Below are 144,179 nucleotides of genomic sequence, written 5' to 3'. Positions count from 1 at the left end.
ATAAGTATAGTTTGATAATGTAAACTCAAAACCATAATGTAAGTAGTATAGTTTGATAATGTAAACTCAAAACCATAATGTAAGTTACATTGAACTATGTATGACCATTGGGTCTCCTTAGGAATGCAATACTAGGATTCTTGCACAATTTTATTACTACTTCTTTGGACAACTTCTTCAGAGATCAAAAGCGTTTGCTGGTAGATATGCTCATTATTTTTATTGTTATGTTGGCTTAATGGAGATGTATGTTTCAAAATTCATCAGATCTTGTAGCTTGTGCACAGTTTAATGTATGCCAATCAAACTTCAATAATCCCTTGTGAAAAATAATTCCTAGTGGATTGCCAGGTGCCGGTGGCTCACACCTATAATCCAAGCTACTCAGGAGGCTGAAATCTGAGGATTGTGATTCAAAATGAGCCCTGTCAGGAAAGTCCAAGAGACTCCTATCTCCAATTAACCACCAGAAAACCGAAAATGGCACTGTGGCTCAAGTGTTAGAGCGCTAGCCTTTAGCTGAAGAGCTCAGGGACAAAGTCCAGGCCCAGAGTTCAAGCCCCACGACAGGCAAAAAAGAAAAAAAAATTTGCAGTGGATAATAGAAAAAAAAATAAAAGCCAAAAAGAGAAAAATTTAATAATAGAAGAAAAATACCTTGATGATATTAAGGTAAATAAATGTTTCTTATAGAGTGAAGCACAAACATTTAAAAAATTCATAACAGCAAAATAAGGTTTGATTATCCAAAAGAATCATTAAGAAACACACACACACACTCACATATCCAAACAAACATAAATTAAAGTAATTCATTTTGAAATAATCCTGTGACTCAAGAAATAGAGAGTATGAGCCTTGAGCAAAAGAAGCTCAGGGACAGCACCAGACCCTGAGTTCAAGCCCTGGGACTGGCACAAAAAAAAAAAAGAATTGAACTCAAATTGGTATTTAAGACTTTAATATTTTACATTAAACCATCAAGCATAATCAAATGGGCAATGATTTGATAGACAATTTCCCAAAGAAATACTTTTTAAAATATTTTAAAAGTGTTCCATATTTTTAATCATCATGGAACTATAAATAACAAGCTAAGACATTATTTTACTAAAATGGCAAAAGTTAAAAAGAGTAGTAATAGGGTTGGTAAATATGTAGAGATACTGAAAAAGAAACTAGTACTATCACTTGAAAAATTGTTATTTTGCTATAATTAAAATATACTTAGGGCTGGGAAGGTGGCTCAGTGGTAGAGTGCTTGTCTTGCATGCATAAGGCCCTGGGTTCGATTCCTCAGCACCACATAAAAAGAAAAAAGCCAGAAGTGGTGCTGTAGCTCAAGTGGTAGAGCGCGAGCCTTGAGCTGAAGGGCTAAGGGACAGCATCCAGGCCCAGAGTTCAGGCCCCACGACCAGACCAAAAAATAAAAAAATAACATAAAATAAAATAAAATATACTTCATGATGAATCAGATTCATTCCTAAGTAATTTCACTGATCCCCCCTAAAAGTTACATTTGCAAGAACAGCAAGTTATTGTTACACAAATGCTCTTGGCTTTGGTTTTCTAGTTTTTATTGTTGTTGTTGTTGTTTGTTTTTGTTCCAGTCCTGGGGCTTGAACAGGGTGTGAGTTATGACCCTAAGCTTTTATGCTCAAGGCTAGCATTCTACCACTGGAGGAACAGCTCTACTTCCATATTCTTGGTTTTTATGGTGACCAGATAGGAGCACAAATGTGTCAAAACACTGGATTGAATAATTAATATACTTATATTCTCTACTCTGCAATGATTAGGTTTTTTTTTGTTTTTTTATGGTGGGGGGGTCCGGTCGTGAAGCCTGAACTCTGGGCCTGGGGGCTGTCCCTCAGCTCTTCAGCTCAAGGATAGCACTCTACCACTTGAGCCACAGCGCCACTTTCGGCTTTTTTTGTTTTTGCTTATGTGGTGCTGGGGAATCGAACCCAGGGCCTCAGCTCTACCACTGAGCCACCTTCCCAGCCCCTGCAATGATTAGTTTTATGTGCCTATATGGAGTCGATTTTATTTGAGATAAATATTGAAAATGGTAAACATTGAGTAATTTATATTGTCTTCTGGAAATGGGGCCTGGGCAGTCTTAGCATAATTATTTTAGAGTCTGAATATAACAAAAGAGTCAGGCAACCCATTACACAAGAATTTCTACTAAAAACAACAACAACAACAAATCTGTGGTCCTGAGCTCAAGGCCTCATGTTTGTTGGACCAGCAAGTGAACACAGATCCACACTATCAGGCTTGTTTGCCTCTGGGTATTTGTACAATGATGTCTTGATTGCTGCCCAGCCACACAACTGAGTACCTTGGAACTCCTTTTATTGCTGAGATGGACTTTCCTGCCCAAGCTGTTGTAACATGTAATCTTCTCAATCTCAGTCTCCCAGGTAAATTTTGAGGAAGCTCTGGGTTTAGAAGGGATCTCAAGAACTTTTATGCCCAGGCTGCATCAAACCATGACACTCTTGCACTGTTTCCCAAATATCTGATATTATGGGCCTGAGATACTGGCATCCAGCTTACAAGAAAATCCTCTAGTGACTGTGAAAGGATTCATCACATCCACCCCACGGGGCCACACAGAGGCAGGCAGGCACAGGAGAAAGATTATTACAAGGTTTATCAGATGAGCCATATTTACCCCGGAGAGAGAGCACATTGTGGCCTCCACTATCTAGGTAGCAGCAGGGTCTGGGGGAGGGAGGGTAGGAAGTGAGGTAGATGGGAGTTCAGGTGGCCTTGGGCAGAGAGAGGGAGGGCCAGCTGTATGGAGGGAACTTCATACAGGGAGAAGCTCAGGTTTGGGTGGAGCTGAGGACCAAAGGTGGGCATAATGCTTACATTCCTTGCTCTGAGTTTAATAAAAAAAAAATAGGGGTACCAGGTTGGAGCTATGGGTGGAGATCGTTTCCTCTGGAGCTACTAACTTCTGTAAAGGTGCAAAGTAGTCAGGGGTTCCTGTTTCATTGCTCAGCCAGGTACCGTTCAAGAAGCATCTGTTTGACAATGGTTGGTAAAGGTTCTCCTTTTTGTATGAAAATAGTTATCTAAAATGTAAGACACAATTAATAAAGGGAAACATTGCTGTTAAGACAAAAATTGTTGTTAGTAGACCAAGAGAGGAATATGCCATGGGAGGATTGATTCCCAGAAGAGGCTATCAAAAACCTGAAATTACCTTTTTTGTCTTGGATTGGAGACATAGCATGGTACCTGACTCCCAGCATCTTGGAGGAGGGGGAGTAAGACTTTTCCTGCTTTAGGATCACTTACCTGAGGAGGAAGTAGCAGAGATACTAAAGCCAACTGTTGTCATAGGCTCTTTTGACTACTTCCTTCTGTCCTGGGGGCATCAAGGAAGACTGGAGCTGGGGGTCTTTAGGGTCTGGGTCTGCTCTGGGCAAGGCAGGGCAGTGTCTGTGATATCTCCAGTTGCTTGTAGAAACAGGATGGTCTTGACTTGTTCCCAGGTGGTATTCTGGGTGGGGGATGTTATCTTGTTGAAAGAGACTTTGGAAAGATCAGCTGACAAGGTGACAAGGTCAGTTAACATGAATGGCATAGGAGAACACACATTGGCCATAGGCTAGAAATATTTCATTTGGAGTATAAGCCTAATTGCAGCCCATTACAGGGAAGGAGGAATAATTGGACTTTGGGCAAGGAAGGCAGGAAGAGGTGTCTAGGGTCTTTTGGGCATCTGGGTAGGGAAAAGCATAATTGACTGGTTGGGAGTACCAGTCAGATAAATACAAATAGCAGGTGACAAAGGTACTCTCTGCTCTCTCTCTCTCTCTCTCTCTCTCTCTCTCTTCCTTCCTGCTTTTCTTTTTTCTTTCTTTCTTTCTTTATCTTTCTTTCTTCTTTCTTTCTTCTTCCTTCCTTCCTTCCTTTCTTTCTTTCTTGCTTTCTTTCTTGCTTTCTCTCTTTCTTTCTTTCTACCATTATCTATATATTTAGAAACAGGCAAAGACACAAATTGAGGAAGATAAAGAAAATAATGCATACATCTTTTTTATTCTGTCTCTCTAGAATAGCCTGACTAATGTGGGATTCCAATGTATTAAAGGGTGTGGAGCAAATTTTACAGAATGAGCTTTATTAGTACTTTCAGAAACTCAATCGAGCTAATAAGGATGTGAATATAATGTGAATATAATACATACATACATACATACATACAAGATTGCCAAAAATATTGTTGATTTTTTTTTATGAACTTTAAATATTCTCACTCCTAGAAAAATCAAGCTTGGGGCCTTATGGAGCTAATCTCATCAATTAGTCCTTTCCTCAGCATCCTTCCATAGATGTCTACGTGTCTAAATAGCCAATTCATTTTGTCTTTACTCCGACACTATCATTTTTTAAAATAAGTTTTTTATTGTGAAAATACTGTACAGAGGGGTTACAATTACATGAACAAGGTGATGAGTACATTTCTTATCAAGCATTGTTGCCTCCTCCTTTTTCTCTTAACATCCCTTCCCTCCCATCTCCACAACTATTCTCTCCCAACTCCCACCTAAATTGTAAAGTTCATTTTTCAACAAAGCGTCTTGTACATCTCATTGTTGCAATAGGTCAACCTGTATCTCTATTTAAACAATTTGTTTTTTTCCCTTACCCCCCAAATTATATCAACATCAAATACAGTGAAAACAGATGTTATACTGTGGGGGAGGGACAAAGCAACAAAAAATCATGTGGTACCTTATAAATACATTAGAAACAATAGCAAGAAAGAAAAAAAAACACTTGTGCCCTTATCTTGGGGTTGATTTTGCTTAACATCATCTTGTCTGACGTTTTCTGCTTGTCTCAGACATATACTAGTTATTGCAAATAAGGGAACTCATGGGACCTATGTTTCTTTGGATCTGGCTTACTTCACTTAATATAATTTTTTCCATCTTTCCATTTCCTAACAAATGAGGCATCATTCTTTCTGATGGAGGTATAGAATTCCATTTCTTGATCCATTCATCTTCTGAGGGGCATCTGGGTTGGTCCCATATCTTAGCTATGGTAAATTATACTCTATCATTTTTATGGCTGCACTCTTACCATAGAACCTTACTGTTTTACCAGAAAATTTGGGGGCCCACAGCTAGAATCTCTGTGTTGTTTTTGTTTTCATTTAGTTTTCTTAATGAGGTCCTATCCTTTTGGAAGCATCACAGGCCAACCTGCTCAGCCTGGTTCTCTGAAATACTCCAACAGTTTATCTTATCACTACTGTTTCTGCTGGGTTTCATGACTTCAAAGGCCTAGCTTAAAGATCAGCCAAGTGGAACACCAGCCAGTAAAGTCAATAAAGCACTGGATTTCAGAATCAGCCAACTATTGAGAGAAATTTGCAGAGTTTAGTACTCATGTTTCTTCAGTAACTTATTTTCAGGACTTTTTTCTCCTCAAAATCCTTTCATTGTGTCAGTATAAAACTCACAACTGTTATGTTTTCTGCTTTCTGCTTATTCTCTATTCCTAGAAACTAAAAATTGGAAAATGAATTTATTCAGAGGTAACAATTAAAATATCTGAGTAGTCCCATTTGGGCTTTATTTATCCTATAGAAAGGGACCGGAGATTCTATCACTTTCTGATGCTCCCTAATTTATCATTTTGAGGGAGTTGCAGATATTGAAGCATTGCTTTCCGGAGCAAAAGTTATGGGGAAGCAAAGCAATCCTTAAAAAGATGTTGTGCTGGATGCCAGTGTCTCACCCCTGTAATCATAGCTACTTTGGAGGCTGAGATCTGAGGATCACCGTTCAAAGGCAGCCTGGAAAACGAAGTGGAGCTGTGATTCAAAGTGATATAGCATTAGCCTTGAGCAAAAGAGCTTAGGGACAACAACTGAGTTCTAGCCCCACGACTGACTAAAACAAACAAACAAAAATGTAGCATCATCATTCCTATCTTCAAGCCACTTTAACAGCTTCTAATTACACCTGCTAGCCTTTGCCTAAAAGGCTTTTGTAATCTCATCCTACCCTGTGTCACCTTAGTTTTCCTACAACTGGGATCTCATGATTTCATTGTAGTCGATCTCTTCCCTCTTATTGTGTTTGCAAACATAAGCAAAGATGTCTGCAAATCTCTCTCTCCTCTTACTGTTCTTTACATTATTGTTTCAATATTACTTCCAGTGATTTATTTAAATGCATGTATCTCAATGTGATGTGCACTCTTCTTATTCAACACTTGTGCACAGTTTTGCTTCCAATATATATCCTGATATATAAATAATAAGCTGAATCATAGGTAAAGACTTAGAACAAGACAAAAATTAGTAAGGTTTAGCTATATATGCAGGAAAGGAGAGAAGACAATTATAATATCTACAAAGTTAATGAACATTCAGAAAGCAGTGAGCATATTAAAGCACAATGGAGAAGGACGAGAAAGCTAATAGAAAGAATTGATGGGTGCTACATTTGATAGTGTTCTTATTAACTGGAGAGTTTTAGATCTTGCTAATTACTTTATCATGTAGATGTGCATAGATCAGGATATACGGCAATTCCCCATAAAATTTTGCTTTGAGACTTAATAAGGTATTTTAACTTAGTGTCTAAACCAATAATATTCATCATATTGATGAATACCTTATTGATGTCATATTGAATACCTTACATGTGTGCTCCCAAGTGGCAGATCACCTTAGAGTATTTCTCCAATTTTACTATAACAAAAATATTCTTGATTAGCTGAAAGTTATTTTGTGCCTTTATTATAGTTATTCAGAAAGTAGATTAGCAGATATTGAAATATAGGATTTAAAGAAGGAGATAAACATGGTGGCACAGACATGCAATCCCAGCACTCAAGTAGCAGAGTCATGAAAGTCAACATTCCAAGTCAGTCTTACTTAGTAAGTCCTGGACCAAAAAAGAAAAAGAAAAGGAAAGAAGGGCAGTGCCAGGCAGGGCAGAAAGAAAGAAAAGAATAAAAAGAGAGAGAAAAGGAAAATACAGAAAGAAGATAGAGAAGATATTAACAATTGTAAGGTTTAGTATTCTACTTATTATCAAAATGTTCAAAGCTTGACCACTGAACATTCTACTTTCTTAGTAACAAATATCATACAGCAGCTCCAGCTTCTGATCAATTTTCCTTCAACATATGATATCTTTGTTTTTCAGCAATAATTTTCAATTTGATGAAAATGACACTTTATTTGATTATAAGAGAAATTAAAAGTATTTCCTTACATTTATTAAATACATTTCAACACAGGAATTATTTGTGTAACTTGACCACTTTTCTATCTATATTCATTTGTTTTTATACTATCCATACATTTATTTGATTTTCATTTGATTTAATTGATAGTATTAAGTATTTTAATGATAGCATCAAAATTTAAGAAAATGATATGATTGCAATTTTATTAATATTTAGACCAAATTTGTTTTCTTTAAATAATCTCCTTTTATAGACATGAACAATATTAAAAGGTCATATGTTTCTTTGTTCTTAGTGCTTTTGTACAATCAATAGAGTCATCTGATTTCAAATATAAACTCTCTGCAAAGTACTTTGCATTCACATTGCAGCACATGTACAGAATTTAAAACAGATTTTTAATATGAGGTTTAACTATGTAGCCTAGGTTGATCTGGGGCTTGCAAAGATCAGATAGCTTTCAGACTCAGAATCCTCCTGCTTACCTTTCAAATGATAGGATTACAGTTGTGTGCTTCCTCAACTGGGTTATTCATCTTCCTTACATTTGTTGTACAATCTTGAAAGACTTTTGCTTTAAATTTCATGGCTTTCACAATTGTAAAAATGTTGCTTTTGTCTATTTTTCTAGGTAGTTCTTCATGCAATGTGTATTTATAAAGGACTCTTCCCACCATAAGAGAAACAGAAATACACACATACACACACAAACACACACACACACACACACACACACACCAACGCACCTGGATCTGATGCTAGGCACTTTTCCCTATTCCTTTGCCATCTCCTTGACTTTAATAATAGTACTCCTTAATAGTCATTTTTTAAATAATTAAAATTAAATTACTTGTGTCCAAGTGCCATGGCATGTACCTGTAGTTCCTGCTACTCTGGAAATTATGGAAGGATTTTGACAACATAACAATGTACACATTATGCTAATCATTACATTTATTTAATGTTATTTTTAACTGGTAAATATTTAGGATGGTATATAATATCACAAATTTGTGTGTATATACATACATGTATATATGTGCATACATACATATGGATATATATATATATATACATGTATATATAAACATATCTGGAGTCAAACCAACAATTTTCTTTCAAAATAATTGTTTACCTTTTTATTCCTAAAAATGACAGAATATTATATGAATATCTCAAATTATGTTAGATCTAAAATCATAATGATAAAAATCATAATCATCAAGAGACTGAACTGAACTAAGTAGAGGGAAAGAAATATCTTATATAGCTAAGATAAAAGCAGATTTTGAAGATTTGTTCAACCCTCATTCTATGCTGTACTGGGAACATAGGAACATTTTAGTAAATATTGATTGATTGATTCACTGATTGCAAAACAAATTTGAGGGCATTTAAAATGTGAGTGATTTGCCTGAGCTGTACAAATAATATTACACAGAACTATTTCCTCATAATTTTTATGGCACACAAGTGTTCAATATGTTTGACTTGCCAATCAATAGATATTTATTGCTTACTAGTAGAAATCTCAATGATTTTGTAATCAAATAAAAGAAATGTACAATAGACATTAAACTATTAAAAAATAAGAATTCAAAAAAAGGTGTTTGCGAATGACACCTGTCTGGTGAATCATTCCTATATAAATGAGAAGACTTCTCTGATCTGATATCAATAGTTTTAGGTGGCATTCTTTAATACATTCAACTAAAATAGTTAAAATATGATATTTTAAATTAAAAAACTACCTAGTTTTCAAGTCTGAGGTTTTAGCTCAGTTGCAAAGTGATTTTTCCAGTGTGCATGAGGCCCTAGGTTCTATCCCCATCACTGAGAGAGAAAAAATTTCTATTTTGAAGCAAGAAGCTTGTTTGTTGCCAGTAGTATAAACATAAGTGTTTTTAAAGTGCTAGAACAAGATAAAAAGCTTGACATCTCAATTTCATTGTTACATTTCCTATTTTATTCTGGATGTCTATGAATTCTTTGTTCCACTAAATCTCATTCCAATAACCTTAAGGAGAAAATCCAATTCAGTATCTAGTGATTAATATTCATATCTCTCTGTAATAATGCTTTTATCATGTATTTATTATGAAGGGGTTAAACTAGTTCCCCATATGCAGAAAATAAATACATATTTCCCCTGATAAAATACCAAGAAAATGAAAACAAATAGGTGGATTTATGGATATGTACCTAAAAATCACTAAAGGATAGATGATTTTGTTTACAAAGCTGCCTTAATAACCAGAAGAGATCCCTGCCAAATTCTTTTGATCATATCCCTTGATGTCAGTAATAAAGAGAGTCACAATTCTTCATTCAACTCTGCTCAATCCTGGCTCAGTTGTTTAGCCAGTCATGATTTTAAACATTAACCCCTCTCACTCTCTATACATTTTTCTCTCTCCCCCCATTCTATAAATATTGTATAAGAAATAAATTACACAGACTACTCTTAATACTGGATGTTTCCAAATAAAAGTAAAATAGGTTCTTTCTCCCTCCCTTTCTTCCTTCCTTCCTTCCTTCCTTTTCTTCCTTTTCTCTCTCTCTCTTTCTTTCTTTCTCTCTCTTTCTCTTTTTTCTCTCTTTTTCTTTCTCTCTCTTTCTCTCTTTTTCTTTTTTCTTTCTTTCTCGTAATATCATGCCTGACACTCAATATCCTCCAAATTTTGCCTTCTTAGGGCTTGAATTAGATATAAGATCCCCCATGCCCAGTTTCGCATATCATTGATACTATTTCTTCACCAATTTTTCTGAGTTAAGTGAGTTGATACATTAATAGCAGGAAAACAGAGTAAGCATTTGATAAACATTAGCAGCTTGTGCCTTTACTTTCGTTTAGCTATTGTCTTAATATGCATGACTGTCACACCCTCCATTTCCCCAACCTTCTCCTCATCCTTTGGAGCATTTTATTTGTGAACATGAAGGCAGACTGGAGTAAGTAACAAGGCTCAGCCCTGCCCCAGTTCGGAAAGTAATGATTGGATAAGAATATTCAAAGTGTGACATTGACCAAGACTCTTTTTTTTTTTTTTTTGATGGTCCTGAGGCTTGAATTTGGAGTTTGAACTCAGGACCTTGGTGCTATCCCTGAGCTTCTTTTACTTGAGGCTAGTGCTCTACACTTGGTCACAGCTCTACTTCTGGCTTTGATTTGTTGGTAGTTATCGGAGATGAGTCTCATGGACTTTCTTACCTGGGCTGGCTTCAAACTACAATCCTCAGATCTCAGTCTTCTCAGTAGTTAAGATTACAAGTATGAGCCACTGGCACCCAAAAGCTAAGATTCATTTTATCAAGATGCATTGTATGCACAAACTGGTTTGTTAAATGGCAATAAAATCATAATAATAATGCATATCTTACAAAAGAAAGAAAAGTGAAGGAAGGGGTAGATTGGGAGGATTGGGTAAGAAATGGGATGCATTGATCAAGAAATACTGAATTTGTAAAATGTTTTGTTGAATGTTAACTGCAATGTAAAACTACTTAATGATAAATAAATAAATAAATAAAACAATGGGCAGTCAGGAGCTGGTGCCTCACACTTGTAATCCTAGCTACTTAGGAGGCTGAGATCTGAGAATGGAGATTTGAAGCCAGCCTGGGCAGAAAAGTTGCCATGGTTGTCTCCAATTAACCACTCAAAAAGTGATGCTGTGGCTCAAAGTGGTAGCGCACTTGTGTTGAGCAAAAGAGCTCAAGGACAATGCCCAGGGCCTGAGTTCAAGCCTTAAAACCAACAAAAGAAGACAATAATTTATATAAGTATAGATTTTTTTAATATGCTGAGAAAATTTCCAGCAAATAAATTCAATTCAGCATCTTTTATGTCTCGTTTATATGTCTGAAGAAGACAATATTTCATATTTCTGACTTCAGTGAAACACGTGGAAGCCTTGTATAAACAACATTTTCTCAGAATTGTGCAATTATTTTTCCAGAAGGTTTTGGCAAAAGAGAGCTGTGGGTTTGAGACCAGCCTGGGAAACATAATAAAGTGCTGGGTCATAGGGGAGTTCTATGTGGAGTCTTTTGAGGAACCTCCATACTGCTTTCCAAAGTGGTTGAACAAGTTTACACTCCCACCAACAATGCAGTAGAGTTCCCTTCTGTCCACATCCCCTCCAGCATCTGTTGTTATTAGAGTTCTTGATTACAGCCATTCTAACTGGGGTGAGGTGGTATCTCAGATTTGCAACAATGAGATGTACACGACCTTATGTCGAAAAACGAACTTTACAACTTTGGCGGGGGGGAGTGCAGTCCTGGAGATGGGAGGGCAAGGATGGTAGGGGAAAAACAAAGGAGGAGGCACAATGCTTGATAAGAAATGTACTCATTACCTTGCTCATGTAATTGTAACCCCTCTGTACAGTATTTCCACAATAAAAAAAAACTTATTTTTTTTTTTAAAGAGTAAAGTCCTGTCTGAAATGAAACTGTCACCAGGGTTTTCGACCTTGTTGCCCTTAGGCGACAAGGACTGCAGTGGGGAGGAGGGGAGGGCTGTCGAAAGTGCTGACCCAGACCACACCTCTGTTGATTGAAACTTTACCCCCAGAGAACTACATGCCTGGCACTGCCAGCCTCCTGAAGGACATAGACAAAAAGCTCCTGGTCCTGCTGAGCAATGGAAGGACCCTTAGAGGATTCTTAAGATGCATTGATCAGTTCGCTAACTTAGTGCTGCATCAGACTGTGGAACTTAATTACATGGGAAAAAAAAATCGGTGACGTTTCTCAAGGGATTTTTGTGGTCAAAATGTGATCCTACTAGGAGAAAACAATTCGGAAAAGGAGCGTGGCACGCCTCTGCATCAACTTGTCAGTTGAAGAGATCTTAGAACACAGGGTAGAGAGGCAAACCAAGTTGCAGACCTAGAAGTTGAAAGTTCAGGCCCTTAAAGATCCGGGTCCCTCCATTTCTGGAGCACGCACTCTTGATCATATTACGTTCCTTGGTCAGAAGCTCTAACTCTGGGTGATCAGGAGCTATGTCATTGACAGAAAGTGACATCCTGGTCACCTCATACACTGAACTGTAATTTTGAAATCATTTTTATTGCTAATTCTTTCACATATATAATATGAATAGATCAAGATGTTTTATTTAACTTTATTTAAATAAGAAAAAAAAACATTGCTTAAGGAAACAGTGGAATGAACTCCTTTCACCGTATGTGTCTGCTGTGCTGGCAGCTACATCTTGGTATCGCTTTTCTTCTCCCAAAGTACAGTTTGTGGGAGACATTGTGTATTTCTTTGTAATTTGTAATTAAAATATGAATCTCATACCCTGCTCTCCACAAAACAAAACAAAATAAAACAAATGAACAAAACTAAACAAAAAAGGTCTTCAAAGAATGCTAAATCTAATGAAGATATAAGATAGGGGAACAAATGGGTTATTACTGTTAGTCAAAGCATTCAGTTGCTAAGCAACTGACCCAGAATAATGAAATCACACGTGCTCAGAAAGGATTTATGGACAGGAGTATCCCAGGCAAACTGATGAGTGAATACAATACAAAACATTGAAAGTGGGCAAAATGAACAAGAAAGAGGAACAGAGTGGTGGCCAGTATGTCTGAAGATGACTACGAAAAGAGTAATAGGATTCGAGCTGCAATCAGCCCAGTAATCTAGACCATGAAGGACTTCTCTGATCTCTTCAAGACAGAGGGTAATCTTCCTTTCCTCTACAGGAGGGGGCATATCCTGTTGGAAGTGACACAATCTGATTGATTCCTTTTATAAAAATTTCAACCACCTATAGGAAGAAGCCTGGATTCATGGTGAATAATACCTACATCATGTGCACTTTTCTCTTTCTTGCTAAGTTTTTCAGCAAGACAGGGTATAGAGGAAGTCTTGGTTTACTATTACAATCTGTGTAGCCTTCAATGCTTTGAAAGTCTCTTTTTGTAATTATAAATATTTTGAGTATATCATTTATTTTACCTTCAGAAATATTTTAAGGTGTTCATTTCTTTAGAACTAACCTTAATCCTTCTGGAAATGGGGGGAAATAAATGATCTTCATTCCAGTCCAGGAGTATTACTTTTTATAGATGTAGCTCCAAATTTTTGTTGACTTTAGTCCTAAGTGAAATTGCACATTAAACCTGGCTGATTCAAATGGGTAAAATCATCAATATTTCACTTCTTACTTCTTCTAAAAAAATAAAAAAGGAAGCAAAAGAAAAAAAACCCAAAGCCTGATGTGCTAAAATAAGTTTAAAATCTAAACCACAATGTTATCTTAAATTTAATTTTGGCAGGAAGTAGATACATTTTATCCTGAAACAACAGATGTGACTAAAAGAATTGATCTTGTTGAGATTGTTACTGTTGTATGGATAGAAATCAATATTAACAATAGCATTCTCCATTGCACATTCTGGCAGGGAAATTTTTACCATTCATGAAGACAAGTGGAGCTTACCCTTCATTGTAGTGTCACAGCCCACTTCTGATGGAAAACATTTTTATCTGGAATTCACTAAGTCATTTATCATAGTAAGACATCACAGGTAATGAGACAGCATCAGATAGCTATAGGGAAACTGTCTTCATTAATTATGTTGAGGAGTGGAATTGGGGTCTGTGAACTTCCAGTGGCAGAATAACAAATAAGGTAATGCAATTTGCCATTCAAATACATTTAAGTGCAATATATTGTTAATGTTTTTTAATTTATTTCTTCAAATGAAGGCTCAACTCTTAAGTCTACATGCTAACGAATAACATGCAGCTAATTACTTGACTGTGTAAGTTGAACTTACTAATAACATTGCATTTAAGTTCTTTGAGAAATCTTCTAGCAGTTAGCAGCATACTATGGATAAATGTAACCAGTATAACAAATGTTGTAGAATAAAGCAATTTTTAAGCCAGCCTTTCCACCACATTTTTGTCTGGATGATTAAAATTTCAAGAGCAATTTGCAAAGACAACCAGGTTTCATGTCCATTATCCAAAAACATTCAGGTAATATTCATTTGTAATAGAATGATCAACCAATATCCCCATAATGACAATTAGAACATAGCTTCAAAATAATTTTGATTGAATCAATAAAGGTATATGAAAAACTTATCCTACCTTAGTTACTTGTATATGGCATAAAAATTTAGCTGAGTAATGGTCAATAGTCAATAATAGTAATTAGTTATACTGGCCAATTAACAATGATTAGCCATTAATAGTAATAATTAGTAATAACTATCATTAGTTATAATTTTCTATAATTAACATTAATTTGATTTTATATACAGTAGCTATCACCTTGATATTTTCTGTTGAGAAATTTATAGAATTTTACATTAATTTTCTAATTAATATTTTCCATATGTCTCAAACTAACTCCCGATTGTTTCACTGGGAGAGCTGTAGAACTTCTGCCATACTATTATTTATCTCTACATTCACTCATACATTTAATATTTACAATGTGTTTGGGATTGAACTTAATGTTTGCATGTGATTATATTTTTTCTTTAAAACTACACTAGTTTTTCCACTTAAGTTTATCAGAGCTTTTATATTTTGGCTTACCCATTTTTAGCTTTCTGAATTTTGTAAGTAAGAGTACTGTGTAGTAAAATTTTTTCACTCTTTCATGCAAAGACCTGAGACTAAGTAAATCATTGATAAAATATCCATATGCCTATCACAAATTATTTTTCTCACAGAATCAATCTCAAAATATTTTGCAATAATATATTACATTTGGGTAGATCTCAATGGATTAATTTTTTAATCTGATTAATAATCAGATATTTAAGTTCATTAAATACATGTCACATGATGAATTGATGAATGCATCTGCATGGATATGTTTTTTAAGTGTTCAGTGGATCTAGGAGAATTTGTTGGTGTGGTATGAGCACATAAAAATTACAATTCACAAAATTCAGGTTAATGATACTCATTTTTTTTCCCACTACCTAAAAATATAGCATGATCTCAGCACTGCTACCTTTTTCATTCAACTTAGCAAAGTTGTTTATTCTTACTTTTTCCTATATAGTGGAGGTATTGTTTACAACTTATTTCTTTTGACTGTGAGTATGATTTAAATTAATGAAAATAGAAAGTGATTATCTAATATAAAATGGTCAAATGAATTAGACAGTTATATTATAAATAGTACAATGGCTAATAGATACATGAAGAAATGTTAAATATCCTTAGACAGAAAGAGAATATAAATCAAAGCAATACTGGAATTCCATTTTATCAATATCAAAGTTGCAATCCTCAAGAAAAAAAAACACTTTTGGGCATCCATCCAAAGGAACATAAATCAATATGCAAGAGAAATAATGGCTTAGATGCATTTATTAAAACCCTATTGATAATACCCAACCTCTGGAAACAGTCTAGGTGCCACAAAAAATGATGAATGAAAAAAGAAAATATGTATGTGTGTAAGCACTGGAATATGATTTAACCATAAAAAGAATACAGCTATGTCATTTTTAGGAAAATAAAGGGAAATGGAAATTATCATGTTTAGATAAACCAATCTCCAAAAGCCAAACATTACACAATTTCACTAATATGTACACAATCAAGTATAAAATGATGATGATGATAACAATATGAAATGAATGTAAAAAAGAGATTGGGAGATCAATGTAACAAGAAATGGAAAAAAAAGATACTGTAAATAAGACTGATGTATTCTATGAATATATTTACACACATACACACATATGTGTATATATATGTATATATTTATATTATATACTAAATATGCATATATTTATTATATATTTTATATTTATGTATAAATTTGTATGTATTTATATGTATACAAATATATAATTATATAGTTATATAATTCATAGTATATGTTATATCATATATAGCAATATATATTATATAACAATATATATATTATATAACAATATAATATATTATATAACAATATAACATTTTATATATGTATATATTTAAATTTTTCCTCTAATTTCCTTAGAACTGGTTATAAAAGAGTGAAGGTCTTCCCTTCTGCCCTTGCACCAAAATCAGGAACCAAAATTCCTGTGACACAAAATTCACCTACAGGTGAGATTATATAAACCTTTCTGAAAATTACCATTATCTTCCATTTCTACTTACTTCACTATTTGTCCTACCATGAGGTATTTATTTTTCCTCATATCCCAAATCCCTTTCCCTTCCTTTGTTACAATATCTTAGTATATAAGATCCTGAGTCTAACAGGGCAGGGAGTATAGTTCAATGGTAGATTATTTGCTTATCGTATACAAGACCCTAGGTCGTATCTCCAGCACTACAAAAAAAAGATGATCTCAAATCCAACCATTTCTCTGTTTTCTCACTTCTTTTCTATGACTGTCTCTGATATAAAGTATTAATTAAATTGTGATTGCTTTTCTTCTATTACCTTTGCTAAGTTAATTCAGGTATTCTAGTTACTTCCCAGAAGATTAAAGGAAAAGTCTTCCTATCAAAACTCTAATAGATACAAATTATTTTTTTTCAAATTTAAAACTCTTCAAAGTCTGGGTATATTCTCCAGAGCTGTTGATTTTGATAGTTTCAAATTTGCCCAATCCTAATGTAGTATCTCACACTAGGCATTGCTTTTTCATATTAAAATACGGATATATATTTTAAACAAGTGATGCTTGGAAATTTAAATATCACCTGTTTAAATTACTTCTGTAAGTGAAAGGCAAGTGGCGTGTGAAACTAGGTGCGTTGATGAATACGCAGAAGAGAAGGAAGGAAGATACTCACAAACATTTCCTGTTCAAGATTTGCCCTCTATTTGGTCTTTTCCAGAAATCAGTTGTATAGGTTAGAAGCGTAAGTAGCATCATACATATCTTAAAGTGATGCATGATGACAGGTTTTGAAGGAAAATGTGGCATATTTAAGCTCCTTCTTTGACATTTCAGGTCAGCATCCAGTACAACGATGTCTCTCCATACCAATCTCTGGTGCCCTACTAAGTGACAGGATTCTGATAGGGGCAGTGCCCAACTGACTCATTATTGCAGAGCTCATGCTTCTGACTCATATGCATGGTCTCTGCTTTTATGAGGCCATCTGTAGAGAAATAAATTATCATAAAACTGACTGAGTGTGTCCTATGTGCATCTGCTTGACTGTGTTTGATATAATTGACTGACAATAATAAAGAGGATTAGGGAAAAAGAGTTCTCAGGATTGTCAAGTGAGTGTCATCTGACTGGTGACTTCTAAAGGTTGGTCAGGATACAGATGGGCTTGGAGGAGAATGAAGCCATCCAAGGAGAATGGGACAGACAGGACATAAGGAGCATAGTAGCATGGCATCTGTATTTGCATTGGTAGGGGATTGGTGGGGGGGGCGGTCAGGGAGGGAAAAAAAAGAAGTATTATGTACAATTACATTATTCGCATTAATACAGAAAATTTATGTTGTCAAATACTAGGAGATAATTTTGAAACAAAGGTTTGATGAAAGTACTAAATACCATCCTATAGTTTTGCTTTTAGGTCACTTCCTTTAGGACACTTCATTTTAGGACACCACATTCCAATAAGACATGTGCACAGCCACCTACAGCTTATGTCTAAGCTCACACGGTGTGGAGGGTGTGGTTTTTATGCTCTATGTTCCTCAACATGCAAGAATATGAACTTGTGAAAGGCAGCTTACAACCAGACCAGACACATTGGTATTAATGGAAAAATCTTGAGGCCATTTTTGAAAGGATTGTATAGAATAAAATGAAGAATATATAAAAACTAGCTGAGCCATGTCTATAATGTCCATATAAAATGAACTACAATATATTTGAAGTATTATGTTGTAATCTTACTAACCCCCATTCATTGGATAACTAATAGAAACCACTGGCAGAGCAGAGCACCAGTGGATGACACCTACCATCCTTACTATTCAGGAGGCTAAGATTTGAGGAACCAGGTTCAAAGGCAGCCCTGGCAGTAGAGCCAGTGAGATTCTTATCTGCAATTAATGATCAAAAAGCCTGAAAGGGAGCTATGGCAGAAGTGGTAGAGCTCCACCCTTACCCTTAAGCAAAAAAAAAAAAAAATGCTCAAGGACAGTGAACAGACTCTGAATTCAAGCCCCAGGATTGAGGGGTGGGGGCAGGGGAAGACTAAATTTGGCAGAAATTTCCTATGATCTGATTCAGTTAGTTGCCTGTACCTTTCCCTGTTGCTTCATTATCCCTATTGATCATCTGATATTTCTCAATATTTTCTTCTTAATTCCTCCAATACATGTCTGGATGATACCAGGTCATCATTTTGTCATCATTATTTTCTGAGCAAAAGTGTAATCTAACAATCAGATTGGAACTTTTCCTTTCCATTCTGGTCACGGTTTCAATTCAGAGATTTTTTTTCCTTCTTGGCAAAGCTGTGTATTTAACTCCAGACCATGTACTTGTTAGGCATGAGCTCCTCTACTTGAACCTCTATTTTCTGTTTCAGATAAGGTCTCAATCTTGAGCAATCTTGGACCATGATCCTATTACTTTCTCCCCACCAGTAACTGGGTTTATGCATATGCACCACCACATAGAACTTTGATTTTTGGAAATTTGGCAATATAAAACACACAAACAAACATGTTGGTAGGTAGAAAAGGGAATAGGTTGAAGAAGAGAGAATGATGAAAGGAGTGATTCCAATCAAGATGTACTTTACATGTGAAAGGACACACTGAATTTTAACCCCCGTGTATAACTACTTGAAAATAAACAATAAAGATAAAAAAAGAATGACCAATTCCTATCAGTCTTAGTATTCAAATAATAAGTTTAACAACTTGAAATTATAGTGAGGTTATTTGCACACGAGTGTGAATTGCATATGGTCCTGTTTTTGAGCAACAGTTTCTGAAATAACAAAGTATTAATTCTTCTTTAACAGAATTTGTACAGGGCAGAGGTATGGCTCAAGCAGGAGAGCACCACCCATGAGGAAGCGAGCAAAGCAAGCAAGAGCCTGAGGTTCTAACACTAGAACCAACACCAAGAAAAAATAATAAAAATAAATAAATACAAAGTCAGTCAAAAAGAAAAGGACTAATACTCCTTTTCCACATGATTTTTTTACATTTGCATAATCCAGGTCTTTGGAATTTGCGTCAGTACTTTGTTCCTTAAATAAATGTTCAGGGTGTAATGATTAACCCTGCAGTTCCAAATTCCACAGATAATCATGCCGGGCGCTGGTGGCTCACGCCTGTAATCCTAGCTATTCAGGAGGCTGAGATCTGAGGATCGCGGTTCAAAGTCAGCCCGGGCAAGAGAGACCGTGAGACTCCTATCTCCAATAAACCACCAGAAAGTCGGAAGTGGTGCTGTAGCTCAAGTGGTAGAGCGCTCGCCTTGAGCTGAAGAGCTGAGGGACAGCGCCCAGGCCCAGAGTTCAAGCCCCACGACCAACCAAAAAAAAAAAAAATGTTGAGCAAATCATGTGAACACCAAACTCCCAGCATGGTGTCACTATAGAGACAGTAGCAATATACTTAGAGACAGTCTGTGCAGGGAGTCAAATGGATGAAAGATAGTGGGACAAGTAGGACAGGCAATCAATTAATCAATATATTAATATATCCATATTCATATATGGTCTTCTGCTAGATCCATTCCAGACATCATAAATGAAACTAATGAAACCTTGTCTCAGGTCTCATTTGGAAATCTCATTTTTATTCAAACATTGCTATTATTTTCAAATATTTATTACAATATTCCAAAATGGCAATCTTTATTAATTCATATTTAAAGAGAATAGAGTGACCTTAATGAGTTAAATATCAGAATGAAGTTCTTGGGGAAAGATTTTTCTGTATCTATCTCTCTCTTTCTCTCTCTTAAGACTTTCATAGCAAGATTGAGGATGAGGAGTTTCAGAAACAAAGGTAGAACTTATTAAGAAGTGAGAACTAATGTAGCAAGAAAGATTAAGAAACATTTCCTGTAGCATATTTTGAAACAGTGACATTTTGCTGAAGAGAAGATTTCCTCAAGAGACATAACTTGAAGTCAAAGAAGATGATGTGCTCTGCAGTAGGAAAGGACCCAGCAGGGGTAAGGGGCCTGTGTCCAGGGGAAAAAGAACAAATTGTAAAAGTTAAAACAGCCTTAAAATTATGTTACTTACTGATTGCCTACTCACATTTTGCATGTGGAAAGCATCTAAGTGATGCTTCAAAGTCAAATAGAGACTTTTCTTCTTTCCCCTAAATATGTTTTGAGTTTAGAGATTGAGAATGATCAATTCCTATCAGAGGTGCAGTGCTTTACTCAGAATACTGAGTTTATGATCTATCATTTGTTGAGCTATATTATAATAGCTTAACTCTGAAGATAATGTTGCCAAAGTAGTCCCCAAGCAGGATCTAGATAATAGATTTTAATACAGATTAGAATAAATTGCAATATGTTTCTTCAGGGCAGGAAGCTGGTGTAGTTACATCTCTGCATGTGCAGCCAATGTTTATGTATTTAAATGTAAATTGTTTTCTTTAAAAGAAAATATTATATTGAATATTGATGCAAAATAACTACATGTTTGTGTTTCATTTCCCTCTGTGGTAAAACTCATTTTATGTAAACTATTTGTATCAAATCTGTCTTTTAAGGAAGCAGAGTTATAGAAAAATATGGATTTTTCTATATCCATATGCAGTTTCATTCTTAGTATAATTTTATGCAGGCTTATTAAGATTTTATCTATAAATGTATTCAAGTAGGCCTTGAATAGTAAAATGAAAATTTGTAATAAAAAAAACTTCAAGTAAGTTAGGAAAGCAAAAAGTTCTTAAATATTGAATTTTAGATAGAGGATAAAATATTCCCTCTAAAGCTTCAGTATATAAAGCCTGAATAATTTTTAGGGTGCAAACTAGAAATCAAAATATTCTAAATATCTGTAATTGTTATTGATCAGTAAGTCATGGATGTAATACTTATAAAATATTGAAGAGATCTCTTTGAAATAAATTTGGTCAAAATTAAGCATAACTCAGAAGAATTCATGTGAGTGGTTTTATGAGCAACTTTGTAAAGACACTGAGCCGATACTGGTATTTCATACCTTTAATTTTAGCTACTCAGAAGGCCAAGATCTGAGGATCTCAGTACAAAGCCAGCCCAGGTAGTAAAGTCCATGAGAAGCTTATCTCCAATTAACCTCCAATAAGCCCAGAGTGAATCAGTGTCTCAATTGAAAAAGCAAAAGCCTTGAATGAAACAGTGCGTAGGCCATGAGTTCAACCCCAATACCAGCTCACATACACAAACATACACACACACCTATACACACACACACACACACACACACACACACACACACACACACACACATAAAGAATATACTAGTGACAAGTTAATTTCAGTTTAATTGTAAGGCTAAAAGTATAAATTATATCTGCAATAATCATTGTTACAGAATTTTACTATAAAAGGATGAACTTATTTTGGAGCTATTTCTGAGAAAGGTAAATGAGATTTTTTTAGTGGTATTTTTGTTGACTATATCTTTAGCAGCTCTTTTGTAATGAACAGTGTGTGATTTATTCATAAGTTTTGACATCATTTATATCTTAAGTTTTCATCCAGAGGCCCTTGTGTTAAGATTTGGTTCCCAACATATGTTGTTATTTGAGAGGTATTAGAACACTTAAAAGGTGGGGTCTGATAGGGAGGTTTTAAGTCATTGGGGGTCTTTCCTTAAAGGAAATTGTGGATGTCATTTTTTTCTTTGTCCTTTTCTTTAATTTGCTGGTCATCATGAGGTTAGCAATTTGTTCGTCTTTGTGCTCTGTCTGTGATGTACTGTCTTATTGTAAGAACCAACATAATGGCACCATAGGCTAAAACCTCCAGACTTATTAATCAAAATAAGCCTTCCATCTTTATAAATGCCTTTATCTCGTTCTTTATTACACAAATAAAAAGCTTATAATCCTTTAAATCAAATGAAGACTATAAGTTGAAGTCTCTTAATAAGGGCTTATTACACAAGGTGTACATCTACACAATTTTAGGTCTTGAAATAATAATCAGGAGAAAAGGACCACAAAAAAATCTATAATGCAACAAATTCATTTTCTAGGGGAAAGAAAGATGTCTGATTCTATATACACAAATAGTTTAAACTCTATTATTTTACACCATTCAAAGGAAATATTCAAGAATATAGTTAAGATCATAGCTATTTCAACTTTTGAGTATAATCATCCAGCCAAAAAAAGCAAATTTTCTCATCCCCAGCCAGTAAGAAGATTTTTTACAAGGATTCAAGAGGTCAAAATTTGGAATGTAATTTATATATTATTTGATCACTTAATAGCCCTTACTGAGAACACCCAAGGTTCTTCTCTATACAAATTCTTTTCTTTACTCTGTGTATAACTCAAGTTATTTTGTATAGGAATTTTTCTATTTCTTATTCAGGGCTCTGAAATTTATATTCATGTCATACATATATCAGTATTCCTGTTTCATGATTTCTTAAATGATCTAAAATATATCAATTCTGATTATCCTAATTTTATGTGGAGTGAGACTATTACTAGAGTGTTTAATCATTGTGTATGTATCTCTTAGCATTACATTACTAAATATAATTTGGAAGTGCCCTTTCTAAATATAACTTGAGAAATAATTTCATATGATTGTTACTCAGCACTTTCTTTAGCAGTCGTCATGTTACAGTTCTAATAGATAGACTTGAAGAAAAATTTCATTTTCCTACAGGAGTGAAGTGATAGCATTTCTTGTTCACCCAGTTCTAGAGTCACTGGCTCAATTACTTGAGTTTACTCACTTTTTTGCTGCCTTTTATTTCTTATAGTAGAAATTCTTTTTCCTTCACTCCTTCCTTCCTACTTCCTTGTCTGCACTCTCCTCTCTCCACTTTCTCTTCTCTATCTCCACATTATTTTATTTCATTTGACTCTTCACTAGTTAAAATATCCTCTAACTGTACCAGTTCAATGGATGCCTGTGGTGTATGACTGTGAATAATCCTAGCTACTCAGGAGGCTCAGATCTGAGGATTGTGGCTCAAAGCCAGCCTGAGCTTGAAAGTCTGTGAGACTCTTATCCCCCATAAAAAGGACTCAGAAAAAGCTGAGAGTAGGTCTGTGGTTCAAATATAGAGTACTAGCCTTGAGCACAACAATGCTTAGGGACCAAGCCTAGGCCCTGAGTTCAAGAACCAAGACCCCCACTCCATACCCCAAAAAAGTACCAGGTACTTTGTTCATGATGTGCCAAACTATTATACTTGACTTTGTATATATCAATGTCAATTTGTTTTCTAATTATGTTTACTAATTTTGTTTCTGTGTGTTTTATACCCTTCAATTGTGTTCTATAATTACATTTGTAATACAATATCATGACTTCTGGCTTTCATTGATCATTTCACTTTTAATATCTATAATATTCATTTTTTAAATTATACTATTAAAACAATATGTCATATAAGCAAATTTTTGTGTTTGCCAAATTTCTGAATCCTTGTGTCAAAAAGTATGTGAAGATGAACTCAGCCACCTTTTTCTTTGTAACTCTGGACATGTTTTTGCATGATATGTTTTACTGGTAGAGAGGAAGAGCTCTACTTCTTTTCTCTGAGATTGCCTAGAAAGTCTACATTTTCACTCTTGATCAGCATTTATTTATATGCTGATCAATGCATTATATTAGAATTTATTCCATTCAAAACTCTGCTGGGCACATGAAATTTGTTTATTACTGGTGGTAATTGGATAAGCCTAACTACTCAAATAGGCAGGGAGAGTTTTGCAGCATATGTGTGTGTATGTGGGGTGTGGGGTGTGTGTGGGGTGTGTGTGTGTGTGTGTGTGTATGTGTGTGTGTGTGTGTGTGATTCTCCCAAGGACAATACTCCTGCTGTAGGCCTTTGTAATTGGAGTCAGATTCTCAGCCCAGAGGTAGTATACAAATACAAGACCCATGAGAAACTCCCACTGGAGATGGCCCTTGGATCTCTGATGTTTGCCTGCTTTTCCAAATAAAATTCTCAAGTGAACAAGCACTGTGGAGCTCAGTGATTTTGTTTGAATATCTGAACAAAAACCATAGGTCTTAAATTATGCTTCTTGTTGATTTTAAGAAGCTGCCAAAGGTGTCCTCAATGTCTATCCTATGGAGAGTAACTTTCCACATTCTTTGTTTTTATATTTGTTTGTTTTTGACAGTATTGGAAATTGAATTCAAGTTCTTGTGTTCAAAAGATAGTCACACTTGAGCTTATATCTCCCAACTTGTTGCCATGGTTGCTTTCAAGGTACAGTTATCACATTGTGCCCTTAAACTCCAATAGTGCTTCCCTATGTCTTTGTGCATAACAGGCAAGAATAACATAGCAAGAATAACAGGTATCAACTACCGTAGTAGGCCTTTGAGTGAGATAGAAACTCATGACTTTTTCTGCCTGGACTGGCCTAGAACTGCAGTCTCCTTATCTGCATCCAAATAACTGGTAATACAGACTTTAACAACAAACACCAACACCTCTTTTCCACATTGTTTAAAGCTCTGAAGTTTATGTGAATGTTTAATTATTATCAACACAATTGACCCCTTGGAGTTTCTCAGGATACTTTTTTTTTTTAAATCAGTCATGGGGCCTGAACTCTGGGCTTGGGCGCTGTCCCTCAGCTCTTCAGCTCAAGGGTAGCACTCTACCATTGAGCCACGGCACCATTTCCAGCTTTTTTTGCTTATGTGGTGCTGAGGAATCGAACACAGGGCCTCATGCATGCGAGACAAGCATTCTACCACTAAGCCACCTTCCCAGCCTCTCTCAGGATATTTTTGATGTAAACTGCTCTAGTTACAAAAGCATTTTAAAAAAACTGTCTTGAATATTCAGCTTTCCTTTTATAAATTGCTTATTTTAATCTGTTGACTATTTTTCTCTTGTCTTTTCTGCAGTTTTCCCTGAACAATTCTTTAATTGTTTAAAATGTATTGCTATAAACCTGTCATTCTCCTGTTAACTGATCCTGTTTTATCTCTATTCAGTTTCACCTTTGTGAAAGAGAAATAGTAACAATACTAGACATTGTATGAAGTAAGATGTAGGGGCAAAACACTGAAACAACATCTACATATAGAAAGTGCTTTATTCATACTAATAATTTATTAAACCAACTTCAAATTGAATTAATATTTGTGTTGTACCTAGATACATGGGTAAATTTATAGAAATTTAATTTTAATCTAGATATAGACAATGATATATGCAGGAATATCCTTTTTTAGTCATGTGTCAGTCTCAGACTAGATACCCAAACTTCAGAAGATAAACTATTATGATAGATGTAGAATGATGTAGCTGGAATATCAGTAGCTATTATAATGCTCCTGAACTTCCATTAGCCCAACAGTTCAGCCATGTGGACTGCAGACCCTTCCCATGAAGCTCACTTGCTTTCTTGCACCATACACTGACATTCTGGTGATGGGGAACTATAAAATGAAAATGACTGAATCCCAATATTTGTATTGCCAAGACATCAGTGCTTTCATCACTATTATTCTTGAATCTACACAATGGTGTATCACCAAGTATATAAAATAGTTTGGAAAAGACATCATGAAGCATGATTATAAGTTGTATCTACTTTCTTTAAAAAGAAAAACAAACCTAGAAGCAAAAGAAATGTGCACTGCTAATGTCATAAGCAAAAATAGCATCATTCATAAATTCATGAGGCAAGACTAGTTTTCTGAGGTTTTCAATATAGATATTGGTAGAGAGAGACATGAAAAAATAGGGTGTTCAAATGTTCTTAATGGAATTTTCTTTTCATAGAAAGTTTCCTCTTACTTGCTAAATCAATTCTGTAAATATTGAGAATATTTCAGAAGTTCTCAAAACATAATCATTAAAGTAGATTGCTGGTGTCTGGTAAATTCCCACTTCAGTGTCTGTTCTGCACACTGTCAGATCGATATCCTTTACTGCAAGTCTTTAGTAGCAAGTAGTGGAGGGGAGTTCTTTTATGTTCACTTATCTAAATCAGATTACTCTAAGATGCATACTGTCCCAGGACTATGTATACTTAGCATAAGTTGGTAAAATGTTTTATTTCTTAAAATTTGTGTCTGGAGTACTGTGCCAAGAGGATACATAGCCGCATCTTGGTTCAGAGCAAAACAGCAATTTGTGAGCAGCAATAGCAGTGACTGCCATAGGCAAGTAGCATAATGTGTGTACCATTGTCTCTGGAACATTCTCTCACTCCCTCAAGCAGAACAGCCTTACTTGGAAATTCTTGAGAATGTACTTTCAGAATACTCAGAATAACTCAGTTTTCATCACATCCCCGTAGTAGATCAAATAGCATTACAAGATAACGGCCTTTCTTACAAGTTTTCAAATTAGTCTAAATATTTATCAACAAATGGTCAATATAACAATTCATAAATCAAGGAGATTACCAGGTATATTTATTTAAAGCTTTCCAAACTAAACTCTTTTATGTAATCCAAGTGGTATTATGCATGTGTTTATTTGGTGTTAAGATTACTGAGAAAGTTACATCAGGTAGCACACTGTTTTGTAAGCCATATGTCAACAGGCTCAAGTCTCATAAACATAATGAAAAGTGTTTCTTTTATTGCTTTGTACTGTAATTGGACTATAATCAAGTTATAGAGCACACAGAGGCCACAGAAATAAATACACTAGACATGTCTCATAAATCATGATGGGGATTTATTTAATAAGCAAAGACTTTGGTCAAGTGTTAGGTTAAGCAGTATAGTGGCAAAGAATATGTTTCATAAAGTCTCTAGCTGAAAATGCAAGCACATTCGCTTTTTGTGGGCATGTAGTAGAAATGATTAATTCTAATTCTAGGAGGGTATAAGTGTCTACTTTTATAGCCATCCTCATGTTTACTCATAATAGTAACAACTTCAGTTTTGAAGAAATAGACTGTGGGGTGTGATAATGTATGGGGAAAAAACTCTTGTAAAGCATATTTCTCTTTATAGTATTTTTACAGGTTGAGTGTAATAATTGGTAAGCATTTTTATTAACATGATGGCTTCTCAGAGAATGTGATTTCTTGGTGAATTTTTTTTCTTTATTTTAATTAAAATGGAGTCTGTGCCATGTTTTATTTGAAAGCAATAATGTGATAGTGAAAATGTACATTATAATAAACTTTTTGGACCTTTGCTTGCAATAAAAAATACTATTTGAGAATGAATGTAAATCTGAACATTAGAAGACCTTAAAACTGACTGTACTTCAATTTAACTTAATTTTGCTTATTTTTTGATAAAAGTTATTGGTATGTAGCCCAGGATTACCTTAAACTCTGATTCCTCTTGCCATGCTACTACATCTCAAGGGCTGGGATTATAACATGTGACCCTATACTCATATTTTTATATTAAATAATTTATAATATTTTGTTAAATAACTGAAATGTGCTCACTACCTTACTTAGGTAATTGTAACCTCTCTGTACATCACCTTGAAAATAAAAAAATTAATGAAATAAATAAAATAATATTTAGTGAAATGAAAAAATAAAAGATATTTTTGCATTGAACAACATTCTCCTCTGTCTACTACATGTGTGCCTATTTACCTTGGAGCCCTTACATTCATTTCTGAACCGCTAAGTGTAGACAATGAGAAGATACCCCAAAATCATAATACAAAATTGATTTGTTTTTATTCCTTTGGTTTTGCTTTTGCTTTTGCTTTTTGGCAAGAAGGAAATGGTAAGGACAAGTTGTTAAGTTATTGTCCAGAATGACTATGAATGCCTAGCTTCAAGCAATTCTCCTGTCTTGGTTTAATGTCTAGCTTAATTTCCTATTTCATTTCTTTTTTAATTTTTAATTTTTTATTATCTTTAAGTAGTTGTACAAAGAAGTTCCCATTCTACAAAACAGTATATGAATACAAATTGTCTCATATCATTGTCACTCATCGCTCCTAACCCACCCCTTCTCTCACTTTTCTTTTTCTTTTTCTTTTTAATTGAGCTTAGGTGATTACATAAATTTCACATATTTCACAGTATTGTGGAATAGTGATACTTAGTGAAAGTCACAAACACATTTTAACCTTCACAAGGCAAATTGTCATTACCATGGTCTATAAAGTTTGTGAATTCTATGAGCTTTGACAATACAATTATTTCTTCTCTATCAGGTGATATTTACATTTCTTTCCTTTTGCTAAGTAGTATAGCTCAAGGCTATACTCCTGCCTTCCCATTGCTGTCTTTGGGTTGCTTAGTTCATTTTCATCTATGTCAAGTGCAGCTGATGATCCCCTCTGTTGTATGTTTTCCTCTTTCCTACTGATTCTGTCTTCCTCCTTGCTTCCCTCCATTGTGTGCATATATATACCATATATCTGGTCAAGAAAATGGATTTTCTATTCCTTTTCTTTTATCTTTGCTGTTAATTTTAGTGAAATTATAATGTACTTAATTAATCAGTATAATGGATTAATAATAAGTTTTTATGAATTAGGATATTGTAAGTGTAATCTATGTAATTAATTAAAAAACTTAATAACCTGAATTCAGAAAATATTTGATTACTTTCTATGTAAAGGATAGTAAAAGAAGATAAGACCTTGTGTGTAAGTAATATATACTCCAGGAAGGAATATCCAAGTCAAATCAGGTGCCTGTGATAGTGCATGACTTGCAAGAAATACAAGTTTATTTCCACAGTGCTTCCATCTAGGAAGTCCAAGATGTAGACTCTGGCAGATACACTGGCAAATTTTGCTTCCAAGACGATGTCTGTTTGCTCTTTTCTGGGGAGAAAGGAGCAAATGCCATGTCCTCCATGGCAGGGTTGGAAGGGAAAAGACTCAAAGCTGGTGATAGGTTAATGTCTTCAGATGAGAGAAGAGATGGAAAAGGGAAACAACTCTCTGGGCCTCTTTTATAAGGGCATTGATCCATGACATCATGATCATCTCATAAACATCCCAACCCCTAGCACCATCACCATCAAGGTGATTTTTTTTCGATCGTGGGGCTTGAACTCTGGACCTGGGCCCTGTCCCTTAGCTCTATAGCTCAAGGCAAGCGCTCTACTCCTTGAGCCATAGCACCACTTCCAGTTTTCTGGTGGTTTATTGGAGATAAGAGTCTTAGGGACTTTCCTACCCAGCCTGGCTTTGAACCATGATTCTCAGATCTCAGCCTCTTGAGTAGCTAAGATTACAGGTGTAAGCCACTGGGCCCCGGCTCAAGATAAATTTTTGAGAAACAAATATTTAGTCCATAAGATTGTACCTCTAATGCCACAAAGGTCATTCTTTGTGCATAAAAAAATCATTTATTCTATCCCTATTTTCCCAAAAGTCTTAACTCATTCACCATGATTCATGGTGAACGAGTTCATTCATCATTCACCATGAATCATGAACCATGAACATGTGACTATGTTCACAATTTCACATCTGAATCACATGTGTAGATTCCAGGTATCAATTAACTTAAAGCATACTCCCTTGTAGCTATGAGCCTGTGAAATTAAAACAAAACAAAACATATACTTTCTAGATAAAATCTTAGTACAGTCATAGAATAGGCATTCAGGGTCCAAAAGGGAACAATTAACATAGAGCAAAGGATAATTGTTACCAAATAAGGCCTGACCCTTGGTCTTTGGGAGACATTTAACAAGGCACACAATTAGACAAGGGAGCTGGCACAGGTCAATGTTTGAAAGAACATTATCTTTGTCCTGTCATGGTGCCCATAAGTGTAGCTACTTGGGATGTGAATATAGGAAGAACATTGTTCAAAACCACAAGAGGTGATAATTTATTAAAACCCTATCATAAAAAACACTTCTGTTCTTTGAGTGATTAATTAAAGATCAGAGTCTCACAAGGACTGTCCTGGCTAGGCTGGCTTCAAACCATGATCCTCAGATCTCAGCCTCCTGAGCAGCTAGAATTATAGGTGTGAGTCATGGGCACCTGTCTTTGATTGGCTTTTGATGACTTCTTCAGATGAAAGTCATAGGAATGATTTATTAAAAGAAATCTATTTAAAGAATACAAAGGATAAAGGGATTATAAAGACAAACTCGGACATCTTTCCCTTTTACTTGTAAATCAATGCCTCTTGCCAGTAAGAAATAACCAGAGTCTGACTGTCAAAAGGCTGGAATTTTAGGTCTGCTGGAAAGAACAGCCTCCTCCTACCAGAAATCACCTGTAACTGTCAATCACCTGTCGATCACCTTACTGTGAATCAGCAAAAGGACCCCAGGCTCTGGTTCACTTCCTCATCCTCTGAAGTTATTTCCTCTTACTGAGGTCTTTCCTCATCCACAGCAGCCATACCTCCTCCCCACCTTTCTTTATATAATCTCTCTTATATAATCTGCTAGTCCCCTCCCTGCACACCTACATCTGCCTACATCTGGTGCAGGCTGGTGGTTTGGTCCTCCCAATAAACTTTCTTCTCCATGAACCAAGAGTCAGTCTTCTTGCAGCAACCCTTACATCTGGTGCTGCACAGATGTAAGGGTTGCTGAAAAGTGATCACTATGTGGTTCAGGCAGCAAGGGGTTTCTTTGGGAGAGCCAAACTCCTGGGCCATGCTGGAGTAGGGTTTAGCATGTGCACCCCCACTGATGGTGAAGAGATTATATACCAGAGGGCAAGAAGGAGGTGTGGACATTGTATATAAGGAAGTGACCTCAGAGCTTAGGGGACCTCCCACTGTCCAAAGTGGTGTGACTGGAGCAGATGGCAAAGTGACCTCAGAGCATGAGGAAGTGAACTCAGAGCCTGAGGGACCTCTTACCAGTTACCTGGGTTATAGTTGCTAGGCAGGGACTTCTAGGGAGTCCCCCAGTGCAGTTGTGCAGGGAGAGAGAACAAAGGCCAAAGAGGTCTAAAAATGTGGTTTTTGCATGGAGAGAAAACAAAGGGACCATCTTCCCCAGGCAGACCTAACACTAAGAAGCCTTTTTATTTTCCCCAACATAAATATCTTCTAGATTCAATATCATCATTATTATTAATCTAGGATTTATATTCTCTCTAGAACTAGGCACTTTGTGCCTGGTTTAAGGAAAATACTTCCTACATATTTTAAGTAAATGAAAGTCACAAATTAATGAGATCAATTTACAAAGCATAAGAAACAGAAGTACAACTTTAAAGTACTTTAAAGGAGACCATATCAAATAATAGATTTTAAGATAATACTTTAAGAAAATGCTTTTTAACTGTATTACTAAAAGAGAAAATAGAAAAACAGTGAATGCAAGACTTTCCCACACTGGTCAACATTTCTATATATGCTTTTAGTCTCCTAAGGAACATGATTCTCTTAAGCAAAATGACATGAACATTCCTGAAGTACACTTATCATATATTAGAACAGATCACCATAAGTTTTAATGATACCAATAGCCCAACCAACATAGGAAAAGAGAAAAGAAAGACATGGTTTTGAAACTCTGTCTGGATTCAAATATTTTTTTAATTCCCTGTTAATTAAACAAGAATACTCTAGTTATTTTACAGGTTAACTGCCAGAATAGATTAGATAAAATACATTTTGTTTTCATTGGTCAGTAACTCATTTTAAATGAATTTGTGTGTTTTTTAGTTCTCTCTTGGAGATTAGAAAGCAGTAACTTTTGTATAGTTAAATTGAAAAAACAGTGTGCTACATCAATTTATGGATCATGGGTACAGAAATTTTTTGTATTGTCTGTTTTACTAACACAGTAACTATGTAAAGCATAGTTTATATACAAGAGATAGGAGTTTGATCCTCAGTAACATTTAACTGCATTGCTTAGAACTGTATAGCTACAGAAAGCACATGACAGAGATGATAAATTAAAATAATTGTACCTACTATATTTTGGATACTCAAACAAGTAGGTATTAATAAGTGATTTAGTTATTCAAATGCAGGCTCAACTTTCAATGCTAATACTGAAAATTTTTGTTCTTATTTTTTATGCCTAAACAGAACTTTGTCAGAAAGATCCAGGAATAAGCCTTCATAGGCAATATAGAGCAATAAAAAGCATAGATTTAAAAGAATAATTTTCAAAATTATGACATTTCTCGGGTTAATTTTGCTTGGATTTTTAAACTCTAACTTTTCCTTCTGTGATTGTCACATTAACTGTAGAGATTTTTAGCTAAGGGCTTTTTAAATCCTATATATTAAGCAATGAAACATATTCTGGTGTTCATACTATCTCATGCTATTTCATTTTGTTTATCTGAGACAGGGGCTAGCTATTCAGCTCTGGGTATGTACTGGTTAAAAGCCATAAACTCTGTCCTGAAAAGACATGATTATAGAATTTTGCATCAAAACCAAAAGGAAGAGTCTCCTGAGAAGAGAACTTTCCTTCAGTCTTCAGAGAATTCCATATCTAGCAGCAAAGACTAAGCATGAAATTTTCAATCTGAGTCCAACTAAACTCATAAGCTAGAACACCACAATTCTAAATAGAAAACAGGAAAGTTTACAAGAGTCTAAAAGGTCAGAACAAAGCTTGCAAAAGAAAATGCCCTCAGCAGGGTCACTTATTAGTGCTTGTAACCATGAGGAACAATGTTTGGTTTAGTGATTCACAGTCAAATTTAGTTGAGTGGGAGGAACTAAAATTATCTTGCAAAATCCCCACAGGGTGGAGTTTGAGCAGTTAGTTGAATTTCTCACTTTAAGGCCTGGTCTATAAAGTTACAAGAAATTGTTGAATGGCTCACTGAGAAATTCTGGAATCTGAGGACCACATTGGAATCCAAGTAAGTAAGCACTAAAGCTGTGATGTTTACTCAGTACACAAATTAATCATTGTATTTTCTGAATGGAAATGTTATGTGATATAATACAATGTCATATTGTTTTGGATATTGCTTGTTCTTCTTTTCTGATTTTAATTAACCTTATAAAGAAAAATAGAATGGTTGTTCTAAAAGGTGTTTCAATCCTTAAACACGGGTTAATGAAGAGATCACTAGTCAGAGAGTGAACAGAAAAGGTTAATTTCAATAGCACACTACAAGTCATCTGTGAAATTTTGTGACATTTGACAAATGAAGGTTAGTTTTACAGTTACTTGACTTTAAATGGTAATATTAGATCAAAATCCAGAAGAGGGAACTGTACCTGCAAATTAAACTTTAAGTTTTCTGTTTTCTGGTAACTCATTGACTTATTAGTCATATAGTTTAGAGAAGTGAAAATTCTACCCTGGAGCACATTTTCTTCCTCTCTTGTAAAGTACTTGCTTAAGAATGGAAAGTTGGTACATTTTTCTCTGTTTTGCAAACAGTTTTATTTTCTTTTTTAAAGGAATAATTAATGTTTTACTAGTTTTAAATAGTTGGAAAAGGAGTTGCCATTTAGCAAGTTAGTTTGAGAATACAATATATCTTAATCAATGTCATCCCTTTCAACATGCTCAGCTAAACTTCCCTTTCCTACTCCTTTCCTCATTCTTCTTAATGCTTCTTAATGTAGACTATACATTGGATTCTTTTTTTGTTTGTTTTGTTTTTTGTCGATTGTGGGGCCTGAATTCTGGGCCTGAGCACTGTCCCTCAGCTCTTCAGCTCAAGGCTAGTGCTCTATGACTTGAACCACAGCACCACCTCTGGCTTTTTCTGCTTATGGGTACTGAGGAATTGAACCCAGGGCCTCATGTATGCAAGACAAGAACTCTAACGCTGAGCCACCTTCCTAGCCCTATATTGAATTCTTGACTGCATTCTTCCCCCTTCTCTTCTTTATTTATCCAACCCTTTCCCTTTGCTCCAACCTCACCCCTTTCAACTACCCACTTCCTGGTGTTATATTGCTGAATTTTAACTTTGTGTTTCTAAGAAATTACACTATTTGAATTATCCCTCAAGTCTACTGTATTTTAGTTAATGCATGTATATACACTTGCATACACTCTATTTACTTACACATTTATAAGCTAAATCTAGCTTCTATATATAAGGGAAAACATGTACCCTTCGTCTCTCTGAGCCTGACTGACTTCATTTCACCTTTATTCTTTTGTTTTCATTTTGAGGAAGGAGACATAGCATTGCAGCAGATGTGCTGTTCTTTGTAGTGTGGAGTAGATGTGAATAAAGTCACTCTATTCTCAATGATTCATTAAAAAAAATTGCTCTGAGTACTTATATCAAAGAAGATTTACTTTCCTTCTGAGAGAAATGTCAGGCTCTAAACTTTGAACTCAGTACAATTTGCTCACTTGCAGGAATAAATGAAACCTTCCTTTGTAAAGATTAACCACTGAGTTCTCATGGTTACTTAAATGCTTAACCTTAAACCAAAGAGTTAGGTGAGACTAAATATTATGATTCCATGCAGAGAAGCAGCTGTAAAGCAGACTAAATGGTTTAGCCATGTAAATAAAATCGTGGAAGAAACATTTACAAGATTTCAAAAGCTAAACATGAAGGGCAAAATGGTATTGATTTTGAGAGAATTATGAAAGTATCTTTTGCTTTTTTATAAAAGATTCAGTCAGGCTCCAGAGGCACAAGTCTATAAATCTGAGTCTGAGATCTGAGGATAGTGGTTCAAAGTTAGCCAGTGCAGGAAAGTCCTTGATACCCTTATCTCCAATTAAACATCAAAAGGCAGGGCAGGAAGTAGAGCATTGGGTGAAGTGGTAATGTGCTAGCTATGATCAAAAAAGCAAAGGATAGTACCCATACCCTGAGTTGAGGTGCCAGGACCAGCACCAAAACAACAACAAAAAAAATGCACAATGTAAATGGACCTTAAGCATTATCTCCTGAAGAAAGTACAATTTGACTTTATATTATACAACAATGGCAATGCTTCTTCCTATACACCACATGGTGTGCTTGTCCAACTTGTTAACACTAACTATGTGACATGCAAAATTTGATAGTTTTTACAAATTTATATAAACCTATCAACTAATTGGTAAAAAGATTCGAGGCACAAATTATGGCTTATAAAACATTGTTTTGTTGATGTGGTGAATATAGAATTGAGCACAAGTTAGTATGAGTTAATAAATTCTAGTGAAGTAACTGTGTTATTTTGAGAACTGAAGATCATACTGAAATCTGTTGGAAGTTGAGCATAGTTAGGGTTGGGGAATGGTGTTCTATCTTTGAGAAAGGCTGCTAATTTCAATGATCACATCATACCCCAAGTGTGACAATCCTACAAATGGAGCCAGCCATTTTAAATTTGCCTGGCTGAGACTGTATTGCAAAGAGTTTTTTCAAAAGAGCAAATGAAGCTAAGCACAATGGTATACAACTTTAATCTCAACACTCAGGAATTAGAAGCAGGAGGGAAAATCTCATAGCTCAAGATTTAGGACAACTTGAGCTATCTCGTGAGATGTTGTGCCAAGTAAAAAATTAAAAAAAAGAAAACTGATTGGAGTGTGTGTGTGTGTGTGTGTGTGTGTGTGCAGAGAGAGAGAGAGAGAACAGAAAGAGAGAAACAGAAAGAATAAGTATAAATTCAAAGGTAGTCTGTGATACTGAGTAGACTGAAAGACTAACCAAAATATACAAAGAGAATTAATTGCAGAAATATCAATTTAAAAATCAGAAAAATATACAAAGAGATAATATGAGGCTCAAGTCTTCGTTGTCTCAAGATTCTGCCCTGTACCAGTTCCCACTTTTTGTTTGTGATTCAGCTGTGCCTGAATCTACTCTACTATCACCATAACCTACTTTATTTTGTTTATTTATATTCTGTACATGCCAGGGCTGCAGCTTCAGAGGAGATTACAACATTTTTACTCTTCTGGATTATTTATATATAGTTGTTTAAGAAAGGAAGTAGCTAACTTTTTTTTTTGCAAGGGGGAGGTGTTGACAAGTAGGTTGATACATGCCTGTAATCTTGGAACTGGGAGGGCTAAGACAGAAGGATCTAGAGTTCCAGGCCAGCCTTGGCTACACAGAAAGTACCAGTTTTATGAAAGATCATAATTTTAATGAGAAAGTTTGCTTTTACTCAGAATAAGTGTTATGGTAATAAACTGTTGTGAATATTCATGAAGCACCACCTAGGATTTAACATCAAATCTATGGAGTCTCAAAGTGCTAATTCACCAAAAATGTTCCTAAGTATGAAACAATCTCTTATTTCTGAGTTCAGTGGAAATATTTCTTTAATAATAAGGAATATCTCCTGTGAATAGGTTATTGGTCATGCCAAAAAATTCACCAAGCTATTTTGTTTATTGCCTTATTCAGCTGTTATTTTTGGGTGACCCTATCTAAAAAACTTCTCAGCAATAGAGTGGCCATAAAGATGTACTAAACATGGCAGAGCTTCAAGTAGAAAGCAGTTCATTGGAGAAGATCAGCATCTTAGTCAAGCTACTATAAAAATAAAAATAAAAAGCAGGCATACAGTAAGGATATTCCTATACAAATCTCCACGTGGATCTTTGCACAAAACTGCATAAAAAGATCTGGTGTCTGTCCACAGCTATTTGTCGATAGCCTGGTAGCTCTGTGATTCTTCTTTGCTTCTGGAATAATGCCCTACAGTTCATGCTTTAACCATCAATGCTTCCCTTATACTCTGAAAAATGAATCTCTCTTGATAACATTCCTCCTCCACCGTTGCTTCTTGCTCTGATTCTTTTAAAATTGCAATCCTGTTTCTAACTGAATGAGTAAATGTATCTCATAGCACAAATTCCTGAAAGAATTTGATTATATGCTCAACTAAACACTATCACCACTGTTTGCTTAGTAGTTTCACAGCAAGTCATTCACAGACCATGATCAGAGCAGTGGGCTGTCTTTAGGTGTCAAGTATCCAGCAAATCTTAATCAGCTATGACCTGACAGCACATCATGTCAAGTGAGAGAGATAGTTTAGTCAATATTTTTTTCATTGGAAAGCTAAAAGTAGGTACCCATTTAGAATGAAGTATGGCAAACATGTTCATCTTTCTCATTCATGCATACACTTGAATAAATACAGTATTTGGCAGAATATATTCTTTATTATAAAATCTTTGCACATACATATTGTTGATATTTATAAGTTAAAACACTAAATTGAGAAAATACATAATGTAGATTTTATGAAAAATGTGGTGTTCAAGCTAGGATTTTGAATGGTGTCTAGCATAGGATGGTGTCTAGCATAAGAATATGTAGAAGGGAAAGAATATGGCATTAGAGAATTCACAGATTTAGAATATTACAAGAAAACTGCAAACAATTTAGTATGATCAGATATTGAAAGACAATCGGCAATGTTAGAATCACTGACTTTGTTATAAAATAATAAATTAAGCCACTCAACTGGTATCAAAACTAAAAGACATTCACAAGTGAAGTTTAGTATCTTTATGGGAAAATATTAAAAAAAAAAAAGATCAACGGATCAGCATTAGTGACTGAGAAAGGAAATAGCAATCTAGGTAGAAAGTACAAATTACATTAGAGAAAAATATTTATGATAGTAATTGTTTATGGTGGAAAAGCAGAAAAGTAATAGAAAAAATGTGACTACATTCAAATTCTAAAGCTCTTTCATTCTGGGTGAGTGTTTGACCTAGTTTTTGATTCTAGACTTTAAAAATTGTATGAATTGAAAAATGTCAAACACATTTTGTGATGCAGTTTTACCATAAGTTTCAGACTCAAGTTTCCAATGACTCCCTTGACTTTGCTACTTAGAGATTCAATAGCTATCTGAAATTCAATATGACCCCTAGAGTTCTGTGATTTCCCTCATCAGTTTTTCTTCCCCCAATATTTATTATTTTATCACACTTCACATATATTTTAGACCTGAAAACTAGAAAAAAAACCCTTACCTGTTCTCACCAGAGACAATTTGTTACAGTTCTACCTGGTTTTCTATAAAGTAGGTCACAAATCCACATTCCTATCTATGTGTTCTCTCAGTCAAATTCAATCTATCAGCTCTTTCTCCTCTGAATGAATGTAATAGCCTTACTATGATCATCTTTCTCAATTGTTATAAAGCATACAGATGCAAAGTCATTTTTGATTAATGCAAAATTATACAATATCATTCTCCTACTCAAACTCTACAGTGTTGTGTGGAAAAACAAATCAGTGATGGAGATTTACCTGGGAAGTCAGGGCATTCATTTTCATCATGAGAACTGCATATTCACATAAAAATCACCATTGCTTTCTCATTCAACTTAGGAATGCATGCAGAAGTACTTCATAATGAATTTATGCCTCCCTATCACACTCTATCATCATTCTGCCCACCCCCTTTTTATTAGTGTATTAGTTGAACTGGCCAATATCTCCTGCTTCTCAGAACATTTGCAGTTGCCGTCACTTTTCCTAAGGTAGGGTTGTCATATGGTTGACTTTATAACATGATTTAAAGATGCCTTTTCTTCCTAATCCATTCTTCTCAAAATGTATACAGAGTGAGATTTGCACTTAAATATTATTTTATTCTCAGCGTTTGTATAGCTTTCCAGATAGAACTACAAGATATATTTTAAATGAGATGCATACAGACAAAAAACAAAGAACTGTCATAGGTAAAATCAAGTTAGCATTGATGCTCAACTTAAAATTAGTGGGAAATATAGATGAATAAAAATTTGAGTAAAATGTTAGAACATATGCTGATGTATTTATTTCCATTTATCGCCTCTAGAAACAGTATACCTTCCATAATACTGGGTCGTACAGAATGAATGCTAAACCCAGGAGAATGTCACTTCAGAATAACAGAGTCCTATCTGTTCTAAGATGGTCTGTGTGACTATGACAATGAAGAAATTGCTTACAGTTACCAGCAACAGAATCTTCTTTGGTATTCATATGGAAAAAGTACCAACCTTTAATGTGAAGTTACCTTCAAGATCATTCACAAGTAAGGCAGGGGAAAAGAATATAGGTTGCATGGTTTCCCTCATTTTTGGTAGCTAGAATGTGCCTATAACACTACAAGTAAACACATTGAATAATTAATATATATTAATTTACTGTATATCTGTATGTATATATATATAGCTATATATATATATATTCTGGAACATGATAAACTGTATAGGACTCTAGGCCACACACTAAGGCCAAGAAATGGATGAGAAAAGCTCAATGGTTATGTGCATATGATCATATAAAATAATATTTTATTAAATGAACTCCAGTGAAAGGAAACAAGAGATTTCTTTAGTTGTTATTGCTGTTTTCTTTTCATTTTGTCTTATTAGTTTATATTTGGGAGGCAAGGGGGTTACAAAAAAGGTGGAACAAAGGGTCAGCAAATACAACAATGATAATCATTGGAAGTTATGTGGAAAATGATCTGTCCAGCTTGTAGGAGTGACTGGAAGAGGGGAAGAGAAGGGGAGACATGGTTCAAAAAGACTTGTACTCATTACTGATTCATGGAACTATAACTGCTCTGTATATCACTTCTATATTAACAATAAAAATAGAATAAAATAAAAGAAAGGAAAAAAGTGCATAATTTGAACTTTGATACAGTAACCATTTAGGCAGAAGAAGCAGATAGAAAATGATGTTTTCTTTCTATTTTCCAAAAAAGTATGTTTTACTGTTACCATCAAATAGAGCATCAAGAGGAAAAAGGATGTCTCAAATGTACTTTTTTCCATTTCCCCAGGTAATAAGAATAGAAAGAACTAATATTTCCTGAGAACCTCCTGTAGTCTCAGCAATGTTATCGTACTTAATCCTTTTAATGTCCGTTAAGATATGGCTTTTTATTTTTTATGAAAAAAAAAACTCAGCTGCAGGCTTTAATGCTAGTTGGCTAATTATTTCTAAGGCTGGGAATTGACAATTTATCGTTGTTTTCTTGTTGTTTTGTTTGGTGGTAGTCCTGAGGCTTGAACTCAGAGCATGTACATTGTACCTAAGATTTTATGCTCAAGTTACTTTGAGTCACAGCTCTATTTACAACTTTCTGCTGGTTTAGTGAAGATAGAATCTCATGACTACCAGTGCTGGCTTTGAACACTGACACTCAGTTCTCAGCCTCCTAAGTAGCTAGGATTACAGGTGGTAAGCCACTAGTGCCCGGCAGGAATCTAAGATTTATTTTTAGAAGGTACATCAGTCAAAGGACAAGTTTCCTCCAGGAAAGTGATCAAAATGAGATTGTTTTATTATTTTCTTTCTCTTTTAAAGAACGATTTATGATGGAGTCTGTACCTCCTGAGCTGCCAGCAGACACCGTGCGGCGCATTGCGGCTGAACTAAACTGTCACCCAACAGACCAGAGGGTGGCTCTCCACCTAGATGAGGAAGATAAGCTGAGACATTTCAGGGACTATTTCTATATACCCAAGATGCAAGATCTGCCTCCAAGTAAGAATATGGGGGAAGGCTTTTAAAAATCAATTAATTAATTTACTTTTGCTATACTACATGTTTATCATAAATCTCTGAGAAATCATTGTTCCATTGTATAATAAAGCCATTACAATTGTGTCTGAAAAATAGCAGGTCCCTGGTGCTATTAAATCAACCTGTCCGCCTACCTTAGCCTCATATTCTTTATGTTTCTTATCCTCCTTGGAATAAAACACTTACAGAGTGTTTATGCTGTCCTCTACATTCTCTGAACAATACAGTGACTGACTGATAATTATAGGCAGAGGTATTCATGTGTGCTCTCAGCACTTAGAGCTCGAAACAATGCTTTTCAATGTGGTATTAGAGTATCTCTTATTTTTTGTGGCACCTAGTTGATAGTAGTAAGATGTTTGTCTGAACTGGAATATGTTCTGTAACTTGGATAGATAAGGAGTGATGTTATATGAATAGCCATCATTGTTTGCTTGCTATAAGCAAACACTGAGATGGTAAGAGTTACCTAAAAAATACATTTACATTTCTGAGCAGACTACAGTAAACTAACTATTTCTGCTCTGGAGGAGATTGTATTAAAAATAAACTTTATGAAAAATGTGAAGAATGTCATATTTAACTTTTTTTTCCATTTTACATCAATGAAAAATACTACAGAGTGAGTGGAATTAATCCAGTAAAGTTACTTCACATACCTTAGAAGAGTCTGCCTACATGCTAAGGTTTATGTGTTTAGCAACTAATGTTCGTTTTGGTCTACTTGACATACTTTCCTAAGTAATTTTGTCACATCTATGAGTTTATATTTAGAGTAAGGAGACAACTAACAAATTTAAAGAACTTAATCATGCCCACTAGGAAGTATTTCTCTTAGTGTTGGTGTTAGCATTGTGAGCTACATTTTCCCCAAGGTAGTGTGAGATGGAAGTGTTGATAAAGTGAGACCTAAGTAGAGATAAGATTGTGGTGAGAAAGTGTGCCCAGCAGACTCAGTGTGAAGCACAGCCAGGTGCTTGCTGAAGTTTGTTCTATACAAATGCAATGGTATCATCCTTGCGAGTAAATAACCCTAGTGTGTCTTTTGTATAGGTATGTATATGTGCATGTACATGTGCATATGCGTGTCTGTGTATGTGTTTGTATTTGCAAGGTAGAAAAGCTTCAAATTAATCCGCATTTCCTGTCCTATGAAAATCTTCCAAAAGCATGTAGTAGTTACATAGAATCTCAACTAATTTTAATATGCTAACACAATACCTAAATGAAATACTCCAGTGTAATCTTGAACTATATGAAATAGAACCTAATAAGTTTTGGGGAAATGAGAGCAATAAGACATGGAGCCTTAGATTTAATTTTTAAATATTCTTTAAGAATTATTGCAAGCATTCCCACCTATGATTTTTCTGATATCTTGCCATTAAATATACATTTTCCATACTTTTGATAGAATTCACTTAATAAATTTTCATCTGTTGTTAGGTTCTTACAAGTTTTATTTTGGAAGGGCCTAAAATATTTTTATCTACTAACTACTCAAGAGACTGAAGTCTGAGGTGGTCCACAGTTTAAAGTTATTGAAGGCAAGAAAGTCCATGAGACTCTTCTTCCAATTGATGAGAAAAAAGCCAGAAGTGACTCACATAGTAGAGCACTAGCATCACACACACACATACACACACACACAAATATATTTCTTTACTAAAATTCATGAAGTACTTAATGTTCATCATTTTTCTAAAGATCATAGCCACAGTCAAAAAATAAGAGAGAAAGAAAGAAGGGAGAGAAGGAAGAAGGAGGAAATGAAGGAGGGAGGGAGGAAGAGAACAAAGGTGGAGTGAAGGAAGAAAATAGACCAGAAGCAGGAAAAAGATGGAAGAAGAAAGAGAGAAGGTACAAATGGTAAAGTATGTAACACAATAAACAGTAAACAAATGCCTATGTAAAACCTGGCATTAAGGTTGAAGAAGTAAATAGTAAATGTAAGCGAAGTGAGAAAACAAAGGATTCAATACAATTTTTAATTTTCTCAGGAGGGTTGCACCACTTCCTCTCATTAATAAAAAAAGAAATTCAATTTCCCATTAAATAATTCTGGTTTAATATCAGGAGAAACAGCATGAGCCAAGATTTTGGCTCATCTGAATAGTGGTGTTATCTTGACATTATTATATTGTTTGGAGTAACTCTTCATCTAATAGAGAACTTAGGAAGCTAGATGTGTTGATGCATGTTAACAGCCTAGCATTCAAGAAGCTGAGACTCTCTAGTGAGACATTCTTTGAAACATTTAAAATGAATAAAAAGTTTTAAAAGTAAAATAAAAACAACATTTTCTTTCTATCTTTTATTGTTTTGGAATCTGTGTCCTTTGGTTCAGAATCCAAAGAGTCAGCGGTGTTTTAAGCTATAGGAAAATAAAGATCCAAAAAGGAAAGACAAATATTGTCTGTATGTCATTCTGTGTGGAAGGTTTCAGATCTTGCCCTCAGACATGTCCCTTACATGGACAGAGTTTGAACTTGGTCCTTCCAACTTGTAAAATAGACTGAAAACAAGTTATCACTTAACTCTTGTAACCAAATGAAAACCTGACAAGTCTGTTGTGACAAAGGAAAGACAGAATGGACCTTAGGACACAGAAAGTAGTTGCATTTACTTTGCAGATATAAATATAAAGTCTTCAGCATTTAGGCAACAGCTGAAAATACAGATACGAACACCATCCAAGAATTATAGCCTATAATGAAAGAGTTAGTGAAAATAAACTTTTCATCACTGGCAAGAAAGATAAATTATACTAAGAGGATACAAAGAAGAAAGTGAACATAGTGTTTTTAAAAAAATTTTTAATTTTATTTCATTGTAAAGATGGCCAATAGACACATGAAGAAATACTTGCGTTCTCTAGCTATAAAAGAAATGCAAATCAAAACAACACTGAGATTCTACCTCATCCCAGTTAGAATGACTATAATCAAAAAATCTAATAACAACAGATGCTGGAGGGGGTGTGACCAAAAAGGAACTCTACTGTATTATTGGTGGGAGTATAAACTTGGAAAGCAGTATGTAGGTTCCTCAAAAGACTACACATAGAGCTCTCCTATGACCCAGCACTCCCACTTCTGGACATTTACCCCAATGACCACAAACAAGGATGCACTAAAGCTACCAGCACAACTATATTTATTGCAGCATTATTCACCATAGGTAGATATAGAACCTATCCAGATGCCCCTCAGTAGATGAATGGATCAAGAAAATGTCATATATATACATATATATATATATACACATATGAATTCTATGCCTCCATCAGAAAGAATGGCACTGCCTTATTTATTAGAAAATGGAAAGACTTAGAAAAGAATTGTATTAAGTGAAGTAAGCCAGAACCAAAGAAATATAGGACCTATGGTTTCCTTTATTTGCAATAATTAGTATACGTCTAAGCTAATCTGATCAGATGACCAGAAAAGCTCAAAAGCTGTGTACATATGACCATATAAGATGATGCTAAGCAAAATGAACCTCAAGATAAGGACACAGAGGTTTTTCTTTGTTGTTGTTGTTTTAATGTTCTATGTGATTTTTTTGTTTCTTTAGTATGTTCTTCCCACTATGGTATAACCTCTGTTCTCACTGTATTTGATTTTTAGTACCCTGTGTCTTGTGTATACATTTATCTAATTTGTGGAGGGGAAGGGGAATAATGAAATGCTTAAAGAAGGACACAGGGCGACCCATTACAACAATGAGACTCACAAGACACTATGTGGATAATGTACTTTAAAACTTCAGTGTGGGGGGAGGAGTGGGAAAGGTGGAGGAAGAAAGGGGTAGCAGGAAAAAAATAAAGGAGGGGTAGCAATGCTCACCAAAAATATACTCATTACCTTACTCATGTAACTGTAACTCCTCTGTACAGCAACGTAGTGTTTTAAAACCAAAATGTAGACAGGCATTCAGTTATTGCAGACCTTGTAAGTTATTCAATAGTCTTAACTTTAATTACTTAACTAGAATTATGGGGACTGGGGAATTTCTAATTTTTCTAGGAATATTTTGGAAAGAGTGAAAAATAGGGAGTGAAATATTAGGAACTGAAATTAGTTTGCCAATATCCATTTCTACATGAAAGAAAGAAAATAAGGACAAAGGATGTTTATGGATGTCGATAAATATTGCAGCAAGGAGTGAGGAGAAAGGGAGAGATGGAAACAGAGAGAGAGAATAAGAGAGAGAGAGAGAGAGGAACAGAGGGAAAGAGGGAAAGAGGGAGGGAGAAATTAGACAGAGACAAACAGAAACAAAGATAGAATGATGATTTTCAACCAAAACATCTATACTGGTTTTGTTATCTGCCTTGGTATTTTTCATTTCAGCCCCCAAAATCTAAAATCCTAAAATGACATGTAAATTGTTGAAGATAGTTTTGGCTAATCTCAATGCTTCAAAAGTTGTACTGACTTCAATAGCGAAAATCAATATAATTCAGATTGACAGTTCTAAACAAACAAACAAACAAAACAATGGCGCCAACTCCCTTGCAGTCTTTCCATCCTTCTGGCAATATGTTATCATGTCTACCTTAGCCATGTGTAAAGACCTAGAAAGATAAATATTGTCACTTTCCCCTTGTGCAAAATCTGTCTTACACAAGGTTGTGAATTTTCCTAAGAATATGTTATTTTAAAAAAGATGGTGTGTCCACCCCTGAAGATTTACCTAAAAGATAACAAACCGGGATACAGTAAAGCCACTAGCACAACCATATTACAGCTCTATTCACCAAAGCCAAGGTATGGAATCCGCCCAGATGCTCCTCAATGGACAAATGATATATACATATGCAATGAAATTTTACTCATCCATGAAAAAAAATAATATTGTACCATTTGCAAAGGACTAGAAATTCTGTAAAAAGAAAAGAAAAATAATATACTAAGTGAATTAAGTGAAATCAGGGCCAGAGAGATAAGGAATCCATGTTTTTTGCTTTATTTTCTTACATGTGGAAGCTAGATTTAGTTACAAACACATAAATACATTGGGTGGTATACAATGAATGAAAATGTATTAACTGAACTATGGCAGATTTGTGGGAGATCTCAAATAGTTCAATTCCAAAAATAAATAAATTTAGCAAAGTAAAAAACCAGGAAGCAGGTACTTGAAAAGAGTGAGGTGGGGGAATGGGGGAATAAATAAAGGAATGAAGAGGAGAAGAGAGGTAGAACACAGTCATATTCTACACATATTCCACACAATTAAGATGAGTGAGGGAACTGGGCACCGGTGGCTCACACCTATAATCCTAGCTACTCAGGAGGCTAAGATCTGAGGGTTGAGGTTCAAAATCAGGCTGGACAGGAAAGTCCTTGAGACTCTTCAATAAACCACCAGAAAACTGGAAGTATTGCTGTGGCTCAAGTGGTAGAGCACTAGCCTTGAGCTGAAGAGCTCAGGGACAGAGCCCAGGCCCAGAGTTCAAGCCCCACAACCAACCTCCCCCCCCAAAGAAAAAGATGAGTGAGGGAAGGGGTTGGTGGGGAAAGATGGGGTGAGAATGTGGAAAAGGGCAACACTGATCAAGAAACAGTTTATTCACAATCTGTATTGTCAATTGGCAACTTCTTTATAAACATAGTTAAAAATATTTTTAGTTGGAGAAAAAACAAATCAAAGAAAGGTGGGACAAATGGGATTGCATGAAACTGCAGAGCTTCTGCATGGCAAAGGACATAGCTAGCAAGATCAATAGAAAGCCCAGAGATTGAGAAAAGATCTTCTCTAGTCATACAACAGAAAAGGGCCTCATATCTAAAATATACATAGAACTCAAAAAAATAAATAAATTCCCCAACAACAAATCCTCAAAGAATCAACCGCCCAATTAATAAGCAGGCTAAAGACTTAAAGAGAAACTTCTCTGAAGAGGAAATAAGAATGGCCAATAGACACATGAAGAAATGCTCAATTTCTCTCGCCATAAAAGAAATGCAAATCAAAGCAATGTTGAGATTCCACCTCAACCCAGTTAGAATGGCTATAATCAAGAACTCTGATAACAACAGATGCTAGAGGGGATATGGCCAGAAGGGAACCCTATTGCATTGTTGGTGGGAGTGTAAACTTGTTCAACCACTTTGGAAATCAGTATAGAAGTTCCTCAAAAGACTCCACATAGAGCTCCCCTATGACCCAGCAATCCCACTTTTGGGCATTTACCCAAATGATCACAAACAAGATCATACTAAAGCTACCAGCACAACTATGTTTATTGCAGTATTATTTACCATTGCTAAGATATGGAACCAACCCAGATATATTATATATATATATATACATATACATATATATATATATATATAGAGAGAGAGAGAGAGAGAGAGAGGGAGGAATTCTATGCCTCCATCAGAAAGAATGATACCACCCTGTTTGTTAGGAAATGGAAGGACTTGGAAAAAATCATGTTAAGTGAAGTAAGCCCGACCTAAAGAAACATAGGTCCCATGGTTTCCCTTACTTGTAATAACTAATATATGTCTAGGATAAGCTTACCACACAAGCAGAAAAGGTCAAAAGCTATGTACATATGACCATACAAGATGATACTAAATGAAATGAACACCAAGGTAGGAACACAAGAAGTTTTTTCCTGTCTCTTTTGTTTTTAATGTACTATGTGATTTTTTATTTCTTTTGTATGTTCTTCCCCATGGTAATCTCTGTTTTCACTGTATTTGATTCTGGTGCCTTGCATCTTGTATATACATGTTTCTACTCTGGAAAGGGGAAGGAAAATAACAAAATGCTGAAACAAGGATACAGGTTGACTCATTGTAACAATGAGACCTGCAAGACATTTAGTTGAAAACCCGAATTTTACAACTTCAGGAGGTGGGAGGGAGGAGTTAGGGAGGTGTGGAGGGAAGGGATAGTAGGGGAAAAACAAAGGAGGGAGTAAAAATACTCAAAAGGAAATGTACTCATTACCTTACTCCTGTAACTGTAACCCCTCTGTACAGTGTCTTTACAATTAAAAAGATTGGGAAAAAAAGGTGGTGAATACATGGGCTGAAAAGTTAGCTCAATAGTTAAACTTGCCTAGAGCTCAAGGATCTGTGTTCATATATTAGTACTACATAACATACAAATCATAAATCCTAAGGATGACTCATTTTAGCAAATGCTTTTCCATTATCATGCCAGATCACAGAAAACCCTAATGAGCTCAGAATTAGGCATGACTATATAGAGAACACATGAAATGTATTACACAAGTAATGTTTTTTTCCCTTCAATATTTTTCTGGAAGTATATTCAGAGACCAATGAGATTTTTCAAAGCATCCTCTTGCATCCTGTGTAAATAAGAATAGAAGCATTCCCTCAGAACAATACTAGGAAATTAATATTATTCAGCTGTAGTTTTAATAAAACAATATTGCTGGGTGTACAATTATTAAGGCATTCAAAAATATAAGAAGCTTTTGCTGACTACATTCAAATGATAATAAAAATATGCATGTCTTATTTAGTAAAATCTATAGAAAATAGAATTCTGTGTATTTTACAATCAGTGAATCTGTCCAACAAGATCTTAGATCAAGAAATGAAACATTGCCATCACCTGGGAAAATGGACTTCTAATTGTTTTCGGTTTCCCAAGACCACAGTGCCATTTGAATCTACCTTCTGTATGTAACAATCAGTCCTCAATTTAGACATAAGTTCTGTTCTCAAAGTTTCTTTTGGACATTCTGTTTAGGGTCAGGTGCTTTTGTGCACAGTGTGGGCATACTTAGTAGCTCATGTGCGGAGCCATCTGATCATTTTCTCGAGACTATTCTTTTCTGTGATAATTATGACAGTGTCCTACACCCAGGATCACCTCTTCATTTTCTCTTAGCTGGAAAACAGACTTTCATTTGGAGAAAGAGAACAAAAATTACCAAAGCTATTAGGTAGTCTTCTCCTCCCCAGACATTTGGTACTAGTGCCAACGGATTGCACTAATGAACAGCCTGAAAGAGGATAAGAAAACAGAATTAGAAATAAACCTCGCACAATTTCTTCCATTCTTTCCTTGTGAGCTTTAGGAACTTAAAAAAAATTAGAAATAGGGGAAGTAAAATCATCTCAGAGATTCTACAATCCATACAAGACTCATGGTTTAGGGTTTATACCTGTATTTGAATTAAGGCTTCCTTCAAATCCCTCCGAAATGGAAAGAAATCCTGAAAAATCACTGCCAGTTTGACTATATTTCCAGTTCTATTTTCTTTCTCACAGATGCTCCTTGATTTGATGAGGTGGTTTTATCCCAGTAAACTAATTATAAGTTGAAAATATCATAAGTAGAATGTACATGTGTTACACCTGGCCTAATGAATACCAATACAGTAAGCAATAGCAGTACAGTAGGCAGTAGAATATTAGTTAATTACCTTATAGGTTTTGTGGCTTGCTGTTCCTGGATTTTCTACCACCCTCGAAAAGCTCAAATTTCAAAACCAAAAGTTTTATCTCCAATGATTCAATTATGGTAAATAAAGCTTTGCCCACTTAAAATCCAAAACCTATGAGTGAAGTTGCAAAAACAAAACTGTGTAAACTTGAAAAATGTTGTTAATCCCCCATCAAGTGAAGGATTGTTTGTATTTGTTTCCACTTACAGTAGAATCCTTGGATACCCATTAAGTACATTTTAGTTACATTCTATGGGTCTGACTGAAGTGTGTTTCACCATGTCAAGTTGTATCTGACTTCAACTGAAGAAGAATGAAAAGCTTTCCATAGTCTAAGAAAAAAGTTTTAACTATACTACAAAGAAATAAGTTTTGTTTAAAAATATTTTAATGTAGAATATGTTAGCAAACTATTCTCTCCTTCTGTTAATCAGAAATAGAACTATTATCAAGGAACTTTGATATGTAATGCTATATATGTTATGAAATTAAATTTAAGAACTCCTTTCACCATTGGGTTGCTTCTGAGGGTTATTTTCCTACAGATAATAATTTGACCTAATCTCAGATACCAATATAGTCTGTAATTTAAGGACATAAGACTAAATCCCAGTTTATCACTATTTGAAACTGCTGAAATGCAATTCAATATTGCCAACATTACTAGAAACAAGCCAATCCAAACCAGTACCACAATGGTTAAAATTGGAGCAATTTTACAATTAGTACTTCTTACCCTACAAATTCATATTTTTGGTCTAATAATACCAGGGCTCCAAATAATCAAATTATAATATGATGAACACAGCTGGGACCTATGTGTTCTATTACTAACTATAATATACTCAGTAACAATTTCATGAACCTGCATAAACATGATGTATCATTCGAAAACATCTTTTACCTTTCACTTTTCCTCTCCCTTTCCTTTCCCTCTGCATGCTATTTAAGAAAGAAGTTGCTGATTTAAGAAAAACAAAAATATAAAAGCAAAACATTTTCTTAAATGAACAATCAGTAATAGCAGAGCTAAAGCAAAGGTTCTGGCTCGAGAGACTCCCCATTGATTAGAGTCAGCCTCCCATCCTAGAAAGCCAGTTGAAGGGATGAGCAGTGGTGATAGCAGAAAGGAACATTACTAACAGCCTGAGGACAACTGAAAGGACAGAAGTATAATGACCTAAAGCCTATCTTCCAATAAAGGGAAGGACTGTACAGTTCCATGGGCTTAAGTCCAAGTCATTTGTAGATAACCACGGCAAAGCAGATCATTATCTTATTCAATTAACTCATCATTGGATGCACAGAGCTTTGTTAGTATCCATAAGGTCTCTGATGCTGAGGGAATATTTTTTTCTTTCATTTTAAGATGTTCGTTAGCCAAATCTCTTTTCCCAGTCAAGACTCAGGAGAACTCAATAGGATGAAAAAGAAACAAGATAGAGTGAGAAAGAAAATGGAATTACTAGTCAAATGACTGGCCCACTGTGCATCTCCACTGTCAATCATCATTCCCTTTTGCTGGGAGGTGGTAACCAAGGTAGTTCCCCCATTACACTTATGTACTGACATTTTTAACTTATCATTTCTAAACATGACAGCATTGTAATAGCACTAATATATGTAATTACTGTGGGGACATTCAGGGAATCAATCTTGTCATACACATGTGGACAGAAAGATGTTAAATATGAATATTTTTCTAAACAAAGCAGCAATTTATTTCTAAACTTTTCTGCAGAGACAGTCTCTTTGTGTTCCATTTTTCCAATAATATCTCTAGGTAGAAACACATGAAAAATCCTAGCAGCCACAACAACTTTTATCAGAACTTTGGTCTCCCAAGAGGTTTTGGAACCATGAAAAAGTACTTTTAAATTATGAATGATAGCCGGGCTGGTGGCTCATGCCTGTAATCCTAGTTACTCAGGAGGCTGAGATCTGAGGATCATGGTTCAAAGCCAGCCTGGGCCGGAAACTCCATGAGACTCTTATCTCCAATAAACCACTAGAAAACCGAAAGTAGCATTGTGGCTCAAGCGGTAGAGTGCTCGCCTTGAGCTGAAGAGCTGAGGAACAGCGCCCAAGCCCAGAGTTCAAGCCCCACAACTGACCCAAAAAAAAATTATGAATGATATTAATTCAATTTTGCTTCTTGGTATCATTTTGTGATACAAAGAAAGAAAGTACTATTCCCAAACCATGGGCAAAGATATCAAAACTAACTTGTACTTTAAAAAAAAGAACATTATTTCTAAAGAATTTCAAAGGAGTATTGATTAGACTTTGATTGCAAAAAAACTTGAATAATATTCTGTATTTATTAAATGCTGAAAACAAGCGAGGGTAACAGTCACATTGAAAGGTTTTTTTGATGTAATTCAAAAATCTCTACAGCATATATATCTTCTGGTTCACATGAGCAGACAATAAATAATCATCAATGAAAATTCATACTCAAAATTTAAGTTTAGAGAAAATCCTTTACATAGAAATAAAAGATAAAAAGCACTTTAAAAAGTCTAACTTATCTTTTCTGGAAAATCAAATAGTTATTTCTAAATCTATTCTTTAATTTGCAAGAAGTTAAAAAATAAAGAGCTACTTTCTATTTCTTCTATAAACTTAATTTGATTTTTCAATATGAATTCATGAAATGGATATGTGTGTGCATGTGTACATGGGCTTCTGTTTCAGAGTTAGATATGTACAGAGATTTGTATTATTTTAGTTCATGAGGCAACAAACTGGGTTGGATATTTCACCTCTATCCTAAAATAGTTTGTTTGGTTTATTATAATATGCTGAACAATATAATTTTAGGTGTTTCATCATGTGAATGGAGTTGACAAACTTAGCTTAAAAATAATTTCACATGTGTTTGTTACTGACTTTTAAAATAATTAAAATAGACTTAATTAAATCTTAAATTATTATAGCTAGAAGCTTTATTAATGTAAAGGTAAATTACTCTGTGTGACCTTGCATACTTTCATTAAACAGTAATTGTCACTTGTTTTGTACTGTGGTTTTAAATGAGGGTTTTACGTGTAAGACCCCCTAAAATCATTTGCAAATTATGAAGTGACTTTAAAATGTTTATTCTCAATCTTCATACCAGACCAATTAAATTAGAACCTTTGAATCTAATTTTGTTAGACTTATCCCAAGCTTCCAATTGGATAGTATTTTAAAATAAATTGCACTTTCTCTCTTTTAAACATAAAATCCCTAGTACTGGTACATTTTTCCATTAAAGAACATGTTTAATCAAATTTAATGATACTAATAAAATGTTTTCTAATCATATATAAAGGTCTGAAACAATTTTATTAGTATGTCAAAGTTCTCAAGTGAACCCAAAGAAAAGTAGCAGAATTTAAGTCACTCAGAAGCACCACACCAAGCTACACTCTAAGAATATGGGCTAACTTCACCAGAAAGTCTGGAAATGCACTGCAAAAATGGCAAGTGGTGGTCTCAGTTGGTACCATGGGATGTCAGATGGATTCTGGAGTAATTTCTTCAGGGAACTCAAGATCTCTTGTTTCTAAAGAAGAAACAAACAAACAACAACAACAACAACAAAAAGCCAATCTTACTTTCAGAGGAAAGAAGCTATTTAAAAAGCAAAAACATAAACATAAAAACATTCCAAAGCCAGATTAATAATTCTTTGTCTTTTCCCACTTCACTAAAGAAATTACAACCAATCAGTACAAAGACCAAAGCAAATTGCAATACACACAAATCTGCTCTGACTTCAGCATTTTTTACCATGTTATTTCTTTTTTTTTGTGGGCGTCACATTTGATCAAGCCCAAACTGAAGTTGAAATGATGTCTTTTAAATTTATATTACTAGTAGTAGTAGTAGTAGTAATAGTAGTAGTAGTAGCAGTAATAGTATGCTTAATTGTAAATGCACCAGTGGCTCATGCCTGAAATCCTAGCTACTCAGAAGGCTGAAATCTAAGGACAATGGCTAGATGCCCGCCTGGGGAATAAAAGTCTATGAGACTCTTATTTCCAATTGATTAACAAAAGAGCGAGAAGTTGAGCTGTGGCTCAAAAATACAAAATAGATTAAAGTGAATGATAAGTTTTTCTTTGTGCAGTAGGATTTCAGTATATATACATTCCTTATACCTATGTCTGTTTCTTTAATAATCAGCTTCATTCCAAAACCCTTCCCTTTATACTTTTCAGCCTCTCATTATTACTATGATACACAAATTAATTTTTTAAATAGTTCTACATATGAAAGATAATATATAGTATTTGCCTTTCTCTGTAGTATTTTGAAGAGGTTCTCTGGTTAAACTTGAGATTTTAAAATAAAAATTATAGGAAGTTATTGCTTTGGACAAGTGCCATCTTGAGTTCCATCAGATCAGACTATGACTCTAGATATACCTTCTAGGTATCCCTTCTAATGTTTGTTGTCACCAAGCTAAAAGCAAACAGTTTATATGAAATTACAAGTAAACAGGAGAAAGGAGAGATAACAGTTGAATTTCCCAAACAAGGCAATTTTTTTTTTTTTTTTTTTTAAATTTTATTTTATTTTATTTGTGAACATACTGTACAGAGGGGTTACAATTGCATGGGCAGGATAATGCATACATTTCTTACCAAGCATTGCAGCCTCCTCCTTTGTTTACCCTTCCCATCCCTTCCCAGCCTCCCCCCTCCCCCCATCCCAATCCTTCTCCTTCCCCCCTCCCTCCCACCCCCTACCCCCCCAACCCCCCTCCCCCGCACCGACGTTGTAAAGATCGTTTTGGACATAACAACTTGTACTTCTCATTGTTGCATCAGATCCACCTGTATCCTTAAACAACTGGTTTTTCCCCATCTCCTCCACAAGTTATACTGACATCAAATATAGTGAAAGCAGGGGTTATACTGTGGGGGAGGGACATACAAAGCAACAAAGAGATAATCTTATAAATGCGTTAGAAACACATGTATGAAAGAAAAAACATTGAAATACATATCTAAGGGTTCATTTTCCTGACATCACATTATCTGACCTTTTCCGCTTGACTCGTACATATACTAGATATTGCAAATAAGGGAAACCATGGGACCTATGTTTCTTTGGGCCTGGCTTACTTCACTTAATATAATTTTTTCCAAGTTTTTCCATTTCCTAACAAATGGGGCAATGTCATTCTTTCTGATGGAGGCATAGAATTCCATTGTGTATATATACCACATTTTCTTGATCCATTCATCTACTGAGGGGCATCTGGGTTGGTTCCATATCTTAGCTATGGTAAATAATGCTGCAATAAACATAGTTGTGGTGGTAGCTTTAGTGTGGTCTTGTTTGTAAGCATTTGGGTAAATGCCCAAAAGTGGGATTGCTGGGTCCTAGGGGAGTTCTATGTGAAGTCTTTTGAGGAACCTCCATACTGCTTTCCAAAGTGGTTGGACAAGTTTACATTCCCACCAACAATGAAGTAAGGTTCCTTTCTGTCCACATCCCCTCCAGCATCTGTTGTTATTAGAGTTCTTGATTTTTGCCGTTCTATCTGGGGTGAGGTGATATCTCAATGTTGTTTTGATTTGCATTTCTTTTATGGCTAGGGATGTTGAACATTTCTTCATGTGTCTATTAGCCATCCTTCTTTCTTCTTCAGAGAAGCTTCTCTTTAAGTCTTTCGCCCACTTATTTATTGGGCAGTTGTTTCTTTGGGGATTTGTTGTTGGGGGGTTTAATTTTTTGAGTTCCAAGTATATTTTAGATATGAGACCCTTGTCCGTTGTATGGCTAGTAAAGATCTTCTCCCAATCTGTGGGCTTTCTATTGATCTTGCTAGCTATGTCATTTGCCCTGCAGAAGCTCTGCAACTTTATGCAATCCCATTTGTCCAACCTTTCTTTGATTTCAAACAAGGCAATTTCAATCAACCTATAATGATGAGACATCTGCCTTTAATCTTAGACCTCTTAACACTTTAATCCTTAGGAAACAAATATAACCTGAAGCAATCTATTGCTAACCAATCAATTGTTTTCCATTTTATTTTATTCCTACTTTAGAAAGAAAGTTATTTTGAAATTACCTATAACCTTCTTGTTCTATTTCTGTCTTCAGTTTTTCTGTACCTACAAAAACCAGTATATTTTTTGTTTTCTTTTATTATATTTAGTTTCCTTTTCTTTGCTTGAAGGACTTCTCACTATAGTGAACGGCCCAGACTGGCTTCAACTCACAATTCTCCTACCCAAAGCCAATTTCTTGCCTCAGTCCATTCCACCCGTCCTATGTTTATGAAATGAAATGTTGTTTTACTCTAAAATAAAGAAATAAAGCCAAATAATACCTTTAAACTAAGTTCCTGTAGTTTTGTTAACCAAGAGATCATAAAACTGAAGGAGTAGGTCAGTAAATAATTAAGGTCCAGTTTGATAGACATTTTTATTAGAATATTATTCAGAAGAAATCAAATGAGTTTCCAAAACCATAAACTCGAAATCAATCATATCATAGCCTTTGCCAAGAAAGGAAACTTCCAAAATAACTCCAAAGCTATTTGTTTAAAGCATAGTTTGGTGAAATCTGTTTAAAGAAACTTGAAGTTCTTGAGCTTAAACACGATCAAAGTTCAGTGAACCTTTGTAGAGTATTAGGGGATGAATCAAGTCCCTAAACTTTCCTATGAACAAGTCTTAAACTTTCCTCCCTTAAAATGTGACCTTATTTGAATAAAGTCTTAACAATAACTGAGTTAAAATGAGATTAGTATAATCCAATAAGACATAGTATTCTTATAAAAAGAGGACAATTGGAGATAGACAAAAAAAAAGGGAAGGTCATATGTAGAGATAGACCTATAAATCAATGATAGAAATTGCCCTCTCATCCTTTTGAGAGAATAAAGTCTTCAAGAGCAAAATCAAGAGCAAAATCAAAACCTAGCAGGGCAAACATTCAATCCTGTAGCTCCATGTTTCTCATTCAAATAATATGGTGCAGCTTATGATGTCCTAAGCTTTTGGGAAACCTTACTCTCAATGATTTTTCTAACTGTAATCCACCTGGGCCTGCCTTAAGCCCATTCTTCCTCACTGTGTAGAGTTTTGCTTGGCGTATTTTTTATGTGCCTGTCACTTCATACACTTGAGTTCTCCACTGCATCTCACAGCCTCAACATCACCATCTCAGGGTTCTCTCCCGGGTTCTTCCCGCCCAGCCCCCCAACCCCTCCTCTCCACCCAGCAGGGACTCTGACACATTGCTTGGCCTCTCAGGCTTTCCCCTGAAAGCTGGGGGGAAATGTCCCCTGATTTTGCAACTGTTGCATTTTGCAAGCCTACGTGTAAGACCACATTCAGCTGAATAATGTTAAGTCTTAGTCCCCTTGTATGATGGTTTCAGAGATCTCTGTGAGTGAAGCTGAATCCTGGGAAATACTTGTCCAGGGGGCCAAGTCCGGTGACATTTTCTCATCACAGGAAAGCCTTTCAAAGGATTTTAAGTAATTCATTTTTATGCCTTCACCATGTGAGAGTGGCATCTGGCTGATTCTTGAGATATCTGAAAGTCATCTTTACTATCGTCCCAGTTCTTGACTTTTCCATAATGGTGATAATCTCTTTAGCAGCAACATTTTCATTGGCTTCAAGTTTACACAAGCTTCCTTTAAATAAACCTCTCGAAAATCTCAACTAAGAAAAACTATTGCATAAGTTACTGGTCAAAATGTAATATTTATGGATTTTAGTCCAATATCCAATAGTATGCTCATGCCAGTCAGAAACTTCATGGGCAAGTATTGGCATTCTCTTGTGTTCTAACATTGATCAAGATGCATTGAATTCATAAACTGATTTGTTGAATGATAACTCCCTTATATAACTACTTAAAGATGATAAAATTAATTAATTTTTAAAAGGCTTCCAAAGATTTGTTTTCCTTTTTTGTTTATTTGTTTGCTTGCTTGCTTTTTTTATTCTCCTTGAAACAAATTGTTGTTATATAATCCAGTCTAGTCTTCAACTTGCTATGTAGGCTCAGCATGGCCACAAATTCACAGTCCTTCTGTCTCTGCCTCTGTAGTGCTGGAATTACAGTCATATTCCACTATGGTGGGTTTTGTTTTATTTAATTTCTCTAAATTTTTCCAACTACCTTCCCAAACCAGTTTCAGTTTAAATGTGTCAATAGTGGTAAACATTCTTTAACTGAGTCATGTTTAAACAATGAAAAAGAGGTACAGTAAATGTAAATTCTGGTAACTTAATACAGTCAGGCGGCTCTTATTTCCTCAAAAAACATTTTAACTCCTCATTGCCTTTGTCTATTTACATTACTGCAAATTTATGTTCTCTTGTATAGCACAGTAAATATGAGCAATCTCTGTAATTATCTTTATAGGTATGCTATGTTTTCTTATACAAATGCAAGAGGTTAATTATTTTTCAGAATATCTGTTGCTTTCTATGGGAGTAATTATAAGTTATTATCCTATTTAGAGTTAATTATATTAATTGTTTGTACTGGATTAACAATGCCAAGTGCGTGAGTGTTGATTAATATAATAAGCCTCTTTTATGTTTTCTTGTTTTAGTTGACTTATCTTTAGTGAATAAGGATGAAAATGCCATCTATTTTGTGGGAAATTCTCTTGGCCTTCAACCAAAACTGGTTAAGACATATGTGGAAGAGGAACTTGATAAATGGGCCAAAATGTAAGTATGAGCTTTGGGCCATAATGAAAGTGTGAGCTGTAAAGGTACTATTTGATATCTCATATGAAAAAATTTAAAATTTCAATAGGTTTTCTGGTATTTAGAAATGTATATTATTTGTTATTTCTTGTATTTGGAAATGCATATTATTATACTTATTATTTATAATTATTATTTATATTATTTCATTAGTGTAAAATGGTTAATATATAGGATGTTTAATTTTTCAATGAGTAGCCCTTAGCTAAACTGCTATTATTTTTTATAAAGAAAGAAACCAAATTATCAAGGAAACTATAGGTTGGTTGACATGAGTGACACAAATATTACTTAGCTCTCTCAGATGAAAAAGATGGTCCATGTGACCTTAAATCAAGGCAGGCTTGATTTAACCATGAGGGATCCTTGTCTCAGAACTATTTCCCTTCCATCTTTTCTGTGCTACTATTTTGACTGTGAAATTCTTCCTACTATCTTACTTCTTGAACACTGTAAATCTGATATTCTTAGTTGCATTGATTATCTCCTCTAGATGTCTCTACTTAGTAAACAGTTTTATCTTCTCAAATAATTAAAGTTTTATGAACACAATACTGTACAAATTTATGTGATATAGCATCATGCCTGCATATATATGTGTATATAATATATGTAAACTGCTTATCAGTCATTGTTATTTTGTTTTTGAAGACATTGTAGTTCTTTTCTTATAGTTACCTATAAAATGTATAAGAGCTTATTTTGAACTATTAGCTCTTCAATTTTATGGAACACTAGACCTCTGTTTGGGTACTTTTTGTTTGACCTCATACAATCTCTTCTAAGGGCTTGAACAAAGCCTATCTCCAAAGTTGAAGATACCTATTTTTTTAAGTTAATTTTATATTCTTAGCTATATTATAGGACCCTAAAGGAAAGTAACCTTGTTTCATGTATTTTATCTTTTCCCAATAACTACTGATAAAGTTAAAAACAGAAATACTTGTTAAATATTTGATTTTTAAATTTTATTTCTAAACTGTAAGTACTTAAATATGTTTAGATATTTTAAATGCTTAGAAAGATTTTGAGACTTGAACCCAGCACCTGGATGTTGTCCCTGAACCTCTTTGTACTTAAGGATGGCACTCAACTACTTCAGCCACAGCACCACTTTCTGTTTTTGAGTCTCATGGGCAGTTTTCTTCCCTGGGCTGGCTTCTGACCATGAACCTTGAGTAGCTAGGATTACAAGCATGTGCCATCGATTCCTGAATAGAAAAATTTTTAATAATTCCTATTTGATTAAAAAGTCAGTGCAGAAGTGAACTACACCTTAAGGTCAAGAAACAAACTTCAGGAAGATAAACCCAAACTAGTTATGTTTTAGAGGTAAGATAATTCACTGTTTCAGAAATTCAGTATTTTCTTATGTTTTCTTCATTCTTTATGCTACTGGTCTTTCATAATTGAAACAGAGCCTTTCCTTCAAAATTTAGTTTACGCCAATTTTAAGTACTATAGAACTCACTGTCATGACTTAAATAATACTGCAAAGTTCTTAATTTTTGTGGTTAAGGCAGCAATTAATAAACAAATGACCAAAGTTTATATAATTTAGTAAGCCTGATCTGACACTGCCTACATAACTTTTATGCATGATTGGAAAAATATATACTCCTACATTTGGAAGAATTAAGTGCAAGCTGCTTTAGTATTTAATAAATGAAGACAATAGTTAATAAAAACAGTTGATACTCATTTTGGGCCTTAATGTAAGAGACAGCAAAGAATTAGATAGAATGCAGTTGAACTTTAGAGATTGTCCTTCCCTCTTACGTTCAGCAAGGCTGTGCATTTTTGGACTCTAGACATTTTAAAAAGTTGCTGTTCTGCTATTCTATTCATATCATTATCATTATGCTGTGTTATTGAGGAGAGCATTAGTTATTTTCATGACATTAGAATTGTATTTCATGAAAAACACTCTCTGGTATAATATCTTCTATTGTTGCTTGTTGCTGTCTTGCTTTCTAGTAAAGATAGACTATTCCTTAGTTTTGGTTAAATCTTCTTAGTTTACATTAGACAAATGATTTCAAATGGAGTTGCATTTCAATGCTGCAGCTAGCATAAGTTGAATTAAAGACTTCTTCCAAGCAGAAGCCATCCACCCCATACTGGCTTGGCTTATTTCACTTTAATTTCTAGCTTTAAGATATCAAGACCCAGTCAACATCATGGCCCTTTGTGTCCTGAATCTCAGGGATGGCTAAGATATCTAATTATATTTTGGTTTTCTCCTATCTCATCCCAAAATTTGATCTAGAAAATACTTTTTTTAAATCGGTTATAAGGCTTGAACTCTGAGCTTGGGCGCTGTCCCTGCACTCTTCAGCTCAAGGTGAGCGCTCTACCACTTGAGCCACAGCACCCCTTCCTGTTTTCTAGTGGTTTATTGGAGATAAGAGTCTCATGGACTTTCCTGCCCGGGATGGCTTTGAACCAAGATCCTCAGCTCTCAGCCTCCTGAGTAGCTAGGATTACAGGCGTGAGCCACTGGCACCCGGCAAGAACATACTTCTATTATTAATTTTTTCCCCAAAATTTTAATTTTAAACTTCTACTTCTGTCTTTTTCCAGCTTAGGATATTGTGAGAAGAAAACTTTCCCCTCTCAACAACAAAAAAAATGAGAAGGACTGCAGTTTGATTAACAACAGAGAGATTTATGGGAGAAAAATGATTTCATAAGCAGATAGAAGCACTCAAAAAGCACTAACTCCTAAAATAGTCAGAGATAAGAGTTTAGGTGCCAGTTTAACTAAAAACACAGTTGTAGGTCTTAAATGGATGCAGCACAGAAGGCTTATTGGGTTTTCTCATACTAGTTTTGACATTAATATGCAATACTTTGCTAGCTAGGAGGTTCCCCAGGAAGATTAGGTCAGCTATATTTGTCCCTCAGTATGCAAAAGTTCATCTTCCCTCTGATGTTGGAACCATAGTATTTCTATTATTACGAAGCCTTGGTTCAAGTTTAGCTACTCTTCCTGTCCAGATATTTTCAGTTTAGAATTATCTTCATAGCCCTTTGATGGGCAATCTGTCCCCTCTATTGCTTTGATTTTTGTTCAAAAATCTACCCTGTATATGTTCAAATTTCCTCTAGAACCAGGACTCTCATGATTGTAGCATGTTTTAACTGATCACATATTCTTCATTTCCAACTGTCCTATTCTTGAGTTGAAATTTAGGACAGGTCATTTCCTTTCCTTCTTGACCAATGGAATATCATGAGCCCAAGAAGTCTAGGTATTTATTGCATAGTCTAATGTACATTAAACATAGTTGCCTAATTAGAAAAGATACTTTTAAAACTTATCATCTTAACATTAAAAAAGCTACTATACCTTTACAAAGCAAGAAGCCACTCAAGGATGTAAATATCAAGATTGTTCATTCAAGGTGCTTTATGTGTGTCAAATGACACAAATTTTCTTGAATCTTCTATTATTTGAGGAAAAATTGTAGAAGTAGTTTTGGGCCCACATAATATATTTGTTGCGGTTATTTTAATATATTTATTATTATTTTTCATAGTTGGTTTCTCATTGGGGAAATAACAGTTCACTTTAACCAAGATATTTGCTTTTGTGAAAAGTTTTAAGTCATATGCATTGTTAAATTTTCTATATAAATATTTTTTTCTTTTTCTTAAGAGCAATGCCTATTACAGTTATGATTTTCTAGAGATTATTTCAAGGAGAATGACAGAGCCAGGCATTGTGTCTCAAGCCCATAGTCATAGCAATTAGGGAGCCAAGGATTGAGGAATTAAAATTTGAGGTTCACAAAGGACAAAACATTTGCAAGACATCATCTCCAGCAATGGACGTGGATAGGTGCCTTGGGCCTGTCATTCTATGATGGGGGAAGAATACAACAATTAGAGTCTATACAGACCTCAGCATGAAGACTGTTCTCAAATAATGAGAAGGTCTGTAATCTGACTGGCAATAGAGAACATAATGAGATTCTTTCTCAAAAAACAAACAAACAAACAAAAACCAACTCAGAAATGGGGGACATAAAAGCTCAAGTGGTAGAATTTCTGCCTAGGAAATATGAGGCCAGGAATTGTTTAAAACACCAGTATGGCCAAAGTAAAAGAAGAGTGATAAATTGATAAGGTTATTTCAAGAGAAAAGTGGCCCACTGAATTATGTGTCAAGGGTAAATCAGCTGGTTGGTAGACGATGACTTACTTTTTATGATAATGTATGTGCAATAGCAATGATGAAGTATGCCAGAAATTTCTGCTGAACACTCTTGTATAGTCTCATTTAGTTAAGTCCATGATTAAAAAAACACAGAGCAAAGGGTGCAAGAAAGATTAGTGAACATCTTTGTTAGCTAGTCATCAATTGAGTGGTGGGAAAAAATGCAATATCATTAGGGACAAATGTGAAAGTTTATGTATTTACTTATGAAGGAAGCTTCCTAAAACTAGAGCTGTTTTTCATTTTTGTAGGATGGTTAAAACATGGCCTATTTTAAAGAGGATACAAGTTTCTATTAACTTCCTCATTAGATTTTTATATTCTGCAATCTAACTTCATGAGCAAATATTGCTCAGAGACATCTCAGAAAATACCCTACTCATACCAAGGATTGATGCTGTGCTAATGAGCTCTCATGCTCTCTTTTCCTTTCCAACATTTGTAGCTATTTCAGCAGTTTTGAATGAAAACAATAAAATATTTTTCCTAACTCTAATACATATGTTTAAACATGCACTTACTCTACATCTACTTTCTCTAATGATAGGCCACTTTACTTTGGGTTTATTTGGATAACACTTTCTAAATACATTTCACTACTCCAGGCTAGTAGGCTGACAGAATGAGGAAGCCGACTTGGTGTGTGATATTTTAAAGGGAAGGAAATGCCAAACACATTACAAGAAGAAACGAATCCTTAAAGATTATTACTATGGTGTCTGCCAGAGTGAGAAGTAGGTGGCATAATATTCTGAGTTATAAATTCTCTGAGGCAGAACATAGAATTTTACTACCTCAGTGTAATAAGATGTATTGTGCTATCAGCAAAGGCCATGGAGTTCTATGTGATTAAATAAAAAAGGATCCAAGTATCTGCCTTTAACTACCATTTAATGATAATGATTTTTGTCTTTAGCATTTATATTGGAAGTCAAGAAAGAGGCAAGCTGCAAGCTATTCTAATAATAGTATGAATAATAATAACAACTAGCAATTGCCTCGTTATCCCTTCTTTAGCTCTTAGTCTGTTTATTCTCAAAGAAAGTCCTCTTTCTTCGTCTTTATTTATGTAGTAATGGAAATGTTAGTTTAAAAATCACGTTATATTCCACATGCTGAAGGACAAGAATTTAACATGAGATTTACATTTGCAAAGTTCACTCAGCATAGGTACTATGCAACTCTTTTTTAAGTGACCTCATTTCTTTTTCATGGCAACCTTTTAAGCTACATATTGTTCTGAATCTACTTATACTAATATAGAAGACTAGGTCCTATAAAATCTTCTAATAAATGTCTCACATTAATAAAGATCTGGAGTTGACTTATAGTAGATTATGAAAGACAATTGTTACATACTAAGAATTTTGTTCATAGAAGAGATTCTGCTGTGATAGATGTTTGCAAATCATGAAGTCAGCAAAGGCTAAAAATTATTAAGGCTTTGAACAATTGAACCACTCTTTTGAGATTAGGGATCCAGAATCACCAAGGCTAGCTTATTGACTTTTTTTTAATAAGGTTTTTTAATTGTGAAAATACTGTACAGAGGGGTTACAATTACATGAGCAAGGTAATGAATACATTTCTTATCAGGCATTGTTTCCTCCTCCTTTGTTTCCCCTTACCATCCCTGTCCTCCTTTTCCCTCCTGGCCCCCCCAGCTTATTGACTTATTACCTGTGGATTCAAACCCAGATTTGAATTACACAACAGGCACATGCTCACTCCTTTCTTTGCAAGTCTACAAAATCTAATGTATAGATTTTTTTTTGGGGGGGGGTCCGGTCGTGGGGCCTGAACTCTGGGCCTGGGCGCTGTCCCTCAGATCTTCAGCTCAAGGCTAGTGCTCTACCACTTGAGCCACAGTGCCACTTCTGGCTTTTTTTTTCTTTTTGCTTATGTGATGCTGAGGAATCGAACCCAGGGTGTCAGGCATGCAAGCTAAGCGCTCTACCACTGAGCCACCTTCCCAGCCCCCAATGTATATATATATATATTTTTTTAAAGGCATAAGTACATAATATTATTCCAGGTACTTCCTGTTATTCTGTTATTTTTTTATAGTTTTAAGTGCATTTGTTTCCCTCATAACACAGAAATTTCTTGAGACTGAGATTCTCTTGTGTATGTGGGGTTTTATTAGATGTACTGGGATATTTGCTAGAATAGTAAAAATCAAGTTGGAATATGACAGATGAATTGCTAGAAAATGAAGTCAAAGTGTAGTATTGGTTTTGATTGTTGTGTTAAATCTAGGGGCTTTGTCTAATTACACCAGAGCGTTGATCAGGCATACTGCTAAGATAGGTCAGATTTTCTGGATACTATAGTTCTATACTTTTCTAGAAAACAAGAGACAGGTATTACTAACTTAAGTAAACTACATATTTTGGGACCCTGCACAAAATGTAAATTAGATATAAATGTATTAATTCATGCCTGTTTGTTGGATTTACCCTGTTTTATGGTTAATCTAAATATTATCACAAATATAGCTACATTTTGTACATGTCCATTTAATTTGCAGGTCGTAACTATATTTTATTTTTCAAGTGGTGCTCACTGTGGTTTCTAGCTAAATTAGAAAATATACTCTATATATCAATATACATAATACTATATGCTAGAAGTATTTAAATATTCAAATAACACAGTAAATATCAAAATAAAGGGAAAAATCTGAGGCTCCAAAAATAAGACAACCTAATCAAATAGCATACATATAACACCCCTTCCTCAACAAAATGAAACCCAAATTAATTTTAAAAAGATAAGCTGAAAAATAAAGCTCCCAAATATATCCTTATTATTTTTAATACGTATTGCATAATTATTTAAATATTATAATTCCTATACAAATGTCTACTTAATAAAGAAAGAGGGTGTTGGGAAAAATCACGTGTAAATATACACACATACAGTTAACTAAAAATTTTTATGTCCCGTTTTAATTTCAGAGGTGCCTATGGTCATGATACAGGCAAACGACCGTGGATTACAGGGGATGAATGTATTGTGGGCCTTATGAAGGACATTGTAGGTAAGTATGAGATGAATTATTTTCCCAAAGAATTGTCCATTAAAGACAAAATCTTACTGAGTAATATCTTTTTGAATAGTATCCAAATCTTCTATTTTAACCCATGACAGTAAAGGGTTAAATATACCTTTCTCTTACATTTAGTTATTGTGGTAGTACTGCCAATGCAACTGAGTCCCTAGTTCATTCTTGACAAATGCTCTATCATTGACTTGCACCCCAGCCTCTCCTGTGAAAAAGAATTGTTTTGATATATTACCTTTGACTCCAGAGAGCTGTGATCACAAACATGTGCCATCATGAAAGTAGGAGGCTGCAATGCTTGATAAGAAATGTACACATTATCCTGCCCATGTAATTGTAACCCCTCTGTACAGTATGTTCACAAAAAATAAAAATAAAAAAAACGTGTGCCATCATAGAGAGCATTTTGTGTTCTTTTAAACTAATGTATACTCACTAATTTAAACTATATTTAAGTTTATGTTAATGGATACTGTAAATTTTATACTATATTTTGTCGACCTAAAGAATACAAATTGACTGTGTCTCCAAACATATTTTAAGCTGTAATTTAGAAGTTTGATTTTAAAATTTTAAATAAATATCTCATTTTTTTATTTCTAAAATTGTATTGGCTACAAAGATGGTTTAAGTTCAATTCTTTTAATAAAACTTAACCACTTAATCTAATAAGAAAATTAGCAAGTAGGTTATTTGCATAGTTTGCCTGTTTGCTCATCTTCAGACAGGGTTTTACCAAGTAGTCCAGGCTGCCCTTATATTAGCCTCCAGATTTCTGGTATTAGAAGCTTGATGTTCTTTTAAACATATCTAGGACAGATTTATTTTGAAGATGTGTGTGTGTGTGTCTGTGTGTGTGTGTGTGTGTGTGTGTGTCTGTGTGTGTCTGTGTGTCTGTGTACATGCACATGCATCTATATATCTACAAAATCACAACAAATAAGATCTTGAGTTTACTTTTTTTGTTGTTGTTGTTGTCCATAGGTCTTGAATTCTGGGTCTGGGCACTGTCCCTGAGCTCTTCAGCTCAAGTCTAGCACTCTACCATTTGAGCCACAGCACCACTTCCAGTTTTCTGGTGGTTAAATGGAGATAAGAGTCTCAGGGACTTTCCTGCCCCAGCTGGCTTGAATCTCTATCCTCAGATCTCGGCCTCCTGAGTAGCTAGGATTAGTGGCTTGAGCCACAGGTGGTACCTGGCTAGTTTATTTTTTAATCTTTAATCTTACATTTTACTCTTAAACTTGTTTTTTGAATAAACACTTGGGCTATACTTTAAAATGAGTTAAACTGAAGACTGGGTTTCTAAGGGAAAAATCAGCTGAAGTAATCAGAAGCAGAAAAAGGAAATGGGTTGTTAATTTCAAAATTATTTTCCTCTGCAGTCTAGACAAGAAGTTGACTGGCCAGCATCCTCTTATGACAGATAACCTCTTTTGTGAGAGGATTTAAGGCATTAGGAACTTCTGACAACTTCATGACAATTGGAAGCGGCCTGATTTTTCTGGTGGTCTGATAAGCAGTTTGGTTTTAGCTTGGTGGAACATTAGTATAAGTGGCTCTGTTTTGATTATTGGTCTGTTTTATGGGGGATGGGGAAAGGACTTATATAAGGAACTTCCTCTGAGACAATGCTTCCTGTAATGTTGATTTAATCTTCTGTTGGTTTTATCTGTTACTAATACCATGTTTGGTTTCCTTTGAACCTTGCTCATTAGGAAGGGACCTAAAAGTCAAATTTAAACTATCAGAACAATTCAATACCTTCTAATTAGTGTCTCATCTTCACACATTTTACTCTTCTGCTGTGTGTGTGTGTGTGTGTGTGTGTGTGTGTGTGTGTGTGTGCGCATAGGTGTTTGTTTGTGTATGTGTGTGTGGTATGATGGTTGGCATACCCAGTCTCAGGCATAGTAGGCAAGTGCTCTACTACTAAGCTACATCCTTAGGCCCACTGCTATATTTTATGATGGCTCTCCATAGTATAATATATGAAAGTTTAAACATTTTGGTAGTCGATTAATAAAACTGTTTAAAGTGTTCTGCTAAATATTTTTTCCAAAGTGTAGCAAATTGCAAATTTCTTCCCCTTTGCTGATGATTCTAAATATGTGCTAAGCAAACAGACATGTTGATATGGTGTGTGATTTGGATCATGAATGACTCTCCCAGTATCTTAAATAAACAGCCTTTGTTTTAACATAAAATTCTTCAAAAAGAGTAGCGAATAGATGATAAAATTATTATGTGTTCAAATTGATATAATTGTGGAGAAGAGAGATGATAAATAAACACATGTATTCATAGATGCAGAAAGGAGTTTCAATTTTAGAAGTGAAGAAAAACTATTAAGAATACATTTTATATAGAGCCAAAAGTTCCACAAAACATGGAATAATTTTCCCTTGTAATTAATGTCATTTTATCAAGATGCTAGAAATAGAGTTGCTCAAGAATATTATTAGTAATTATATTAAGCTACTTCTCCCTGGGTGCATAAAACTCACAAATGGCTGGATGCATGCTTGTGAGCTTATAAAAATATTGCCATGTGAATATAAATTTACTTTATGAAACTTATAACTGACTCTCAGAGAAACAATAATCCTTGGAAGCTCTGCTCCAATAGTTACAGACCCTCTACCCTCCACCAGCCATTTCTAAAGACTATAGATTTCAAATTAGAGGGGGACAATTCTTGGACTTCACCTGATTGTAAAACTGACAGGTAAGCCCACAATAACATTGTGTCTGATTCATAAATATGAAGAATGTGATAAAGCAATAAGGAGACCCAAAATGAACCCTTTTGTCAAATGGTAAGTAGTTTGGGACCTTGTCATGCTTCCTTTGCAAAGGTGTAAATAACATTAAGGCTAAGGAGACATAGAAGTTAGTTATGACCTTCTATCTCCTATATTTGACTTACAGGGAGTGAAGAAATGTCTTGTAACAAATGCTTCTGAATGTTTTTCTGGACAAAGATTTTTTTCTTTCCTAAGAGACTGTAAGTTACTTCAGTACCCATTGATTAAAAAATAATAATAATAAAGGCCTCATCAAGTTGTTGTGAAGATTGGGTGAGAAAATATAACTTTTAGATTTGGAGGTGTTAGGCTATCACAATGGTGGCAAAAATGCCAGCTTGCCAAATTTCAAGACAAGGCAGTATTTGCATTTAATTAGACTTCATTTTCTTAGAAAGCAAAAGTGACAGTCCATAGACAAATAAGTAATAAACTAATAAACAATAAACACAAAATCCTCTGTGAGTGAGTGCACTGGCTCATGCACATCTCAGATGAAGTGATTCAAATCTTGATATTTGTGGTAGTGAATTGTAGATGATCTTCTAAAATAATAATCTTTTCCAATTCTGCTTTGGAGAAGCTTTTCAAAAAGTTGTGCCCCTAAGTACTTGTAGTTCTTGATGTTTCTTCATTAATTCAAAGTAGGCTCTTAGGAAAAAGAAAAGGAACAAAGATAAGCAACTTGAAAGAATTGCAGTGTATACTGAAAACAGATTTGCTTTTATAGAATACTGTTGTTATTTAAATATCTTAGAAGAACAATGCTGTTTTCAGAAGTACAACTTGAACCCAAAAAATAGGTCAATTAGGTAAATTTTCTTTTAAAAATAAACTAAAAATCAGTTAATTTACTGATGCTTTGATGTTAAGAAATTTTGATTCTTCAGGTCCTTTGGGTCATACTTGCAATAAACATTTCTGCTAATGTCTTAAAAGATTAATATTAGCATCTTTCCTACCTATGTGTGTGTGCATGCATGCAAGTTAAACAGACCAATTTTTGACTTGTGCATATATCAATAGCAGCAAGGTTAGCATTGGCAAAATGGTAGTAGAATTTAAAATGATCCAAGTTGGGATAATATTTTTATGTGTAGGTAAACAAATTATTCAAATCAGTGACAGATTATTAACAAACAACTGTACTAAGTATAAGCATGACACTTAAAAAGAAAAGAATGGCAGGAATAAATCTAGATTGAATTTTGCCTAACACATCTGTGGGAAGATGTGCATGCACGCCCATCATATTCCCATGCCATGAAGTTAAACGCTTTAAGATGAAAATTATATTACTTGGAGGACCAAGATGTCCTAGGAATTTGTTATTTTATTCATAATGTGATGCTTGGGCAAAATTAAAACAGTCTCCTCACTTCCTACCTATTTTATTTTTTATCGTCATTTGCAATTACTCATTTTTTTCTATTTTTGCTATAGTTTTTTTTTTTTTTTTTGGGTCCGGTCATGGGGCCTGGACTCTGGGCCTGGGCACTGTCCTTCAGCTCTTCAGCTCAAGGCTAGCACTCTACCATTTGAGCCACAGTGCCACTTCTGGCTTTTTTTTTCTTTTTGCTTATGTGGTACTGAGGAATCGAACCCAGGGCCTCAGGCATGCAAGGCAAGCGCTCTACCACTGAGCCACCTTCCCAGCCCTTGCTATAGTTTTTGTTATGAATTTTCTTCTGCTCTCTCTACATGTTTCTCTTAATTCCTTTGTGTTTTCTACTCTCCCTCCCCAAATATTTTAACAAGTTATTTACAAAAATGATATCTGTAAATAACAAATGAGGTCATAATAAGATTAGATTTGATATATAATGTTATATTTAGAAGTGGAAGTATGGCCGGGTGCTGGTGGCTCACGCCTGTAATCCTAGCTACTCAGGAGGCTGAGATCTGAGGATCGCGGTTCAAAGCCAGCCAGGGCAAGAGAGACCCTGAGACTCCTATCTCCAATAAGCCACCAGAAAACCGGAAGTGGCACTGTAGCTCAAGTGGTAGAGCGCTCGCCTTGAGCTGAAGAGCTGAGGGACAGTGCCCAGGCCCAGAGTTCAAGCCCCACGACCGACCAAAAAAAAAAAAAAAAAAAAGAAGAAGTGAAAGTATGAACTCATGCCATAACCTAGAAAAAAATCTATAATAAAGTTGGCAGGGTTTTTTTTTTTTTAGCATATTTCAAATAGATATGTTTACTATAGGAAAAGGTATTCACCACTACGTATGATATAAGCTTATATCATCAGTGAAATATAAATAGGTTAGATTATCACATGGACCTAATATGTCTACATATTCAATGATAATGTTTTAATCTAGCCTTGACGTCACATATTATCCACATAATAAAGATCAAGATATATATTTCAACACCCATCATTTATTCATCAAGCTCCTACATCAAAAAGAAATCTACAGAACAGTTACAAAGCTTTCCTTGATTAAAGTCAAATACAAACTCTTCCTTAAATGACAATGTTAAAAATATGAATTGGAAAATTAAACACATTTCCAGTGACCTTCCTTAACGTGAATATATCATGAAATCTATTAGAATTATTATTTCATTTACTACTTATTCTTTTAAAGTGGAACTATGCCAGAAGTATTTCTTTGGAAACAAAATATAGGACTTGCAATATAGATTTTAACATCTAGTACATCATTGTAAACAAAAAGAAACATACCTCATATGTTTCATTGTTGTTGAAGAGATATCGTTCCTAATACACAGGTCTAATTGCCTTTAAAAGACAACATAAGAATTGAAAATAAAATTGTATACTTATTGGTACTATGTTCTGTATAAACAATGGGTTCTATGTCTGTCTATTTTTCCTGTGCAAACCTAGTTAATGGAATTAGATAAGGTTATAATTATATAATATGTATCTTAATTTTGCATTTTTTACCAGAGAATACATATTTGTATCTTAATGTTTATAAAAAACTCCAAAGCTATTCATTCTGTTATAATCTGCTATGAAGCTCTTTTTACTTGTTAACTACCATATATCTATTTCATTGTAATAACAGAGGCATATGTTTGACAAAGTAACTTTATTTTATTAAAGGTTCATTTCATTTGATGTTAGAAACAAGCAGTTTTATAAAAATGTGATTGTCCTTAATATCTCTTTTAGATTACTTTGCAATATCCATTTTCAACAAAAGCGACTCTTTGGGAATTTTAATAATAGGGTATCAGCATTTTTAGTTTACAGACAAATAAAATGCCTCATTATTTTTGTTTTATTATGTATAGCATCAGAAAGGAAGCATAGTTTTTCGCTAGCTGTGTGTATGTGAGTCCAGATATCATTTGGAAAATGAATCAAGTAGGAAACTTCTACTTTTATATGATGACACATCAAACATTCTTTTATCTTCAAAACTACTCTAAATGATCAAGGATAGTCTCTCTAACTTGTTTATCCAGGTGTATTTATAACTCATAGGGAAATCTAAATTACAACTTTTTTTTTAATTTTACAGGAGCCAACGAAAAGGAAATAGTCCTAATGAATGGTTTGAGTGTTAATTTACATCTCCTAATGGTAAGTGTTTTTTCCCATCAATGTTTAGAATAAACTCATCCACACACTCTGATGTTTTCCTATCTTTAATTCATAAGCATCTGATGCTATTTAAAAATAAGTTGTGAGCTTGTGTTCATTTTTACCAGGAAATGCTAGGCCATGATATAATGGTTTCTTCATAATCATGGAAGAGCTGACCCTTGCAAGGAGCTTTTGAATAATGAAAAGCTCTTATCTTAGAACTTAAGAAAACAAAAAGTCAAAGTGAGTGAAAAGAGAAACTGCTGGCAAGCTCATCAGACAGTGATATACAATTACTAGCGAAGGACTGAGCAGCTCATTTCAGCCGATTTCCAGTAGTTGGACTTGAGCATGGTGGGGTTATGGATCAGTATACTTTGGTGAATGAGGGTTTGGGGAATAAGTTTAAAAATTTGGAAAATAAAATTAAACTGGAGATGTTGGGTCTTCGTCTGTCCCACGAAAGACAAAGGAAAGGTAAGTGCGCGCTGGCCTGTTCCCCAGCCTGAGCCTGGGAGACAATCAGACTCAGAGAGGAGTCAAGTCAAGCAGGAAGAAACTTTATTAACACACAGCAAGCCCTTTTAAAGCAAAAAAGGATCCAGTGGCATGGCAGGGGAGGAAGAGGAACCAATCACTGTCAAGGTCACACCCTATCATGCACCTAAGCTTCCACAGGCTGGTTAAGCACTGAACTTATATCAAATTGGGCTCTGCCCACTCTACTCCCTCTCAGTGCCATCTTTGCTGCCCATGTGCTCTACATGGAGAAGGATCTAACTCCTTAATTAGTCCTTTAAATGATTTTTGAAGCATTTCTTGCATCCTAACTATTCTATTGTTTTATCTTAAAGTGTCAAATGCAGTCTCAATATTATGTCTATAACAATTGTTTGATACTTTGAAAGTTTTTAATTTCATTTTTATAGTACGTTTTGGAAACAGCCTACAAGTTCAGATATCTCAAATTTTGGCTCCCAACTCTGTTACTTACTATCTATTTGATGCAAGACAATCTTTTCACCATCTTTAAGTCTACATTTTTTTTCATACTTACCTTACATATCTGTATGAGAATTAAGTGTGATAATATGTGAGAATTATTTCAGCAACTGGATTTATAATCAACACCTGGTTAACAATACCTACTTCCCTTCTCACTGTTAAGGTAATTGAACTCATTTCCCAGCAACTAAGTGGAGAAATTGACCCTTTGTTTAGTGGTAGTATTTCTCAATTATGCCCCCAAGATGGAAAAAAAATAATGTTAAGGATGAGGTATTTCTTGATAAGTATAAACTAAAAGGCCATTAAAAATATAGTGAAAAATATGCACAATAAAATCTAAATTTGTAGTACAAGATAAGTCAGTGTGAATAAGATATACATAGGACAGGAAATTTCAGTATCACACTAGAGAAATTACCATTCAATGTTTGAAAAGATAATTTTTCAATTAACATTTAAATAAACTTAGAGAATTTGCTTTTATCTGATTCACCGTTTTTCCCTGAGTTTGTTTTTCCATTGATAAACATAATGAGCCAGTATCTTCTCCTCCTTTGTAACACACTGGAAACAAGGCTAATTGAAAAGCTATCCCAGTCAGATACCTTAAGATGTTTAATTAATTAGTTCCTTTAAAATGTTGGAGATTGTAAAATGAAAGTGTGGTATAAAGTGAACAAATGTATAAATTGTACATTAATGCTTTTTCAATAAATCCATTTCATTGCAGCTATCATTTTTTAAACCCACATCAAAACGGTATAAAATTCTTCTAGAAGCAAAGGCCTTCCCTTCTGATCATGTAAGAATTTCTTCACTTTGTATTTATGTTCTGTTTACTCTTCCTTAGCGGGGAATATCATTTGCCTGACTTGAATGTTTATTCACTAGTCTTCTCCAAGTAACCTCACAATAAAAAGATCTGTCATATGCTTTTGATTTAAGCATTTTTTTATAGATTGTTGATTTATTTCTTTTGTTGAAGTAAAACATGTGTTAAGGGAGGGAAGGATTGAATAGGAACATTGATTTATTAGTCTTTTTAAAGACACTGAACAAACTGCTGTCCTAAATCAAGTGTGGTTATAGATGTTTTATTAATTCTCATTGCTGTTTTATTTTTATGGAATCCAATGAATACAAATATCAGTGCTTAACCCTTTAGCTATATAAAATTGAAATGTAAGCTTTTATTTAGTTCTCTTTCCATAACATCCTAGCATAGTTTTGGTACTTTTTATCATAAATTTTTTTTATATGGATTAAAAATGGTTCTTGTGGTTCACTAAAAATTCATGCTATCTTATCCACATTTGAGTTAAGACATTTGACCTATATACACATAGATGATAGAACATTTTAATGTTTTAAGTTAGAGAAACTTGATTTCTACCTTTGTATTATTATTAACTATTCCAATTCACTTCTTGTATTTGTAGGACATGTAATCCTGTCCAAATTAGTAACCATTAACTTATAAGAAGGACTAGAACATAAATAACAAGGGAAAAAATCCTTTTAACTGCTTGTTCCCATGCATATGTTATGTTCTTAATGTAGCAAACTCTTTAATACCTTTCCCTTTACTAATTTATTATTACTAGGGTAAACACTTTTAATTCCTGTGTTTAGGCCTAGAAGATCCATATGACTTCTATCCCTATTTTGTTAGTTGTAGGTTTGACTTTAGTTGGTGACTGCTAATACAAAAATCTCTTCTAATTGCTAAATATTTCTATGACCTCTACATTTCTATTTATCTCTAATCAGTACTATTTCAATGAATGTTAAGTTTTCTGTTAAATTTTATAATTAGTAGTTATTTGATATATTCTCTTCATTCACCATCTCTGACTTTGGATTTAACAACATAATACATATTTGATTGATATTTTGTTTTCAGAGTTATTTCAGAGTACTAACATGCTTACAGCTTTATTTAACAAATAAATTGTCCTTTTTTCCAGTATATTATTGAGTCACAACTTCAACTTCATGGACTTAATGTTGAGAAAAGTATGCGAATAATAAAGCCAAGACAGGTATATGAGAAAGAAAGAAATATTTATTATACTTCTATTAATATTGATTTTTCCCTCTGTTTCCTCAAAAGTTGATTATTTTCATTACTTTAATGGAACTTTCATGGAAGCATTAAGAAAGCATATTTCTATTACTATTAGATCATTTTGTTTAAAATAGAGAATAACTCAGAAGTGTACTTATTTTATCTTTCAAGAACTAGATATATGGCAAGCCAACTATTTTCTTACTTAGACCATTGGAGTAAGCCATAATCTTTAGAGATAGGGAAAGAGAGTGACAAATAGGTTATATCATTTTTTAAGCTTCAAATGTAATTTATTTTTGGTGTCACTAAAATCAAGTTCAGACAAGTGATAATTTGTTGAAATTAAATGATGACTGTCATTTGTACCTTTGTAATTCATGTACCAAATATTTTCCATTGTGCTGAATTGAAGTGGAAAAAGTAAGGAGGTTTCGCTTCAGACTTTACAGCATGGCTAATATACACAGTGGCATTCTAAGTCCTTCAGTTCTTTGGGTATATTATTTCAGCAAAGTTATTTTATCTGTCTTAGATTTATTAATATTTAACCAGATAACAAAGGATACAGCTAATTCAACTTAAACATGTTTTGAAGTTTTTTCTTTGTTGTTGTTATTTTTAATGTACTATGCGATTTTTTTTGTTTCTTTTGGATGTTCTTCCCTCTATGGTACATCCTCTATTGTCACTGTATTTGATTTTGGTACTCTGGTATTGCATGTATGTTTATTTGAATTAGGGAAGTGAAGGGGAACAACAGGATGATGAGACAAAGGACAAGGGGGAAACCAATGCAACGGTGATATATAGGTGATATATACAAGACAATTTGTTGGAAATTTATCTGCATAACTTGTGTGGGGGGTGGCGGGAGGGAATGTAGGTGAAAAGTGAAAGAAGGGGTAGCAAGTCTGACAAGAAATGTACTCATTACCTTACTTATGTAACCACAATCCCTCTGTACATCACATTGACAATAAAAAAAGAAAAAGCTCTAAAATATTGTGTATTTTACCTAGGATACAAGACTAAGGTTTATAGACATATCCATTTCAACACTGCAACTTGTATAATTTGGCACCAAGGAAATCATGAAAGTATAAATTTCGAGGTTTTCATAGGATACTCCCTGGCTGTTAAGACAATGTTCAAAGGATTATTTCTCACTATGCCAAATTGTTTTAAATAGATTTAAAACCTGCTCTATTTTTATTTCCCAACCTGAAGGAAATTAGTTGAGTATGTTAACATATTCTTAACAAATTACTAATTCCTAATGTATGAATATGACCATTGATTTTAATATGTGTCAACATTTTAATATTTCATGATTGCCATAACCTTGAGATTTTATCATTAAGTCTTCATAATCTCAAGTTAAGCATTACCTAAGTAGCAGTAAGTCAGTGTGAATAGAGTCTATGTCCTATCAAATATTGTTAGTCTTTCTTTTTTAAATTGTGGGGCAAACCTTATGAGGATGCTTAAGAATACAGTTTTGAATCACCAAGTTTTACATTTTTAATTTTTTTCTTAAAATTAGTGAAATCATTTTCATCATGGGTATACAAGCACAGTTCAAAGAACAATTCAGAAATTCTACTATTAATTCTCTTCTCATTGTAAAAACAATTCTCTGGATTCTTGTAATAACATAGCACATAAAATATGTGTGTGTGAGTGTATGTGTACACACAAAAAAGCACCTCTAACATGGAGCAGATTAATTTACAATTAGCAAGAATTATGGAAGTTATATTAAAAGTAAACTGAAGAATGTAGGAATATTGAGCCTCACCAGCCCATAAAGATATTAGTATTGTATTTTTTCCTAATCTTATCAAATTTAGTGCTGGAGAAAATTCATAAAAATTTTGTTAGTAGGTCAGAATTGTTAGCCCACAAGAAGATGTTATGTATTTCATTTAGATATTTCATCTTCAGTTGTTTGCGAAGTCAAATCTAAATTCATTCACAGTATTCACTAGTTGGGGAGAGTAGGGTGGGTGTTAATAACACTAGTGAGATATTTTGATCATTTTCTTTAAATATGAATCTATATATTTAGGGTAGCTTGGAGATGTTATTGTGAAATTAACAGACATATTGTTTAGGTAAATAGTCAGATGAGAGGTATATAAGTGATTTTGAAAATATAATAACACAGTATGATACTGATACCAGACGGTCTTGTTGCATATGTGTTAACTCCTTCCATCTCTTGGTATTTTAATAGATGGGGATAATGACAAAGTAATGTAGAGCTATACATGCAGACTAATTGAAAAAAATAGAGGGCAAATTAGCATAGATGGAGAGTTACACTTAAAACATTTTTTTTACTATTTTATTATAATTTCTGAATACGTAAAACACGTTCATCCCTTATTGAATTTCTGAAGAACATTAGTGAAGGAGAGAATTTTTTTTTACCATACTTATGTTGGTGAAATTTAGATTGGTAGATATAAATCAATGGACTTTTTATGTGTGTGTGTGTAATTTTATCTAACATGATTTAGGGGGAAGATCTCTTAAGAATGGAGGATATCCTTGAAGTCATTGAGAAGGAAGGAGATTCCATCGCAGTGATCATGTTTAGTGGGGTGCACTTTTATACTGGACAGATCTTCAACATGCCTGCCATAACTAAAGCTGGACAAGCCAAGGTATGCACCTCCTTTATCCTTCCTCCTCGCCTCAACCCTCACTCTGCTAAGACGCGTGGGTCCCACTGCACTTCATACGAAGTATCTTACTTTGTCTTTTGCAAAATTACTGTATTTTTCAAATGAGCAAGGATAACATTTTTAAATCAATACTCTTGCTTTAGGCATCTTTATTGACACTGGGTTTTGCTACTTCTGTGGTCTGACTTCTTTAGCAGCCATTCTCTAGGGGTCTGGCTCTAGTTGGCAGACCAAGCAAGCTTCCTGCACTTATGAACTGGTACTCAGCTGCCCAGACCTCAGGAAGCAGACAAAAACACAGAGGGGAATCACTCCAGGCAAGGACTTCCCTAAACCTTGCTTCAGTACTTTGCTGTGTTGTAACTTGTTCTAAATATAAACTATTTAGAAAAGAGAGACCATGGGTTTGGGGAAACAATATTAAAGTTCAGATCTTGGCTCAGTCATTTAAGTGTTATGTAATCTGGAGCAAGTTACTTGTCTTCCGTGAGTCTCTACTTTCAAAACTTCTCTAAAAAGGGAGGAAGGCAGACTTTGGAGATCCAGTAGGTTTTATGAATTGATTGAGTTATAACCAGCTTACTTATATATATTTGTGTGTGTGTGTGTGTGTGTGCTCAAAGTCCAGACTACTATTCTATCATGAGGCTGAATAGGAGAATTTGTAATCTAACACTCTTGAGAAATTATTATAAAAAGTTTCTTTTGTTACACACTATTAAATTACACTTAAATGCTTTACCATTTGGTAATTATATTCCTTTGTTTATAGAATGGGTAAAAAGAAATCAGGAGAACAAAATTCAAAAGTCCCACTTGGTATTTAAATCCTTAATAGCAGTTTTATGTGATTCAGCAATCAAGTCATGTACTTAAAAAGGTGACAGTTGAATTTTATACTAAACATTAATAAGTTATGAGATTAATATATATGTGAGGTTTAGTTAATATATTCAGTTATTGAAGCTAATGAATGGAACTAATGAAAAGAAATTTAGCACCGTTATCAGCCCTGCTCTGGGAATTCACAGCCATGACTTCCAACTGGTTTGATGGATAGCTCTGAAAGTGGTGCATTATGAAATATATAAAGATAATGTCTTCTTAATTTGTATATTAAATGTTAAGCACCAAAATACAGTGAGGCCAGTAAAAAAATCATATTTTAAAATGCTATGGAAGTAATCACCAGTCTCTGTTCCCTTAGAATACATTCACGTTTCATTAACCTTGATAAAAATGAGATAGGAAGATAAGAGAAGGGACACTGTAGGTTGGGGAAACAGGATACCAAGGTTCAGAGCTTGGCCTACTTATTTCATTGCTAAATCATTTTAGACAAACTACTTGACCTTCCTGGATCTCTGTTTTCAAAAGTACTAAGTTGGAAAAACAACACCTAGCTCATAAATTTAGTGTGAGAATACAATGTATAAAACATCTCTTGGATTGCCATGTGTTCTAATATTGCTATTATCTCCTCCCTCATCTACTATCTTCAATTAATATGAGATTATAGGAACGGCTTCATGTAGTTATTTTATTCCCCATTAAAAATAAAAAATAAATTTGTTTATTTAGGGCTGTGTGTATATGTGTGTGTGTGTGTGTGTGTGTGTGTGTGTGTGTGTGTGTGTGTGTGTTGGTACTGAATCTTGAACTCAGGGCCACACTCTTGCTTCTATTTTTATTTTTTTGTTCAAGGTTGACACATTACCATGTAAGCCACACATCTATTTCTGTCTTTTTGCTGGGGGATTGGAGATTAGAGTTTTATGGATGTTTCTATATGGACTGCCTTTGAACTTTGATTCTCTGATTTCAGCTACCTCAGTAGCTAGGATTACTGGCATAAGCACCAGCACCCAGTTAATTTAAGTTGAATATGTAATTCTCATTCTTAAGTATTTAAGTTGCTAAAACCATTCTTTAAGTGTGTTTTAGACTTTCTTCCCTTAAAAATCTAAGTGCCTGCCAAGTCAAATTCTCTTGGGATTTACAGTGAAATCAGTAAAGGTAGGGATAAGTAGTTCAAATCTGCATAGAACTACAAAGAAGTGATGACTACCTTGGGAATGCATTGAGAATACAGCAGATTTAGATTTACCCATTATCAAAATTATTCTAACAAATGTTTACCCTCTCACAAGACAATTCCTCACATTCTCAATTGAAGTTGAGGAATTAAGCTAATTTAAAATTAGATTTACATAATTCTCTAGAGTGGTCTATGAATATAAAGCAGAAGAGAGAGGAAAAAAGAAAATTAAAGGTGTCAATCAAGAAAACCAAGATTCTAAGGGAAAAGGGCTTCAAACACTCTGTTAAGAATGGTTAAGTGAATTAAAAGTAAGGAAAGTTCCCAGCAGTTTATCTTGATAGCAACTCAAAACAAGCAATGAGTATGTTTTGAAACACAAACTACAATATCATTAAGTAAAACTTTCAAAATCATGTGATAGGAAAATAGGGACATGAATGTTGAAAAGTAAATTAAAGAAATATGCATGCATGAAAAATATCACAAACTGTAAATAAATGGCTTCCTAAGTCATTTTGAAACATCATCGTCATCATCCCCATCAGAAAACAACTACAACACTGAATCTTACATCTTTTTTCAGATACTGACTGTTATGAAAGAGACGGAGTCTCTTTGTGATGTTACAACAAAATAATTATAACCTAAAGGAAATTTACTGTACACAATTCTGTAGGTTAAAAAGTCCCAGATGCTGAGCATCCCAAGGGAAGCATACATAGTAAGATCATGGTCTAGGCTTATCCAATCAAAAACACAGTAACCTGCCTGAAAAAAAATCACAAACAGAGTTCTGGGGGCATGACTGAATTGCTTTGACAAGTATGAAGCCCTGAGTTCAAGTCTTAGCACCACCAAAAAAAAAAAAAAAGAAATTAAAAGCCAAAAAAACAAAAAACAAAAATCCCCCACACTTCAGACTTAAAAGTTAATATTTTAGCTGCAATATACAGAACCCCAATGAGAACCAGACAAACACAGAATTTTTTTTTCTAACCACAAAATAGTTAAATCCCCAAGGGGTTAGTAGCACTTCCAAGCTCAAAAGCTTCAACAGAGTTATGCTAAGCATGTTCACAGACTTTTCCTAACAGAGTCACAAGGTGGTGTCCCCAATCCAAACACCACATTTCTATTTCAGGCAGAGGAGGAAGAAGGGAGAGGTGGGAGTGCAGCTTCTTCTGTCTCTGGCATCTACAGTGCCAATCTTTTCCCAGAAAAACTTAGCAGACTCCTGTGTATGATTCATTGCCTTCCAAAACATGAGCTAAAAAGAGCACTGGTGAGGAAGAGTGTGCATTTATAGCCCCATCAGAGAGACATAGCAGGAAATCAGATTTGGGGTTGCTAACACACTATTTCCCAGTTATACCATTGGGATCTCAGGACTTCTGATATTTTACCCTTTCCTCTTCCCTCCTTCCCTCCCTCCCTCCTTTCCTTCCTTCCTTCCTTCTTTCCTTCCTTCTTCCTTCCTTCCTTCCTTCCTTGTTCTTTTTCTACCTTTCTCCCTCTCTCTCTCCCTCTCATCCCTCCTCTCTCCTTCCCCTCTCCCCTGCTTTTCTTTCTTCTTTTTCTCCCTCTCCACCTTCCCCTCTCCTTCCCTCCAGTCTTCTTTCCTTTCCTCCTGTTTCTTTTTATCTTTTTATCTCTTTTTCACAAAGCACTTGAAAACTATTTATTGGAAATTTGGAAGAAGAAATATTAAAAGATAAAAGAGCCAGACAGTAGTAGCTCACACCTATAATACTAACTACTTAAAAGCCTGAGATCTAAGGATCTCACTCAATGTCAGCCCTGGCAGATCTGAAAGACTTCTAACAAAATGCCAATATTTTGAGACATAGCTTCAAATGAATAGATGCTACCATAAAGATCTAAATGAGGATTATGGAAATAAGTGTATAGCTGGGATGGTATGATTCACTCGTGTAATCCCAGCACACAGGAGGCTGAGAGAAGACATCAAAAATTCAAGGTCAGACTGGTTAAATTTTGACCAGAAACATGGACATGGTATTTCTAGTCCCAGTTATGGACAGTATTTGTTTTGTTCTGAACTGACAGAATAATATCAGTACTGTTTGTATAAGATATCAGTATCTGAGCAGTTAATTAGCCACAAACAAGTATTACAAAACATATTTGCATATGACCACAATGTAAATTAGTATGTTATATGTAATTTTTAAATGCAAAAATAACCTCTTTCATAAATATTAGATATTCATTATTAAGCCATCTTTACTAGAAATTGTAGAGTTTATAGTTATTTTTCTTTTTTATTTAATTTTCTTTTTTAAAAATTGTATTGTAAAGATGCTGTACAGAGGGGTTACAATTACATGAATAAGGCAATGAGTACCTTGGGTGTTGATCATTGTTACCCCTTCCCTTGATGTTGTCCCACTATCCCTCCCCCACCTCCCACATTCCTTCTCACCCACGCCCCGCTGCCTGAAGTTGTAAAGTTCATTTCCAATATAACATCCTGTGGATCTCATTGTTGCAGTGGGTCATCCTGTGTCCTTTTTTTTTTTTTGCCATTTTGTTATTCACCTTCCTCTCTCCAGATTAGACAAATGTATACACAAAATGCAAACTACCAAAATCAAGTACAGAGACAGCAGGGGATATATCATAGGGGAAAGAACATACAAAGGAAATAAACAAAAAATGTACATTTAAAACAACAACAACAAAGACAGACCTCTTGTGTACATATCTTGGGGGTGATTTCATTTAGCATCAAGTTATATGATCATATGTATAGCATTTGAGCTTTTCAACTCATCTGATAAGATTATCCCAGAGGTATACTAATTATTCCAACTAAGGTAAACTATGGGGCTTAAATTTCTTTAGGACTGGTTTACTTCACTTCATATAATTTTTTTTCCAAGCCTTTCCATTTCTTAACAAATGGGAAGGTGTCATTCTTTCTGATGGAAGCATAGAATTCCATTGTATGTATACACCACATTTTTTTGATCCAATCATCTACCAGGGGCATTTGGGTTGGTTCCCTATCTTACCTATGGTGAATAATGCTGCGATAAAACATAGTAGTTGTGCTGGTAGCTTTGTTTGTGATTGTTTGTGTAAATGCCCAGAAGTAGGATTGTTGGATCATAGGGGAGGTCTATGTGTAGTCTTTTGCAGAACATACATACTGCTTTCCAAAGTGGTTGGACAATTTTACACTCCCACCGACAATGCAATAGGGTTCTCTTTTGGCCACATCCCATCCAGCATCTGTTGTTATTAGATTTCTTGATTATAGCCATCCTAACTGGGGACAGGTGTAATCTCAATGTTGTTTTGATTTGCATTTCTTTTATGGCCAGAGAAGTTGAGCCATTCTATTGGCCATTCTTATTTCCTCTTCAGAGAAGTCTCTCTTTAAGTCTTTGGCCCACTTGTTGATGGGGTGGTTGTTTCTTTAAGGATTTATTTTTGGAGAATTTAAGTTTTTGTTTTTTTTTTGCTGGTCATGGGGCCTGAACTCTGGGCCTCGGCATTGTCCCTCAGCTCTTCAGCTCAAGGCTAGTGCTCTACCACTGGAACCACAGCTCCACTTCCAGCTTTTTCTGCTTATGTGGTGCTGAGGAATCAAACCCAGTACCTCATGCATGCGAGGCAAGCACTCTACCACTGAGCCATCTTCCCAGCCCTGGAGAATTTAAGTTTTTGACTTCTAAGTGCTCTTTTTAGATATGAGGCCCTTGTCTGTTTTATAGCTAGTGAAGATCTTCTCCCAATCCATGGGCTTTCTATTAATCTTATCAGCTATGTCCTTTGCCATACAGAAGGAGCTATTTATTATCCACCTGATAGTATTTTCTTATCTTGGGGCTTGAACTCAGGGCACTGAACCTTCACTTGGCTTTTTTGCTCATTGTTGACTTTATACCAGTTAAATCATAATTGCAGTCTAGAATTTTTTGCTGGCTGATAAAAAATGAAGTCCCATGGACTTTTCTGCTCAGACTGGCTTTAAACACAATCTGATCTAATCTCTGCCTCCTAACCAGCTATCCTTGCAGATGTGAACAATTGAGGATTAGCAATTGAGGATTTTTGTTTACATTATTGTCTGTAACTAGTTGTAGAAAAGGATTTCAATTCAATATGTCAGTTTGAAGGAACAATTTATCTGGATCTTATTTTCAGTACATAAAACAAATTTTGTTACTATACTCTATTATAAAACACTATATATTTGAGTTTTTTCATTCATAGAAAATAGGGTAACTGAAAATTGTGTGAATAACAGCTAATTTAATGTGAAATATCAGTTTGATCTCTTAAAACAAGAGGGAGCCAACTTTAGAAGGAATAGAGATAAATGAGATAAAATGTTGTTTAAGGGATTGGCTACATGTTGAGGATTGTTCTAGAAAAGTAAAATTATTGGCAGGATTGAAAGAAATCAAATGTTTTTATATAGTTTGGTCGAATAATTTAAAAAAAGAAAGGCCCAGAAAGGAATCTCTACAAAGAAGGTGAAAGCCAAATAAAGAAGTGCCCAATAAGCCTTTTTGGCTTAAAGCCACTGGAAAGCTCAAGATGTTAAAAAGGCTAGATCTATTTAAAATTTATAAAGAAACATGATGACCTAAAGTCATAAAAATGTATAGGAATGGGACTGGGAAGATGACTCAGTGGTAGAGTGCTTGCCTTGCATGCATGAGGCCCTGGGTTCAATTCCTCAGCACCATATAAGCAGAAAATGCCAGAAGTGGTGCTGTGTCTCAAGTGGTAGAGTGCCAGCCTTGAGCTGAAGAGCTGAGCAACAATACCCAGGCCCAGAGTTCAGGCCCTACAACCAACAAAAAAAAAGAAAAAAAATTATAGGAATGGAATAAGAGTGGGCAAAGGAAAGGCATTAAATTCACTATGACTGCAATATCATGAGAGAAATCCATTTCATACTACATAAATACTTTTAATCTCAAAAATATTCATATTCATCTTCATTCTCTCAATAATAATAAGCAAGATTTTATATATGCATAAGAGATTAAGTTTCTGTAGTATAAATTTAAGTTTAGTCCCATCAATAGACTCTAAGAACAGGTCAGTTAAAATGTGTGGTTACATGTCTATCCACATTCTTGCAGCATATACTCTCTGGATAATAAAAGATAGCGTGGGTATGGTAGCATATGCTTGTAATCTTAGCATTTATAATACTGAGACAGGAGGATCATGAATTCTAGGCCTGGACAGGAGTATATATTAAGACCTTACTTCAACCAACAATAACTCCCTTCACCACCCAGGAGGAAAAAAAAATTCTGCAGCTGAACTGCACATAAAAAAATGATTGATTGAGGAACTTTGATCTATACTTTGGTAAAGGGGAAAATAAGAAGTTTTAGATGGAGTGCCGCATTAACTTATTGGCCTTTACTCTTTACTTTGGGAATAGAGGAAATTTGTTCTGTCTAGACATATAGAAAACTATCTGCAATCTTCAATCCGTCCAGAAATATTGGGCCAACCACATATCACAAAGACAAAATATTTTGATGAGTATCAATACTGACATATCTACAGTGTTTAAATTGTTCCTAAGAAGTCTTCACCAGGTGTTTTATTTAATTGAAGAGTCAATTAAATGGACTGTATGAGATAGAATGATTAATTCTCAACAGAAGAGAATTCTAGACTCCAGATGTTGTTTTAGGATTATAGATGTGGGAAAAACAAGCCACCTAGTTGTCAATCAGGATTTGTGATTTTACAACAATTCTCCTCAAAGCCATTAGGGATAACTGAAAATACCATAGACTGCATAGTGCTTCGCACATAATGATTTATCTTTAATAATATACTGACTAGGTGGATGTATATTGGCAAAGTGTTCTTCAACCCACATAAATATATTCTCTCTGTCTCTCTCTGTCTCTCTCTCACACACCTCTTAGGAAAAAAAGGTAGGTAAATTCCATAACAGCCTTTTATAACTTAGTTGATAAATCACAATATTGCATAAAAAGCAGAACTATGTTTCTATTTCATTCCAATTAGAAATTTATTCAGAATTGCTTATAATGGCTAACAACTCAACAATTTTTGCAAAATTTAGTTCTTTTTCTAATTACATCTTTGGCATTTGACACACTTAGGACATGTAAAGTACTCCAGTAAGTCATTAAATTTTAAGCAAATTAAATTAAGCTTGAAAAATTACCTTATGTCCCCATTTTGTGTCTTTGAAATAAATCAAACTAACTCTATTTTGTGTGAGATTCTTGATAGTCTGACAGCCGAAGAAACTGTAGAACAGTTCTGAATTTATTTTTACAATTTTGCCCTTATGAGAAAAGAGAAAAAAGCATGGAAAAGAAGGGAGTGCTAGACAGACAGATAAACTTACAGAGAATATCAGAATCTAATTTTTTAAAAAATCCCCCAGTAACAATAGTAACAACAGCAACAATAACAACAACAACAATAAAACCACATCGCAAAAATACGGTCTTCAAAGCATACATTGGCCAGACAAAAAGAGATTGTCATTTGCAAATTGCATGAGGCTTAAGGTCTCAAGCTTGATTTTCTTTTCATAGCTCCCAAATCCTTTCCTCTTACAATCCCGGCAGCTATTAGTTCTATTTCATTACTTCTAAATTGACACATTAAATTATACCATATCACATTACATTGTGCAATATTCCCCTCCTGCTCTGCATTCATGTTTTCATTATTTTTTAATATGAAGCAAAGACAGAGATATAGAATACTTAAGTATTTCACTAGATGGTGTGTAAGCTACCATTCTCATAAGCAGTTGTGAGTACACACCTAAGTACCAGCAGGTGCCCATCACTAGTAGGGAAGGTGGTATGGGGCTTAGGGAGTCCCCCATCACAGTGTTGAGAGCAGAGGTAAGATAACTGTGTTGTCCACTGGAATCTGAGGGGGCAGCTGACAGTGAGCATTCAGAGGCTCATATCTACAAACTGCCGTTGGTAATCCTTCCAGGCACCCACAGGGACCAGAGGACTGCCATTTCAGGTGAGCATTCATTCAGGTGGCTTAGGGCACAGACTGTTTCTCTACTTAATATTTTTGCTATTTTCACAATTCCTATGAGCATTACAATGCCTTCCAGGTGAATGTCAGCCCTGGAACTATTAAAAAATAAATAGGTTGCACAATTACATCTAGTTCTTATCAAATCTACTGCTTATTAATGATTTTCCTAATTCAGAGGACATTTTTAGGTAGAGGAGGAACAGATTTAAACACTTCAAAAGTTAATGTGTTAAGAGGAGTACTAAATAATAAAGCGTTAATGCTATACTAGTTTATATTTCATTTTCATAAATGGGTGATTATCCAAGTTGAAAAGTAATAAAATAGAATGTCTCAGCAAATTTTAACCCAAGCCATTGTATTACAAACTACTGTACAGAAAAAAAGAATTCAGTGGACATGGCAAAAGTAAAACACATTTAATCAAAAAGGATATTCAATATATATTTACCTACAATAGTCTTCATTTTAAAAGATGCTTTGCCTGGGTAAAGAATTTATACGATGTAATTTGCCTCTAAAAAAAACCCCTCAAAGATCCATGTTTTAAAATGTAATCTGAGCTGAGAGAAACTTAACAAGGAAGTGTTGTTAGCTTTGCAGAGTCTTTGCTTCATTTTGTGTTGGTTTAGGATTTTGTGTTTTTCTTTTATGTCCCTCCTCCTGCCCTCCGTCCCCCTCCCCAAGGAAAACAGGGAAACCTTTATATTTACATATATGATTATAAAGTTCTTTGGGGAAAAGTCCAGTAGAAACATTCTGATGACTTTTGCAGGATTGCAATAATTAGGGGGTTGAGTAGGCATTAAGGTGATGTGCTGGGTGATCAATGCTCAGTCACATGTGATCCTGGCAATACAAACAAGAAGTAAACATCTATGCGTAAATTTGAACTTTTTTTTTTTTTTTGGTCATGGGGCCAGAACTCTGGGTACCTGAGCACTGTCCCTCAGCTCTTTAGCTCAAGACTAGCGCTCTACCACTTAAGCCACAACACCATTTCTGGCCTTTGCTTAGGTGGTGCTGAGGAATCGAACCCAGAGCCTCATGCATGCAAAAGTCAAGCACTCTTCCACTGAGCCACCTTCCCAGCCAAGCAATTATTTGAACTTTTTCTTATAAATTAATAAAGTATGCATGAAGGTGCAGATTTTTTTTTCTGTTGCATATATTATGCTACCTACATTTATAGGTAAAATAATAAAAATATTGATAGTGCCTGATAGCTCTTGATATATTTTTTTCATTATTTTTTAAGATACTGCCATCTAGTGACATTTCAGTGACTTCATTTTGTGATGATTTTGTTCAAGTTAGCAACTTCCAGTCTTTTCTTCCAAGCAGTCTCATTTTAATAATTTATGTTTCTGATATCCACACTGAAAGAAAGAACTGTACATGCATTAAAACATAGCAGCCATAAGTGATTTTCTCATGTGTTCTACAGCTGTGACCACAAGGCTTTTAATATTGTGGGCTGGGAGGAGAATTTGGGTGGCCTCTTCAAAGTTCCATTCCTTATACATAATTAATAGTAAAATAAAGTAGTGCCTCTCCTACTCCTTAAGTTTTCTAATGAAAGTTGAGTTGTACAAAAAAAAACTATGAAAACCTGAGTTGGAAAAATGTCTTCATTAAAAATGATTACTGTTCTAAGAAATGAATAAAAGAGTTGTACAAATTCAGAATGACTTTATTATTTATTTCCAAATAGAATTCTAGGTGCACAATTTTTCTTAAAATACAAAATTATGAGTACATGGATCTCCTAAGCCTGTTTATTAGTCTGAGAGCCCTTATTTTGGCAACTTATAAACTTCCAAATGTTGTTGGAGCTTAATTCCCTTTGTTCCCTATCACTCTTAAGTATTATATTATGTAGAACTTGTCTTTTTATAAACATACATTGGTAAATCTTTTTATATTTTGGTAAGAAACAAAAACAAATCCATTCCCAACACCAAAACAAAAACAAATCAGCTTCCCAATACTAGAAAACAAAATGAGGTATATATTATAAATAAGAATTTTTCTTTTTATAAAATACTAAATATAATTATATTGAGTATAGTTTGCAATGAATTTTTTAATATATTGTTTTCTTTATGAGAACTATGCTATAACTAAGAACAAGGCAATCTTTTCTGTTGTGGAACTTGCAGTATATAGTGCAAATGCAGCTATAGTCAGTATTTACACTAGTTCTGTTGCATTGTAATGTCACTTTTTTCATTAAAAAAAATCAGGTCATAGTTAGCAAGAAATACCAATAACCAGAGTATTGGATTATTGATGCTTTTAATTTTTTATGAGTACTTTTTTTTCTGGGAGTGAACAGATCTTACTAAGTAGCTTAGGCTGCCCTAGAATTCATTCCACCTGTTGAATACTGAGATTACTGGCTTATCCAATCAAATAGATTGTGGTTGCTTACTTGTAAGAGGTATTAGAAAAAAAATTAAATTGACGTTGTTAAAAGTGTTTATAACATGAATATCATTTAAGTCAATAGATGTGTTCCTTAGATGCTACAGGAATTCCAAATTTAGGAAACATAATGATGACCAGTGCAATTGTAAATAACCAAGACAAATTAATGTCAGATCCTGAGAAGGTAGTAGAAGTTCACATTGATATATGAGAATGACACAATTGAGCCAAAATTACCCATGATCTCTTAAACAATATAACTATTTTTCTTGCTGTCATTAGATAGAAATCCATTTAAAGGAACTGAGTAAAGCCAGGCCCCGGTGGTTCAGCCTGTAATCCTAGCTACTTAGGAAGCTGAGATCTGCGGATCGTGGTTCAAAGCCAGCCCGGGCAGGAAAGCCCGTGAGACTCTTATCTGCAATAAACCACTAGAAAACAAGAAATATTGCTGTGGCTCAAGTGGTAGAGTACTCACCTTGAGCTGAAGAGTGCAGGGACAGCGCCCAAGCCCAGAGCTCAAGCCCCACGACTGACAAAAAAAAAGAAAGAAAGAAAGAAAGAAAGAAAGAAAGAAAGAAAGAAAGAAAGAAAGAAAGAAAGAAAGAAAGAAAGAAAGAAAGAAAGAAAGAAAGAAAGAAAAGGAACTGAGTAACAGATGACATAGTTGGCTCTCAGTAGGGTGTGTAGTGGATTTAAATATGCATTTGTACTTACAGAACAGTACTGAACATGGACAGATAGTCTCCTGACAGGAACTAAGAGAAACTCAAGCATTTACTGATCATATCATAACCTCCTGTATTGTGACTTCTACTGTTGGTTCCCCGCCCCCCCAGTAGACTAACACTATGCCTCCTATTGCCATGTACATAGTACCCTACTCTGAATGTATATGTTAGCTCTTGCTTATCAACCTTGTTGACTTGAAACAATACTCATTATTTGGGAGAGTGATCTCCTCCAGGTAAGATGATCTAATCAAGACTGAGCTAGAGAACCTGGTTCATCTCTCACTTGAACCCACTTCTGTCTGCATCAAGCCCACCCAGGGATGAGGCAGCATTAGGGATTCAGAAAAGCTTAGGTGAAAATGTTTCTTTCCTTTTCCATCTGGACAAGAGGGTGAGCCCAAACAAGTTTTTTTCTGAGATGGTAGAAGGTAGGACATAGTGTTTTTGTTTAGTATGCAGACATTTCATTGCTTAGAACAAGTCACATGGCTAAGCCCAGCAGAAGAAAATCTATGGTACCTCCACTGGTAGAAGCTGAATAGTTAGTTATATGGCCAAGTACATGGCCATAGACCAGTTTTCCACTGCTTAAATTGAGTGTGGGCATGATGTAGGTTAAGTGCTAATGCAAAGTATAACCCCTGTGTTCACTGTATTTGATTCAGGTGCCCTGCATCTTATATATACACTTTTCTAATTTGGGGAGGGGAAGGGAAATAGTAAAATACTGAAATAAGGATACAGGTTGACCCATTGTAAAAATGAGATGTACAAGACACTATGTTGAAAATGAATTTTACAACTTCCAGGAGTTGGGAGGGAGGAGTTGGGGAGGTGGGGAGGGAAGAGAGGATAGGGGAAAAACAAAGGAGGGGGTAACAATGCTCCATAGGAAATGTACTCCTTACTTTACTCTTGTAACTGTAACTCCTTTGAACAGCATCTTTACAATAAAGAATGTATATATTAAATAAAAATATTGCTCATATTACTAGCATGTACCAAAGCAAATGTTCTGAAGAAGTGTTTAGAAATGGAAATACTTTACATTTCTAAAAGTCATCAAGAATCTACAAAAGGATTTGTGATTATATGTTACCTCTATTTATAGTACCTGCAGTTTTAAGACTTACATATATATGCATGTGTATACTTTTGTTTTAGAATGGCAACAAATATAAACAAAAGGAGTTTGTTATTAGTAAAACTGGCTTTCTAAAACAACAAAACAGATTAGCATCGCATTATATTTGGTAACTATTATTTACATATCTAACCTAAAAGAAACCTGGCTCCTTATATCTGTTTCAGCTTCTACTCCTCTTTTTCTACTGATAGAGCATTAAAACAATCTTTATTTGTACAGTCATATAGTTTAAAAAGGCAGGAGTATTTTAGTAGCTTTTGCAGTTAATTCTGGACTTTCGCTGATAATGAACAGGTTTTCAGGAATGAAAACTTCTTAGCAATTGTGGTATGTGATTTGAAAGTAAGTCACTAAGCTTTCTGAATTCTGACACATTATAATCCATGTATTTTATTATGTAGGCTTTCCAAATACTGATTATTTAATGGTAAAATTATTTTTAAATTTTATATAACTCTTCAACAATACCTCTTAACAATGGGTAGTAGACATGTTCATAGAAGTAGACACAAATTAAAAAATTCTAATTTTTCTTGGAAACTCTAACTTTATCTTTGGTTACAAGCAAAGTGTGAGTTATTTAACTTAAAATGGCACCTTATTTATTTTCAAAATAATGTGTCAAATACTCAAGCCTGAATTAAAATTGTCTGTTGGTTACTATACAAAAATGATCAGCTCTGCTTACAACTCAAAGAATTGCATAATTGCATTGGTTTTAGACAAATCACAAAATGTGGCTGAGTGCTTTCTATGTGTATCTAATGAAAGCTGAATTTTTCTTCTTTTACAAGGATATTTTAAAGTGAATTCTCCCTATCCTACCAGGAATGAAAGAAAAGATTTATCCTGTATTTGGTCCTAAGGCTCCTGGATTTTTTTATTTTACTTTTATTCTTGTTTCACAATTACATATATTGATTTTTAGAATAAGTTATAGTGTTTTTGTTATTTTTAATATATTATAAGCGTGATTCAGAGGGGTTACAGTTACATAAGTAAAGTAATAAATACATTTCTTGTTGAACATTGTTACCCCCTCCCTTTTTTCTCCCACTTTCTTTCCCCTCAGTCCCTGGACTTTTATCTCCATCACTACTTCTGCATCATCAGTGAGAATATCAACCTAACAAAAAAAGGAAGGATGTATCAATTATGTAAATTTATTTTATCTAGTAGCCTTGGCTATTGTAAATCACACATTGTGAACTACAGAATGAACCTACATTTTAGGCAAATGAGTGCCTAATAATTTACATAGAAACATGTATACTCATGATTTACAATCAATAAGCAAATTCCAAACCAGTTATGTTCTTCCCTAGGGTTGTTTTGTTGGCTTCGATCTAGCACATGCAGTTGGAAACATTGAACTCCACTTGCATGACTGGGGTGTGGATTTTGCCTGCTGGTGTTCCTATAAGGTACAAACTAGTTGATATATTTACATAATGTTTTTCATATTGACATTAATCTAAAGGGAAAACTGGATTCATGGGCTCACTTTAGAATCTGAGTTACTTCCTTCTCTCATTATTTTATTTTCTGCCTCTACTTAATAGTAAAGTCCTAAGAGTCTAGTATTTCAACAATAACAGAGAATTTAGTCCTTTTCAATTTACTCATAAAGTTCTGTGAAAAAAAAATCAGGAAGATCTAAAGAAAAATGAGCACACTAAAACTATATTAATTAGAGGCCTTAGTTACTTTTTTTTTTTTTTTTGGTCCAGTCGTAGGGCCTGAACTCTGGGCTTGGGCGATGTCCCTCAGCTCTTCAGCTCAAGGCTACCGCTCTACCACTTGAGCCACAGTGCCACTTCCAGCGTTTTTCTTCTTGCTTATGTGGTGCTGAGGAATCGAAGCCAGGGCCTCATGCATGCAAGGCAAGCACTCTACCACTGAGCCACCTTCCCAGCCCCTTAATTTTGTTACTTTTTATTTGCTGTTGTTTTGTTTCTTTTTGGTGATTTGTGGGGAGAGGTACGAGGTTTGATGAAATTTCTATATATATAACTGTAATTTTTATTTTAAAAAATCAGCCTACTATTGGTATTTGAAATGAATTGGCAGCGAAGATGTAAATTAAGTAAATCAGTTTTAATTTAGACATTTTGTTTTTAAAGAACTTTACAATTTTGGGGAGAAAAGTGGGGGAGCGGGATGGGAGGGCAGGGATGGTAAGAGGAAACAAAGGAGGAGGCAACAATGCTTGATAATAAATGTACTCATGGGGTTGGGAAGGTGACTCATTGGTAGAGCGCTTGCCTTGCATGCATGAGGCCCTGGGTTCGATTTCTCAGCACCACATAAGCAAAAAGAAAAAAGCCGGAAGTGGTGCTGTGGCTCAAGTGATAGAGTGCTAGCCTTGAGCTAAAGAGCTGAGGACAGTGCCCAGGCCCAGATTTCAGGCCCCACGACTGGAACCCCCCCCCCAAAAAAAAAGAAAAAAGAGAAATGTACTCATTACCTTGCTCATATAATTGTAACCCCTCTGGACAGTATTTTCACAATTAAAAAAACTTATTAATAAAAAAAGATTTTATGAAAGAAAACTTTGAATATGTGCACTTTAAATCAGTTAGACTTCACTGTTAACTCTAATACCTGTAGAAAAATTTAAGAAAATATTACTGCTATTTACTACCTGTGTCAAAAAATAAGCTATTTTTCCCAACCTCATATTCTTTGTTTATTTGTTTATTTACTTGCTTATTATTTTTTATTATTAATTAATTTTTTCAGTCAATCATGGGAGCTAGAACTCAGGGCCTGTTCCTGAGCTGCTTTGCTCAAGGCTAGACCAATTTGAGTCATAGTTCCAAATTCTTTTTTTTTTTTCTGGTGTTTAATTGGAAATAAGTGTTGCACAGACCTTCTTGTTTTTCTGTTTATAAAAGTGACACAGATTTTAAAATCACACATAATAACATACTTTGAAATGATAAAGTTATGGTTTCAAGAAATATCAAATAAAACACATTGTTTAATTATTCTCATCTATTTATGTATCTCACAGAATCTTCTTATTTCAACTCCAGTATTTAAATTCAGGTGCAGGAGGTCTTGCTGGTGCCTTTGTCCATGAAAAACATGCCTATACAATTAAACCTGCGTGAGTATCATTTTCAGACTTTTCTTTTGTAATGAACAGGTGAATGTGTATTTATAACATATGCCATTAACATGAATTCCCAAAGATATTATCCAACAGAAATCTGGATTAGATTATAATTCTTTTACTGTTCTATTAACAGAAATCATATCAGAAAGGGATGTTTTCTGAAGAATTCAATTGTATTAACAGGAAATTTAATCATAGAAGGGAGCACATAGGAGAAAACACAGGTCTCTGCAACGGTGGAAAGCAAGTGGTTTAATGCGAAAGACCACTTGAAGGTTTTTTTTTTCAATTAGACCTTAGAAAATTTCAAATTTCTCACACAGATGAATAAATCAAAGACAACGGGAGCTGTGCCTAATAGAGCCTGAAATGTGGCTCGTTATTATTAAAATTACATCTACCTTTAAAGCTATAAATGTTACAGGATGGCTTATGAGCATTATCTTCTGTCCTGAAGGACTTTATAAGCCATGAAACCTGAAGAAGCTGAACACTGAACAACAGACTAACTGCATAAAAAGTAATACTTTCCTGTTTTATATAACTCGCTGTGAGTTTTAGAGCAAGTATAAATGCAAATGTAATACTGCAATGCTTTTACACCTTTCTTATTTGACTGGGAAACTCATAAGGGTACTTTTTATTTTTATTTGGGATGGAGATAAAGAAATAATATTCTAGAGAGCTTATAAATGGTTGCTGTATTGGCATGTGTGTAATGAGGGCAGTGTCTACACATCCAATAGATAATATAATAATATTTGATTAGTTTTTTTAATCCTCTCAGCTACTGGCAGTTTGGTATCACCTTTACAGGAACTGAAGTAGATCTTGTAGCATCTCACAGTACTGAAGGAATTTAACATGCTCTTTTTAGTTTATTTGAACATGTCTCAAATTTCTCCAAGACTACAAGATTTTAAAATTAATTAAAAGAGTATTTTCTTTGGATGGATGTTTAGTCACACAGATTTCTTCTTGGATATATTTTTGTCCATACATTAAATTTCTATGGCATAAATGCTTTGAAAAGAATACAAAGCATATATATTATGACAACAAAACACATAGCTCAAAAGTCAGCTTTACCTTTTTTTTTTTTTTCCCTATGGGCCTGAGCATGATCCCTGAGCTTCTTTTGCTCAAGGCTAGCAGCTATCACTTGAGTCACAATGCCACTTCTGGCTTTTTCTGTCTATAGCATTGAGGAATCAAACCGAGGGCTTCAAGCTTGAGAGGCAAGCACTCTCCCACTAAGTCACATTCCCAGCCCTCAGCTTTACTTTTTAATCAGTCCCATTGATATTACCTAGCATAGTTGTGTTCCACATCGGTGCTACAGAGATGTTACTAGCACTGGGTGATGACTTGCCATCCTCTTCGCTTCACATTCTCCATTTATTTCGGTTCAATAGAGACACCATCAGCTCCAAGGGATGTTGAGATAGCTGTAGACTCTAGAGAAGACCAATGCTATGAGTTAGGTCCAGCTTTCCAGCACAGGGTTTTGAACTTGGTCTCTGTGACCGTGAATGAGGAAGTGGAAAGGGGAAAGGAGCAGGAGTATGCTCTCACATGCCTTGTTCTGTGCAATCCCCAAATCTCCCACACAACATTTCAGAACATGACACTTCCGTGCTCCCAGGAGGAAGACTATTAACAGCAGGACTATAATTCAACTTAGTCACTTCTGGTGAGGAATCTCAGGAACGTTCCTGACTTCTCAGAGTTCTGGCCTTTATAAAAAAATTAAAAAAGGAAAGTAATACCAGCATGTCCACTTGCAGATACATTCTGTGAGGTAAATTCTGTAAGGTACTAAGTTCAACCACTTAAGCATTTTAGTATATGTGTATTATATGTGATCAATTCCCATGGGACTACGTAAAAGTATTCAAAATTTGAAAATTCGAAGGGAAAAGATGGGTGACATTTGAACAAATGTCACAGTGTATTCTTTAGTAACTATTACTTTGTAATTACAAATACTTAGCCCCAGAAGTTTTGATAACTCACTACAAATGTATATGTTTGATTTTTGTTTTGTTTTATATATTTTTGGCAGTGCTAGGGTTTGAACTCAATGTCTAGTACTAGTTCTCTGCTGAAGAGCCGCAATTCCAGTATTCTTTTGCACAGGTGAATTTTGAGGTACAATCTTATTAGTATCCTGGACCACAGTATACCTCTTTTAGGCTTATAACCTAGCTGGGGTGACAAATATATATTACCATATCCAGTTTATCTTACTGAGATGAAATTATGTGAGTTTTTCTGCTTGGACTGACATGGATCTATGGCCCTACCCATTTCAGTCTTTCATGTACTTCAAATGACAGGGACTGGCCACTGTGCTCAGCCTGTTTAGAAGTCTTGTGAGCTTTTCTTTGCAGCTTGACTTTGAACCAATATTTTTGTATTTCATCAAGTTTCTTCCAGCAGAATTTTGACTATTTGACTAACTTCATATTTTAATTTCTGTCTTCTACTAGCCTTCCCATCGTATCCCTCTATTAATTAATTAAACTTACTTTCTCTCTCTCTTTTCTACATTTCTTCCCTCCCTCTTCCTCCAGTTCTTTCTTCCTTCTTTTCTCCCATCCTGTTTTCTTTGTTGTCATTTTATTTGGACGTGGTATCTCTTTGCTTTTAAGATAAGGTTTCATGATATAGCCTAGGTTGGACTGGAAATTTCCATTCTCCTGCCTCACCCTCCTGAGTGTGGATTGCAGCTGAACATCATTATGAGATGTTTTCTTGTACATTCATTCTGTATTTGCATGAAAACCATACTTTTCTCTTTTTTGAAACATTTGTTACTCTCTACTGCATTGTAATTAGTTAGCTTTGCAGCATGAAGGTTTTATCTGGCAGAGCCAGAACATTCATTACAGGAAACCTTAGTTTTGGTTTTGCTTTTATTATTTTCTCAAACTCTTAAAAGTTCCTTAAACATGATATCAGAGTGACAATGCTTCCAACTTCTAGTCTTACCTCCCATGTCTGCACAAGTAGTGCCTTTGTATTTCATTTGTGTGAGACAGTTGAAGATTTTTAGGAATGATTTGAACGAGATAAGAATAAACTATTTTCAGAAAATATGCTCATCATCCCTGACAAAACTTTATTTTGCATCCTGGCATATATTTTATTCAGATATCTGCATCAACAAATCAAAACTATACAAATAAGAGATTAGAGTAAGTACTAAGAAACCCTGAAAAACAGAATTAGCACCGTGAATAATTAATATTGTAGATACTACAATGATATTTAATAAAAAATATTTTGAAAATGAGAGGAAGAAATTTTCCTGTGGGAAATTTATAACAAAGAGGTAAAATACACTTTTAATTTTCAAAATTCCAAGATAAATTCCAACTCGATTCTCAATTAATAACTGTATTTTAGTTCTAAGTTCTTTTATAGCAGCTGCTTCACTGACAAGACTTCTATCACTCATATTTTTCAGTCTTATTAGAATGGCAAAAAGACTAAAGAGAGTTTTCAGTTAATAAAAAATTCAGTATTGTAACTAGAACCATACAGAGAACATTAAGTAAAATACAATGAGAGTAACCAATATTAAGAAATTTCAGAAAAGTCACCTTCGTTGCTTAAAGAATGGTGCCATCTAGTGGCCAATTGTAATATCAACTAAACAATATCAAAATTGCATTTGTTCACCAAGTCTTTTAAAGTATATACATTTAAACTATTTTTGATCACTAGCTATATATTTATAGCACATTATTTTTGTATTTAAGCCTTCAATAATCAGGAAGAGAAGGGAAAAGGTAATGGTAAAGGTGAAGGGATGTTTCAGGTATGTTGTTAAGCAAAATGGTTTGTGTGTGTGTGTGTGTGTGTGTGTGTGTGTGTGTGGTTTTTTGTGTCATTTTTTGTTTTTGTTTTTTAAGTTTTAGGGCCTTGTAAGTAAGGTATTATGGGAATGAATTACTCACTTGGCACAGAGAGACCCCTACGCTGTGCAAAATGAAGTTATAGGAGTTTAATATGTGGTAAATCATTTTGAAAGGTGTTTTGGTGTGATATTACTATTAACAACACACGTGTGTGTGTGTGTGTGTGTGTGTGTGATGTTGACCCAACTGCACAACTCATGTTACTTGTGTAAAATATCCTGTACATATTTGTCCTGTGGAATACTAACTTGATGCACTTCAACTCCACATACTACCCCAGGCAATGATAGAGAATGTAATGGCCTAACACTAATCTATAATTTAAACCTTCTTTCAGTTCCTTAGTGATCCTTTCTGACTTAATAGTTACCAAATTCTGTTTTGTACCTGAATTATACCTCCTGTATATAAAGCCCCAGAGAACCAGGCATACACGTGCCAGTGGCAAGGTATGTATGACCCTTTCAAGGGCAGAAAATAAGTTCCATTCATTTTGAGTGTGCTTTTGGAGAAACCCAAATTAAAATGAGACTTTCTCAAGGCATCTGTGCTGTTTGTTCAGGCTGTTTCTGGAGTTATGTGTTCAGTATTACTATGGATGCAGCTAAAATGATGTATTATCTACAGATTTCACTGGGACGTCTACTTTTCTTCTGGCTTCACCAGAGAAAATAGCTGTAGCTGGTGAGGTTTTCTCCTTGAGCCACCAATCATATCATATCCACAACACGATTCAGCATGATTTCAAAAATACAGTTTTAGAAAACATTTATTTCCATTCAGAGCTTTGCTACTTGCTGATTTTTAGCACCTGTTTTCATCTGATTGCAAGCATTGCTCAATACGCAAGCATTACCTTAGTCTCCACCACACTAAGGTAATGCAGGAAAGCAAAGATTGCCATTATAGACATACCTTCACTTAAAATATTTTCATACATCCTAGCATGAAAGTCCTTTTCTTGGAAACTTTGGCCTCTAACTGTAGGAATTATTTTTGAAGTATTAATTTCACCCTGAATTTTATCTAATATTGTAAATATGATAATATAGGGAAGATACAATGAAAATGGATCAAAAGAAAGCTTTTCCAAAGATTCAAACTTTCATGTGAAAAAAGATCATGGTAAATGAGGATGTTTCATAGAGCTATTAACCGATAGAAGAACTTTGACAAGTTAATAACAAAATATATGACTCAAATATCAAAGATTTAAGCCAAATGATAAATCTTTCAAGAAAAATTCATAAAAATTATCATCTTTCAGGTCATGCTGAAAATATAAAACAAAATATGAAGACTATTATACAACCACATCGCATACAAATATAAAAAGTAACTCTGAATTGTTTGTTTCTTAAAATTAAATGCTATATAATTTTAATCTAAACTTTGTCAAATTATAGGTCAAAACCTTATATTTTCACCTTTGTATTTTAAGTTAATATCTCAGTCAAGAGGCTTTTGTGGTTATGAGATATACTTATGCATATGTGTAAGTGTGTGTACTTATATTTGCATACATCTGTTTAAATAACTAATTCATTATTCAGCATTTTTCCAATACAAGTATCTTTCTTTTATTTATCTGCCATTCCTAGGGCTTGAACTCAGGGCCTGGCACTGTCCCTGAGTTTCTTTTTGCTTAAGGCTAGCATTCTACCACTTGAGCCACTGCACCATTTCTGACTTTTTTTTCTGTTTATGTAGTACTGAGGAATCAAACATTGGGCTTCACACATGCTAGGCAAGCACTCTACCACTAAGCCACATTGCTTTATCATGTAAAAGGAAGGAGGTTGAGTTGATTAAGGAGATATAAACAAACAAAACCAACAAATATTTTTGTGCAAAAGAAATCTTTTTATTAATAAAATTTTCTAGATAGAATTAAGTATAGGATATTGTCTATGACTTTAATAGTCCATGCTTTCCAGTTGGAGTATCATCTTCTAAATAGTAAAATAATGTGGTGTACATGACAGAAGAAAATCTGAATCTGTGTCCCTAAGGCAATTTGTAATAGCAATTGTGTGAATTTTCCATATGAGTTCACTGAAGGAACAGCAAGATTATACATGAAATACTGAATTACTTGGAGCTGCTTCAGAATGGCTTGAGTAAAGGAGGTGCAGAACTTGTCCACACAAATCCTTTGTAAAATAGAACACAATGTTAACTAAGTGAATCAACTGATTCCGTTGAAAGAAAAAAAATATTACCTGTAAGGGAGATTTGATTCATAAATTTCATATGTTTAAGGAGGCATGAAAAAGGAAAAAGAATTACTTAAAAGACATTTCTTAAAGGGATCATGAAGTGCAGTTTGTTTTTCTTTTTATTCCCTTCACTAGCAGTTTTATGGAATCTGTGTTATTGACAACATTTTAAATCTTACAGTATTATCATAAAATTACCCTTTTTTCCTATTGTATAATACTTTAAACATCATAAACTATGGTAGCAGCTGGTCGCTTCAAAGTCTTTCTGGAAACCCCACTCAGGAAGTCACACCTGACCTTTGTCTGGCATAAAATCCTGATGTAGACAAATCACTTAAGATAGCTCATCCCAGGATCATGACAGGTTATCTAAGGATAATTTCACTTGGAAACTGTTTTACACAAATAGTTGTGAAGGATGCCTTATTTTCTTGCTCTGAAAGTTTTAATACTTTGAAATTTTCCAGATAATTCTTTCATTTGGTATTTTCAAGATGTGTTTATATAAACAACTGATTTGCACTAAGGTGGGATCACAGTAAAAAATGAACTCAGGAAAAAGACTTCTTTTGGAACAACTAAGAAAACTAATTTCACCTTTCAAAGAGCCAAAATAGCAGGTATCCACATTGAAAGATGCATTAAGTCCATTCATACCTCCTTAATAATGATGACATAATCATTAATTTGGGAACACTGAAGCACTTTGAAACCTCAAAATCTATTTTCTGTTCTGAAATTGCAGTCTAGTGTCTCTGAAGATTTATGAGGTCAATGATCCTTTCAGACACAAAAAGTACAACTTGTCAGAACTTCAGTTCTTGTTTTAATTATTTCAAGTTTTATCCTATGAGTGACCTTTGGAATCTTCAGGTTCTCGCTCTACCTCTCTATGTCTCTCTGTTTCTCTTATTCTTTATCTCTCTCGCTTAACTATGAATTATCAACCATGATGACTACATTTTCATGTTCTTATATATAAAATCACTTTTTTTTGATTGCCAAAAGAGCCAGGGTAGAAGTTTGCTGTGATGCACACTTTCACTGGTAGGTGGCTGGAAGGAGAAACTACCTTTACACACACAGACCCAGTGTGTGTTCAAAACAGGTGGGCTAACTTCATAGGCATTAAACCGCTTGGACTATATTGCTCACAACAAATATCCAAACTGTACATCTCATTTTATCTTTATAACCTGTTTTCACTCCTCCATGGGAAAGGATTTGATCCAAGGATAGGGACACCTACATTTTAACTTTCACTTCTGTGAGCTGCTCAGGAACAGGTAGCATACCCTTGATTTCCACATGATATCCTGCTCCAATCTGCTTTGGTCAGGGTCCCAAAAGATTTAGTTTTTAGCATGGTCATGTAAGCATGAAATACCCAGGTGACATTTTCTTTTCATAAGGGGCTTGTGATTGTATTGAGACTTTATCTTAGCCTAACCCAATAGGACTGAATAATTGAATATGAATTGAACCCTTCTTGATTCGAGAACCCTTCATGATTCTTATCCTAATAGGCACATTGCCCTATTAATCTTTCATTAATAATCTTCCTTGTCTAAGAATATATATATATGTATATAAATTACTCATTGAATACATCGCTCTTTCTTTGCTTCCAATGTAGCAGGCGAAAAATCTAGCATATGGCAGCATTTCTGCTTCACAAATTATTCTGAAAGGGGTGTGATTTACAAAATATGGACAAATTAAATATGTGTTTCAATATGTTTCTGTGAAGGCCAAATATATCCATGAAACCCAGCTGCAATTTAAATAATCTGTCATGAGTTTTCAGTCAGTATTGATGAACAAAATTCAAAGTTGTTTAGCTTGTGGAGCAGGTACTGGAGCTTATAGGACCTCAAAATTGAGGTCTTCCCTGCTTCTTTCTCCCAAGTGCTGAGACTATAGATCTGAGCCCTTACATTGATTTAAGTATCAATTTCTAAATTCTTACATCAAGATATCTTCTATTTCTTCAGTCATCTCCAGGATTATTAAGAAATATTTCAAAATAATATTTCATAGAGTTATATTCAAAAAAATTGCAAAGATTTTTGTTAATAATATTACACCAAAATATGGTTTTGGCACTTACAAGAACAACATAGTATTCTTAAGAAAGTGATTTTTTTATTAAATAAATTTTTCTCATTTTAAGACGGATTATTTGATGACATGTTAGTTCACTAGGCATATTTGAACAAGTTTCCTGCAGAGTGAGATTTGAAGGGGTAATTGAATATGTAACAGAACCAAGTGAAACTCCAGTATTTACAGATGGATGGGCAAATGTGAAAGAAATAAATGAATTGAACGTGGAGCTACTGCCTCAAACTACTAACTCAAATAGCATTAAAGTGCTTGCATTGGAACTAAGCACAATGAGTGTGAAAAGATATGTATTTTTACAAAATAGAAATTGATAAGAGTGAGTGAGTAATATTTTTCTCAGTGTCATACCGTGTCAATTCTTATATCAAGCTTACTTGGTGACTCCTTTATGATGTTAGGGATTAAGATAAAAATGGAGTGGTAAATCACTCTGTTTTGCTCATTAATAAGAGTGTTTTCTTTGCCTTAGGGACTTTTGAATCTCTTATTATTACCTAATCGTATTTTATTTTCATAAATAATGCATTGATGAACACCTCTAGTTAGTTTTTTTTGTTTTTAAATCTTTGGTTATTTTTAATTTTCTCTTTGGGTTTCTATCTACTGTTTAATCTTTATTCTTATGAACTGGCTCTACCTTTAATATAGCTTTAATATCTACTTAAAATGTAACATGTATTTCTGTATTTCTAACTTTCCTGCTTGCTCCTCATGGTAGCTTAGAATCAGTGCCTGCTGTGAGGCCCTGGCTTAAGGGAATGACCAAAAGACTTTTGTGCAGATACACCCATGTCATTGACCTTACTTCCCCAAAGATAAAGTCATAGTCTACTCAAACTCATACCTGTTTGAATTTGGTCACCCAAGTTTGATGGTTATCAGTGGAGGCCAACAAACACAAATAAACAACAACAGCAATAAAGCTTGGTGTGGTGACAGATGAATAGAGTTATTTTCTTTTTTATTCTTCCTTTGTTGTGGTGGTGGTTGTTGTTGCTTGTTGTTTGCTTTTGTTCCAGTTCTAGGGCTGGAACTCTGGGCCTGGATGCTGTCCCCTAGCTCCTCTTTGCTCAATGCTAGCACTCTACCACTTGAACCACAGCTCCACTTTGGGCTTTTTCTGTAATTACGTGGAGATATTTGTTAGGAAATGGCAAGACTTGGAAAAAATTATATTAAGTGAACTAAGCCAGGCCCAAAGAAACACAGGTCCCATGGTTTCCCTTATTTGCAATAACTAGTATATGTCTGAGACAAGCAGAAAAGGTCAGATAAGTTGATGTTAGGTGAAATGAACCCCAAGATAAGAACTCAAATAGTTTTTCTTTCTTTTCTAACATATTTATAAGGTGATTTTTTGTTGCTTTGTATGCCCCTCCCCCACAGTATAACCCCTGTTTTCACGGAATTTGATGTCAGTATAATTTGTGAAGGGGAAGGGAAAAAACAAATCGTTTAAATAGGGATACAGGTGGACCCATTGCAACAATGTGAAGTACAAGATGCTATGTTGAAAACCCAACTTTAGGCGGGGAGGGTGCAGAGATGGGAGGGCAGGGATGGTATGGGGAAACAAATGAGGAAGAAACAAAAAAACAAAAACAAAAAAAGTCTCTAAAAACAAAAACAAAAACAAAAAAAGTCTCTTGGACTTCCTGTCTGGGCTGGCTACAAACTGAAATCCTCAATTCTCAGCCTCCTGAGTAACTAAAATTACAGGTGTGAGCCACCTGCACCCTGTATGACTAGAGCTTTGATCAGTCCAAAAGAAAGAGCATAAATCAATGATGACTCATGAAAAGAAATTGCTACAATGACTTACAATTCTTGAAATCACAGCATTGTAATTTCTCCATATGACATTTGACTCAATTATAGACATATTTATTGAGGACATTTTTAGGCCATTTTTGTGGAATTTGGAATGTACCACATGAAGGCAATGCTCTCTCTCTTCTTCAAACTTGTATTCCTGCAAGAGGAAACCGCCTACGTGCATAATATAGATCCAGTTTTATGGTATTTAGGAAAACAATATACATAGATTATTTTATAAATACAAGAGGAAAAGGGGGCATGGACATATTTAATGTGGGATCCCTGGCAATGTGCAGTATATGAAAATGTATTCATGAAACACTGTACCGTGTTAATAAAATTTAGATGAAGAAATGAATGAAAGGAAGAGTGGTCAGAGTCTGGGTGGAGGAAGTCTTTTCGCTTTTGATAAAAAGCAATGCAAAATTTGAAATCATTGCCCATGTAGGCAAGACAATGATGTGACTTAATAACTTTAAAAATAATCACACTCGTGTCTTTGTGCTGTATTAGGACAAGTTGTAGAATTTACAAGGACTGCAGAGGGGCTATTACAGTAAAAAAAAAAAAAAAACAACTGGTGGTAAGATTTCAGAGGAGATGAACAGCAAGGAGTTGTGTTCAGGCACTCAAACTGGATATTATGTGACCGTTTGGAATAATCAGAGTACTGTCTGTCGTACAATGAAAGCTCAGCTGATGTTTATGTTGCTCTCAGTATTATTAAAACAAATTCATAGAATAAAACAAGAAAACATCTCAAATTCTCTAAATTATGTTTGGCTAATTTTTGGTTTAGCTAAATGTTTGGAGAGTAATAAATCAGATAGGTTAAAGTTGTTTGCTGTCAATAAAAATGTAATATGGACTTTAGGTTGGAGCTCCTTAACATGTTATGTAATTAAATAAGGTTATTCTTTTATTATTTCCTTTTGATTAATAATGTTTCACAAAACATTAGCATAAGCTCTTAGGTTAAAACAAGATATTATTGTTTATGGCAAACATTCAAAATAATTTCTTCAGGCTATTTTGAAATACAGAATAAATTTTGTTGACTATAATCAGCCTAATTTCTCACAGAACATGAACACTTTTCCTATCTAACTATGCTTGGGTACCTGTTACCCACCTCTGTTTCTTTACCTTATATGATTTATTTTCTAGCCTCTAGTGCCCAACTCTATTTTTCTCAATGAGATCAATAATTTTAGCATCTACATTTGAGAACATGCAGCATTTTTCTTTCTGTTTCTGGCTCATTTCACTTTATATGTTAGTTTCCACTTCCATTCATGTTGTCACAAATGACAAAAATGTAGGTCTTTTCTATGGCGGAAAAGTTGCATCCTTCATCCATGAATGGATATCTAATGCATTACATATCTTAGATATTGTGAATAGTGCTGCAGTAGACATGGGAGAACAGGTATTTTCTTGTACATATCTATGTGTGCGTGTACATATTTACACACACACACACACACATATACACGCATACATGCATACAAATACATTGGGTTGAGGTAGAATTTGCTCTCAGGGCCTCATAATTGCTAGGTAGGTGCTCTGACTCTTGAGCCCACTTCCAAACAACTTTGGCTTTCGTTCTGTTTCTCATAAGATCATGCAATTTTTCCTAAAGACTACAGTCATTCAATTGTTCTTCCCACATGTAACTGTGATTACAGATGTATGTTATTGGATCCAGCTTGTTAGTTGAAATGAAGAATAATGGCTTTCTGGCGTTTTGCATGGAATACATTGAAAGTGCATTGCTTCTAATCTCTACTTGCCATGTAGTTAGAATTCTAAGTATGTCCCACCATGCTAGGTATATCTAGCTGTGTTTTTAAAATATAATTTTGCTAAGTTCTGTATAAAAAGCAAGAATATATAGAAATCAACTGAATGTATAAATTCCAAGTTACGCTAAAATAAAATCTTTGTGAAATTTTGACTCTATAAAAGCATGGAGAGTAGTATATCTAATAAATAGAATAAGTCATTTATTTGCAACAAAGCTACATATGATGCTCAGATGACAGACCTTCTAACATATTCCCAACTGCTTCTACAGATTTTGTTTATTTAAAGAATAAACAGTTAAGCTTTACTTCACATCTTCCATGCTTTTGCAGTGCTATGACAATTTGTATGATTCAGTGCATTTGTAAAAGGCGGTAACACAGTTGTATCTGTTATAAGTTGTGGGGACTGAAAGAGAGGGGGGTGGAGGAGGGAGGAAGGAAGGGAGGGAGAGAGAGAGAGGGAAGAGAGAAAGAGAGGGAAGAGAGAGAATGTTTGTAAATAAGATTGAGATATGGTTTTATTATATTTTAATATTTGCTCCAAAAATGAACTGTATGTTTATTTTCACATAAACTAAGAAAGCTGGAAGTTGTTACGTTTAGTATGCGTAAGGTTTCTAGTAAGAAGAGATAAGGAGTTTAAAGAATAAGTTAGATTAATTCAGTGCATAAAATTGAAAGATTCATAATAAAGATTTTGCTACTGAAGTTTTGTTAAAGAGATCTAGGAGAGTTTGGAGATTTGATTTCTTATCTCCTAACATCCAAAATATATCCACTAAATCTTTTCTGGCTTTTGCTTACAGGATCTGATTATACCTCAAAAACACCTTTAGATCATGTCCTGCTTTCCGATAGATAACACTTGTTTAAATTCATTTTGGAGAATTTCTGATGTTCAAGTAACAGAAAATATATTGGGATTTTTACATTTTATTAATTTCTCTCTTGTAATATCTTACTTTTCTTTGCTTGCTTCTTGCTTGTGCTTTAATTTTTGAAGATAAAAGATTCAAATCTCTAGTCAGGTCCAATGATATTTTATCTTGTTATTGAGCAAAATGAATCTTTAAATAATAATGAATAATTTATGACCTTATAGTTATAAACTAATTTAATAATTTTGAATTTTATTTAGTTAAGTTTATATTTTTAGAATACATGAAAAGATTTAATGACACTTCTGTGTTTTAATTTCACTTTTCCTACCTGTTGAAATCTGCTAGGTTCTGTGTGACTTATTTGAAAGCTTGAATATTTTATGATGCAATTACTTTTTCTTTGCTCTTTAAAAACCTAAACCATCAATTTCCATTTGTAAAGGCTTCAAGAAGTAACATAAAAGTATAAAGCTTATTCAAGTTACTAAATAAGATCTAACACTTCAAAGAAAGATATCTCCAAAGAATTTCAAACAACAGGAAAGGTCAAAACAATTTTATACAAGACACTGTGTTGGAAATGAACTTTAAGTCTTCTTGGGGGAGGGGAGGAGTGGGATGATGGGGGAGGGAAGGGATAGTAGGAGAAAAACAAAGGAGGGAGTAACACTGCTAGGCAAGGAATGTACCCATTACCTTACTCACATACCTGTAACCACTCTGCATAGCATCTTTACAATTAAAAAATATATTGGTGCTACATTGTCTTTCCTAAAGATAATGCTACAAATCCGCCATCCTAGTCTGTCACCTGGCCTGAATACCAACAACTCAAAATCCTAAATGAAGTTCTCAATAATATGGAGAATATCATTGTGGGATGATCACCACTACACTGAAAATGTGTACCTGAGACAATTATGCAATTATTTTTTGCATATTTGTGATCACAGTAGTCAATATTAGAGCCTCAAAATTATCTTCTATACATCATCAAGAATAAGAACATTATTCTTCATAGGATTAATTTTCCAGGTCTTTTCATTTCTTTACAAATGATACAATATCATTCTTTCTAATGGATGAATGTAATTTCATTATATATATGCCCTGCATTTTTTTGATCCATTCATCCATGAAGGTAACTGTACTGACTCCATACCTTGACTATAGTAAATACGACTGCTGCCATGAACATGGTGTTCTACTGTACCCTGGTTTCTAATCTTTTGGATACATGCCCAGGAGTGAGATTGCTGGATTATAGGATTGTACTATGTTTAATGTTTTGAGGAACTTCTATAGTGCTTTCCAGAGTGGTAGCTTTAAAGGAGAACTCAGAGTTATTCCTTAGGAAGGCTCAAAGTTCAACAAAATAAACACCAGGGGGTAGGCACTTAAGAGATATTGGGGGGGGGAGTGGAAAAGGGTAGACAAATGATGAAGAGAAGAAAGTCAGAATACAGTCAAGAATTCAATGCATATCCTACAAAGTTAAGACTAGTGACAAAAGAGGTATGTAAGAGAGGGGTTGGTAAGAATGTTGAAAGGAATGACATTGATCAATAAGCATTATATTCATAAACTCCTTTGTTAATTGACAACTTATTTGCACAAAAATAAAGTACTTAAAGTGTTAAAAAAAGATAATTTAAAAATACATTTTTTAAAAAAAGACTGAAGATACATTTCTTCAATAACTATAATAAGATAAATATACTATACAAACACAGAAGAGAGAAAAACATCTCATGACAATTCAGTAAATCTGAAAATGATGTGAGATACAAAAAAAGAAGTAGAACCATATCATTTTTAATATTCCATGACAGAAAATTATAAAACTGTCTAATAATTATCTGTTGAGTTGTTTTGGTGAATTCTTTTTTTTTTTTTTGGGTCCGGTCGCGGGGCCTGAACTCTGGGCCTGGGAGCTGTCCCTCAGCTCTTCAGCTCAAGGCTAGTGCTCTACCACTTCAGCCACAGCACCACTTCCGGCTTTTTTTCTTTTTGCTTATGTGGTGCTGGAGAATGGAACCCAGGACCTCATGCATGCAAAGCAAGAACTGTACCACTGAGCCACCTTCCCAGCCCTAGTGAATTCTTAAGTAATTGTCTTGGCCACTGACCACACCAGTTTCACTGTCATAGAACTTCGTTGTATTCTTTTTCAGGCCTAGACTACTCAGACATCATTTACTATTATATTATTAATTAATAGTATATGATATATATATAGCCTTAAATGAGGAGCTATTATTTTCTCCTTTTTTATTCTGCTCCTTTTCATAATTTAATATTCATATTGAAACTAAAAACACTCATCTTCCTATGTCTCTGATTCTACTTCATTTACCATTTCAGTCTTCTGAATCTTCCAGTTGACTGCATTGGGAATTTTTAAATAATACACATCTAGCTTTAAGTCCATTTGTCTTCTCTTAAGTCTCTGTCTTGCAGTGTTCCTTGTATTCTTGTGTGTGTGTGTGTGTGTGTGTGTGTGTGTGTGTGTGTGTGTGTGCTTTCTTTTATTTCTTGGTGTGGGGAATAGAGTCACCTGCAGAGACTATGAAAGAGGTTGTTACAGAAAAGTATGAACATTAGAAGTCAAAATGAAGACCCTTAGAAGTCTGCCTCTCATGTTTTTGTTAGATTAATGCTTTTTAATTACCTAGTACAACCCAGTACCACCATACTCACAATTTTAAATTCTAGTAGACAGGAGATAGTGTCTGGTATAGCTTATTCTAATATCTGTGGAAAAGAGTTTAACTAGAGGAGTTAATGAAAAAAAGTGAACCAGGATAAACTCTGAAAGAGAAGGGGAATCCAGACACTAATGCCTCATACCTGTAATCCTAGATACTTAGGAAGCAGAGATCTGAAGATCATGGTTCAAAGTCAACCCCGGAAGCAGAGACTCCATGAGATTGTTAGAGATAACCACGAAAAAAACAGAAGTATAACTGTGGCTCCAATGGTAATGTGTTAGCTAGCCTTAAGCAAAAACAATCAGGGATAGCCCTCAGGCCCTGAGTAAAAGCCCCAAGTACAACAAAAGATAGAAAGAGAGATGGGGGGGAAGGGGAACCACACAAATGAGAGAGCAAAAGAGAAGGAGGAGAGATAATTTAATTGGGAGGATAAATGATAAAAATAGAATGTCTAATAACAAATATCAACTCTTTCTAAATTTCCAGTTAGTAGAGTATTTTGCTTTATATAAATCTACCTTTAGCTCTCATTTGATTTCCATAACTGAGCAGATCTATATCTTACTGCCTGGCTGGTACAGATATTCCTTCTTACCTCCACCTTCTCGGTCTACCTGCTAAGACCACAGAAGCACAGAATGTTGTTGTATTCTTACTTACTTGTTAAGTATAACATGGGCTTTACTAGTAGCTTCCCTTTGAAAGAAGTCATTCAGCTTCCCTGCACTGTACTTTTCTTGAATCTAAAGCTATGAGAAAAATGTCTACCTTAGATCATGAATGTAAAGTTTAAGTGACAAACATACTTTTGTTTTAATGTCCTTAGCAATATGAGATGTTTTTCCTAGCCAGGCCTTTTGAGCAGGATTTCTTGTTGGCATGAGAACCCATCATTTGAACAGCTAATCCATTTCTGAATACTCTACAGGATTCTGTTATTTATAATCCAGGAGTATTAGGTGCTCACGTTGGGTGGTTGCTATGGGAGGAGATGATGGATGTCAACAATTAAAGCCTTCAGTGAAGCTAGTCTAGGGTCCAAGTCATATCCTCAAATGCTTTTTCAGTAAACCATTAGAGAGAGAGAAAAAAATATAATTTGCTCACTGAATTGAAAAGAAGCATGTAAAGAAGCATGTAATCATTATGTAGTGAGATTTGTCTACACAAATTTGAAGCTCTTCTTTTTTATATAATCATGTTGTATTTGTACTTTTTATATATAGGTTAAATATTTTTACAGCTGAAGCAAATAATGGATGAAAAGTGATGCCTTGTCTTTAGTTACAAAATCATTACAGAGATTTTTTTAATCTAAGAATAGCACATTTTTCCTTTATATAATCCCTCATTTCTTTCATATTTGGGTGATGAACATGCCATAATATATTTTTCTAAACAAATTACTATTTCCTCCTGTGTTCAAGTTCCAGGCCATTGATGTTTTGGTTAGGTATACAAGGCAGCCATCATAATTCATGTTCTTGAATTTTTAATATTACTCTATAAACAGAAATGACAAATATTTAGTTCTTTAGTGAATATGTGAAAATGATAGAAAACTTGTACTATATAAGGAAAGGTTGAAATATTGCTTCCAAGTTTTGTTTGGATCTTATTGAAAATAAATGGGAAAAAAACACTGCTCTATAAGCAGACCTTAGAAAAGAAAATACTGAGAGGTATTGTTTATATCAGTTTCCTCAGAAAGCAGTATTGTGTAAGAGCTCATATACTATTTTTTAATGTATCAACATAATTCTATTTAACAAATTGCAATCTTTTACTTCTTTTACAAAAGGCATAGTGAGAATAATGCTGTTTGTATGTTAAAAGTTTTTTACTGTTTGTTGTTGTGGGTGGTGATGTTTCTTCTTGCTTTCTCTCTCTTTCTCTTTCTCTTGCTCTCTTTCTTTCTAAGGACACAGAAAGAGTGGGAGGAAGAGTGAACAAATGCAATCATGTTACTTACTATACACTGTGTGGAAAATGAACTGTGTAACATATACACAGGTACTAGAGGAAGAAATTGGAGCAAAGGGAAGGAAGAGTAACATTGTCCAAGAAATGCACTGATTGTCTGACTTTTTGAAATGACAACCCCTCTGGCAACACCTTAGTAATAACAATAAAATTATATTTAAAAATTGCTTTTTGAAGCAAGTGATGGTGGTTCACACCTGTAATCCTAGCTATTCAGAAGACAGAATGAGGATCATGATTCAAATATAGCCTGGGCAAGAAAGTCTGTGCAATTCAACTCCAAATAACCCCTTCATTCCACAATGAAGGAAGATGTGAAGCTTTAGCCAGAATGGTAAAACACTAGCCTTGATAACAAAAGCCCAGGGACAGTACTCAGGCTCTGAATTCAAGCCCCAAGACCAGCACAAAAAGAAGAAAATGAAAGTAAAGAAGTATTTCATATTGAAGTACATTAGCAAATTGTGTGTGTGTGTGTGTGTGTGTGTGTGTGTGTGTGTGTGTGCACACGTGCATGTGCCCGTTCTGGAGCTTGAAATCAAGGCCCCAGGGAAGGGGGCACTGTCACCTGCATTTTCCTTTTTATCTAGCCTAATGTTCTACCACTTGAACCACAGTTCCATTTCCAGCTTTAGAGTGGTTAACTGGAGATGAACTTTTTTATCTTCAGGCTGACTTTGAACTATGATCCTCAGATCTCAGCCTCCTAAGTTGCTAGGATTCCAGGTATGAGCCACTGTCACCTGGCTCTTCTTTACTTTTAACTTATGATCCCTTAAAAATCTATTATTTAAGCTATTAATCTAAACAACAATCAAATCTAGAAATAATTCTTGGGGCTGGGAAGGTGGCTCAGTGGTAGAGCTCTTGCCTTGCATGCCTGAGGCCCTGGGTTCTATTCCTCAGCACCACATAAGCAATAAGAAAAAAGCCGGAAGTGGCGCTGTGGCTCAAGTGGTATGAGCACTAGCCTTGAGCTGAAGAGAGGAGCAGCGCCCAGGCCCAAAGAACCCCCCCAAAATAGAATATAATTCTTTTCTTAAAACTCATTTTTAATTTTTTTTCTTTTGAGCCACAGTACCACTTCTGGTTTTCTGGTGGTTAATTGGAAATCAGAGTCTCACAGACTTTCTTACCTGGGCTGACTTTGAACCAAGATCCTCAGATCTCAGCCTCCTGAGATTATAGGTGTAAGCCACTGGTGCCTGGACTTTAAACTCAATTTTGATTTTTAAAACTCAATTCTGATTTTGGCAAATCAGAATTTAAAATAAAGTTTGCCCTAAAAATAAAAAGTGAAATTCAACTTCTCCACTGATAAAATTTCAAGGTGGTTGCTAGCCTGTTAAAATTTAGAATTATAGATTATATCTAACTGAATTATTAAATTTTCCATTTTGGGTAAACAATCCAAATTTAAATTCTGCGGAGTGGATATAGGTTTTATAAATTATTATCAGGAAAGTAGTAGACAATTTCTTATGAATGATATTGATTCTTAGTTCTCTTTGAAGTAAGTACTCATTTACCTTGTGTAATTAATTTGAAAATCTTACATATGTCATTGTATCATAAATGTCCACCATATTTTTTTCTTCCAGTTGAGAGAATTGGTGTAGTTGAATTCTCATTGACCATATTTCAAATGGCTGACTAGTCAATTTTACAGCATAAAGTAATAAACCTTGGGAGCCGTTTTACCAGCTCTCTGGGCCTTTCCACATACTGCTCTATCTGGAATATTCTTTCCTGTCCTACATAACATAAATACATGTTTTTTGTTTACCTTTAACAGAGGAGCTAACATGACCACTCCAATCTGACTCACTTGTCTTCTTGATTTCATATAATGGTAGTTTTCCCCTATCAGTATCCATAATTCTTCCTCATTTACTTTTAGCTTGAAAATTGTGTAGGATTTTACCACATGGATTTATCATAATTTGCACACACACACACACACACACACACACACACACACACACACACAAAACAGTCTCTTAATGAAGCAATTAAAATTTCCTTTTCATTTTTGACTATTACCAAAAAAAAAGAAATTCCAAAAACAAATGTTTTAAATTCCTGTGAATATTCTGCAGATGAGTTGATCCAGAGAAGCTGACAACCTCCCATTGGCTTTAGCTGTGTTTAAATCTCCTGTTTCCAAAATAATAATAATAAGTCTCCTGTTTCCTTGCCCTTCATTTTATGACTAGTGTTCATAAAAAGTATATGATGACCTCCAAATAAAGTAAAAATTTATGTGCTTAATTTATGTGATAAGGTGAAAATTTTAGATTTCCAAGGAGGCTTGTCTTTAGCAGAAACTGGGCAGCTTTATGAGAGAAATGAATTAACTATACTTGGTACATACTGAACATTTGTGGTTTGAGTCAACATTGGTCTCCTCTGAACCACATCTCCATGGACTGTAATGCCATATTGTACCACACTTTCTTGACTCACTTAATCATGAGTAAATAATAGGCACTTTCTCAATTCTGTTATTTGTGACTAGTGCTACAATATACATAGAAATGCAAGTATTTTCATTGTGGGTGAGGTTGGATTCCTTTGGATAGATAACCAGGAGTAATATAGCTAGATCACATAGTAGGTCGATAGTTTAGTGTTTTGAGGCACACTATGCTGATTTGCAAAGGGACAAAATTAATTTACAGTCACATCAATTGTGTTTAGGTGTTCCATTTCACCCATATCCATATGGTGGGTTTTGTTTTCTTGATGATAGTCATTCTGACTGGGATAAGATGAAATATCATGGTAATTCTGAGTCGCCTTTTTTGATGTCTTGATTTAACTTATGGCTAAAAACAGCCTTACATGAACATGTGTCATGTATTTAGTGTCCATTTGTATTTCACTGCTAGTGTTCTCATAGATCTACCTTTGGAAGTAACTTGACCTTTAGACTATAATGTGATATGGGGAGGTTCTTTTCTGTTTTCTTTTTTCTATCTACTTTTTTTTCTATTTATTTTCTTTTCTATACTGTTTTCTATTCTATATATATATATTTATTTTTATTTGCTGTTGTTGTTGCTCTTTTGTTTTTAGTACCTGCTATCTAGGCTCTGTCCTTGAGGGTTTTGTTTTTGTTTTTGTTTTTGTTCAAGGCTAGTACTCTACTACTCAAGCCACTGTTCAAATTCCTGTTTTTTGGTAATGAATTGGAGATCAAAGTCTCATGGACTTTCCTGTCTAGGCTAGATTTGAACCAAGATCTTTAGATCTCAGCTTCTTGATGAAAATAAGAATGCTGATTTTTAAATCAGTGTCTGTTTGATTTATTTAATGGTTTTGTCTTTGTGTCATCTCATAGCTTAATTATTAGTAAGATTAAGGCACTTTGTTTTTGCTGAATTCCTAGGGGAATTTCGATTTCTTCAATGTTCATGTCTGTATAGTTCCTGGAGCACTGTCCTTTCTCAAATAAATAAATAAGTAAATGACCCTATGGTAAAATGTTCTCTAAATATAATAAATATCACTTCTTTTCCAAATATTTGTTATTTTTCTTTTTAATACAGAATCTTACTTGTTTATAAATTTGGAGTATATTCTTTTACATTTTGCTCTTTTGCTTTTAAACATAAATAGAAAATCCCTCTGAAAAATATAAACACAAAAATACATGTTCTTACACTTTGGGTACTATATTATTACTTAACTACTGTCCACATCGATTTTCCAGATTTTTGCCATGTTACATTTATCTTGATGATACTTCTTTTGCTAGTAATATGACTACTCATTAAATGTTTTGTAATATCCCACACTATCGTATAAAGATTACAAAATATTATTTGCAAGGAAATTTGTCATATTATTCTCTATACCTTTCTATTTCAGTTTTTTAAATTTTTATGTATATATTCTATATAAATGTCAAGTTCCAGAAGAGTGGTTTTAAATTTTTCAAAAAATTAAAACTAAAATACTATTTTTGTTCACCTTTTGTTGCTACTGTAACAAATACCAGAGAGAAACTATTTTAAAAGAAGAAAGATTTAAGCAGAAGATATGGCTCAGATGGTTAAAAAAAAAAGCCAGAAGAGTATGAGGCCTTGATTCAAGTACCAGTTATGAAATGGAAAGAGAGAGAGAGAGAGAGAAGGGATAATTTACATTTTATATTTGGCTCACAACTTTCCAGGTTTCAGCCCATGCTTGCATAACTCCTTTTTCTCCTTATGGCATCCACAAAACAAAAAGAGTGTAATAAGAAGAGGCTAAGGTATAGCTGTTAAGGAACACTCCTGGAATCTACTCCTCCAAACAGGCTCACCTTCCAGTTTCAGTACCTCTCAAATCCATTCAATTTTTTTTGTTCAACAATAGACTAAATTATTCATTAATTCAAAGACTTCATGACTCCAGTGGTTCAGAAAACATATCCAGAGGTGAGCTTTTCTAATCTCCCAGGCATCTCTCAATTGAAGTAAGTTGATAATTGAGATTAATCATGACAAGCAGGAGGCTGAGACCAGGAGGATCACAGTTGGAAGCCAGCCCAGGCAGCAGTCTTTGACACTCCATTTCAACTAAAACCAACAACTCTGAGGCCCTAGATTCAGTTCCGATATTGGAAATATTAACCATAGCAAATATTATTTAGAAAAGGTTGATAACTGCCCATGATTCTCAATGTTCTATCATTTCTTCTAAATCTCCATGTTTCTTAAGGAAAGGTTTAAGGTTTCTCAGGAAACCTTGAAATTATATAGGGTTTATATATAGCACTATTTTTCTGTATAGATTCTGTGGTTAAATATTATATTAATGTTTTATGTTCTTTTAGCTTTTAGATTTATTTTGAAATTTGAGAAACCCTCCCTCATAGTTTCAATCATCTTCCTTTGAATAAGAAAGCATATTATTTATTATAATTATTCAGAGGAACCTACCTACACAAAATTCGGAATCTAATAATATAGGCAAATGATTTTTATCTTTATTCTCAATGTCATTATTAACATGAACTGTTGTTTTTCTGCTATATAGCATTTATCTACTCCATTATTTGATAACATATCACAAATGATTTTAATATGGTAGGGATTAATATCTAAAGTAAATGTAGTTATCAACTGTGAACCAAATTTATGTGATGCTTTGTTATATTTCAGGTTAGTGGGATGGTTTAGCCATGAACTGAGCACTAGATTTAAAATGGATAACAGTAAGTCTACCATTTCATTTCAAGATTCACTTTATTTTTGCTTCATTTTAATTTCTGTCTGTCTTTGTATTATACATGTATAAAATATAAATGTCCCTATAGAAAGAGCACTTTGAAAATGTCACTGAGAATTCTAAAAATAAGAAATGACATTTTCAGTGTGTAAGACTACATGTTTATAGGTTTTTAACCTGATTTTGAGTCTGTTCTTTCATAGAGAAGTAAAAGAAAATGAAATCTAGCATATGACTCCTGAAGCTTGGCAGATCCCATAATGACAGAGAGACAACACATCAGACAGTGAAAGCAGAAGGGGTTTGAGACTTGTGGTCAACCCAGGGAGGCCTGGGTAATCCATGCTGCTTCTGGATTCTTTTGTTATCTTGCAAATCAAACTGCATCATCATCTGCTCATTGTTCCTTCTCCTCCACATAGCTCATGAATGATATAGACAGAATAGATGGACACTATTTCAGAGTTTACAGTCCCAAACTGTAAACCATGTAGCACATAACATTAATTTTTTAAATACACATTTTAAACTCTGTGTTCTGAAATATTTCCTTTTTTGTGGAGAGGGGCGATTCTTGCTATATACCAGAGAACAGCAATTAAGCCCTAGTGGGTAGGAGTGACACTGGACCATACAAGGGGCTCACAAGGGTCTTCCTCCTTCTTCCTGTATGAATCTTCCTCAGTCACATAGGAAGCAGGATGTATCATGTGCGTTTAGAGAATTTCATGCAAACTAGATCCTTCAGAGTTTCTCTGATCTGGAGCTAGTGTTTCATATAGATATTTGAATATATAATAGCCCGGTGATAGGAGAACTGCTTTTTAAATTAGGTCAGGAAATGATTTTTTAAAAAGATTTTTGAGGAATATATTGTTTCTTTCTGAATATTCAGCTGTATATTGTGGTTCTAAAGCTGGCATCAAGCTATATAAATATGCCAGTATGATCATGTTCAGTGGAAAATTAAAGAACAGATAGCGGATTGAATTTACCCAACAGATTACAGTTTGACTAGCCCCAGGTGAGATTAATTTCTAAACACTCATAATGCTTTCTTAGGTATAGTTTTAACTTGATTTCTAACTAGCTAGCTTTTTTCTTTGTCATGGGGCTTGAACTCTGGGCCTGGGTGCTGTCCCTGAGCTCTTCATCACAAGGCAAGTGCTCCCCCACTTGAATCACAGCACCACTTCCAGTTTTCTAGTGGTTAATTGGAGATCAGAGTCTCACAGACTCTCCTTCCCCAGCCTGGCTTAGAACGGAGATCCTCAGATCTCAGTCTCCTGAGTAGATAGGATTACAGGAGTGAGCTACCAGTGCCCAGTTTAGGAATATTTTTAATGTCTGCTTGTATCTAAGGAAGAATCCTAGAGGTCCACATAACCTTCTTAGGTCATTGTAGTCATCTGTCTGCCTTTGGGTGACATGCAAGTATGTGACATTCAAATCTTGATGTTCTCACTAATTATAGGCCCTTGTGACAGAAAAGCAAAGCAGGTACCAAAAAAAAAATCTGGGTTGGAAACAGGAAAGTGGAGGACAGGGTCCAGAAAATCTTCAACAAGAGGTTCTTGTGATTTCTTGTGACTTGTAGTTTGTTGAGAAGGGAGGAACAGGGAAGATCAGAATTTCTAGTGAAGCAGAAATGTGCAAGAAGTTTTATTCAGCTCTGACAACCTACTGTATCTTTACTTTTTCTATACTCCATTAAAGAATATTCTAAGCAATTATAAACTTTTTTTTCAGAACTAAAATTAATCCCAGGAGCCAGTGGATTCCGAATTTCAAATCCTCCCATGTTGTTGGTCTGCTCCTTGCATGCTAGTCTAGAGGTAAGAGAGTTACCTGGGATTTAGCCTTCCCCATCTTCTCCTTTCACCTTATCTGGTTATGAGAGATTTAGCACTATTTTTTGTAAGTAACAAGATTATTATTTAAACTGGGCATGGTAGCTCATTTTTATATTACTTATCAGTAATCAGGAGGCTCACAGTTCAAGGGAAACACACAAAATATTAAAGAGACGCCATTTCAAAAAATCAACTGAACGTGCCTGGTAGTTTATACAGTAGTGATATCCAAGCAGGAGGAAAAGTAAGGAGCGTTGTTGTCTAAGGGCATTCTGAGCAAAAAAAAAAAACACAAGACCTTGTCTAAAATAAACCAAGAGCAAAATTAAAGACTGGGGGGGGTGTGACTCAAATGCCACAGCCCTTGTTAGCAAGGGCAAAGCCTGGAGTTCAAATCCCAGAAGTGCAAAAAAAAAAAAAAGGAAGGAAGGAAGGAGGGAAGGAAGGAAGGAAGGAGGGAAGGAAGGAAGGAAGGAAGGAAGGGAAAGGAAGGAAAAGAAAAGAAAAGAAAGATTACAAATATGAATAATCATTGGACCAAAAAAAGCATTTGTTTTGTGTATTTGGACTGTGACTGTGTCATGATTGTTATCTTTTATTTATATTTGCTGTCCCTGGCCCAGAGCTTGTCACTTTGCTATTTCCCAGTATTCATTAAACTGTCTCAACCTGTGTAGAGAAATGTTTTCTGTTTCACAAATAATATGTGTAGACTTGAATGCATTGTTAAAAAATGTTTAGTGTAAATCTGCAATTAATTAATTTATATTTATTAAAGAAGTATTGTGTTTGCTGGGGAATCTATTTCTTCCAGTTCTAGGGACCTGGTAAAGATGGATTTATAGGAAACAGAAAAGCTAGAGTGAAAGTAATACCTAGTAAATCAGCCTTGCTACATAGGTCAAGGTTTTGTTTTCCTGGGTCTTGGAAAATCAAGAAGAATATCTCCTACTATAACTCATTTTTTGTAATTTTACTTATATTTCTGCCTTTTTTGGTCTCATCCTAAAAACAAAGCAGAATTTTCATAATCCAGTTTATATGTAAATTTAGATATAGATAGATAGGTGGATAGATAGATAGGTAGATATGCATGCTTGAAAAACAAGCTGTGATTTGTTTGGTAACACTTCACGATATACTAAATTCATTCAGGCAAATATATATGGTTACATATCAATATTTCATACATAACTTGCCAAATAGTTAATAATATTAACACAAATACTATTTGAACATATTTCTAACATACATTTGAGTGAAATACACTGTAAACAAATATGCATACCTGTTCTAGTAGATGTCTTATACCAATATATATTAAAGTAAAAATATTTCCTATTTTAGTTAATCCTGTTGAGATTTGAGAATTAAGTAACAGGACTGAAATGTCTCAAATCTTTTCAAAAAACTAAATTCAATGAACAAGCATAGCAGCTTCTTATTCTGGCCACTGGATGGCAGTGCCAAGTTCCTCAGCTTTATTCAACATTACCTTCAAGTGATAATTGCATATTCTTTGCATCCAATTTGGAGAGCACTTACTCAAATTGACCACTAGAGGTCAATAATTTTGACAAATTATTACTAACAAAATTTTTCAGCCTGTAAATACGTATTTTCTGTTTCTTCTTAATAATGTAAAATTCTACCTAGTAAAATGGGTAATAATGTTTAAATTTATCTTATAATATCAATTTAGAGACACATTTAGTTTAAATATTTTGGAACAAGATTTTATTTGCAAGTTTCTATTAAGGAGAAGATAAAAGTAAAAGGGAACACACCAAGACATCTTAGGAGGAACTAGTAGTTAGCATGATTTCTTCAATTTTGTTTTGCAAACAAGTTCTGTGAAATAGCTAGAAATTTCTCTCTCTCTCTCTCTCTCTCTTTCTCTTTCTCTTTTTCTCTCTCCCTTCCTCCCTCCCTCCCTCCCTTTCTCTCTCCCTATTTCTCTGTGTTGGCAAACATATTTAAGTCAGGATTTTGCTTAGGCTGGTCTCCTTGACCTTGCTGTATAACCCACGCTGGATTTGAACTCAGATCTTCGTGCTTCAGCCTCATAAGCAGTGTGGTTACAGGCATACATCACCACACCTGGCCAGAAAAGGTCATATTAGTATGACTTCTGCAAGAAAATGACTTGTTTTCCACTCTTGCCCCTTCTGCTGTGGGAAGAGAAGTTCTTTTCCTTTGTTATTGTTTTTTCTATTCCTTTCATATTGTGTTAGTCCCCTAGATGAAGTTTTATCTCTGTCCCTTTAATATTTGCAGCTTAAACCTTTTAAAATATCCCAAAAAGCCCAACAGCAGTGAAGTCCTCTAGAACCTCTAATTACTTAAGTATTTCTCTAGAGCTTCTTACTGAAATCTTACAGTACTGAGGCTTGTTCTGACAAAGATTCCCTTTAACTAATCAAATTTTTGGTGGTTATAGGGCTTTTAAAAAATTCCCTCTCTCATTATAAACTGTAAAAGTTTAAAATTGCAAAATAGCACACAGTTTGCAAGTTCTGTTACATTACACAACTTTTTATGCATTTCTATAATAGCAACAAGTGAGTAAGCACGTGTAAATTAGCAATGTTGCTACCTGCCTAGTCTTTTTAAATTAGTTATTTTATTGTAAGGGACAAATGGAGGAAGCAGGAATAAGTGAAAGAAATAAATGCAAATACTCCTACTTAAAAATCATTTGCTTTATCTTAGATTTTTAAAATCTTCTTCTCCTTCTTCTCCTTCTTCTCCTTCTTCTCCTTCTTGCTCTTCTCCCTCTTCTCCCTCTTCTCCCTCTTCTCCCTCTTCTCCCTCTTCTCCCTCTTCTCCCTCTTCTCCTTCTTCTTCTTCTTCTTCTTCTTCTTCTTCTTGATGGTTGAGGTGATGGGGCTTGAAATCAGGCCCTGGGCACTGTCCCTGAGCTCTTTTGCCCAAGGCTAGCACTCTACCACTCAGAGCCACAGAGCCAGTTTTCTGCTGGTTATTTGGAGATAAGAGTCTCACTGACATTCCTGCCCCAGGCTGTCTTTGAACCACGATCCTCAGATCTCAGCCTCCTGAGTTGCTAGCATTACAGAAGTGAGTCACTGATACAAAGTTTATTTTAGGCTTTTGAGTAATCTGAAGAAGAAATGAAGTATACAGGAAGAGGCATGCATGTTATGTATAAATGTTATATCATTTCATGTATGGGACTTGAACATGAAGGTTTAAAGGAGTAGTCCCCTGCAGATACTGAGGACGAACTATACTTCACAATACCCTTCTTCTGTATGGAGCTTGTTGCTGAATCAGAGATTTTTCTAGAGTTTTTAATTTAATAAATGACAAAAGCATAAAATGGGGGAAAATAGTAGGAGGAGGAGTGCAAAAAGCAAGTGCAGGAGGACTAAATATACTTGAAATACTTCGTATTCATGTATAAAAAGAGAATAATGAAACCTATTAAAAATTTTGACAAGGAGGGGACAAGAAAAAGTATATGGAAAAGTAGAAAATACTATAAGGAGAATCGTTTGTATAATGAATATACACTAATATAAAAAGATGAAAAATACCTGGAATAAGAAAAAAAATCCTAGAGTACTGCAGTTTCCAGAAAGAAATACGGAGTGGTCCCTCTTCTGGCTTCTTTTCAGACTTGACCAACCAAACCTCGTTGCCTTGCCAGTCTCTGTTTTTGCCCTCTGAGAGTATGCTGGTAGCAAAATGTGGCTGAGTTCCTTTGAGTCTTTGTGGCCCCAAGTCTACTTATATCTTCTTCTACATGAGAAAATGAGGCTATGTTTTCTACCAAATTTTATATAACCCGTATATTAATTATTTGTTTTCCTTGCTGAGAATATTTTATTTCACAATTTAACTGCATACTTTTTAAAACTATTAAAGTAGGGGAAGTTTGATAAAGCACTTAATGGAATCCTATCTTTTTTATATACACATTGTCTCTATACTTTTTATATATTATACAGTTTGTTAGAATAGAAAGGTTTGTTTATAAAATGGTTCAGAAAGAAAAATTGATGTTTTGTAGAATTTAAATGCAGTTAGTGGGGCTGGAAAGGTGGCTCAGTGGTAGAGTGCTTGCCTTGCATACATGAGGCCCTGGGTTCGATTTCTCAGCACCACATAAGCAGAAAGAGCTGGAAATGGTGCTGTGGCTCAAGTGGTAGACCACTAGCCTTGAACTGAATAGCTGAGGGACAGTGACCAGGCCCAGAGTTCAGGCCCCACGACCTACAAAAAAATAAATAAATAAAAATAAATGCATTTAGTAAGGTATGTTTCTTGGTGATTATGCTCATAATTTCTTATTTATATGTATTTTTAATGACATTTTGTCAATGTTTCTGTTATGGAAATGACCTTCAATATTTAATGGTAGAGTATTTAAAAGAGGACATGATTTTACAAAAAAAAAATACCTAAAATCAGATACTGATTTAAGAGGTCAAAAGTGGGCATTGCCTTCCTATGTATGATTTACACTGAAATTTTGCTTCTTTGTGAATTCATAGAACACTTAATCTTATTCCTTTTCATCCTGCAGATCTTTAGAGAAGCAACCGTGAAAGCATTGAGAAGAAAATCTATTTTGCTTACCGGCTATCTGGAATATTTGATCAAACATTATTATAGCAAAGATAAATCAGAAACCAAGGAACCAATGGTGATCATAATTACTCCATCCCATATAGAGCAAAGGGGCTGCCAGTTAACACTAACGTTTCCTAATTCTGAGAAAAATATGTTTGAAGAACTATCAAAAAGGGGAGTGGTTGTAAGTATGTTTCTAACAGTGCTGGTTTTCTATATGGGTTGCATGTTGGGAGGATTTTATATTCTTCCATTACTCCTTCTTGCATGTCATTTCATATCACTCAATCATTGTCAACAGCATTCATCACTGAGCTAATGGAGGAGAAGGGAGATCAGTCTGCCATTCTGCTGAAAGGGAAGAAACCACAAATTTAGGGTATTAGAAGAGTCTTATGGCTTTACTCATTCTTTACAAAACAGGATGGAAAATTATTTCAACATCATGATTCATCAAAACTCATATAACATATATATTTAATATGTTGAATGAAAGAACTTAGTTTAGTAATAAAAGTGAATTTGATTTAGTTTCTTGCTTAAACTAAGTTATTTTTTACCTGTCACTTTAGTAAGAAAGCAATAGTGACATTTCTTAGCAGTGGTCACATTTTGAGGATTTTTTTAAGTTTAATTTTATTGTAAAGATGCTGTACAGAGGGATTATAACTACATGAATAAGGTACATTTCTTTTTGAACACTGTTAGCCATTCCATTGTTGTTCTCCTACTATCCTTGCCCTCCACCACTCCTCACCCCACCCACAAAGTTGTAAAGATCACTTCCAACATTGTGTCCTGTGAGTATCATTGTTGCAGTGGGTCATCTTTTGTACTTCTTTCAGCATTTTGTTATTTTCCTTCCCTCCCCCCAATCAGATAAGTGCATATACAAGGAGGCTACCAGAATCAAAGACAGAGATTGTCAGGGGTAAATTAATGAAAAAATAAAAAATGAAATAAAATATGAAGAAAGAACTAGATATAGTACATGGGTGACATCAAGGTTGACAACTAAAAAAGAAGACCTGCTGTTTCTATGTCTTGGAGTTCATTTCAATTAGCATCATTTTGTATGGTCATATGTTCATAGCTCTTGAGCTATTATGATTCTGTCAGAACTAACCTATGCTTATACTAATTACTACATATGAGGGAAACCACAGAGCCTATGTTTCTTAGGGTCTGGCTTACTTCTTGTAATATGATTTTTTTCCAAGTTGTTCCATTTCCTTATGAAAGAGGTGATGCCATTCTTTCTGATAGAAGCATAAAATTTCATTGTGTAAATATACCACATTTTCTTGATCCAATCATCTATTCAGTGGGTCAATAGCTTACCTATGGTAAATAATGCTGCAATGAACATAGTTATGCTGGTAGCTTTTATGTGGCCTAGTGTGAGATCATTTGGATAAATGCGTAGGAGTGGGATTGTTGGATTATAGGGTTTTCTATGTTTAGTCTTTTGAGGTACCTCCATACTGCCTTGCAGAGTGGTTGAACCAGCTTACATTCCCACCAACAGTGGAGTAGTGTTCCATTTTGGCCACATCCCTGTCAGCATCTATAACTATTTGTTTTCTTGATAATTTCCATTCTAACTGGGGTGAGGTGGAATCTCAATGTGGTTTGGATTTACATTTTTTTATGACCAACAACGCTGAGCATTTCTTCATGTGTCCATTGGCCATTCTTATTTCCTCTCCAGAGAAGTCTCTTTTTAATTCTTTACCCACCTTATTAATGGGGTTGCTGTTTCCCTGGGGACTTGTTATGGGGGGGGTTAATTTTTTGAGCTGTAGGTGTATTTTTGATAAGAGACCCTTGTCTGTTGTATACCTAGTAGAGATCTCCCAATCTATGGGCTAGCTATCTTCTTTGCCATGCAGAAGCTCTGCAGTTTAAGGTGATCCCATTTATCCAGACTTTCTTTGGTTTGTTGTTTTTCTAGATCTTTATTTAGGAAGTTTCCAGCTGTGCTGAGGAACCCTAGCATATCCCCTATCTCTTCTTGTATCCCTTCAGACTCTCTGCTTTTACCTCAAGGTCTTTGATCCATTTGGAGTTGATTTTTGGTGCAGTGTGATATATAAGGATCTAACTTCAATTTTCTACATGTGTGTAGCCAATTCTGCCAGCACCATTTTTTGAAGAGACTGTCTTTCTTCCATCTGATAATTTTGGCTCCCTTATCGAAAATTAGGTGCCCATCCATCTGTGGGATCATGTCTAGGTCTTCAATTCTATTCCATTGGTCTTCTTGCCTGTTCATGTGCCAGTACCAAACTGTTTTTATAACTATAGTTTTATAATATAATTTGTAGTTTGATATTGATATTCCTCCAGCACTGTTCTTCCTGCTGAGGATTGTTTTTGCTATTTGGAGTTTTCTATTGTTCCATATGAATTTTTTGGATTGTATCTTCTGTTTCATTAAAGAATGTTGTTGGGATATTGATAGGTATTGCATTGAATTTGTAGATAGCTTTGGGCAGTATTGCCATTTCCACATTAATTTCTCTCAATCCAAGAGCATGGGAGGTCTTTCCACTTCTTTAAATCTGCTTTAATTTCTTTTTTTTTAAGTTTTTAAAGTTTTCATCATAAAGGTTCTTGACCTCTTTGGTTAACTTTATTCTTAAGTATTTTATTTTTCTAGAGGCTATTACAAAAGTAGTTGCTTTTTTATTATTATTTCAGCCTCACTCTTTATTGTTGTTATATAGAAAAGCTACTAAGTTTTGTGGGTTAATTTTATACTCTGCTACTTTGCCAAAGTTTTGGATCAGCTCAAGTAATTTGGGGGAGGAGCCTATGGGGTTCTTTAAGTACAGAATCATGTTGTCTGCAAAGAAGGAGAGTTTTACTTTTCTTTCCCTATTTGGATCCCTTTTATGTTTGCATCTTGCCTTATTGCTCTGCCTAGGAATATTGAAGAGGAGTGAGAGAGTGGACATCCTTGTCTCATTCATAATTTTAGAGGAAATGGTTTTAACTTATCATTAAGTATAGTGCTGGCTGTAGGTTTGTCATATATGGCCTTTATTATAGTGAGGAATGTTCCAGGATTCCTAGTTTCTCCAGAGCTTTCATCATAAAGGGGGAATTGAACTTGTCAAATACTTTTTCTGCATGTATTGAGATGATCATGTGGTTCTTGTACTGCTCCTATTGATGTATTGAATTAAATTATTTGCCTTACATATATTGAACCAGCTTTGCATCTCTGGATGACTTTTTGATTAGATGTTCTAGTCGGTTGGCCAGAATTTTATTTAGAAGTTTTGAGTCAATGTTCATTAAAGAGATGGGTCTATTCTGTTTCTTTGATGAGTCCCTATCAGGTTTTAGGAAGAGGGTTATGCTGGCTTTTTAGAAGAAGTTGAGAACAAGTAGTGATCTTCCACTATCAATTTCATTGAAGAGTCTGAGGAATATTGGAGTGAGTTCTCCTTTGAAAGCTTTATAGAATTCAGCTGTGAATCCATCTGGTCCTAAGCTTTTCTTGGGTAAGAGGTTTTTTTCTATTTCAATACTTGATATGGGTCCGTTACTTGGCTTAGATCTTCTAGGTTCAGTTTGGGTATATCAATCTTTGCTAGAAATTCATCCACTTTTTTCTGTATTGTCAAATTTGCTAGTCTACAGGTTTCATTATGATGTTGCAAATCTCATTTGTTTCGGTTTTGATGTTCCCATTCTCATCTCTAATTTTTTTAAAATAAGGGATTCCAGTTATATGAACAAGATAATGAGTACATTTCTTATCAAGCATTGCTGGCTCCTCCTTTGTTTTTCCCCTACCATCCCTTCCCTCCCCACCTCCTCAACTACACTTTTATTTGAATGTGTGCTCCCTCCCCCACCCCCTTTCTTTCTCTGGTCATATTTGCTAGGGGGCCTGTCAATTTTGTTATTTTTTTCAAAGAATCAACTGTTTGTTTTGTCAGTCCTTGCTAATTTTTTGAGTCTCTAATTTATTTAATTCTGATTCAATATTGATTATTTGTTTCCATCTACGGTATTGAGGTTTGGTTTCTTACTCTCTTAGAAGGAGCTTCAGATGCATAATTAGATTGTTGGTTTAAGATTTCTCCCATTTATTGATGTAGATGCTGAGTGCTATAAATTTTCCTCTGAGAACTGCCTTTGCTGTATCCCAGAGGAGCTGGTAATTTGTATGTTCATTTATATTCAATATCATGAACATTTGAATTTCCATTCTAATCTCTTCCATGACCCATTGGTGATACAACAATGTGTTGTTCAGTCTCCATTTGTTTCAGATTTTTTTTTGATGGATTCTAGCATTGAGCTCTAATCTATTCCATTGTAGTCTTAGAGGATTCAGGAAATAACTTCAATATTTCTTAGTTTCTATAGATTTGCTTTGTGACCTAAAATTTGGTCTATTTTGGAGAATGTTCCATGTGCTGCTATGAAGAACATGTAATCTGATGCTGCTGGGTGAAATATTCTGTAGATGTCTGTAAAGTCCAGTTGGTCTATGCAGTTGTTTAGCACTGATGTTTCTCTGTTGAGATTTTGCTGAGCTGATCTATCCATCAGGGAAAGTGGTGTGTTAAAGTCACCAGCAATCAATGTCTTTGGATCTAGGTGTGATTTTAGGAAAGGTAGTGTTTCCTGGATAAATTTGGGTGCTCCGGTATTTGTTGAATAGAATTGTTATATCATCCTGTAGAAGAGATCCTTTTATTAGTATGTAGTGCCCTTTTTTTAACCTCTTTTCACTAATTTTAATTTGAAGCCTGTTTTATCTGATATTAAGAGTGGTACTCCAGTTTTTTCTGGGAGCCATTTCCTTGGTAGATTTGATCCCCACCTTTCACTTTCAGAATATGTTTTTGTGGGGAAGGTGCATCTCTTTAAGACAGAAGATAGACGGATCCTGCTTTTTGATCAAACTAGACATTCTACGTTGTTTGATTGGAGAGTTAAGTCCATTTATATTGAGAGTTAGGATTGAGAGGTGTTTGGTAGTTCCTGCGATGTTATCCACCTTCTTAGGGACTGTGTCTCCTAGGTTCTACCTATGTTTATCTGATTCTTTGTTTGGGGACTGTTTTTCTGCCTTCATCGTGTTTTTATTGGTTTTCTATATGTAGGACATCTTTAAGTATCTTTTGTTGTGATGGTTTGGTGGAAACATATTGTTTCAATTTTTCTTTGCTGTGGAAGGTTTTTATTTTTCCCTCAGTTATGGAGAGTTTAGCTGAGTAGGCTATTCTTTGTTGATAATTGTTGTTTTTAGGGTGTGGAATAGTTTATTCCACACTCTTTTTGCTTTCATTATCTCTGCTGATAAATTTGTAGTTTTTCTAATTGGTTTGCCTTTATGGATTATTGATCTTTTGTCCTTGACAGCTTTAAGAATCCTTTCCTTAGACTCTATTGATCCTGTATGGCTTAAATGTGGTTGTGGGATGTCCTGTTCTGGTCTGGTCTATTTGTGGTTCTAAAGGCTTCTTGTATCTGAATGGGTCTATCTTTTTGTATGTTTGGAAAATTCTCAGCTAGGATTCTGTTAAATAAATTTCCTATACCATTATCTTCTGTTTCTAGGCCCTCTTCCACATCCATTAGCCTTAAATTAGGTCTTCTGGTAGTGTCTTCTATATGCTGCATAGAACCATCATATTTTTTGGATTTGTTTTGAACACTTGTCTGTTCTTTCTCTATAATATTTAAGCTATCTTCTATCCCAGAGATACAGTCTTCTGCATGGTCTAGCATACTGTTCCGACTTTCTACGTTTTTATTTTGCTTTCTTCTAATTGGTCAGTTTTAATGGCCTCAATTTCTTTGTTGAAGAAAAATTAGAACAATTATGTATGTATGAAATAATATTACTAAAATTGAAAATACTAATATTGTGCAGTAGAGAATTGGGTGATCAATTTATATTCCAAATTAAGTATATACACAGTTAAGAAGAAAGCCTAGTGATCACCATAGACTGTATCCAGTTGTGAACAGAACAACAAACAGGACTGTATCAAAAAGAAAAAACAAGAAAACAAAAATAAGAGCAAAAACACAAAAAACTAACAGGAAAAAAGATAATAGAAGTAAAAATAAAAAGTTGCAAAAAATAAAAAGAGGAGCAATTTTTATTAAAAAAATTTACAAATAAAAATATATATAATAGAGGAAAAAGAAAAAAAGTATCTTCTGTTTATTTGGGGGATCTTATGTCTTCCCCAAGTCTGTGCTCCAGTCCTTTGATGATGTCTTTGATTTGCTTATGGTGGTTGTTTTTCCCAGTTGCTTGGTTGGTTTCTCAAATCAGCTTGTTTGGGTGTGCAGAAGAAAGTTCTGCTTTACAAGCTTGGGGACCTTGTGAGTTTCTTCCCAAACTAAAAAGCACAATCTGCTTTTCTTTTCTTTCTTTTCTTTTCTTTTCTTCTTCTTCTTTTTTTTTTTAATGCTGGCAGGAGGTGGCTGGAGACAGTAGTTTGTTGCTGCTAGGACTGAACTTGGCATGGTGGGGTTTTGGCCTGTCTGGAGTCAGTGGATTTTCCCAAAGTGGGGAGCCCCCCTTGAGCCACCAAGCTGGATCCTCTCATGACTTTATAACCTGCCCAGTTCTTATTTGTTATCTTTAGTGAATTTTAGTGAGTTTCCCGCAGCTGTTAGCGTTGCCAGTTTGGCTGCTGTACTGGTGGAATTCCTCTGCTGCCTGCAGTAGGGTGTGGCTGGCTCTCTGAGCTCACCAAGTAGTGAAGGTTGCTCCACCCTGGCCCTGTGAGGAGTTTCCTCCTCATGGGTAGGGCAGCCTTTCCCTAGATGGACCCCACTCTCACAGGTACGAATCCTTGTCCTGAAGAAAAATGGTGCCTTCCTTGCTACTTTTGTGTCCCAAGTTCTGTGCTAGCTATTATAGCAGAGTCTGTGCCACCATCAAATATGGCATTCTTCTCCAGTGGCAGAGAGGGGAGAGTTGCCTTTCCTAAGCTGTCCTATGGGAAGGAGAGGGGATACTTATGGTTTCCCTTGGCTTTTTGGCCCATCCTAATCTGAGCCCAACAGTGGCCAGCAGGCTGTGGGAGTTTTCTCCTGATCATCCAGTCTGTGCTGGAGGTAGATGAAAAGATGCGGCCTTTGGTCTCTGGTGCATTTGCTTAGGCTTTGTTTGGCTGATACCATGGCAGCCGCAGGCAGTGGCAACCGCTTGTGCTCAAGTCTGTCTTCTTGTACAAACTGCCTAAATTTTTCCTCACTAGGCAGAATCGCTGGATTATTACAGTTTATTTGGTGTGATTTTTCCCATTGTCAATTATTCCCTGCACTGCAAAAACTAATTTCTTGGGGAGAGCTTACTAATAGCCCAGGTACTTCTCCGCCATCTTCCTCCAGTCTCCTCAAGGATTTTCTTTTGCGGGGGTCCGGTTGTGAACTCTGGGCCTGGGCGCTGTCCCTCAGCTCTTCAGCCCAAGGCTAACGCTCTACTACTTGAGCCACAGTGCCACTTCTGGCTTTTTTCTTTTTGCTTATACGGTGCTGAAGAATCAAACCCAGGACCTCATGCATGCAAGGCAAGTGCTCTACCACTGAGCCACCTTCCCAGCCCCAGATTTTTTTTTTAACCTTTGGATTTATATATCCTAGAGCTAAAATTTCCGGGACAAATATTGATAGGATATGAATTTCTAATCATGAAATTCAGATATTTGTGTACTCTCATGGACCTCAAATCTTCAGGAGGGGTTACTCCGATACTGAAGGTATAAATAAATAGTAGTTCCAGCACTATGTATTGTGCCCTTTTGGGGGGCATGGAAAAATTCACTCAGTCTTAGAAGCTTAATGCTTCTCATTTACATTTTGGGATTTCAAAATACTTAAAGATTTGTTATGGGGATTTAGAAGCACATCTCATACATATACTGTATTATCTGGCTTCAATTAGATGATTTTTAAAGTTGATCATGAAGAACTTTTAGTCAAGTCAATGTTTTTTTGACCCTATTCAATAAACTGTCAGCTGTTCCAAAGAACTAAGCTAACTCGTTATCTTTAAGATCAAGAATTAGAATATTAGATTTAAGGTTAATTTGCTAAAGTTCTCCAGATCTCAATAAAATTCTCAGTCATTAAAATTTGTGCAATGACTCTCACTGTTCCAGAATATTCCCTCACAGTTACTGTATACAGAGATCTAACCAATGCTTGAAGAAGAAAATTCTTGAATGGATTTAAGGAAAATTCTGTTCATATTCCAACCCATTATTACTTTAATTTTCAAATGAAATAACACAATTTAAATTAACAAAATTGGTTATGGAATAATTTTAGAGAAATCACTATGAGTGTTTTATAGAAGTTTATGTTGAATGCAGACTTTCAGTATATGAAAATATTAACATTGTGGATTTTTTTTCTTTCTTTCTTTCGTTTACAGTGTGACAAGAGGGAACCAAATGGCATTCGAGTGGCTCCTGTTCCTCTCTATAATTCTTTTCATGATGTTTATAAGTTTGTCCGCCTGCTCACTTCTATAATTCACCCTGCAAAAACAAAGAACTAGCAATGCTTTCTACAGTAACTTGAGAAACTATCACAAAAAGTCTAGTGGTTATTTTACTATAATTCAAATTTAATTATTAATGGGATTGCAAAATTGATTTATAAAACTGTCAATAAATCATATATTTTAGAGAAAAATCTGATTTCTTTTTTTTCCAAAAGGAATGCACATGGATGGCCAGGTTCTTGGGATTTGAAGGAACAAAGTCCACATGGTACAGCCATGAAGTTCAGAGACTCAAATAGGGCTCATTTTTTCATCATCACTGAAATGTTTTAAATTGTATTATTTCATAATTTGTCTAATCACTTCTTATATGGATTTCTCACATTAGTAGTGGAAAATATTTCACTTTTAGTTCACCAAGAAATATGTTTAAGAATTATGCTCTCTGATATATGCATGTTCCAAGTAATTCCATATTTCTATATATCAACATCTCTTAAGAGAATATATTTCTCCATTTTTCAATAGAGAGCCAGTTATGTTGCCATTGATGCTTCCCTTACAGTGCTATTTCTCCCAATGGAAGAGTAGTATTTGGAAATTGATTTTATTATACATCTATCTATATAGCTACATAAAGGTATACATAGGTATATATGGGTATGTATAGTGATATCAGTTTTATGAATATTTTGCTATTATTTCAACAATTAGTACACTATTTTACCTTAGTCAATAAATGTTGGTTGAAATACATACATATACATATATATGTATATATGGAGAGAGAAAGAGAAAGAGATAGAGAAGCATAGATACATGGAAATTAAGAGAGAGCAATTTCTTTCTGGGCTCTCTGTACTTTACAATTTGCCAATTTTCTTGCTTCTTATCAACTCCACACTACCTTAATTACTTCAACATAGCAGAACCTAGCACCTGGCATGCGTTAAGATTTTTATATTTCAGCTTCTTTTTGTAAAGAGTACTTTGGCTATCCTTGGCATCTTTACTTTTAGTTATAAATTTAGAATGCATCTAAATAAATTTAGAATAAATTTATTGTGCTCCATAAAATCTCCTGCTGGGATTTCAATTGAGTTGCAATTAAATTTTAGTTCTGTTCTATAAGAATTGACTCATTTCAATGTTTATTCTTCCTAGTAAAGACCATAACATTTATCTCCAATTATTCATGATTTCTTTAATGTTTCTCAAAAAGTTCTATTTTCCCCATTAAGACATAGAACATTTATAGCTTAACATACTTTTAAGCAATTTATAATTCCATTGTATTCCACACTTTGTCTTTCACATAAAATGTAAATTTTACCAGATAGCTTGCATTTTTAGACATGCAATTAGAAGAAGCATTTTGATATTTTAATAGTCAAACATCTCTTTAATATTAGTCATTTAATTGCAGAGTCTTTGGTGCAGGAAATAGTTGTCTACAAATAAATACAATTTGCCCTTCCTTTATAATTCTCACCTCTTTTAGTTCTTTTAATTTTGTTGTTATTATTATTTATTTCTTTTGAATTCAATTATATGTATGGATCTGTTTGTGTCTTTTCTTCCACCGTGCTGAAACAGATTCTCTGTCTTTCTGCCATGTCCTCTTTAGCATACATCCATGCAAAATTAACTTATATTGTTAACTTTTCACCAGACCAGGTACAGAAACTTGAAATGCTTTAACATCAAGCATTCTCCTGTCTTCTGTGCCCTGTTTTAATTCAACATAGCATGTTTGGTCTCTTTTTTCACTAACGCATACATATACTGCAACCTTTGCTCACATTATCTCCTCACAATTTGGCATCCTTTTTGTGAATAAAACTGATTAAAAACTTATTTTAGTGATGATATTTCAGATATAAGTTCTATTAATCTTTGAGAAAAAATGTTTTCAATTTTCGTTGTTCTTGTAAATTAGTTTCATATGTAATAGACTTCTGATGAACAGTTCTTTACCCTCACAAAGTACAGAATGCTCACCTACTCGTAGCTCTCACTATTACCCTTACATAGGTCAGCCATTCTTTATTGTCCTTCCATGATTTTTAAAATAATATGCAGTTTTCATATTACATATCAGGTAGAATTTACTTATTTCAATTTTTACTATTTAATAAATCTAAATTGTTTTTAGTCCAGGTAACAAAGCTGGTCCAACACTAATAAATCAATAAATGTAATACACCCTATAAACAGAATCAAGAACAAGAATTATATGATTATCACAGTGATACACAAAAGGCCTTTGACAAAAGTCAACAGACTTTGCCATAATCAAGCTTATCCCCATCATTATACTGAATATGGAAAAAAGCAGGACTGAGACAATGGTGTACACCTTCTCCGCTCTTTTTCATTATGCTGCTAGATTTTCCAGCCACAACAATAAGACAAGTGGAAGAAATAAAAAAGGCTTCAAATAGAGAAGTTAAGCTATCCCTTATATAGATTATATAATACTATACTTAAAAGATTCTAAAGATTTCATATGAAAACTTTTAAGACAGAGTAAGATCCTTAGTACTATAGCAGATCATATTCTTTGTGCATGTGTGTATGTGTCTTTCCAGTTTGGGAATGAATGTAATGGTTAGTTCTTATAATGAGTTCAGTTCTATTTTATGGAAGAGTTTAGGTAGGATTTTAGGGATTAGATTTTTATAAAGCTCTTATAACTTGGGCAGTCAATTAATCTTGTGGGAAATTATTTGTTGGAAAATTCTTAACTACTGCTTCAGTCTCATTGCTTCTTACAAATCTATTTAAGTCATTCACATCCTCTTTGTTTAAATTTGGTAGGTCAGCAATATCTAGAAATTTACTCTTTTTGCCAGTTTTTCCAGTTTATTTGAGTATAACCTTTCAAGATATTTCCTCAAAATTCTTTGAATTTCATTCATATTTTTGTAATATTCCCATTTTATCTGTACTTTTACTAATGAGTCTCTTTCAAGGAATGACCTTTTTATTGATTTTTGTAATCTTTTAGTCTCTATTTCAGTAGTTTCTATCCTATTATTTATTGTTTCTTTCCATCTGATAATTTTTGGTCTGCTTTGTATTAAATTATAAATATGAAAGAAAAACAAAGAATAGTAAAGATTTAGATTAGAATCCATAAAACATATTTCCAACTGAATGACTTCCATAAGCTCATAGAGATATTGTTTTCCATTATATATTACAATTTTAGGTGGTGCTGGTTGTTGAAGCCAGGGCTTTCTCTATGCTAGACAAGCACTTCATCACTGAGATACATCTTCATCTCCCCAATATACATTGTTATTGTTCATATTATATATATATATATATATATATATATGAAATGTAGTCATTAGGAACTTTTTAAACTAATCTTTAATGTGAAGAACATACTCAGTTATTAGGAAGAACAACAAATTCAAATGCAGATTTTGTCACATTCAAATTCTATGGAGGTCATGGAGCATTGCATGCCTAGAAGACTCACACATACACAAACACACACACATACACAAACACACACACACACACACACACACATGCATGAAGGACAGAGATCAAGCAGAGAGACAAAGAAAGGTGACCATAGACCAGGGATTTTATTGGGTGTAGACCTTATTCAAATATGTCTCTTTCGGTGAGATTTAATTGATAAAGTGAAAGCAAGTAGGCATGTATTTCTGGAGGTTACAAGGTGACTAAGAGATGATCATGATGACGTATCTGTATTCACAGCCTGTTCAGGGTACTTGGATCTGGGGGTTAGACGATTCAGATGTGGGTAACTTTCCCAAAGGGAGACATCCAGTAGGAAGGTGGAGATCTGAATGGACCATACCAGGAAGAGATTTAAAACAAGAAACTGTTGTGTTACTGCACATTGACTCTAGCATGAGGATGTCCAAGTTGTATTTACAATGGATGACAAGTCCATGTAAATTTCTAAGAGTTGGCTGCAACTTTAAATAGCATTAGATCTTGCACATATCTAGACATGACCATTTGTTCCTTCCCCTAATGTCACCTATTCAGTAATACAGTTAAGATGTTAGATTTTAATGCTCTCATTGAGCTCCTCCACACATACAACTATGGGGAAGATGCAGTCAGCTCCTCTAAGGAAGGTAATTACTTGGAAAATAGGCAGATCTACCAAGTCATGTCTGCTGTCCTCATGTACCTAAGACAAGTAGTGGAGCTTTAGCTTGGAAGAGCAGTTTGATACAAATCCTTTTTAACTGAATATGGCTCAGTAGATTCAATCTAATATGATTGAGTCACATTCACTATGTCAAAAATAAGCTGTATGACAGTAACTCATGCCTGGAATCATAGCTATTTAAAAGGCTCAGAATGAGGAGAGAATTTTCCAAGCCAGCCTGGGCAGACAAGATTTCAAGATTGTTTCTCAGCCTATAACCAAGAGGAGTGGTATGCACCTATCATCCTAAATTACTTGGGAAGTTACTTGGACCATGGCTCCTGGTCAGACCAAGTGAAAAGCCCAAGAGATTCCAACTCAATGGAAGGAATCTGTATACTTATAACATATGCCTGTGGTCCCAAAAATGACAGAAGTATAAAACAGGTGACTTTAGTACAGACTCATGCTTGGACTGAAAGCAAGGCACTAACTGAAAAAATTACCAACAAAAAGCATGGCTTGGAAATCCACATAGCTAGTGTGAAAGCCTGATTTTTAAACCCCAGAACCATATATACATATGTGATATTTAGAATATCTAACTTAGCTCCCAATTTCCCAAATGCACAAATTCACTTTTGTTCTCTTATTCAGTTTGGATGAAGTGTTTTTTTTTTAATCACATGGACAGTATTTAAGTACACTGGTTGTGGCAAATTTGATGTTACTCTTCAGCATCATGTCATGTCTAGACCCTCTCTCATTGCTTTACCTAAGGCTAAGTGGCTACTAAGTCACTGTTAAAATATGAGAATGTTTGAAGGCAAAGAAGGTAACATTTGATTTTTTGGCCTCTGCTGAAATTTCAATCTCACAAACTCACAATATTACCTTAGGTAAAACAAAGAAGGTCATTTTTGTGCCAATATTTACTAAGTAGAGGTCTTAATTTTCTTTTTCTCAGCATGTGGGCACTTCACCTCATGCAGCTCTTCTTGCATTCTATTGTGTTAAAACAGCAAGCTTGTCAAGAATAGAGACATTGCCGTGATATACAGTGTCTATGGGAGATATTTTCTGTGGGTTAAAGTAAGTAGTTGGATCAAAGTCAGGACATAGATGCTACAGCTGGTCTGGGAAAAATGGCAATTAAGAGGGGGAAAAATGAACAGAAAGAGAGAATCACAGTCTTTTTTTAGGAGGCAACAACAGAACCAGACTGCTTGAAACTGGTAACTGACTGCAAATGCCACATTTACACTGAATGCTAAACAATATTGCTTATTTTTAACCACTACTTGATTATATTGGAAACTATATTAATTTATTCCATGACAAACTTGTTAAATATATTTGTATAAACCTTATTTATTCTTCCGTTTCTTATGCTTGCTTCTTTGTTTTAAAAATGTTTAAGAAAATGGAGGAAAACCATTTAAAAATAAGGGGCATTTCTTTTAATGGCACGAAGTCCAAGCAAAGCTGACATATTCATAGTGATCTGTTTAAGAACGTATTGCAGTCTACTACCCAGCACCTGTGTAGTTATAAATTAATTAGAAAATTTCAGACTCATGAATACTCTATGTATACTATACATATACTGAGAATGTAAAAATGAAATAAAAAGTCAGGAAATATAGATGTTTGAAAATACATTCCTTGGCCAAGATGGAAATTTCATGGTTAATTAGGAAAGAAAATTGCTGTGTAATAATATATATTTCCAGATAACTTTAATCATTTAACTCATAAAATGATAACAAATGAGTAAACGTGTTGCAAACACATAAAAATATCTTCTCTTCAAATAATAATGACAGACCAAGAGCATGAGAAATAGAGAGAGACAGAGACAGAGACAGAGTCAGGGAGGAGGGGATAAACTGAAAATAGAAGAAAATGACCTAACAGAGTAAAGAAAGTTAAAATATAGTTTTCTTTGGGCTGGGGTTAAAGAGCAGAAATCTGATTCAATCAAAGAACTACTGAAATATTTTAACATTGAAAGCATCAGTTACCTATGAGGTCCAGGATTCAGACCAGATAGGAAACAAGTAGTTAAAAATCTGTACAATTAGCCAGTCACTGGTGGCTCATGCCTATAATCGTAGCTACTCAGGAGGTTGAATTCTGAGGATCAAGGTTCAAAGCTAGCCCAGGCAGAAAAGTTCATGAGACCCTTATCTCCAATTAATCATCAGAAAGCCAGAAGTAGCACTGTAGCTCCAATGGTAGAACACTTACCTTGAGCTGAAGAGCTCAGGAGCAGCGCCCAGGCCCAGAGTTCAAGCCCCACAATTGACCAAAAAAGAAAAAAAATCTATAAGATTATGCCTGTAATTGCAGCTACTAAGGAGGCAGAGACTGGAGGATTGCCATTATATTCCTAGGTAAAACGTTAGTGATAGCCTAAATAAAAATGCAAGCAGAGGCTGAAGATCCATGCTTATAGTCCCAGCTACATAGAAATATGAACAGTCATCATCTGAAGCAAAGAGGGCTTGGTGGCATAGAGCAAGAGGTATAGTGCTTGGTTAACAAGTGTGAGGTCCCAAGTTCAAACCCCAGTCATTCCACAATAAATAAACAAATGGTCTCTGAAATTTTCAGTGTCTGCAGAGATCCCTTTCTTTGGAAGGTGCATCTAGAATACTGCTTCTCCACCTCAAAAATGGCACAATTTGACTCTTTAGAGAGAATGAACTGTGAAGTTACAGATTTAGGGACATGAGTACAGCTGAAGATATTAATGAAACATTTGGCTGAATGAGGTGAAAACAGGAGGGTTAAATAACATTTTGAATTATAAACATTAAAAAGCCCCAACTCTGTTCTTCACTTGGATCTAAAGACTTTACCCACATCTCCCTCTACCTACCCTAAAGGATGACTGCAACTTTCTCTCTGGATAAAATGCCCTATTCCATTTGTAAAACCTTTAAATCCTTAAATGTAGCTTGTTGTGCTATAATAGATAATTCCACCAATGTACATTTTCTTCCTTTACACAAAATTTTTGTGTAAGGATTTGAAGAGGTCTGCTTTGAAAAATGAAGTATCATCAGTATCATGAAGTATCACCATCGACAACATTTAAAATATACAACAGAACCCCAAAAGTACAAACAGGAAAACAAATAATTTGGTGTATATAGACATATCAAAGTAAAAATAGAGACAATATCTGTAAATATCTTCAGAGATAAAATCATGAAAGACAAATACTATATTTGAAATGATAGCGAGGAACAAAATTAAGAATGTGGTACGGAAAATAAAAATTGAAAATATGTCCCCAAAATAACAATAAAAGTTACCTAGAAGATTAATACAAGGGGTCAACAGGTGGAAATGATTTCTTAGAATTCCATGGCAAGCCAAACTATCACTTTATGTAAGAGTAAATTAAAGATATTCCCAGATGAACAAGGTTTCAGAGTATATTATTCCCCATGCTCAACAGCTCGAGAAGCTACTTCAAGATTCAAACATGGGGTAGAAGGAAGGATGTAATTGCAAAAATAAGTATTGAGATGAGTCCCAAGACAGCACTACTTCATTAGCCAGAGGGAAATGCACCAGGTTACAGCAAATTATCAAAGGGCTCTGGGAGGTGAATTTCTGTGCCTGCCTACCTGCCTGCATGCTTATCTGTCTGTCTTTCTGTCTACACCACACTTATCTGCATTCAATAGCTATCTGTGAAAAATGTGTGGTATATTTGGCTATTAGAAGAATTTTAAGTTTTGTCAAAATTAATTTGAAGACACAAATAATAACACTGGGCAAATGTAAGAAGGCAATTACAAACTCAAAAATCAAATTATACACTCAAAGAAACTTTTGAGTAAGCCATGCAATACTTAGCAAATGCTACATTTACTATTTTAAATGATGAGCTTTTAACCTAATTTAGCATATGCCTCAACTCTTTTCATATATAAGCATCAGTTGTAATGTTTATATAATCCTAAACAGAAATTAATATTGATGTAAGTAATATCATACCTGTAATCCTAGCTAGTGAGAGCAAAGGATACACTTTCAAAGCCAGCAGGGCCTAGCAAATTTATGAGAGTCTTATCTCCCATTAACCAGTAAGTAGCGGGAAGTAGAGGTTGGAGCTTAAGTAATAGGGTAACATCCTTGTGAGACCAAGGCAAGGAAGAGCACCAGATGCCAAGTAGAAGCCCTCGTGCAAGCATACACAGTCAGTTAAATGACAATATGCTGCAGATATTTAAATAATTTCATACACTGTTCAAGAGTTTATTAGTATTATTTGTACCAAGGGCCTACTAACTCTTTATATAAATTACTTTGATATAAAAATTAAAGGAAAGTATGCATCATGTGACAAATACAGAGTAGGATACAGCCACTGCAATTATCTATAGAAAACATCATAACACTTAAAATATGTGAGTATTCAATAATGAAATAAAAGCATCTTAAACTATATATGCAAATATTTATTATTGTCTGATTAATACATGAATATTTTATTATTCATTAATTTATACTTATTTTATATAGTGAATTCAAATTTTAACAACAATGATATTGAATGTCTTGTTTTCTCTTCAATAGGAGTAAAACTATTTTTGGTAAATATGAACTGTTTAAAGACATGCTGTACAATGGGAAAATTTGGGTAATGTTTGGTTGTATTGCTCTTATTAATTATAACATTCAGAAAGCCATGTTTGTGTTTTCATTTATATTTTCAAAATTCAGTGCAAATAAGAACACCTCCAGATATTCTTTGGCAGGCACAAAAGCTGTTTATTCGACAGATGATATAGACAATAATGTATGGCTCATAATTAGGGAAAAAGCTGTAACTTAAGAAGTTCGGATGGCATTCAAACAGTTTGTGTGTAACTAAACTACGGCTGTTAGTGAATGGCAGCTTCAAAACATTTTAAACATGTGGACGAAAAATTGAATTTTTATTATTGTAAATGAAAAGGGAAGAGTTCTGGAGAAGCTAGACAACATACTGCAATCCAGGCTTGAACAAGTTGAGGAAGACTGGTGCTGTGTAAATAGAAACCTGCTCTACCATGCTTGGGCCAATTCTATGCTTCAAGTCCTCCTGCACAGCACATTGAAGAAGTGCTTGGTAAGTGATAAGGCCAGGATAGCTGGGTGTTGCATATGGTGCACAATGAGCTGGCTAGGGAGCATGAACATGCATACATACAACACGCATGCATGCATGCAAACATACATACATACAGTGCATACATACATGCATACAAACACACATACAATGCACACATACATATATAGAAAGATTCAACTTAATTTGTCATCACAATGACATGAAAATAAAATAAACCATTTTGATTAATACAGCCAGGTCTTGACCTTTAACATATAATTAATCTATCACTTCCAATTATTTTAAGTATCAGTCTGCCATCCTGAATTGTCATCTTATTATCAGTTATATTGATTACTTCACAGTTAAATTTAAGATTCGGAAAGACAAAAGTAAACAGACTTTTGTTAATTTTACCTTGTTACGTTGTCACAACTCCAATGACAACAGTTCCACCAATTTAAGTTCTACTGATTGCAAAAATCATGGAAAATAAGAAATCCATAATTTGTTTACATTTAGTATAGATAAACAAGCAAAATTTTAATTTATAAACTAGGTATGGCAAAAGATTAAAACCACACCTAATTAAATAAAATAATTAAAACAGACAATATGATACAAAGTTAACAAGTATGTTACTCCTGTAATTTTCCATATAATATTTTTTAGCTGTATCTGTGTTAACTGAAAGCATGGAAAGTAGAACTATGGATAAACGAAAACTAACAATTCTGATTTACAGTGGTTTACATCATAATAGTTTTTACTTGATGATGGTATAAAAGTGGTGGCCATTCACAAAGTAGCAGGGTATAAAATTAACCCTCAAAAATCAATGGCTTTTCTGTATGCCAACAATGAGAAAGGTGGGGTTGAAATTAGGAAAGCAACTCCATTTGTAATAGCCCAGAAAATATAAAATACCTAGGAATTAACTTAACCAAAGAAGTGAAGGACCTCTATGATGAAATCTTTAAAAATGAGAAAAAGGAAATCAAAACAGAACTTAGAAAATGGGAAAAACTCCCATGCTCCTGGATTGGAAAGATTAATATCATGAAAATGGCAATACTTCCCAAGGCTATCTACAAATTCAATGTGATACCTATCAAAATTCCAACCTCATTCTTCAAGGAAATAGAAGAGGCAATCCAAAAATTCATATGGAACAATAAAAGACCCCGAATAGCAAAAACACTCCTCAACGGAAAGAACACTGCTGGAGGAATATCAATACCAAATTTCAAACTCTACTATAAAGCCATAGTAATCAAAACAGCTTGGTACTGGCACAAGAACAGACCTCAGGACCAATGGAATAGAATTGAAAACCCAGAAATGAACCTACAGAACTATAGCCATCTAATCTTTGATAAGGGAGCTAAAACAATAGAATGGAAGAAAGAGAGCCTCTTCAGTAAATGGTGCTGGCAAAATTGGTTAACTACTTGTAGAAAACTAAAGCTAGATCCTTATATATCACCCTGCACCAGAATCAACTCCAAATGGATCAAAGACCTCGAGTCAAAGCAGACACTCTGAAAACATTACAGGATGGAATAGGAGAAACCCTAGGTCTCCTTGGCTCAGGCCAAATTTTCTAATAGAGACCCAGAAACACAACAAATCAAAGAAAGGTTGGACAAATGGGATTGCATGAAGTTGCAGAGCTTCTGCATGGCAAAGGACATAGCTAGCAAGATCAATAGAAAGCCCATGGACTGGGAGAAGATCTTCACTAGCCATACAACGGACAAGGGTCTCATATCTAAAATATACCTGGAACTCAAAAAATTAAATCCCCCAACAACAAATCCTCAAAGAAACAACTGCCCAATAAATAAGTGGGCTAATGACTTAAAGAGAAACTTCTCTGAAGAAGCAAGAAGGATGGCCAATAGACACATGAAGAAATGCTCAACCTCCCTAGCCATAAAAGAAATGCAAATCAAAACAACATTAAGATACCACCTCGCCCCAGTTAGAATGGCAAAAATCAAGAACTTTAATAACAACAGATGCTGGAGGGGATGTGGACAGAAGGGAACCTTACTTCATTGTTGGTGGGAGTGTAAACTTGTTCAACCACTTTGGAAAGTAGTATGGAGGTTCCTCAAAAGACTCCACATAGAGCTCCCCTATGACCCAGCAGTCACACTTTTTGGCATTTACCCAAAGTTTACAAACAAGACGACACTAAAGATACCAGCACAACTATGTTTATTGCAGCATTATTTACCATAGCTAAGATCTGGAACCAACCCAGATGCCCCTCAGTAAATGAATGGATTAAGAAAATGTGGTATATATACACAATGGAATTCCATGCCTCCATCAGAAAGAATGACATTGCCCCATTTGTTAGGAAATGGAAAGACTTGGAAAAAATTATATTAAGTGAAGTAAGCCAAGCCCAAAGAAACATAGGTCCCATGATTTCCCTTATTTGCAATATCTAGTATATGTATGAGTCAAGCAGAAAAGGTCAGATAAGGTGATGTTAGGAAAATGAACCCTAAGATATGTATTTTAAATGTTTTTTTTCTTTCATGCATTTGTTTCTAAAGCAATTATAAGATTATTTCTTTGTTGCTTTGTTTGTCCCTCCCCCCACAGTATACCTGCTTTCACTGTATTTGCTGTCAGTATAATTTGTGGAGGGGAAGGGGAAAAACAAGTCATTTAAATATGGATACAGGTGGACCTGTTGCAACTATGAGAAGTACAAGTTGTCATGTCAATAACGAACTTTACAACTTGTGGGGGAGAAGATTGGGGGGGAGGGAGGATGGGAAGGGATGGGAAGGGTAAACAAAGGAGGAGGCTACAATGCTTGATAAGAAATGTACTCACTATCTTGCCCATGTAATTGTAACCCCTCTGTACAGTATTTTCACAATAAAAAAAAGTGGTGGCCATTCAGTAGAAACTCTACTTCAGCTTTGAGTTTTGACCTTTTCCTAACCTATTAATGTGTATGCTTGCAGAGCTGGGCAGTGGCTATGAGATACATTCATAATCAGTCACATAACTTGCAGAGTAAACCGGATAATTCTATGTTGTATGGTGTTGCTAAACTGTGATGTTGCATACTTTAGATGCATTTAGTGCATTTTGGCATAAGGATATGCTTAACAATGTTGTGTCTATTATTTCTAATTAGACTAATGCATACAGGAATTTTAGCATTGGGACTAAGGTTTTCTATTAGAGGAAATATTATTATGCTAATATAAATCTTCAGTGTATTTATATTTTGAGAGAGGATCTTGCTATATACCCTAAGACAGCCTCAAAATCATAATCCTTCTGTCTTGGCCTCTCAGTGGGACCACTGTACCTGGCTCATTTAAGTACATGTTTGGTAGAATTTACACTCCTACAGAGACAAATAAATCTTCTCTCTCCAAATAGTAAATGGCCTATATAAAATTACTATTATTACATTGA

At 34.7% G+C, this 144,179-nt stretch overlaps 1 protein-coding gene and 1 pseudogene across 3 annotated transcripts; both read left to right on the top strand.

The window, feature by feature from the left end:
* LOC105996083 overlaps positions 1–12,226 on the top strand; it is a 14,436-nt pseudogene extending 2,210 nt beyond the window's left edge.
* A 20,743-nt stretch (positions 12,227–32,969) lies between these two features.
* Kynu (kynureninase) lies at positions 32,970–131,660 on the top strand. Of its 3 annotated transcripts, none has more exons than XM_013030071.1 (15): positions 32,970–33,081; positions 38,969–39,187; positions 40,474–40,653; positions 57,717–57,837; positions 65,059–65,141; positions 71,471–71,532; positions 73,274–73,345; positions 74,511–74,585; positions 77,137–77,283; positions 92,029–92,127; positions 93,742–93,815; positions 116,457–116,509; positions 118,273–118,358; positions 122,926–123,156; positions 131,398–131,660. In XM_013030071.1, the coding sequence occupies exons 2-15, from the start codon at positions 39,064–39,066 to the stop codon at positions 131,521–131,523; spliced, it is 1,533 nt and encodes a 510-aa protein (XP_012885525.1). In that variant the 5' UTR covers positions 32,970–33,081; positions 38,969–39,063; the 3' UTR covers positions 131,524–131,660. The 3 variants fall into 3 exon arrangements, with proteins under 3 accessions (XP_012885525.1, XP_012885527.1, XP_012885526.1); XM_013030072.1 differs by lacking the exon at positions 32,970–33,081 and adding an exon at positions 33,284–33,378; XM_013030073.1 differs by lacking the exon at positions 38,969–39,187.
* Positions 131,661–144,179: the final 12,519 nt, after the last annotated feature.

Source organism: Dipodomys ordii, unplaced genomic scaffold, assembly GCF_000151885.1.
Source record: "Dipodomys ordii isolate 6190 unplaced genomic scaffold, Dord_2.0 Scaffold126, whole genome shotgun sequence".
Taxonomy (NCBI): domain Eukaryota; kingdom Metazoa; phylum Chordata; class Mammalia; order Rodentia; family Heteromyidae; genus Dipodomys; species Dipodomys ordii.
The sequence above is the reverse complement of the archived record's forward strand: the minus strand, read 5'-3'. Positions and strand labels throughout refer to the sequence as shown.

Bases quoted from the DNA above. Each gene is read 5' to 3' on its own strand.
- Kynu (XM_013030071.1), top strand. From the start codon at position 39,064: ATGGTCTGTGTGACTATGACAATGAAGAAATTGCTTACAGTTACCAGC. The intron at 57,838-65,058 runs GTAAGTATGAGC...TTTTAATTTCAG, and splicing joins CTTGATAAATGGGCCAAAAT to AGGTGCCTATGGTCATGATA. The intron at 116,510-118,272 runs GTAAGTCTACCA...CTTTTTTTTCAG, and splicing joins TAGATTTAAAATGGATAACA to AACTAAAATTAATCCCAGGA.